We start from the raw sequence: 144,179 nt of genomic DNA on the forward strand, positions 1-144,179 counted from the left end.
AGTGCATGGCTATGCATAGGCATCCAAGTGCTGGTGACACAACACATAGTCCACCAGTGTGCTCAGAGGGAAATTTTTCATTGAAGAGGCCAACTTTTTTTTTTTTATTGATTCAGTTCAAAGCCACATAAAGCGAACACATTTATATAATAATTACACAGACATAATCAAATATATATTCCAAGCAGACCGCACGGCATTATATATAAACAACAATATTATCATAGTTTTCACATAATAAAAAAAAAAGAAATCGAAAAAAAAAGACAATCATTTTTATCATGGATCCAGATGATCAATCATTGACTGCCAAATTTTATACCCTTTTTGCATTTTGCCGACAGATTCAATCCGATAAAGGTTGTATTCTAAATAAAAGACATTATAGAACTTTGCGCGCCACATTTCATATATAGGAGCTTCTGGCTTCAACCACATTGACGATATACATAGGCGCGCAACCGCCATTGCCATAAATATCAGATATCTATTATTTTGATATCCTAAAAAATTAATTATTATCATTAGATAAACCAAAAATGATCATCTCTCTTGAAATTATAACATCACATTTTGTAATATGAGCTAGAAATTTTTCTATAGATATGAAAAAGGGTTTTAACACTGAACAGTCTGAAAATATATGTACAATATCTGCTTGATCAGATTGGCATCTATAGCATTTCCCGTTATTAGCGCTACCCCATTTCATCATTTTAAATGGCGTATGATAAAGATTAAATAAAGTTTTATAATGTTGTGAATATAAATTGGCAGACCGGATAATTTTATCCGCTGTAGAAATGGATTCTAGAAAGGGTACGACCAGTGTGCCCATTCTATTACACCATTTGGATTCCTGCGATCCCAAATCGTCCTGATATCGATTCACCAAATGATTATATATAATTCCAATACGAAAAGGTTTTTTGAGAATATCAATGAAATTATTGTGACAAAGCGGTAACACATTTGGGTGTTTGAAAATAAAATCGCGTATTTGTAGATACTTAAAGAAATCATGTTGAGAAAGATTATAGCTGTTTTTTAACTCCTGAAACGAGGCAATTGTACCATCCTTGACCATATTGCCTAAAGTTAATATACCCTTCTGCCCCCATATACCCATAGTGTGATCCCAGAATATTGAAGGAAGCAGTTCTATAGAGTTACATGGGGTATAAAAATTAATAGGTCCAAATGAGGTAAGCTTCCGAATGAACCGCCATACTTTAAATGCAGCCATCACCAGTTTGAATCTAGTTCTTTTATAGTAACTGGGTTCTAGAAAACGAAGTAGCATTTGATGAGATTGAGGGCCTAATAAAAGAGAAAAGATATCAGGGCACTCAAATATAGGTGGGGTTCCACGGATTGCAAAATGTTTGATATTCTGCATAAGGCACGCTATATAATATAATGCGAAGTTTGGAACTCCCCAACCCCCACGTAGTATTGGTAGTGTCATAAATTTAGATGCCCTCCGTGCCGATTTCCAGCCCCATACAAATCTATCAGTTACAGATTGTAATTTCTTCAATTGTATTAAAGGTATCTCCAATGGCACGGATCGAAAATAATATAAAACTTTAGGCAAAATGGTCATTTTTAAGACATTACGTCTCCCAACTAATGACAAATGTAAACACTCAATTATCTCAAGTTGGTTTCTTGTGGAATGTAGACTATCTGACCAATTTGCCATGACTAGCTCTTGAAGCGATAATCTAATTTTAATACCAAGATATTTAGCCTCAGTAGTGACCCTATTATCGTTAAGACAAAGTCCTGATGAACATATTACCTGGGTTTTTTGAATGTTAAGTTTATACCCCGATACTTTGCCAAATTCACTAGTCAGATTTTCAATCTCGTGTAATGCCCTTTCGGGATCAGACGTTATAATCGCTACATCATCAGCGTAAGCTAATACACGTATATTACCCCCAGGTAAAGCCATAGATTGTATATGTGGAGAGATCATCAGCATTCTTAAAAGTGGTTCTATATAAATAGCAAATAATAATGGTGAGCATGGACAGCCCTGGCGTGTACCCCGAGTAATGTTAACTACTATTGATTCTTGACCTGACAAACATATCCTAGCCTTAGGGTGTCTATACATTACTTGTAGAGCAAATATGAATCGAGGTCCAAACCCCATTTTCCCCAAAATCGCCCATAGAAATACCCACGCTACATGATCAAACGCTTTTTCGGCGTCTAAAAAGATCAAGCCAACGTTTGCGTGTTTTACAGTTGCATAATCTAAAGTTGCAATGACGCGGTGTATGTGATTAATCGTACCGCGCCCAGGAAGAAAGCCATGTTGTTGATTAGAAACAAGTGCAGGGACAACTTGTATCAACCTATTCGCAAGAATTTTAGAGTAGAGTTTGGAGGCAAGATGGCGCCTGCACGTCGGGCGTGTGTGTGAGGTGCTCCGCTTGGAGGTCCGCTAAAAGGCTATACTGGAGCCCTATCTGCTGTTTCTGGCCGTCCGCACACCACCTCACCGGACCTGCGCTGCCGATACTGGGAGCCGAGGCGAAAAACAACGTCCTTGAAAGCTCCACTGCCCACCATCATTGTAGAGGGACGGGGCACAGCTGAGACGCCGGTTGAGCCGAGCCACTGAGCCGCTGGGTGGGGAGCCTCGGGAGCGGAGGCGTGGACGACTGCTGCTTCTGCTTCGGCTTCGGCGGCGGCCACGACTGCGTTTGGAGGCTGCGTTTGGAGGCGGTTGTAGGGGGATATTCTGCCGGCTTGCTGTCTGGTTATCACGGCTGCAGGGCTTGAAGCCATTTGGAAGCTACGGCGCTACGGTAATTGACGGAGGTTAAGCTGAGGGCTAAGAAGACGCCTATGTAAAGGTACAAGTCGACAAATTTAAAAGGGGAAAAAAAAACCATAAAAGTGCTGAGAGGAAAACGCCGGGAGACGGGCTGTTACTGTGCTCTGTGCTCAGGTGAGGTGCGCTGAGAGTAGCCCTGGTGACCTTCCTAATCTCCCTGGGACGCTGTGACCCTGCGAGGACATTGTGGACGCCTCGTTCCCATCTGCACCTGTTGAGACGTCACCTCTTGCCGCTCCCGCTTCGCGGGAGCCGCTGCGTGTGAGGTCTGCCCAGCGACGCTGTTTTCCTGTGAGCCAGGTCCACCGAGGCGCTGAGAGGCTGCAGGGGAGTTGCGCGGCAGGGACTCACTTTCCCAGGAGTCCCTGCGTGACTAACCAACATCCGGTCAGCGCCCCCTGCGAGCCCCGCCCCAGCCGGCAAAACAGGTGAAAAGAGTCCCGGACAAGCCCATCTGCGTGACCTTCCTAATCTCCCTGGGACGCTGTGACCCTGCGAGGACATTGTGGACGCCTCGTTCCCATCTGCACCTGTTGAGACGTCACCTCTTGCCGCTCCCGCTTCGCGGGAGCCGCTGCGTGTGAGGTCTGCCCAGCGACGCTGTTTTCCTGTGAGCCAGGTCCACCGAGGCGCTGAGAGGCTGCAGGGGAGTTGCGCGGAAGAGACTCACTTTCCCAGGAGTCCCTGCGTGACCAACCAACATCCAGTCAGCGCCCCCTGCGAGCCCCGCCCCAGCCGGCAAAACAGGTGAAAAGAGTCCCGGACAAGCCCATCTGCGTGACCTTCTTAATCTCCCTGGGACGCTGTGACCCTGCGAGGACATTGTGGACGCCTCGTTCCCATCTGCACCTGTTGAGACGTCACCTCTTGCCGCTCCCGCTTCGCGGGAGCCGCTGCGTGTGAGGTCTGCCCAGCGACGCTGTTTTCCTGTGAGCCAGGTCCACCGAGGCGCTGAGAGGCTGCAGGGGAGTTGCGCGGCAGGGACTCACTTTCCCAGGAGTCCCTGCGTGACCAACCAACATCCGGTCAGCGCCCCCTGTGAGCCCCGCCCACAGCTGCCCTCCCACCTATAAAATCTGGTGAGGAGCCGCCTCGCGGGCCGCCGGGCGAAGCCCGGGCAAAGGGCGGGCCCTCTGTGGCCCCCAGGGGTCCAAAGAGGCCGGACGGACCACCCCCTCAACATCTGTTCATCGGACACCCTGACCACAAGAAAACCTGCGCCTCAGGTATACTAAATATAGTAACATATCCACATCACAAATATGAATAAAGTAAGGAAAGCCCCGGTGGTGACTAGATCTATAACTCGCTCAAAATCTGCCAGTACGCCACTACCCACTATAACTGCCATAGATCTCATGCTGCAAAAAACTATTGGTGTAGTGGCTAATGCCATACAGGTTACAGAGAGACGACTCTCACTGACCCCGGACATCTGCTTTCCAGACCTGACTCAGCATACCACCGACAACATACAAATTATGGATGTTACAATTAATTCTCAGGAATCTTTGTTAATGCAGTCATTTACAGATTTGCCAGGTTCACATATTAAAGACAATACACCGAGAGCCTTGTTTACATGCCACGTTGGGAACTCCACGGAGAGTAGCCCTCTGGCAACGACCAGTCACGGCAACAATACAAGTTGCCTGCACACATCGTCTTTACACCCAGTCGTTCAATTATTGGAGGATTGAATACCTACGACACAACCTACGCCTGGTATAACTATTGATCCATCAAGTAAAATACAGCATCATAGGAAAAAAAGAAAGACAAAACTCCAGTTGAGGAAAAACCATCGCCCAATAACCAAATCGAAATACTCAATCAAAGATATTTGGTCTAAACTCAGACAGGCTACGATTACTACAAACACTATGACCGGGACTCCCTTAACATCAAACCAGGTTCCAGATACATTCCAAAGCGAGATGAATAGTACTGAGAGTAACCCCGTTAGAGATGAGACAAAGCTAACAGATCAGCCATTTAGATCGAAAAAAACCCTCTTGAGCGAAATAGAATCCATGGTCAAATCCCTTTTACAACCCATCAGTAAACAAATTATTAACATAGAAAAGGCTTTGGGAAAATTCGAGAGAGCACAAAACGAAGTTTCCTCTAGCATGCTTGAAATACTTAAAACAACCAAAGCTACTTCCATTTTTGTCCCAGCAAGTAAAACCCTTAGCGCTAACAACACTAAAACTGTGAAAGCAACTAGAGATACAACAGATAGTGCCACCAAACAGCTCTCGCATCACCGACAGGGATCCCCAGCTACCCCAAACTCTGTAACTACTATACAAGCAACCCTTAATCTACCGCAGATAGTAGCCACGCCTACGAGTAACACACAAATTCTACAGGTAGACTATGAAATTGATGATAGTGAATGGGCTGCCGAGGGTTCCCCCCCAGAACTAGTTATAGCAAATAAAGAGTCATTGCGACATCCTGCATTATTAACATCGGATACTCCTAGTAAAACAGTAGGGGCAAATCAGTTCAAATCTGTGACAGTAAATAGTTCTATCCATATAAACCTCTCACCTGAATCTAATGCATAAACTATTGTCATGATTGGGGTTCCCAAGCTGGCCGACAATCGGGGTGAGACTTACACAGAACTAAAAAACAAGGTAATGCAATGGTTAACCACACACAGACCACTTCCCTCTCACATAAGCGGGCAGATCAGTTATGTGAAGAGAGTAGACTGGGTAGGTTCAAGATTTAAATCAACAGAGGGCGATTGCATCGTAGTTAATTTTAGAGACAGACGAGTGGCAAACTTCATCACCAGTTGGAGGAGCTCCTCGATAAATAGCCTAATTCGCACGATGGGTTTAAGCTACTTTTACCCCTCCAACATAAATGGGCAAAACAAAAATAAAAACTCTCAGATCTATCATGGCCAGGAGGGGTCGCTGGCCCCCCGAGTTCAGTATCAATCCTGGGCGCCCCCTCGTGCCCCCAGCCAGGCGACGCTTTTAGATTCTGAACAAAAAAGACATGTACAATTTTGGGAAGGCAGACCTTATAATCATCCCCCAACAATGTATGAGAAAAGGGAATCTGCACCATACATATACAATCAAGATCACACACATCCATATCTGTCCCATAACCAATTTGGGGTTCCGACCTCAAACAGATACGATGCTCTGTATGCCCATGATTATTTGGATGAGGTGGATTGACTGGCATGCACCTTGCCCCCTAGTACTCCATCTGGTCTTCTGAACCGGGTGGAACAATTTAACATAACATGTATTGATAATCCAGCAAGCACCTTAATCTCTCCAAGTGTGGTACCTGTTAATTGTACAATAGAGCTCTTAAAAATCTCTCCTGAGAATCGTTCCCTACAAGAGGCATCTACTCTTTCTACTTATGAATTATGCAGCCCCCTTCCTTTAATAGCTCCTACCTTGTCACTTAGCATTGGAAACCAATTAGCAGCTGTTACAAGTCGACCAAATCAAGACCTGCATCTGCCAATCACTATGACCCAAGAGTCATTGTCTGACCCTGACGTAGCTAACACCACAAAAATCCTGTCATGGAATATAGCAGGACTGGCTGCAAAAGTAAAGGATCACACATGGGTGGAATTCATAAAGAACTTTGCTATACTATGCTTTCAAGAAACATGGCATGTAGATAACAACGTCTTCATTGAGGGATTCCAGAGTTTCTTTGTGCCAGCAATTCCATCGCCCAGTGGCAGACCAAAGGGGGGCCTGGCAATATTCATCAGCCTCTCCCTTATCTGTCAGGCTAAAACCAAACAACTGGAAAACAGGAATATACAGGTTATGGAGCTTAGGAAGGGCAGAAAGGCACTAACCTTGGTCAATTTCTATAACTCAGTATCACCACCAGGAGAGTGTAACATCGTTAAACTCCACAACTATCTGCAAGGTGAAATGGTAAAATTACCACGGAACATAATAATCACTGGTGACTTTAATGCGCACATTTGTGGAAATCCTATCATGACAACTATGGGCTCCTTGGGGTGTGAAAACAGGGCAGGTCTTCATTTTGCTCACTGTCCACGAGGAACTCATGTAAATAATCTAATCGATGATCTGAATTTGAGTGTCGCCATGTCCCTGAAAGATGATTCCTTTATCTTCAAAGCACCAACTTTTAAAGGTTCCGAGCATGGCTCCTTCATTGATCATATACTCCTCTCAGTTGATTTGGCAAATTCAGCCCCAAACTTCAACATACATGAAAGCATCTTTAGTGACCATAATCCAATTTCGATTGAACTAGGAGTGGGACTCTTTGATTCACGGAAAAATCACGAAGATATGGGTGCTCTAAAGTTGATCAATGGAAATCGTCGCTTGAAATGGTCCATGATAAATAGCGACACACTGTACAAATCTGTTAATACGAGCTGCAACCAGGAACTCAATCTGTGTGTCTCTGAGTCCACTCCACCTGAAATCATCTTATCTGCTTTTGCTGATGTGGTGCAAAAAATCGGCCAATTGCTATCTGTACCAGTAAAGGGCCCAACAGCTTGCCAGCCAAGATGGTTTGACCACGCTTGTTCGGTAGCTAGCCGGAACTTGAAAATGGCCCTTAGGAAAAAACCAAGGGATTCCGCAAATATAAAAACGCTGCGATCTGTATATAAATCAACTATGGCTACTCGAAAAAAGGACATAAAAGAACAGGTCTGGGAGTCTTTGCTAGACCCATCAACCCTGGGCAACAGCTCTAAGTTTTGGAGCATAATAAATAAGCCTATGTTTGATGAACCAAATGCCTCCAGTCTTGGAACCACTATACCCGAGGACGAGTGGGTCTCCCACTTCAGTTAAATTTTTAAGAGCGATGAACCAGAGGTGTTAAATGAAATTAAAATCACAGAAAAAGCTCCTTTGCAGATCACAGTTGAAGAAGTTGAAAAGGGGATTCGTGGTTAAACCAGTAATAAGGCCCCGGGCCCAGACGGCCTTCCTCCAGACTTATATAAATCAAATATCCCATTATGGGGCCCAATCCTTACTGCGGTTGTAAACGCAGGAGTTGCAACTGGGAGCCCAAAGTCGTGGGGGGCCTCTACCATAGTTCCCGTCTATAAGAAGGGTGATAGAAACAATGCAGCTTGTTATAGACCCATATCCCTGATAAATTCAGTTGCAAAGGTAGTGGGAGGAATAATTTTAAACAGGCTGACCACGTGGGCTAAACTCAATAATGTAATGTCCCCTGTTCAATATCTCAATGCCTGAACTTATATTTAATTTGCGGTAAATATACAATGGCCAGAAAAGGAAATATGTATATGGCCTTTATGGACTTATCATCGGCCTTTGATTGTGTCGACAGAGGAATGCTTTGGGACGTTTTGCTTAAAATGGGAGTCGAGAAGAATTTGATCAACTTTTTGGCTGACCTCCATAGTGATACTCGAGCAAATGTCCGCTATACAAAAGACTTGAAAGTTACTAGAGATTTCAAGATAAATCGGGGCGTTAGGCAGGGCTGTATTTTAGCACCGTTTCTTTTTAACTTATACATTAACGGCCTTGAGGAGCATCTTTTAAACACAAAAACTGATTATCCATACATAGCGAGAAAGGGCGTGCCTGTCCTGCTTCATTCATACGACGCCGTCCCTGTCTCCAGAACCGCACTGGGCCTTCAAATATTACTTGATTCTTTTTTTTCTTTTATGAAATCACGGGGTCGAAGTATCAACAATACAAAATCATTTCCCATGAAGAATGGTTCCGGTACAAAAAAGTCTCATCCTTTTTTTGTTAATGGGGAAAAAATACCGATAACAAAGACCTTTTCTTATCTTGGCGTATTGTTTGACCATAAACTTACTTGGGGACCTGCGGTAAGGAAAAAAAAGGGAGAAACAGCAAGGACAAATGCTGCAATAATAGACTTTGGACGTAAAATGGGAAACACGCCAGTGGCTGCTCTGGTAAAATTATATCAAGCTAAAAGCACCGCTGTGGCCTGCTACGGAAGCGAACTTTGGGGATTTGTTCCTGCGAGTGAGCTCGTTACAACTGAAAACAATTTCCTAAAACAAGTACTAAGTCTACCCAAAGGTACAGCTAACTTCTCCACGCACAAAGAACTTGGTATGTCCTACCTAGGAGATAAATTAGCTGTTAACCCCCTGCTGTGTTGGTTAAATTGTTGGACAAATGATGCTATACCATTTACCCAAAATATCCTTCTTGAAGCACTTACTTGGGAAGGGAAATACAAGATACCCTGGTTAAAATACATCAGAAACAGTCTTCATGAACTGGGTTGGCTTGAACTCTTCCTAGCGCCTCAGCAAGTAACCAAACAAGAAGTTACTCATGTGAAAGACATTTTCATGTTGAAACGGCAGGTAGCTAGGGAAGAGTCCGAGCTTAAAAAATGCAGTGTGAGGAAAAATTTCTTAATAAAATCATGCGTGCAAATTGAATCCTACCTATCTTGGCCCATTTCTAGATATGATCGTTTTCTGATGTCCAGATTTCGTTTTGACCTGTACCATCTGTTGCTAGCCGTGCCTAGTGGGGCCCATAGAGGACAAGTGTTGCCAGCTTGCGGCTGCGACAGTAAGTCTCCGCAAGATCTGGCCCACTTTTTATTTATATGCTCCTACTACACTATACCAAGAAAACTGTTTTTAAAACCCCTTTTTAAACAACTGAATTTTGTACAAATAAGGCCTGCATTATTTTATCTTCAAATGCTACACTGTGAAAGTACCATGTTTTTATGTAATTTTTTAAAAACGGCCCTGAAATTTAGAAAAAGTATGGAAGGTTAATTTTAACTTTTTTTAACACTGTTCTGAATTCTTCTCTTAACAATGTTTTGATTGTAAATTTTTTTTATTTGCACTTTTATGACTGTATTACATACAGCCGAATAAAGGAATTTTGATTTGATTTGAGTAGCCCTGGCAGTCTGCTAGTCGGTGGACTCAACCTTAAAAATTTTGGAAGTACTTTTGACAATTGTTAACAAGGACTTTATCTATTAATGAAGAAAAATACTGCTGATATTGATAAAAACTCTCTAGGCTCTAATTGTTAGATTGAAAGCCCGTACCTTGCTGAGTGGTTAATAAGCTTTTATTATGGCCCCAAAAACCGCCCGTGGTGGGAAAACAAGACCCAGCGGTGAGAATCAGATTGGTACACGAGCTGCTTTAGCAGCGAAGACAAAACAAAATGGGAACAATGAAGCAGCAGAAGTAGATGCTAGCCAAACAGGTACTCCGAAATTACCTCAAATGTTTAACGCAAAAGGGAAAACCCCAATGGCAAATACGCTCCTAGCAGATGCTGGTGCTGGATATGGAGATGGAGGGGGGAGTAAGAAGGCTATTGAAGGTTTGGGGGCTGCAACTACTGAAAAGGAACAGGACAAGACTTTGGTTGAGGCACTTGAACAATTAATAGTCTCACCGATACCCTCGTCTGTTGCCCCACCTGTTATATTACAAAAGTCTATGCCGCCGCAGGAGCTTCGCATGGAAGCTGCTGCTAATATCGATATCGATGGTGATCTCGAACTGGACCCCCCCAGGGTTAAAGCGATAACGGGGCTGGAAGAAGGGATAGATGGAGGGGGAGGTGATCCAATTAGCAGCAAAGACAGTGAATTCTACTCGCTTTCTGAGCATTCTGAGGGCTCTGATTTGGAGGGCGCCTTAGAGGAGTTTTCCTCTTTGGAAAACACAGCTAATCCACAAATGGATAGTAATTGGAGCGAGGAAATTTCTAATGGAGACGTGACTACAATAGATTTGGATCAATCCCGTTCTGGAGACCAAGTAATTCCTACTGAGCAAAATGGCATTAATGGCATAAATTCTGGATCTCCCAGTCAAACTCCCGTAGACATTATTTTGAAAGCCATCACTGAGCAACATTTGGAGGCCAGAGCTGAACATTTGAAAACTCACAATGCCTGTAAAAAATTGCAAAATACTGTACGTCGGCTGGCAAAATGATGCAATGATTTTACCGATAGGATGACAGAAGCGGAAGGTCGTATATCTGCATTAGAATATCAGGCATCACTTAATAGAACTGATATTGATGGAATCAAAGCTCAGAAAGATGACGTGAATATCAAGCTGGTGGACTTGGAGAATCGGCTTCGCCGCAATAACTTACGAGTTTTGGGGGTGCCTGAAGGATGTGAGGGATCAGATATGAGACAGTTTAGAGTCGAACTTTTTGAAGAAGCTTTCCCAGAGGTTAAAGACTGGCAGTGGTCTCAAGAGATTCAAAGGGCTCATCGTTTTCCATTTCGTAAGCAAACTCCACGGGCCAATCGAAGCCAACAATACCCCCGTGCAATTTTGATATCCGTTAATAACTTTCTGGCGAGACAAAAAGTGTATGACCTTGCAAGACCAGATAGAAAGTGATCGGGAAATGGTATTGAATTTTTTGTTCGCCCTGACTATTGTCATGCCACCGTAGAAAACCGCTGGAGATTGCGTCAGCTGATTGAGCCATTTCAAAAGCAGGGTGCTCAAGCTTGTCTCATTCAACCATCTACCCTAAAAACGATATATAAAGGACAGAATCGGTTTTTTACAATGGAGGCTCCGGCGAAGGAATATCTAAACTCTTTAGCATGAGAAAATGTACTAATCTTAAATTCCTATTTGGGTATATTGTTTATCTCTCATGCTTGTTCTTTATTGGTTAACGGACTCTTCCAAGCTTGAGAGAGGATCTCACACGCATCAATGGGGCGATTGGCCCCTTTGCCTTAATGTTCGGGGAGGGTCACAAGGGGTGGAGGGGAGTTTGGTGGGGGGAGAGGGTTTGGGGGGGCACGGGGGGTGTGCTTGGGAGAAACAGGGGGAAAAACATTCAGTCAAAGTCACAAAATGTTTAGAATATACGTATTGTTCTGCTTTGGGTGTAAACATGCATGGTATGTATTTAATAGCCATGACTAGTAGTAGTCTTCGTATATGTTCGTTTAATGTATGTGGTCTCAATAATACCCAGAAGCGAAAATGAGTGATGCATGAAATTAATTTGATTCAACCAGATATAATATGTCTTCAAGAAACGCATATACCATGGACCAATAGAAAAGTTTTGAATGACCTTGGGCATTCGGTATTTGCGGCTTCTCAACAATCTACAATGAATCGCGGGGTGGCCATATTGGGGCGACAATCTATATCTACGAGAGGTAGAAGCAAAGTGGATAGCTTGGGGCGTTGGGCAATTACTGAATGTGTTATAGGTCATGCAGTGGTTACTATATGTACAGTATATGGATCCAACATGGACGACACTGCTGTGATAGAATTTTTTAATGTAGAGCTGGCTTTATGGGGGACCCCACTTTTCTTACTGGGGGATTTTAATATCCATGGGGAAATGAATACTTGGGACAGGGGGTTCAGCCGTTACGTAGGTAGGAAACCTAAAGTATTTAAAGAATTACGGCAACTGCTATTTCAACATGGCTTGATTGATGGATGGCCGTTGACTAACCCGAGTGATCCCGGATTTACTTTTTTTTCTTCACCTCATAAGAAATGTGTGCGTCTTGATTATATTTTTCTACCTCGGTCAATGGCAGAGGGATCTAGAATGTTTATAATGCCACGCATCACATCTGATCATGCCCCTATTGTTTTAGATGTGCCCCTGCTTAAAATTCAACGTATAATAAGGTCTTTTTCATTCAATAAGAAATTGCTTTTAGATGAAACATATATCCAACAAGTTGTAGCATGGGCCAAACAGTTTTTTGATCTTAATAGAGGCTCTACCTCTTATGCAATGGTTTGGGATTGCTTTAAGGCAGGCCTACGTGGGGAGACTTGTAGCTATGGTTGGAGTTTGCAACAGGAAGGGGAAAAAAAGGTGACACAACTTTTGCAGGATCTAGCAAATGCAGAGTTAGACCTTACACATGAAATAAGCCTACACCGAGATAGTAGTGCAGCACAAACCAGAGTTGCCAAAGGCAAAGCTAAAATAAATGGGATATGGAGTCAGGATATTGCACGCCAATATAAATGTTACCGTGCTGAGCGATACGAATATGGTGAAAATGTGGGAAGATGTTTGGCCCAAAGAATGCGGGGGCGCCAGACAGCACAACGGATAACTTCCTTAGAAGATAGACACGGTAATTTAATAGAGTCACCAGAAGGCATTCTACAGGTATTTCATGATTACTATACAGATTTATATACCCAAGATAAATCTTCTGGTGATTCAATTGACCAATACATTGATAGGTGTGACCTAACACAATTAGACCCTGCGAATAAAGAGGATTTAGACTTACCAATCACAATGCAAGAGCTTGAAAATGCTATTAATGAACTTGCGCTAGTGAAGGCCACTGGCCCAGACAAACTTCCATTAGAGATTTACGTATATTGTTTCCCATTATTAAAGACGACATGCTGGCAACGTTTTTAGATGCTCAAAATGGAAATCCCCCTCCATCATGGGATAATGCTAGCATAATTGTATTTAAAAAGAAAGATAAACCGCAGCATCTTCCTGGGTCATATCGACCTATTTCTCTTATAGGCGAAGAGGCCAACTTTTTAAGAGTTTGCAGAACCTAAGTTCATTGTCTGTGAGTCTCATTGTGAGGGGGTGGTGTTCCATATTTTAACCATATTGTAGCCAAAGGGCGGCCCTCTGCTTCTTGCTCTTGGAATGGAAGGAACGGTGGCCAAGCATGCAGCGGTGGATCAGAGGGATCTGTTTGATGTGTAGGGGTAGATCAGCGGTCTAAGCATTGAAGGGCCTTTTATTCAGAGTGCCCTCTGAGCAATCTATAGGTCTTTAAATTTGACCCTCTGTTCGACAGGTAGCCAGTGGAGGGTGGCGTGGGCCTGCTGGGCGGAGTTGCGTCTGGAGACATTAGGCAGAGCTCGGGCTGGTGTATTCTGCACCACTTGCAGTTATTTTCTCTCAGTTTTTACACGCCTAGGTATAGCCAATTTTCATAGTCCAAGCGGGAGAGAATTAATGCCTGGACCAAGAGTGGAAAAGAAGGGTAGCAGCTGCAATATTTTACAAACAATTCTGTCAATGACAAGATCCCTTTGTGCTCTTTTTTGAAGGCATACAAAAACTCCTTGCTACCATCCACTCAAGGCCCAATCACCGCATCCAATAGAAACCAAAAACGTAATATAAATTCTATTATATTCTTTTATTGTTAAAGGATCCTCATAAATTCAAAAATATACATACAATGGATTTCAAAAACAATTATATCATCAATACACAGTGTTAAAACAATTAGTACACAATCAAATGGGAGAATACATCCAATTACACAATCATCAAAGAACCTGATGAAACTAATGAATCTCCTAGCCACTCCAAATAAAATGTACAGGGATGTTAGTGCTCCTGGTTTGATGTTAAATTATGTTCTTTTTCTCTTGTTATAACCAGGTGTTATTTGGGTGCATTCTTAAAGCGACACTTTTCGGTGGTATGAATTGATTCACCACCTTCTTCAGGCTTAAAAACTACTGATCAATGTCTCCCACTACATTAATCTTAAAAACATTCAAATAAAATACAATTAAAACAATTATAAAACAGACTCAATGCAAAATATACAGTTCTGTTTCATATTAAGTTTCGATTTCACTTCGTAATTATGTAAGAAAACATTTCAACCAACTTTATTAAGCACATTGTACATCATGTATATTACACCCTTGGTTCCATTATTGGTGCCGTACACGGTGATTCACACAAACTTTCAAACAACTCTGTTCATACCACTTTGCTCTCCCGACACGTCATTCGTGTCAATAAAATTCAGGGTATTACCCACCAGATACTTGATATTCAAGGGAGGGTTTTTATCTCTTCCCCAATGGCAGCTTCCCACTCAGGTTAGCCACAATTTTAATTCCGAAGTAGGGGTGTAAACGTCCTCCCTAGACAGATAATATATCCTCTGAAGAGTAAGGACATATAAAAGGAATACATTAATGTCGAATGATAGCCTACACGGCAGAAACATCCCTTTAAAGTCCGAAAAACCCGCACTCTACCTTAATGGATTCTGTTAATGTTGTTTATTCAAACAGGCGAAACAATTCTAAAGACCCACTGACACAACCTCGTTTTATGCTGAAAATAAACAAGGAGGTAAGAAGAAACACAAAGCAGTATATACCTTGATGTACTCAAAAGCACAGACTACTATTAAGACATACATGGATGCAAAAGGAATCATACATGCAACATTGTACCTGATTGTAAAATCCGAGTCGTAATAGCCATGGGAGCTATGGCCCTCAACGCGAAAGAATCTGAATTCATAAAGGCTTTTTTAGGAACTGCACCTCGTCCAGTCATGCATTCAATATTCAAGTTAGGACTGCCTGACGAGTAAGAATACCAAATACGTCCTTATGCTCTCTTTTGCTTATTCTCATCACATGTAGTTACATCACATAGGTAACTTATAAATGCTGCCTCAAAATTCCATATTTAGTCCAAATTGCGAACCCTCCTTCTCCGACTTTGTATACATACTCCCTCGAGATTGTCCCCAAGTTTCTAATGCGGGATAAATTGAGCTCCCCCGGGCTCTCCCTTATTAGAGGTCCCATTCTAACTGCAAAACGGGGACATGCCTTATCAAATTATAATATTATCCGAAATCATCCCCGGGTTGCCAATGCGGGTCCTCACTTATATCCAAAAGTCACTTAAGTTTAAAGGGATCTCTACATCTCCTACAAACACACATGACCGGCCCCTCCATTGCGGGTTGCTTACCGGGACTAAGTGGTCTCATCGCATGCTCCCTTATCCTGTCGGTAATTCAATAAATGCCGATTGCAGCAAATTGCTGCTTTTAAATGCCTTCATCTTGTCCCTCCATTAGCGAACGATGGATCTAGAAAGCGGACTTGCACAAATATAGGCAGTGGCCATCCTAAAGTAGATACAATCAGGGTCACTTCGGGGTACCCAAAATAATAGACCGACTACGGGGGTTAAACGGTGACTCCATCTTAAAATGGTTGTCCACATAGAACGTACACATAATAAAAATATTATATCATTCGAAGTTGGAAATCACACACCTGTTTCATTCTGTGTGACTTCAATTATATTTTCCGTACCGTCCTTCATCCTGTTCTCGAACGAAATTCATCATATGTTCAAACCTTGGTAAAACAACTCAATTAAAATTAATTATAATCCCTACGTTCTGATATTTTAATGTCCTCCATTTGTCCCCTTATTGCTCTATTGATATTAGTGGGCACAATTGCATAGTGTGAGACCCGGGAGGCAGTACCGGGAGTGCACCCGAGTGAAGCTGCCCCAGGAGGTCCTCGTAGCGAGGTGAATCGGGAGAGTCCGCCGCCAAGGACAGGAGTAACGTGGTTGTCACGGAGGACAAGGAACACGGATGCACCATGACATTGGAGGAGCCCCGAGACACTCAGTGACAGCAGTGGAGCCCCGGGAAGCATTGAGGTAGGGGAACCAACTGCCTGTCCTTGCAATGGCCTCCAGAGCCAGTTCAGAAAACGGCAGAGGCACTTGCAATGGACCATAATTGGCCAATTTCGCCCAAATTTGCCAACTCCGCTAAGAAGCTCAAAGCACTCATTCCCCAAAAAAGCAGCAAGATCAATTGCTTGAGCCCCCATCGAGAATTGGGCATTAAGAACAGAGCACAAAAAGCCTGGTCCTCTAATGGCCGCAGAAGCGACACTGTAAGTCGCTAAACAAGGGCTCAGACATCCAATACTACAATCTCCTTAGCCCGCTAAGTCAGTTAAACAATGCAGAAACTATCCACAGCTAATAATCTACCAAGAGATTGAGATAAATTTATTCCATGAGTTTTCGCAGAAAATCGGGCACTTTGAGATTAGCTCCTGACACCTGATCCAATAATGGCCGCCAGAAGAAACATTGAAAGTGGCCGAAGCAACTACACAAATCACCTTTGCTACAATCTCTCAATCTGGCTCACATCTAATATTCTACAAAGAGATTGAGATTAATTCCGAGATCATTCTCAGATTAATTTCAAGACCATCTGCAGAAAAATGGGCACTCCCAGATGCCTTATACAGGAATGGCCACCAACACCAGATTCATTACAGATAGCGAACAAAATTAAGGCCACATTAAGACTTCCGTCAACCTCGATATCTCTGACAACGGCTATAAGGAACAAAAGGTAATGTAGTCAGTGGTCTTAATAGGCCGCCAGAGTCCAATATAAGACTGATCTCCTGAAAGGCATGATCCAACGCCCCTCCAACATGACCTAGGTCCCTTAGGACAATATACGCACCCTCATTACGCCTACCTGGGGCCTAAGTCTCTTATCCATTTCCCTAACTTGACAGTGGTACCCCAGCCATCTAGGGAGAATACACCCAACGACACAGGATACCTACCTAGAGACCCCTCCAACCCCCTCCTCACCCGCCTGACCAGACATCACTCTCTCCTCCGCACAACAATTTCATCCTATCATAAACTGAATTAAACCCGACTCCCTCACTACACAGAAAAATGCCTCCAAGCATGCAACCGGCTGCCGCCACTCACACACCTAACTTCCTGATTTCCCATGGCCCGAACTCCTTCGCAATCGCTTTTCCCCCAAAACTCTCTAGTAAAGGGAGGAAACTCTTCAAACATAGACTGCTCAGACAACAACCCGAGACATTTTTTGCAGACACTTATCGCTGCTTCTCCAGAGGGGAGATAAAATTGGACCTCATCTTCAACACTGATAGACCCGACTTTTTGCCCATCATTCTCAACATGTATCTCAGTATCTCCAAAACCACCACTACCCCCACTGACACAAACTGACGACCTCTCTCCCGAGTCACCAGTCGAAGAATGGCAAAATCTCCATAACCATCTTCTTGAACCGTACAGTTCTAATACAGGCTAAGAGTGCTCACCTTGAGGTCTTCGACTCCCTCTTCATCTCACCAAAAAAGGCCCCTTTGATCACATCCTAAAATGGATCAACTATATCCCTCCCCCAGAGAGCCATCCATGACAGGGGAGTCATCGGACCCCTCTCTCAGCTGCCTCGAGATCCCCCTCGCAGCCACCCGAGGTCCTCATCGTAACTCCATTCCTCCTAATACTGTCCACTCCCACTCAATCAGACAGCTCGTCCATCCTTGCCCCCTCCCTTCCCCCTAACATCCAGGATTGAGCATCACCCTCTAGCTCAGCACACTCAAAGCCCCACCCCGTCCCCTCGCTACACAAGATCTGTCACCCGCCATGAGGCATCACTCCCTATGCCCCTGAGGATTGAGCACCACCCTCGAGCTCAGCCCATTCACAGCCCCCCATCCCCTCACCACACGAGATCTGTTACTGGCCATGAGGCAGCAATCCACATGCCCGTGAGCCCCACTTAAAACTATCCAGGCAGCCCCCCTAATAATCATCAGGTCTGGGATTCACTTACCTCCTATATCCACCATCACGTCAGAGACCCATTCCCCTCCCCCAACGGCAATGCTGCCTCAGACACCCTCCCAAGCCCCTGATCCCTCCCCTCTCACCCAAGGGCAGTGTCGCCACAGACACCCTCCCTCCCCCCTTAGACAATACGACGTAATGCCTCACCCTCCTAGAATCTCAGCTGAAAATCCTGATTCAAGGCCTTACCGAAACTCTATCCATCCTATCCTTGACCCTAACGCCCACCAAGCCACCCAGAGAGCTATTGAGTCTCACCCATCCCAGGCTAGGCAAGATACCACCCTCCACAGAGCCTCACATCCCCCCCAGACCTCAACTCAGGTCCATCAGTAAGGGGAACAATAGCTGCTTTGAAAGACCTAGGAGAGCAACTACCTCACTTTTCCCTCAGTAAGTGACACACCGAGCCGCATCCTATGAACCCCCGACAAATTTCCGCCCTAAATCGGCGATCCAAGTAATTACGGGATTTAGAAGTGAACACCCTACTCTGAGAGACCCCAGGCCCCCTGCCCACCTAGCCTACATACCTTGTGTCCAATCCACTGAGAATAGGTGCAAAGAAGAAACCCCAATCAATTGCATGCTCCTAAACTGCAGATCAGCCTTCAAACATGCAACTGATCTAGCAGAAGCCATCCTCTCCCATGACATTGACATATCATTGATAAGAGAGACCTGGCTCAATAATCTCTCATACCCTAGCATGGACATGCTGATACCTCCTGGATTCACTATGATTAATAAAGACAGACAAGTGAAAAAAGGCGGGGCATAGCAATCATCCACAAGAACCACATCTCCAGCACAGAAACTGCCTCTTGTGTGTACAGCTCCTTTGAATGTCTCACATTTAACATCAAAACATAGAACACCAGGCCTACACTTTGCTATCTACTATACCACCCCCAGGCAACTCCTCAAAATTCGGGGTTCACCTTTCCGACCTGATTGCCCATTGCGCACTTGGCAACTCTAACAACATAATTCTGGGCGACTTCAATCTTAGATGGAATGAAACAAATAACCCTCTCATTCAAACCCTACACAACTTACTACTAGTTAACAATATGACCCAACACTGCTCAGAAGAAAGACATCAGAGAGGAGCAATCCTTGACGCTATTATAGCCAAAAGCTAGTCAATCTCCATTGACCACATCCTCCACGTTGACTGGTCCGATCATCACATTGTTCTCTTTCACATCAACCATGCGATCTTGACCAATCTAACTAACAAGCCAGACCCCCCCAAATGGGTCAGGAACACAGCCCAGATCCCCCGAGCTGACCTAGAAGAAAGAATAAGCTCACTGCTCCACCACTCCACTGACCACCACTCAACTACCAAACTCACCTCTCTCTACTACAATATGACGCTCACCTTGGATCAAATTGCCCCCCTGAAGCTAAAGAAATCCAGGAACATCCCCTCCAGATCTTGGTTCACCACTGACATCAATAAAGAAAGAAGACAGCTTAGAGCTGCAGAAAAATCTGGAGGAATAATCCCTCCACCCTCCACCGCAATCAACTCCAAGAAGCCCGCAGAATGTACAAAAATCACATTAAGAACAAAAAGTCAGCTTTCTTCTGTTCTGCGCTAGATAACGCAAAAAAAGACCCAAAGAGCTTTTCAATATCATAAGGAATCTAACCTCCAAACCCATACCTTCATCAACACAGGAATCCAAAGAAAGATGCGACAACTTCGCAATCTTTTTCAATGACAAAATCGCCAAGATTGACCTCTCACTTGGCTCAAATCCCCTCTCATCCAACAAGATCAAAGCATCCAATACTCTTGTTAGCGCCTCCTTGAACTCTTCAAAACAGTGGTCCTCCTTCATTCCCATCCAGGAAGCAGAGATAGTCAAACTAATCTCCAATGCTAAGCACTCATCTCACGCTCTGGATCAGCTACCCGCTCACATGGCCAAAGACCTGAAACTCGTCCTAGACCACTTTGGTGCAAGATCATCAACAGCTCACTGAGCTCCGGGATAGTACCTGACTGCCTCAAAGTAGGACAAGTCAGGCCACTGCTAAAAAATAGGTCTAGACACTGAGGATCTGAATAATTTCAAACCTGTATCAAACCTACCTTTGTTGTCCAAAATCATGGAAAGATGTGTTCTCCAACAGTTGACTCAACACCTGGATAACATCAATCTACTAGATCCCCATCAATCGGGCTTTAGAAAGGGATGCAGCACCGAATCAGCAATCCTTAATGTCATAGACGACCGACTTAAGTCACTCGACTCGGATCAATGCTGCCTTCTCATCCTCCTAGATCTATCGGCAGCATTCAATAAAGTTGACCACAAATTGCTCACTAAGGTTCTACATGAAAGGGCCGGTCTACAAAGGACGGTCCTCCAATGGTTCTCTTCCTTTCTCCACAACCGATCACAAAGAATAAAAATTAAAAACTTCGAGTCTCACCTCCACCCCGTGATCAGAGGCGTTCCACAAGGGTGAATACTTTCCCCTCAGGTCTTCAACATTTACATTGAACCCCTTACTTCTCTATACAGAAAATCCAACATCCCCTTTCATGTATATGCAGACGACACGCAGATTTATCAGGAAACCACCTCAATCGATGACATCCACAGACTTAACACCACGCTCTAGGAGGTTCAATACTGGCTCACAAGCAATCACTTGAAACTCAACCAAGAAAAAACTGAAATACTCCTAATTTCCAGCAAAGAGAAAAACACACAAGTCGAAGAATGGCTCAAAGCCATTGATGCCCTCAATTGTAACCTCACCTTGACGGATTCGGTAAAATCTCTAGGGATCACCCTTGACCCAAAACTGAACATGAAGAAGCACATCACAAGTTCCGCTAAAAGTGCCTTTCTCAACCTTACATTACTATACAAAACAAAACCCTTCCTCCCCCAAAAACATTCAACAAGCCACCCAAGCACTGGTCCTCTCCAGAATAGACTACAGGATCGCTACCTTGACGGGAACAGCAAAATCCCACCTCGCCCCCCCTGAAGCCAACCCTCAACACAGCAGCCAGAATGGTCACTGGAATTAGGAAATTCTACTATATCTCACCAGCTCTCAGAGAACTCGGATGGCTCCCAGTTGATTTGTGAGCCAGATTCAGAACAACCTGCCTCACACATAAAGCCCTGCACATGCACACAGGCAAACCGGAATACCTGGCCGCCAACTCAAAAGGGTGGCCAGTCCAGAAACCTCAGGAGCTCCAACTCTTTACTACTCATCCCGCCAAAAACTCGTAAGAACAAAACCACAACCAAAGTTTTTGTCGGAAATGCTAAAAAAATCTGGAACTCCATCCCCCCACATCAGAACAAAACCCTTGTTTCTTAAATTCAAGAGCCTACTCATAGCTCTCTTCCTCGACTGCTCTCGAACGAACTGACAGAGCCCAGGTAGCTTCCCAGCCGACACACCATCTTACCTAAATTTCCAGACTGACGTCAATGACTCTAATCAAGAAAACGTCTTTTTTGTGTATAAACTGTTTAAATGTCTAATGCGCTCGGATGATCATCAGACTTGGCTTGCACCCTCCTCTCCCATTTCGCCCATATTCTTGCTCCCTTCCCTCCCCTAACCCCCATGTTCCACCTTTCTCCTGTATCATCTGTTTGCACATTATTGTATACGCTGTGAAGTGCTCTGATACACTTGGGTCCATCTAGCGCTATACAAAACTCCTAAATAAAAAAATAAATATATATACAAATATATATGAAAGCCTTTACTCTAATGTTCTACATATGATCCCAAATAATCATTAATGGGAAAGCCCAAATTTACCACCCAAACATGTGGTCAAAAACAATCATTTTAAGGTTCCCTTGTCAAAATACCTAAAGCAACCTACTCACAAATGTAGAAGGTAAACTTAATACATCTTCTTACTGTTAGAAAACCCGGAGGTTACTCCTAATTGTATACCCACATCTGTAATCTATTCAGGGTTTTTTCATGATGCTAATCTATTCAAAGTTAATCTACTTTATTTTATTTTATTACCTTCTCCCATTCCTCTTGTGACTTGAGTCCCTGTCTAATGGTGTTCAGAATGGAGATATATGATTCCTCCCCCGCTTTCCTTTTGTCCTCCATGTTACCTCCTCTTTTGTTCATGGTTACTTTTTACAGGATGTACCATTCAAAATCAGTTTCTTTGTGTCCATATTCAAGGAAATGAGCCACCAATGGTGCATTTATTTTTTTAGTTTTAATAGCAGATCTATGCTCGAGGAGACGTATCCTAAATTTCCGGCCCAATTTATCCCGCATTAGGAACTTGAGGACAATCTCGAGGGAGTATGTATACAAAGTCGGAGAAGGAGGGTTTGCAATTTGGACTAAATATGGAACTTGGAGGCAGCATTTATAAGTTACCTATGTGGTATTACTACATGTGGTGAGAATGAGCAAATGAGAGCATAAGGACTTATTTGGTATTCTTACTCGTCAGGCAGTCCTAACTTGAATATTGAATGCACGACTGGACGGGGTGCAGTTCCTAAAAAAACCTTTACGATTCTTTCGCTTGAGTGCCATAGCTCCCATGGCTATTACGACTCGGATTTTACAGTCAGATACAATGTTGCATTTATTATTCATTTTGCATCCATGTATCTCCTAAGAGTAGTCTGAGCTTTCGAGTACATCAAGGTATATACTGCTTTGTGTTTCTTCTAACCCCCTTGTTTATTTTCAGCATAAAACGAGGTTGTGTCCGTGGGTTTTTAGAATTTTTTCACCTGTTTGAATAAACGAGGTTAACAGAATCCATGAAGGTAATGGATGGGTTTTTCGGACTTTAAAGGGATGTTTTTGCCATGTAGGCTATCATTGGACAATAATGTATTCCTTTTGTGTGTCCTTACTTTTCAGAGGATATATTATCTGTCTAGGGAGGACGTTTACACCCCCACTTCGGAATTTTTGTGGCTAACCTGAGAAGGAAGCTGCCATCGGGGAAGAGATAAAAACTCTCCCTTGAATATCAAGTCTCTTGTGGGTAATAACCTTAATGTTATTGACATAAATTACGTGTTGGTAAAGCGAAGTGGTATGAATTGAGTTGTTTGAAAGTTTGTGTGAATCACCGTGTATGGCACCCATAATTGAACCAAGGGTGTAATATACATATCAAGTACAATATGCTTAATAAAGTTGGTTGAAATGTTTTCTTACATTATTGCGAAGAGAAATCGAAACTTAATATGAACCAGAACTGTATATTTTGCATTGAGTCTTTTTTATAATTGTTTTAATTGTATTTTATATTAATATTTTTTAGATGAATGTATTGGGAGACATTGATCAGTAGTTTTTAAGCCTGAAGAAGGTGGTGAACCAAATCATACCACAGAAAAGCGTTGCTTTGGTTAAGAATGCACCCAAATAACACCTGGTTATAACAAGAGAAAAAGAACGTAATATAACATCAAAGCAGGAACACTAACATCACAGTACATTTTATTTGGAGTGGCTAGGAGATTCATTAGTTTGATCAGGTTTTTTGATGATCCTGTAATTGGATGTATTCTCCCATTTGATTGTGCACTAATTGTTTTTAACTCTGTGTCTTGATGATATAATTGTTTTTTAATCCTTTTCATATATACTTTTGAATTTATGAGGATCCTTTAACAATAAAAGTATATAATAGAATTGATATTATGTTTTTGGTTTCTCTTGGATGCGGTGATTGGGTCTTGCGTCGATGGTAGCAAGGAGTTTTTGTATGCTTTCAAAAAAGAGCCCAAAGGGATCTAGTCTTTGACAGAATTGTCTTTCATGGTGTCCTGTACCTTTGGCAAGTAGGACCATTCTCTTTTATTTGTTGGGTAATATTTTACAGAGCCTTCTAAGAATACCATAGCAGCATGCACATAGTTTTGTTGCCTGGGCTTCCATGCCTGATGATTTGTCCAACTATACTCTCAGGCTCCTAATAACTGATTGGGGGTGGGGGACATGCCTCAACAATCTGGCCAGCCTAAGTGCAACTGGCGACTTTTATTGTTGCCTTTTGCTCTGTTCTTGCCACATTTAGTTTGAGGCAGCATTCTGCCATCCAGCTTGGTACTCTCTCCAGATTAGGTCCCAAAGAGGGGGATTAAAGGTCCTATCATTGGATTACAGAGAACACCAATTGTGTGTCATCTGCATATAATACCATATGACAGTACAATATCTGCTAATGGGCGCATGTATATATTAAAGAGTGTCTGACTCAGGAACCAGCCTTACGGTGCTCCAAACTTAAATGCAAAGATGTCCGATGAGCAGGATCTATCAAAGACTTGAAAAGGCCTGTCCTTCAGGAAGAAGATGAGCCATGTTAATGCCAGTGCTATAACACTTGCCCTGTTGTTTCTTTTAATGAGGATGCCATGGTTCACCATGTCGAATGTTGCACTGACGTTGAGTAGTACGATGGATGCCATACATCCTCAAACAAGCAGCAATTTTGACTCATCTATTACAGGCAGGTTTGGGTGGTTTCTGTGCTGTGTTTAGGACAAAACCCCATGTGGGTGGAATGCAGGACATTGTTTGCTTTTAGGAAGTCTGAGAGATGCTGGTTAACAAGCTTCTCTAATACTTTGCTCAGACCAGTGAATAACGAGATTGGTCTGTAGTTTCCTGGGCATAGGGGGTACAGTTTGGGTTATTTTAAGGAGCTTTAACCATGGCATGTTTCCATGTAGGGTACATTATTCCTTTTGCAAGGGATAGGTAATTTCTAGTATAACCAGGAAAGTGAGTTCATCCCCTTTAGAAAAAATGTGTGATGATGCCAAATCGAACAAGGAACCTAGATTTGCTGAACAAAAGTGTAAAATTATGGATTGGATTTAGGCTTAAGTCCTTGTTAGATTTGTGGAATCGAAGATAAATATCTGTAATTCTATTAGGAAGTATTTTGCCAGGGAAGAGGTGGGGCGCAGTTGCCGGAGCAGCTGACTCTGGAGTGCAGGGATCATGGCTTGACCCCTGGCAGCAGCTCAGCTCAGCACCATGTAACTCTGGTCAATAGCTCACTTAATCTCCCCGACGGCCCCCAAGTGCCTTGAGATCCTTAGGGGTTGAGCAGTTTGTGCTTTACAAATACCGGATTTAGATTTGGATTTTTAGTTAATTACATTGTGTTGCTTTAGGCTTGGGAGTGCCGCTGTAAGATATGGGATCAATCACTATTTTCACAATCTCACACATTTCTCATGGGGCGTCGATATCATGATTAGTTCTTTTTTTAGTAGTAAGCTGCTCATGCTTTTTAATTTTGGAGTAGTACCTCATCATGCTTTAACTAATTCCCTTTAACTTACTTCTGTAACCCTCCCACCTACATCTGCTGCCAACCTAAAAAAAACTCTGAGACTCTTACGTTGGAGGCATCCATTCTCCGTTGTATCATCATAGCTATCAATGTCTAAGCTCGAGTTTTTTCACTAAAACTGTATTTTGGCCTAGCAAGACACTGATTTAGAGTAATACAACAGATGATGACATTGGTGACAGCACTGAAATGTATAGGTTTTTGTGTTAGTGATTTTTAATTATAAATCCCTAAGGGGAGAGAAAGGGAGGTGTCACCTCAAGTATATCCTCTCAAAACTATACAACACAAAAGAGAGACTTGAGGGTGTTTAGAGACAACTAGGTTGTATTAGTTGTTTTTTAATTCTCCTGAGTGTGGGTCATCAAAAGACTTTTAGGAGGCCATCTCACCCTCAACTTATTGAGGCATGCTTCATCATTTGATGACCTCTCACACCAGGGTAGGAGTAATGCCACTTGGTGGACTCAACTAAAGGGAGCTAACCTAACCCTGGAAGTTCTTTCAAATCTATGCTCAGGACAATACACTGGGACCTGAATTTGTTTATGGCAAGATCAAATATAAAATATACCTAGAGTTATACTCAAAATATTCTTTATTTGGCGAGTATCACTGGTATGATTAAAAACATTAAAAGCAAGGCGGTCATATGGTAAAGTACCATGAATCACCTGACCTAAGATCTATGTGTTATCAACATGCTTAAACCTCAATATGAGACAAAAAGGTCTGGGGTCTTTGTCAGGATAAACAACCATAAGGCAATGGTGACCAATCAAGTAGGTGATAACTGCAACTCTACTGGTCCCTCTGTTGATTCAGTAAACCCTCTGTTAATTCAGTGAATACCACAGTCATATTAAACTGTAGCCTCCATAGCCAAGTGTGTGGGGAACCTCCTCCGTAGTCATACAGAAGGTCAGCATGGCAGAATCACCTATCGGGTCCCCGTCCACTGCTGTAATGTGTGATTTAAAATTGCTATTCCTCAATTTTTTGTTAGATAACTTTTTAAACATTATTTCACCTTGAAATTGCTGAGGGCATGGAGGCGGATCTTTCTACCTTCTTAAACCTTATCATGCCTGGCAGTAAGGGAGATTAAAGGAATTTGGGAAAGGATGAGCAAAATTTCAGGCTTGGAGAAAGGCATCTAGGCCTGAGAAGGGCCTGAAAAACACAGACTATTTCAGAAGAAAGAGAAGAACAAGGCCAAAATGTGTAGGGGCAGAGGATGACACATTCAGGATCTTTCCCCTACAAATGATAAAGCTGGGATAGGCATGTCAGCTGACAGCTTGTTGCCATATGAGCTGGAAAGGGCCTCAGCCCGACCCTTTTTAATATTTATGTTTCCCCGCAGCCAGATTGATGAGAGAACTCTGTTTTACCCCGATCTCGTATGCAGATGATACTCAGCTCCTCCTGACCTTTGACAAAAACAATCCGCACATCCAACAGATATTCTCGGAAGGCATTTAAGCGATCGCCGCTTGGATGCAGTCCAACTTCCTGCAACTTAATGCAGATAAGTCAGAGATAATGTTGTTCAGAGGAGCTGACATCTGCTGGACTCCTTCTTGGTGGCCAGAGGAACTGGGCACTGCTCCCACTCCTAAGGAGGCGGTCAAAAATCTGGGAGTCAGAATAGATCGTAAACTGACTTTGGAGACACACGCCAACACCACGGCGGGGTCCTGCTATTACATTTTAGGCCTCCTGCGCAGGATTTTTCCTCTTTTGCCCATTTCCACTAAGAAAACACTTATGCAGGCCTTGGTACTTAGCAGAATCGACTATTGTAATGCCCTCTTGTTCTCAGCTAATACGGCAGCCATAAAGAAACTACAGGTTGTCCAGAATACCGCCGCCCGCCTCACGGTCGACGCTCCTGCTAGAACACCTTCTGCTCCTATCTTAAATCAACTACATTGGCTCCCTATTATCAAAAGAATTAAGTTTTAAATAGGGTGCATCATTCCCAAAGCTCTTAGAGGGCAAGGGCCTATGTACCTGACCCGCAAATGTACCCCCTATTGTCCCACGTGCTTACTTAGATCCAGTTCTGATCTGTTGATCACAACTCCCAGGATCAAAAAAGCGCGCAGTGGAGCTAAGGCCTTCTCTTTCCAGGCCCCGATATTTTGGAATAACCTGCCGATACATTTAAGAGCCTGCCCAAATCTGACCCATTTTAGAAACATTTTAAAAACGTATCTCTTTTAATCATAATCTGGTCCTGTTATAATGTTCAGTCCAAGCGCCGATAAACCCTCGGGTGATTCAGCGCTATATAAACCAATAAACATAAACATAAACATAAAAATAAATGTACACATTGTAGACTACAGTAGGTAGATGACGTTGATTCTGGCTGCCTTAGGCTTGAAGGAAAGGATATTGGTCCATGAGGAGAAAAAGGCTGCTGCAGTACTTGCCCTTAAAAAGAAAGAGCTTTCTTTTGAGGTGAAAAGGGACATAGAGAAGGAACACTGGGAAGGAAGCCTTTTAAGCTGTATAGACACATGAATTTCACATGATAGGAATTCTGCAGTGTATTAAATAATATATTTTTATCACTATAGTTTGGAAAAATTATGAGAAATGACAAGAACAGTGTTGAAAAGCGGGTTATTGGCATGGGTAAGTGTGCACCTACCACTAGTAATAAGGCCACCAACACAGTACAGGGTTCAGAAAAGGTCTCAGTAAATTAGCCCCTTTTTTAACTCTTGGTAGCTGACAAAGAGCAGTCAGGCCTAACTTAAGAGACAGGAGTGTAAAGCATACACTAAAACAACAACAATCCAATGTAGGGAACCTGAGGTGGGAATTTTTCCAAGGAAAACATATAGCACCACTCTGGGACATCTGGTCCCGCTTGACTGGGACAAAGTCAAAGTTTTAGGCCAACCACAATGGAGCCCTGGTGGGATACACTAAGCGAGAGGCTCCAGTCAAAATGTTTCCTTCACATTCAAAAACTTTTCTGGAGATTTTTCTTCCAAAATCGCCCGACCCTCCACTACAGACCATATTCAGTGAGGTTTCACAACCTTGACTTTCTTCAAATCCTGGAACTAAGAAGCTCCAGAGCTCTCAGCTGGACAAATCTGAAATCCTGGCTGGGAGGCGGCTGAAATTAGTCAGCTTAACTCTCGATGTCGGGTCGGCCACCTCATGAAGCTTTTCCACAAACGTTCTCAAAAAATTAGGAGCTGCTTCCTGAAAGTATCCTTGTAGGTTCCAAGTGTGCAAAACACTAATCCAAAGGTCTAAAATCTCCTAGATGGTCTGGGATATCTGGACTACAATCTCCACAATGCACCTGGCCAATTCCTCAAAAGTCCACAGGGTGCACTCCAGGATGGGGACTCTTTAATTCTTCATGAAGCAAGGTACAGTCCCCAGGGCTGTAGTATCAGATTGTGCAAAAGACACAGTCATTCAGAGTGCGGACCTTCGGGTGCAGCACGAGATTCCAGCATGGCAGACCTTCTTCTCCTTCTAGCTTCAGGCAGCATATCAGAGAGGCTAAGCTGCTCTAACATATTTATTCAGTGTCTTGGAGTGACAAGCAGGGGGTACCTCTGCCCAATGCAATGCTGAGTACCACCCAAAAGCATGACAGCGTCCTTTAAAGTGTAGCATCTTCCTGTCTCACAAGGCACTACACTGCCTAAATCCACCATGGATAATTTCTCTCCAGAGGAGGAAGAGCTGGCCAAACCAACCCATAATACGGATCAGTTCCATTACCTCTCCTCTCTCTGCAAATTCCTTTCCTAAGCCTGCAATCTGTCTGTGGCATAGCATGTGGTGTTAGGTATGTCTAGCATTCCTTACTGATCTGCTCTCTTTTCAAGCTCCTTATGACCTATTCTCTTCAGCTGCAGAGCTCTCCCCATCAGATAACCTCTGCTCTGGCCAGACCACTTATCAGCTAATCAAAGCAGCCAGGCTAAGCTTGTTAAGGCTAACCAATCAGCAGAGACCACTAGAAGGCTGGATTTTGGCTTACTGAAGAGAACGTTTTATAGCTTCTCTTCTTTATTAGTTAGGATAACTTCAACAGTGGCAAGTTGTTGACATTATCAATACCAATTTTGTAAGTCCTTGAATGACATGTTACTCCTTTCCTAGCAACAGTTCTACCTAAATAAAATATTGCAATGTTAGTCTGTGGAGCTGAGTTTCTTCAATGGAGAAAAATGACATGGGGAATGTTTCCCTTACCAGGGCTTATACAACATATTCTATAAGGTGCCTGTTTTTAGTTACATGCCCCAACCCCTAGGACAGTGAAAGAGGACCTTGGGGTGCCTAATATGTAAAAATAGGCTAGACTATTACTCTTAAAGTGCACATACCACCAAAGTTGAATTTACTTTTAAAGACAGTCTGCATAGCAGGGCTGCCTTTAACATAACAGCAGGCATCATTATGTACTAAGGACTTATAGGTAGATTTCACCCCTACTCCTATTATCTATTAGGGACTTTTAGGGTCTGGTATTACCACTTGTAGGTGTACCCTGTCACATGTACCTTTTTAATTATAGCACTTGCCCTGAGCCTGGTTAACAGAGCCCAGGGTACGGTCAGAGTCAGTTACCACCAGTATCATTAAGCAAACAAATGGGAATTAACAGGGCAAAATGATAGCTTTCTAACATGCACCCCCCCCCCCAAATGAAAGGCTATTGGTAACTAACCTGTACCCTGGAATTCCTTGCCAGCTAAGTGGAAAAACCATCCACATCTGTATTCCAGTATGAAGTCCATCCCCTATAGAGAAATGCATCACCTCAATAGCATGGTATTCTCCCCTCGCATCTGCAAGAGACAGCTGTGAGGTCTGTGGTCTTTTGGACATGAAAGTGAGTGCCAATCAAGTATGGTCTTAACTTTTTCAGGGACCAAACCACAACAAACACCTCCCTCTTATTGGCACTCCACCCTTGTTCACTGAGGAGAGGTCACCTGCTCATAAAGGCAACTAGCTGATCAAGGCCCTCCTCATTTACTTGTACCAACATTGCCCCAATCCCTTGTTTTGAAGCATCTGTTTTAACCACAAATGCATATGTGTAGTTAGGGGCCAGTAAAACTGGGCTCCTCGTCAATGTCTTTGTCCTCTTCTTAGAAGCATGCTCTGTTAGGGGAGCCACAATGGTCCCATAGTTCTGAACAAATCCACTATAATACCCAGTAAGTCCATGTAATGTCTTGACCTGTGTCTGGGTAGTAGGAGCTGTCCAAACCAAAATGGTTTGGATTTTGGCCTGGAGATGTTGTACCTACCAGGTGGCCCTAGTCAACCACAGAACTTTGCCCTATCTGGCCCATGCTGGCCTTAATAGTCAGGCCTGTCTATTGCTGGGCCTGAAGCACTTCTTTAAGGAGGCCTAAGGGCTTAACGGATCCTCCCAGGTGGCATTGTACATGGCTATATCATCAAGATAAGCTGCACTGAACCGCTTCAACCCAGACTAGACGCTGTTCACCAATCTTTGAAATGTGGCAGGGGCATTCATCAAGCCAAAGGTCATTACTTTGAACTGGGAATTTTCCTTTGCTGTGGAGAATGATGACCTCTCCTTTGTACTTTCAGTTAGGACAATCTGCCAGTAACCTGAAGTCAAAGCAAATGTACTCAGATACTTAGCAGCCCCTAACCTGTCAAAGTATGTATATATATATTTATATAGCGCACTAACTCCCGGAGGCGTCTAAGCACTGACATCCCATCTCCAGCCAGCCATAGGGAATCAAAAGGAAGAGAACTCCTGAATGCATAGCTTCAGGCCTGAAAAAGCCAGATCTTCAGGCTCTTCCTAAAGAATATCAGGTCTGATGAGTTTTTCAATGAGAGTAGCAATTGATTCCATAGTCTGGTGTTAATGTATAGAAAGCTTTTTCCACCCCAGTTGGAGAGACGTGCCTTGGGTACTTACACCAGCCAATGGGAAGCAGACCTGAGCATTCTGGGAGGAGTATATCAGTGAAAGAGGTCCATCAGTTAAGCAGGACCCTGATTGTGCAAGGCCCTAAAGGTAATGCAGAGGGCCTTAAACGTAATCCTCTTTTCCAACGGGAGCCATTGGAGAGAATTAAGGGCCAACTTTGCAGAGTCACATGTAGGCAGTTTAAATAGCAGGTTGGCAGCTGAATTCTGCAAAACGTGCATTTTAATGAGAAGGGTTTTATTAATACCAATCAAGAGACTGTCAGCTTTAGGTATAGGGTGAGTATCAGTCTTAATGACTGCATTCAGTGCTCTGTAGTGCATACAGAACATTAACTCTTTCTGTCCCCCATGGGGATTAGTCCTGGGCACCAGCAACATTGGGCTGGCCTATGGACTGTCAGAAGGCTCAATTACCCACAACTCCGGAAACCTAGCCACCTTATCCTTGATGTTGGCTCTGACCAGGTCAACCTGTTCAGTTAATGTTTGAACAGGTGAGCTGTCGCCAGTTTCAATGTAGTGCACACACCAATCAGTGATTCCTGGAGTTAAAGAGCATCTGCCTGCAGTCTCTGTGCTACCGGTCTATCAATTTTGGGGGAGAGTACAACTCCCTGCACTGACCCATCTTTGTTGCATCTTTGTTGGAGAGGAGATCAGGCACTGGTTAGTTTCTTCCTCTTCTCCCTCATCTGTGACCCGTAGCATGGTAATGTCTGCCCTGTCATGGTAGAGCTTCAATCTATTGACATGTAGGGCCCTATGAAGATTCCTGGGGGTGTTAAGGTTCACTTCTTGTATACCTGAAACTGGGAATGTTACAATTTTTGGTGTATATGCTATCAGATTTATTTTTACTATCTCTGTCTCTGGAATACAAGAAGTGATTTTTCCAACAGGACTAGGTTAGCGGTCTAGTTCTACAGGGAAATGAGTCCGGCCTTAGGTATACATCATACGAACACCACCTAAAAATTTGGAAAAAGACTATTGGCTCGGTTTCCATCAATCATATCATGAAGCCGTTTTCTTGTATTACTAAGCATATATTAGGATCTCACCCAATTGAGACCCGAACCTCAGCCTCGATAATACTGGAAGTGGGTCTCTTTTCAACTCGGGAATAGTGTTCTAGAGAGTTCAGCAGTCTAGTGCTGCTTACCTAATCAAATACCGCTTTGCAGCATTTTTGCCAATTAAGAACAGTACTTAAGGATGCTCCCCCAATGGACCCATCATTCCACGGAGGGAGGTAGTATCCAGGAGAGGCAGTGATCTTGACATAGTAAGTACGGCATAGCCGAGTTGTGACCAGTGGTGGCTGTGTGATGCTGTCACGACTGGCAAGACTCTTTTACCAACAAAATGTTCTTATTTTTCTCCATTGTATCCAGTGTTTGACTATAGACACTCCTTCCCACCCCGTTCAGAGACTCATGGGGTATTATGCCTTTATAAAAAAAGTACATGCTCCACCTCATTGTTTCTAAATGGCACCAACTTATTTATGGCTATACGGTATTATTCAAGGCTGCATTTATCGCAATCAACGGTCCTAAGGCATAGAGTGTCTGATTTATGTTAAGTGTGTATCTGTCCTTTGTATTGTCCCTTTTTTCCACTAGCGGTAGACAGCACCGGCTTATCATCACTGATAATGATAGTGGAAATATATCACATTATCTATCACACTTTTTTGCAAGTCACCACCAATTGTGTAGGCTGATGAATATGTTATGTATTTAATGTTATGTTTATTCTTCTAGATTGACATTAAGTAGCCTACCTATTGGGGTATTGTATGCAGTGCATGTTTTATTTTTACATATGCACCACGTAGTATCATCTACATGTATATACAATATTTGTACTTTTCTTTACATAAAATTTTGAGTGTAGAAGGGATCCTTTCGGTCCTGATGAAGAAGCCAGGGGAGGGCTTTGAACTTTTAACAGAGGAGACACGACTCAATTATAGCACTGTATCTCCAACTCATTCCCCAATTTTGACAATACCAGTTCAACGGAATATTAAAGGTTTTTTTCCAAAGAGCCAGGTATTTTTTAACTTATAGTCACTCCTTCACTCACTTCTGACCCTTCCACACACATTCCTACACTACACATAGTTTGGCTCCATAATTAGTGCTCCAGCGTAGTTGGTGGTTGTAGCACGCCCCCGTCCCGCAGCGGGGCAGGAAGACCCCTTTGATGAAGCATGACACCAAGGGCCCTGTTGGTGTATGAGGGGTATCTAAACAAAGCTGTGTGCCTTCCACCATTTAAGGAGACACACTTAGTGTGGGAGATCATGGTTACATATCGAATCTGAAGGTGGATCTCTATTGTTCATCATGTAGCACATAGTCAGGCTCATTGTCCTTCTCTTCCATGAGAGGTTTCTCCAAAAATTATTTCAACAGGCACAATAGCCCCCCTGAGAGGGTGCCCAAACAACAGCTCAAAGGGATTGAAAACAACACTTTTTGTGGGACCTCCTTGATGGCAAACATTAGGCCTGTGAGGAAAACATCCCATCTCATCCTGAGTTTGTCAGACAAAACATTGCTCATGCCCTTCAGCATCTTATTCATCCTTTCTGCCCAACTGTCGTGTTGGCCCTTTAATGTTTTGCTTAGAATTGTATTTCCTTAACATTCCTTGTTGTCACAGGGTTCTTGTCCAGCCTGACAGTTGCTGGGGAAGAAGTCCTGTGTAGGCTGTACCCTACCTTGCTCCTGTGTTTCCCTTACTAATAAACTAATTTAATATACTTTATTGAGTGGACTCTACACTACACCAACCATTGGTCAGGGGTGGTATGGAGTGCTGAACTTCTAGGTAACACCACATTCATCCCACTTCCCTTTCAGATAGCTGGACATGAAGTTTGTGTCCCTATATGAAACAAACTAATGAAATAACTACTCTGGGAAACCCACTCTGATGAACACACCAAGTAGGGCCCTGACTGTTCTGAGAGGTATTGCCTCTGGGCACTGCTATCAAGATATACTTATTCCCTGATGTAGTTAGTGCCTCTAGGGATCAACAATGCCCACCCCCTCTTAAAATGAGTCCCAATCACTGGCAGTCGTATCAAGGGAGCCTTTGACTTGGCCCTTGTCGTGCCACTGGCCTGGCAGGAGACACAGGAGCTACAGAACTCTTTTACCTTCTCAATCATATGGGACCAGTAGAAATGGTTCACTAACCGGTTCCAAGTTTTGTTCTTCCCCAAATAACCTATAAAGGAGATATCATGAGTCAAAGTCAGGATCAACTCTCTGTACTTCTGGGGCACCATCAAGTTCCTGGTGCCCCCTTACTTGAGGTTTCTGTCCTTGGTGTACAGAACTCCATCTTCCCAGTAGATTCTATGAAATCCACTGTCACCCTCCTCCTCTTGCTTGAAGATAATCCATCTCAAGCCCTCAAGGCTCTCTGCCCCTGACAAAACGTATCTCTCGAAGGTCCACTGCCTCATGTCGATTCTGCCAAGTCTGATATTTCTAGAAGGAATGGCGGCCCTTCCGTTTCGGCCAGATCCTCCCTCTAAGGGTAACATTCCTGTTTAATCTCTGGAATTCCCTGGGCTGCCTCACCAGAACCATTGCCCTTGTTCATGGATTCCTAGCTCATTGTTTAAGGGTCTAAGTGTCTTTCATTTTCCTTCCAGCTAGTCTGTAACCTGGTCACAGCACCTTTCCACTCAAGGAGCTCCAATATTCTCAGTTAGAGCTCTCTACTCACCTGACTATTCAAGTGCTTTGAGATAATTTCCCAGTAAACACTGTACTTGGAGTGCAGGAGACACAACTTAGGGCCTATCAAGCCTCCTCCTGTGGGTGTAGGATTTAGCCTCATCCCCCTCTAGGAGCAGCCATCAATCCCTCCCAGCTGTAAGGATTAGTTACCACAAGAGTGAACCACATTGCTGGGGGTGGACATCCTTCATCTCAAGGGCCCTCTCAAATGCTATCAACCATTTATCAATGTCACCCCCCTCTGTGTACCTGGGCACTATCCCTTTGGGGAGCTTGGTACAAACCCCCACGCAAGGAAACCTCATTTTCTTTTACTATTTTGCAGCTACCATTTCTTTGCTCCTCCTCTATTCCCCACTTGTTCTCAGCTAACGCTAGCTTACTTTCCCTTAGGATAGCTGCCCTTCCATTAGGTGCATCTCTGTATGGGACAACCTCCCCTCCTATCCCTCTGAAACGACAACCATAGTACTGGAAGCAATGGAGGAGGTATCATCATCACCCTCCTTCTGGCTGACAATGGAGGGGTCAGCCTCCCCTTCATTCTCTGGGGCTGACCGGGACCAGGCCTTCGGGGACCTAACCAACTCTGCCTTCCTAATCTTCTGATTAGCAGGTAGCCCCCTAGTCTTATACACAACACTAAGGCCATGTTGAGTTTAGTCAGTGTAGCCAGATCCTGCTCCATGGTATACCTAGTTTTGGGTCTCAACAACTATCAATCATACTTTGAACACATTTAAAAAAAATCAAAATAATGGATTGAAAATCAGTTCAGTTTTTGTTCTAAGACAATTTAGAAGATTTTTAAATATCTTACTTTATTACTGTAGTGGGAGAGGTGTGGCGCCGCGGCCTGGGCGACTGACGCTGGAATCTGGGGACCACGGTTCGATCCCTGGCTCCGGCGGCAGGTTAGCCCAGCACCATGTGACTCTGGGCAATAGCTCGCTTAATCTTCCCGACGGCCCCCTCGCGCCTAGAGACCCTTACGGGTGATTGTGCGCTTTACAAATGTGGACTTTACTTTACTTTACTGTATGGTGTACTTTAAACACAAGTCTGTGTCCACACCACTGAATGCCACATGGTGGAAGGTGGGTTACTGGTAGTGGTAACAAACATTTACAAAGTCTTGCATTAAATTTAAAGGCAAATCATGCCTCATACTGAAAAGTCAACAAGATTTAATCATGAGACTGGGTCAAGGAGAAAATATTCCCTACGACGATTTTTGGCTTAAATAGGAGAACAATTATTCAAAATTATGCACCTGAACATTCCTATGAAATGTTGTGACATTGACAAATATTTGCAAGATTTTACAGCCGTAAGTTTTTTTTTACCATGGTCTAAATGAGTTGGTTTAGTTTGATCCCTTAGAAGTATCTTGGGAAGTGTATGGACATGACCATAGTGTCTCTGAGAGGATTTTAGACCCCCTGAAGACAGTGTGAATACATATAATGCTAGTCATGGTTTGATGATGGATCACATCATGAGAAATTGTTTTGTGAAGCTGCACCAGCATCTAATGGATACCATCCCCATTGAGCTTCTGTGGGAAGCTGACATGGGGGTCAGAAGCAAGGTGCCTGGGAATATAGTAGGGAAGATCACAAGAAGAGGGAGTCAGACCAAAGAGAAAGTGTAAACAATTGTCTTATAGGGCACCAATCTTCAGATAAGAGCGGGACATTCCACACCACCTCAGATAGAAAAGAGATTAGGCATCATTGGGTAGAAGGCCCCATGAGAAGGGCCTGTGCTTTGACTATTTTCAGTTTGTTCCTAATACAGAAAATCTTAGGTTAACACACTACCCGTGTTATTTTAATTTATAACATGCACAAATCGATTTGGGAGGGGTATCTCCGTGCAACAACAGATCACAGGCAAGAGAAACAGCAAAGTTCAAACAATACTGTCTTGAATGATTTCCTGAATTGAAAGTGATGAGTTCAAGTTTGAATGTGAAGTGGCACGTCATTCCAGTAAAAGGGGTAAGGTAAGAAATTGAACACCCCAGATCAGAATTTACTGGCCTGTAGAACAGTGAACATGGCTTTGGAACTGGATCTTAGGAGTCTGGGAGGGCAATAATGAGTACATTTCAAATATAGGTAGCTGGGACCCCTCCCTTTACAGCATTGTATGTTACACAGCAGACTTAAAAAAGTCTTTTCCAGGCCAGTAGCCAATGTAATAAACGCAGCAGGGGAGAAGATGAAGCCACTGAAGCAAAATACTGCTAATATCTGCAGCTAGAAGCAAAATACACTGGGGCCAACACCATATCCTGCTTGTGCTGTCACAGTGGTTGGTTTAATAAGTTTAGCTACCCTCTGCTATCTCTAGTGATGACGATATGTGGTTGGATCTATCAATACTTGGCTTGGGAGATCCTCTCATGAAGGCCTTTCTATAAATCTGTATTTTTTTTAATTATTGGAATAAGTGAGTTATCCTCTGTCCTTATACTTGCACCTTCTTTTCTGTTATAAATGCTAGCACATTGTCAGTCTATATAATCTTTCATAAAGATCGCGTTTGCTTTGCTTTTCGGCTCGCCATCCGCCGTAAAAACATCTGGCTGCAGATATTAACATACTTCCAGAGCACGCCAAGAACATCACAAATAGACTATTCTTCCCCTCCTTCCACCCTTTTTAAAGTCATTATAAAAAACAGGTCCTGAAGAAGATGTTTAGAAAGCAACAGTACCATTGAAACGTGCGTCGGCCGAGAGCTAGAGTGTGGCACCCCAGCTTACAGCACAGCTACTCAGGGCTGATTGTATAACCCGGCTCTCATCTGTGGATGGAGTGTTGTTCTGGTGGGGCAGAGTATGAATGTAGTGAGTGTAAGAGATATGATTGGTAGGTGAAAGAGGTGTGATTGAGTGTAGGGGATTTGCTGAATGAATTTGTTATAATCTCATTATATGTGATTTCCAAACTGTAGATATCAATATGATTGTGTTTTAATTAAGAAGCCCTATATATTTTTGTATCTGAGAAGACTTCTTGATATGCACTAAATGTAAAGTATAACAAATACGAAGTATAACGAATATAAAAAATCACAAAATGAAAATAATGAAATAAAATATGTAATGAGAAACAAACTTTTTTCTGTATACCTCAATGTGCATGATGCCCTATTTCTGAGCTATTATTAGCCAACAAGTAATTTAGGTCTAGAGGGAATTCTACTGTTGTAGTTTATAGTATGTTGTTTTTCCCCCTGTTCCCAGACCTACAGAAATCATGTTTGAGGGGGGTGTCTAGATCATCCTACTTTAAGTGGTGTTTCCAGATCATCAGGCCAGGCGGTGAGTGGTCATAATTTTTCCAATAGCCACATGTGAGAATTTCTGTTTTTGAAGCATTCAAATTAAAATGGCTCCATGTTATCCACTGATTCACGGCTCTGCGGCAACTGAAAATGTGTGAGTTTCCAAACTCTTTGGAGCTTTCCAGTTTAAGGAGTATTTGTGTGTCATCTGCATCTCCCTCCTCCCTTTTTGTGGCCAAAGTCACTGAGATTCACGTTAACACCCAACTGACCATCAAAGAGAACTACATCCTAGACGCCTCCCAGTCGGGATTCTGCCGCAACCACAGCACAGAGACAGCCCTGCCCGCCGCCACCGATGCTATCCGCATGCTACTCGACCAGCGACACCCCGCGGCCCTCATCCTTCTAGACCTCTCTGCAGCCTTTGACACCATCTCTCACCGCAAGCTCGCAGCCAGGCTTCACGACGTGGGATACAGCGAACCGCCCTCGACTGGATCCAATCCTTTCCATACAGCAGAACCCAGAGCGTCAGGCTCCATCCCTTCCGCTCCAAAGGCACAGAGATCAACTGCAGCGTACCCCAAGGATCCTCGTTCAGCCCCACGCTCTTCAACATCAACATGGCCCCCCTCGCCGCCATCATCAGACAGCATGGGCTCAGCAATATATCCTACGCCAACGACACCCAGCTCATTCTCTCACTCATGAAAAAAAAAACGAAGACACCAGACTCTGCTTCCAGGAAGGAATGAAGAACTGCAGAAAGACTATCACCCATGCACTCATAACAAGCAGACTGGATTACGGCAAAGCCCTCTACACCAGAATCAACAGAGCTCTACTTCACAAACTCCAAATCATCCAGAACGCCGCAGCCAGATTCGTCCTAGGAACACCACGGCAGGAGCACATGACTCAACACCTACAAGACCTCCACTGGCTCCCTCCCCGTCAAAAACAGGGTCACCTTCAAACTCCTCACCCACGCCTAAAAATCCCTCAACAACATCGGACCCAAAAACCTCAATGAGAGAGTATCCTTCCATGTACCCAAAAGGAACCTCCGCTCTGCGACCTCACTCTGGCAGTGGTCCCCCGCATCCACAGAAACAGAGCAGGTGGGAGAGCCTTCTCCTATATCGCAGCCAAGACCTGTAATGAGCTCCCCGTGAACATCAGGCACGCCCGACCCTGTACACATTCAGGAAAGACCTCAAGACCTGGCTCTTTGACTGATCCGGAGCTGCCCACCCCTCCCATCCCTGAGCCCCTGGAGACCCTCATGGGTGAGTAGCGCGCTTCACCAACCCCTGATTGATTGATTGAATGATCTGCATAGTCATAGCATGTGAGATGAAACTGATTTATCAGTGCTGGTAAGGACTTCATTTGCATGTTGAAAAGCGTGGCTGAGATGATAGCGCCTTGAGGGACCCCTGCTTTTCTAAAGCATTGTATGGATGAGAAAGGGGGCATGCATGGCAATTGTTTTATTGGGAAGGTAGGAGTGATCCAGTTGGGAACAATCCTCTGTATGTCAGCTTTGCCGAGTCTTTGTGTAAGAGTGTCATGGTCAACCATGTCAAAGATGGCTGAGAGGTACAAGAGAAGTAGTGCTGCAGCCCCATTCCAGTAAACTGTGCTCTTAAGATCATCCTAAATGGCAATGAGAGCAGCTTCTGTGCCTCTTCCTGGACGAAATCATGTTTAGAATTTAGAAATAATGGAAGTATCTTCAAATAATTGTGAAATCCGGATGAATGCTGGTCTTTCTATCAGTTTGCCCAGGAAAGGTCTATGTGTAATCGGTCTGTAGTTGCCGGGGTTAAGCGGGTCCAGGTTTTTTTCTTTATTAGTGGGCGTATGTAAGACTTTTTCTGGTCATCTGGAAATATTCTTATAGTTAAGGAATTGTTGATGATTCTTTTTACTGGTAAGGTGGCAGATGAAGTAAGAAGAATTTTCTTGAAGGTTTGTGGTGAACATGGGTCAGAAGGGCTACAGGCAGGGCATGCTTGCTTTGACCATCTCCATAAATATATTGTTTAATATTGGTTGGAAGGTATGCAGAGGTTAGATTAGCCTACTCTTGGAGGTTTCCTTTAAAAAAGGGTCAGTGCTGATTGTTTTCCTTTGTTTCAAATAGAAGTCCAACGTGTCTGCTTTGGTTGTGTAATGATTTGCCAGTTTGTGGATTCTTGAGTAATGGGATTCCTACTAGGCAATTTGGTTTATGGAATTTGGTGAGAATTTTATAAAAAATTGTATTAGAACATTTAGCATTTTGAATTCTGTGTGAATAGTGTTGAACCTTTTTGATTGCTGACTTGCATGATCTGCTAAGTTTCTGTAGGTGAAGTTTGTCTTGATTGGTGGTTGTTTTGAGAAAGTCACGTTGTACCTGTCTGAGATGTGTTTAATCTTTTTTATCTCTATATTTCTCCAAGGTGCTTGTTTTCCTTTGTTCTTTTGTGTGTGCTATGAATGGCACTGGGATATCAAAAGCTTTCTGTAGCCACTCATAGTTCTTGAATGGAATTTATTGTGTCTAGATCTGTATTGGATGTTGGTTGTATAGTGTTCAAAATTTAGTTTGTTCCACGGTCGATAAGTGGATGTATGTACGGTTGTGTTAGGTGTGTTGTTTTATGTTGGGAAGCAAGGAAATGGTGGTCTGACCATGTGACTGGAGTAACTGTTTGAAAGGTAACTAATTTCGGATTTGCAGAAAGTACATCGAGGATGTATCCCACAGTGTGTGTGGGTTGTGGGCAATCTGATGTAGGTTCGGTGCATCTATGCAGATTGATGTTTTTTTTTTTAGATGGGGCTGCAAAAGCTTACAGCTGACACTGGGCTCGAACTTGTGTGTCATGCTTATTCCACCCTCAGATATAGCTGTCATTGGGTGTTACTGGCACTGGCCTCAAATGCCATGCTCATCCCACCGTCGGGTGTAGATGCCAATGGGGGCTACTTGCTCTGGCCTTAACCTCATGTGCCATGCTCATCCCACCCTCATATGTAGGATGTGGCTGCTAATGGGTCCTATTGGCACTGGTCTCAAGCGTGTATGCCATGCTAATGCAACCTTCGGATAAAGGATGGGGCTGCCAATGCATGTTATGGACACTGGCATCAGGCTGGCGTGCAATGCTCATCCAAACCTCAGCTGTGGGATGAGGCTACCCGGCCTCAAGCTCACATGCCATGCTCATCCCACCCTCAACTTTGGGTTGGGGATTGGTGTTACAGGCATTGGACTCAAGCTCACGTGCCATGCTTATCAGACCTTTGGATGTAGCATGGGGCTGCTGACACTGGCCTTAAGCTCACTTGCCATGCTTACCCAACCCTTGGATGCCGGACTGGGCTGCTGGCACTGGCCTCAGGCTCACGTGCAATGCTCATCCAACCCTTGGGTGTAGGATTGTGATGTTGCACTGGCTTCAAGCTTACATGTCATGCTCATTCCACCCTCAGCTGCAGGACTGGGTTGCTACCAGGGGGCCTTGGTAGAGGTGGTCATTAAGAGTGCAAGACTCAGAGCACTGTTAAAGACCATTGTCATTGCACTAGTTCTGTCTAGAGTAGACTACAGCATTGGCTTATACCAACATCTGCCAAACAATCTTTGAATAAATTGCAAATCTTTCAAACATCATCAGCCCATATACTGATGAAAGTTCTAAGATATGACTTGGCTTCATAAGTCATTAACAGACTAAACTCGTTGCCCTTATATTTTTTTACTCGTTTTTAAGGCCTAGGCATGACCTATAAAACACTCCATAGCCTTGGACCAATATATCCTAGAGATAGATTCAGATGGTATATGCCTGGCAAGACTCTGCCCTCCAGCTCTGCCAGAGTTTTGGTAGGTCCCACCTACATACTGGCTACCTGGGGAGGCAGAAGTCTTGTTGTATGTGCTGCCTGAAATTTGAATAGTTTATATCAGGAGCTAAAAAGTGCCACTTTTCTATTAGGGTTTAGAAAAGCATTGAAGATTTTAGCTTTTCAGTCATGACTCGTAGACGAAGAGCCTCTTTCACCCATTCACTCACTTTTATTGGCAGTGCCACGATGCCTCTGGGCATACAATGTTTTTATAAATTATCAAATCCGTGTATAATAATCCTTTCCTGATTGAAGCCTCTGTGACAATATAAGGAGATATCAACTTTATTTGTTACCATGATTCTACACTTGATCTTTTTATGATATTTGTAGTTTTTTACAAACCTTTGCTGCATTTCTCTCTTAAGACGTATTCTCTTTCCATTTATTTGCGATATGGCATAGATGCTCCAAAGGTTCCTCACTGCAATATTCATGATATTGTCTCATCGGTGGGTGCTCCTGGTGGCTTTCAATTTTGCACTTCACTGTTTTAACTATGCAACTGTAATTGTGCACTTTTAGTGCTTGCTTTTAGGTGTCTCCTTCTTTTATTTTATCGAATTCTTTCAATCTGCACTCCTAATATAAACTACTCATTTTGTGGGCAGAACATGACAAATTACTAACATTCCTCCCCATTATGCACATTACGCCAAGATGGCCGATGACCTTCTTGTATTTGCTAAAACCATCTCCTCTAGCATAAAACAAAGGAGGGTGAAAAAGTACCCTCCATCGACTATCATGTCTTCTCATAAGCCAAGTCTTAGACACCATTCTAGAATAAATAAGGGGTTGGAGAACTTTTATGTGCACTACCAATAAAAAACGCATAACAAATTGAGGACAGATGGATTGTTATGGAAAATAGAATGATTGAGATGGAGCAACGTGTTAGCTCTCTCTAGGATGCCACCAATAAAATCCTTTTATTGAGCAGTAAATCTTAAAGCTCAAATTACACACAGAAGATCTTGAAAACAGTAATCAATGAAATAACCTTCACCAATATGTCCTGCCGGAATCACTGTAAGGATCTAATTTGCTTGACGTTCTGAAGCAGTTTCTGGCTGATCTTCTTTGTCTGTCTACATCTCCTCCTGTCAAAATCCAGCATGCATAGCTCCTAAGATGTCATCATCCTCATGTCTCCAAACCTAACTATTATGCTGCTCCTTGAATTTACAGACCTTCTTCTGGCCTTGAAAGCTGCAAAAGAAAAATGTTGTCTCATTTTGTCCCACCACAATATCTTGATTTTGCTGGACGTTTCCAATGTAACTAAGTGAAAAGAATCCTTATGTTTTTACCACAGATGAAACGGCTGAACATACAAAACAACATTCTCCATCCTTACACATGCAAAATAACCCACAATGCCTCCACAAGATCTTTTTATGATTCTACTAATATGAAACTTTTTCTTCAAGCTATTTCTTCTCATGCTATGGATATTAATGCTTAGAAGTCTTAAAATTTGCTGGATTGCACTTCCTTTCTTTCTCTTTTCTAAACCTTTTTAAATACATCCTCAGATCTACATTGATCTTCTCTCAGCTGCTGTTCTTGATATGGTGTATACATGCCCCATTCTCTGTTCTTCTTCAGGTCTGGAAAACTTTCTTGATCTGTCTTTTCTTGTTTTTCTTTACATTCTTTTCCTTCCCACTGTTTTCTTCCCCTCGCACATTTTCACTGTTGAGTGCTTATATGTTATTTAGTATGGCTTTGTCTTTTATCGTATATTTTGTTTGTATTATTGTATGCTGTCATTTTGTCTCCTTTTTCTTTTTTGTTGTTTGTCACTCACATTCCTGTGCCCTTATCCCTATGTTTTAGATATATTTTTTGTTGTTTCATGGAATGCCTGTGGACCTGAAAATCTCGTTAAACGACTTAAGGTGGCCCACGAAAATTAAATCTCTTGGTGAATGGTTCTCCTCCAAAATATCTGACAACCTTAGACACAATTTTACAACATTACCGTCCAAATTACAAAAATACATTTTCACATTGGTCTCCTTACACTTGTCATGGTGGGGCAGACTTAACACAATTACAATGATTACTGTGCCACATGCTCTATACACAATCTATATGCTACTTGTTAAAGTCCCTAAATATTACTTTGCACAAATTGACTCTATCTGTACTAAATTCTAATGGAATAAACATTCCTGTACTGCCCATTTAAAACTCAAGCATATAACAAAGGAGGGTGGGGTAGTTTTCTTGAATTTAAACTTTATCATTCTACCTTTTTATTTCAGCAGTTTTATGCCCACGACTTGCCAGCCCCATGATGGATTACATTTGAACAATTCCAAATGAATAGTTTCTCATTCAAATATATCATTCATATGTCCAACTTTATGGTTATCTCTAAGAAACCTATTTTGAAGTATTTTCATAATTTATTACATACATTATCTTAATTTACTCCTAATGTTTACCAATGTTTTTTATCCTTATCAATTTGGTATAATAAATTTCTTAAATTTCAACATAAATATTTTTACTAAAAGCATTGGAAAGAAAAGAGCACTATGGTGGTTCACCAATTTATAAATGATACTTCTGTTGTACCCTTCCTACCCTCTTCTACATATATTTATCCATTCAGCTCTGGGATCAAATCTGGCTCCAAATATTTAATAACTTCAAAACTGCTCACATTACTCAATCCCTCTTTTTCATTTATAACAGAGCTGTTATCACCCCAGAATGTATTTTAATATTCGATCCTCCTGCTTCTCCTTTGGGTTGGTTGTGTTCCATATGCAGTGGTTCTTTGACACTATTTTTACCGTGTTTATACATTTTGGAACTCTATAAACAAAGGTGATTTGCATCTGGGTTGGGTCACTTTTGGGGTGCAACCCCAAATAAAATCATTCATGCCATTTACCAAGCCATGCTAAGCCACTTTGCGTTGACATGGATGGAACATGGGCATTCCCATGCAATCCCCCAAGTATTTTCATGCAAACCCCGATTTACACGCCTGGGTTTGTGCCAATATGGTATACCCACCATGCAGAAGCGCACTGAGGAGAAATATATTTGTTTCTCCATGTCCTGCAAAGAATGTCGAGTGCTGAGGGCTCGCTGTCCAGTGGGAGCACCAACAAGCCCTGGCAGTGGCAATCCACAAAGATGGTCAAGAATGATTATGGTGTTCCCCAGCAAGGACCAGGAGACTCACCACAGCAAGGGGAGTCAGGGCAGGTCTGTAACAACCAGAAGAACCCACGAAAAGCAGTTTTGACCCTCAAGAGGACCCACAGGCTGGAGGCACAAGAGTTGTGAGGGGACCTCAGGCAGTTTCACCAAACCTCAGCTTACAGGGCACAGAGTGTGAGGAGGCCAAAGTGCTTAGTAGGAAATGTGTGCAGAGGTTTGGGTCATCAACAGCCTAATGCACACTGTTATAGATCGCCAACAAGCATATGCACTTGCAAATGGACGGGGTGCACAGAGGTATGGGTTATGTGGTCCCCACGAGGGATACTGGCCTCAACCTTGGAGAGAGGGCAGCTCAGCCTCACAGACCTTCCGAACTTATGTCCTATGTTGGTATAGCCTTCAGAGTGCACAGGAGCTGAGGATCAGCAAACCGGTCAGTTGTGTTAAGTATCTGCAAATGCAGGGGAGTGATTCCTTCACCCCAAGGGAGATGCTTCAGTTGTCCTTGATGTCCACAGGGTCCTGCACGGAGCCTTTATGAAGCACGGACACAGACAAGGCTGTGGACAGAGAGGGAATCAAAGTCGGGCCCAGTCGAAGTCCAGAAAAGTCCAGCGTGTCCAGATGGTTGAAGGTCAGTGGTTTCTTGTTCAGAATCTTGTCCACGTAATATCTAAGGTCCTGGTGAGCCCTTTTGTACCCATGGGAGAGGGATGGACAGATTCAGGGGACCCTCCCAGCTGAGAGTCTGGACAATGGGGAGGATACTCCCCTGTCCTTTGTCCAGATTTGTGCCAGAGCAGGAGCCAACTGGTCCCAGAACTGGTTTAAGCTGGACTATAAACAGGGACACCAAATGTGCCCCTCGTGCAGACTTATGGGCACTGAGACCGTGCACCCACCTATCCCCAATACACTAAATCATGTCTGGGAGTTGGTCCTACCTCCCTGTGACAGGATGCCTATTGTGCTTCTTTCCCTTGCTCAAGCTTGGCTCAGCAGCAGGAGGGTAGAACTGAGTCTCTGGCTGGCCGTATCCATTTTGTGCTGTTTAGTTCTAGAAGACTGTTACCAGGAGCACTGAGGGCCTAAAGGAGGGCCTTTATAGTGCTTGGAATCATACCTCTCACACCGTTTATGGTAACAAAAAAGATGTATGGTAAGGGAGGATGCAGACATTGTTTTAGAAAGCTGTAGCACATGACAAGGAAAAACAAGAGAAGGGAAGCAAATATGAGGATAGGTGATCGCGATTGCATATTGATAAATCGTATTTGGCTAAGGAGGAAAATTACACTTTTGTGGAGAAATTGCTAGATACCTGACACCCACCCTCATATGCCCCGCAAAGGACATATCCCACTGTCCCTGTGCCATTGCAGCCGCCTGTTACGGCCGTTTACACTGTCTCTGTCTCTATTGTTGTTTCCACAGCTCTGACTTCAGCTCCTTCTCCTTCTCTGCCGTTGCCGTCTGTGGCAACTGTGACTGTTAGTACTCCTGCCACACCTATTGTTTCAGCATCTTTGTCTCCAGCTCTTTCTCCTGGGGGCACCAGCCTGCAACAATCCTACCTGTTACATCTGCTGCTACTCCTTTTATGGTTTTCCATCCTCCAATTTCGCTGAGTACTGACACGCAATACGCGGAATCAAGTATAAAGATTGGATAAAATGTAAAAAGCACATGGGTCCATTCATTTGATCTGGGTTGGGGGATGAGCAGAAGAAGGTGGTAGCTAATCAGGCTATGCAGTGGGGCCATAATCTCATTTACAGTTTGGAGGATGTTTGGAGTGTGATGAAAGATTATGAGCCCTTTGTACAGCAGTATGCTCTTAAACGTATGTCTGTTACGCTGATTGGACTTTGGCAGCAACATTTTGGGGATGATGTACCACAGATACTATTTGATATTAAAGATCGTGTATATGCTAGTGATATGAAGCCTGACCAATTTTTGGGGAACATTACCACGTTGGTTGCTTATAGAGGTAGGTTACATGACAAAAGTCCTACTACGGTTTCTTAGTTTCCGAATGGGGAGGTTCATTCCATATATCAACCAGAGATACCTGAGTTAACGGATCAGTGAGGGAATGTTACTCAAGCTGCAGTGGCAGCCCAGTTCCAAAAACAGTGGGTTTACACTCCATGGAAAAGGAGTGAGGTATTGTCCCTTAAAACTCAGTTGCCTGATCCTAGGAAAAATCCCATGACTTATTATAAAGAACTGACTGAGGCTGCCTCTTCGACGGTGATGAGTCTTGCTGATATTGAAATATTTTTTGGTCTTCTTATTGTGGTTGATATTTAGAGGCAGTTTATAGTCAGGACATGTTGCAGAGTTGGGTGGTACATGGGATCAAATAAAGTCATGGGATCAGGAAAGAAAGCCAGGTGATAAGCCCTGAGCAGTGATACTTGCTTTGGCAGGCCGCATTATTACACATATGCAATCTCTTATTCCGCTGAGGAAAGTAGACTGGGATATGTTGACCGCTTGTTGACAAAAGAAAGATGAGAGTGTGTCTGATTTCTTTACCCAGTTCGAGGATACATTCTTAGATTATAGTGGGTATGATCTGTCTATTGAAGTGGGTGTTCGGTTGTTTGTTAATAGGTGTGTTTTGAATCTTCTTCCTAAAATTGCAGCTCGTTTCAGGCCTCTGACAGTACATGGCCCACCTCTTCCCCTTCTGGTATTTTGAATATGGCTCAATATTATGAACATTGGGACAATGAGGAAAAAGAGAGGGCAGAAAAAAAGCATAAAGATTTAAAGACTAAGGTATTGTTGCAACAAGCATTAATAGGGAATGGTAGAGGACGTGGTAGTCCCGCTCGACAGTTTCTGCTCAGTGGTAGGCAGCCAAATATAACACCTTTGGGGTCGAATCATTGTGCATATTGTAAGGAGGCGTAGCAAGTGTCCTGTGCTTTTGAGGAAGGTGGCGGTCTTTAGAGAATGATGTTCTAGGGGACAAGGTCGAGATACAGATATCGCTCAGGCTGCTGCTGCTGCTGCCACACAGGGTCATCCTGATACTAATTATTTTGATGACCCTCATGATGGGCAGTATTACCATGATCATTATGATATGGATAAGGTGACAGGATTGTCTTACAGTTAGTACAGCCAGGGACAGAGTGAGGGACCAGTTCTGCTACATGTAGATCATTGTGGTCCTTATGTCACTGCACATTTGCATGGTTCGACTAAGGAATTCTTGGTGGACACAGGTGCGACAAAAAGTTAATTTCCCCAAGCAGGGTCCCTGGGGCTGCTCTGTCTGGACATAATAATGTTTTGGTAGGGTTGTCAGGAGTACCAGTTGTAAGCCCCATTTTGCGACCTCTTGCATTGACAATTGGTCCTTTTACTGTAGAATCTCCATTTTTGTTGACCTCGAATTGTGGCGAACATTTGATAGGTTTGGATTTGTTAAAGAAATTGCTGCTACTATTTATTGCTCTGCAGAAGGTGTTTATATGACGATGGGCCTCGATGTGAGTACTTGACAGTGTCTGTCGCTCTATTTGCCTGTTGAATTTTCTGACATCTCATCCACTTTTTTCGGTGACCATTGATACAGACTTGGGGCTGTTGCACATACCACCAGTTTCCATACAGGTCAAAGATCATGCCATTCTGCCTCGTATTCCTCAGTATAGGATACTACAGGCAGGAGAGCAAGCTTTACTTCAAATTATTCAGGATTTGATTAGGAAAGGAGTGGTTGAGGAGATGTCTGCCAATATTTTTTATAGTCCCATTCTCCCGATTCTCAAACCAACACCCTCGGGATCCCCTGCTGATCATGAAGATGTCTATCGTTTTGCGACTGATTTGCGCAAAGTTAATAAAATAGTGGTTTCCAGTAGTTCTGGATATTACTATACTTTTAATGATGATTCCTTCCACTACCAAAATCTTTTCTGTTATTGATTTAAAAAATGCCTTCTTCAGTATCCCTATTCATTCAGATAGTAGATATCTGTTCGGTTTTATCCTAGCTGGCAGAAGCATAGATTATGTCGAGCTCCCCAGGGCTATACAGAGAGTTTGCGTATTTCTAGTCAGGAATTGAAAAGTCAGTTGGATTCCTTGTCACTTCCTGCAGGTTTTATTTGTGCCGTATTTTGACAACATCCTTATTGCTTCTGATACTGAACAAGGTTGTAAAAATAGTACTGTTCAGTTGTTGTTTCATTTGGCTGAAAAATGACATAAAGTTTCCCTTTCTAAATTTCAGTACTGTCGACAGGAGGACACCTATTTAGGTCACCTTCTGTCGAAGGAGGGTAGGCGGTTGACCCCTGAACTTGTCAGTACCATTGTGAAAATGCCCCTTTCACAGACTCAAAAAGATGTGCGTCCTTCTACAGGTATTACTTCCTACTGTCGTCATTGGATCCCTAACTACTCCCTACTACTCAAACCTTTGCTTACACTAACAACTAAAGAAGTGCATGATTCTTGCCTTGGACTACTGAATGTCAGCAGTCTTTTGAGCAATCGAAAACTGCACTTTGTTTGGCTCCAGTACTCGCCACCCCCAATAATAATAAACAGTTTGTGTTGTACGTCCATGAGAGGGCTGATTGTGCGCTTTCTGTCCTAACACAAACATTTAGAGATAAGCAATGGCCATAGGCTTATTTTTCTGCTGTCCTTGATCCTGTCGTGAGAGCCCTCCCGAGTTGTCTAAGAGCGGTCCCGGCTGTGCCACTTTAATTAGACAATCGGCTGGTCTTGTGCCGATACTGACCTCTCCGTCATAGTACCTCATGCTGTGGGCACACTTTTGAATAAGACAAAGACACAGCACCTCACCATTGCACATCTTACCGGCTATGAATTGACTCTCTTTGCCAAGCATGTTACGATTAAAAGATGGGCCACTCTGAATCAAGCCATGTTACTACCCCTCCCTTTTGAGAGTGATGAAATTGGTAAACATGATTGTATTTTCTGAACATACGGGAGAGACAAAAGGATGGGTAGACTTGACTGATGTTCACTTATCTGGCCCACAAGGGGAACTATATGTTGATGGCTCATGTTTTGTATTATCAAATGGCACTACTAAAGCGGCTTATGCTATCACCACACTGCGTACAGTGGTAGTGATATCACAAGTCCCTTATCAGTCAGACCAAGCTGCTGAGTTAGCTGCCCTTATTTAAGCTTGTGAATTAAGTAAGGGACTGGTTTTCAATATTTATATTGACAGCCAGTATGGCTTCCGGGTTGCCCATAATTTTGGGGAATTCTGGGCAGAGACGGTATTCCTTACTTCACATGGGACTAGAACTCAACATGAGCACTTTATATTGAGGTTTTTGTCTGCTTTGACACTCCCCGAGAAATTGGCAATAGTTAAGTGTAGCGCCCGTAAGAAGTTTCCTGATGACGTAGGTAGGGGAAATGCTTTTGCTGATCAGACAGCTAAGGAAATGGCACGGAGAAAAAAAATTGTAGCAGGCCCTGCTATATGGGTCCCTGAAGTTGCTATGTTTGAAGACACTCTTGATAATGTGAAATAGATACAAAGTGAGGCCACGATTGAAGAATTAGTATGTGTGGCAGGTAAGGACAGCACAATTGAATGATGAAGGGTGTTGGATTGGTAAGTCGGGGAAGCAGAGATGGATGTTGCCTGATGCATATGTTCTCCCTCTGGTTATGATGGCCCATGGTCCAGCCCTTATTAGTGCTAAGGGTATTTGCAAGTTGTTGGACCCTGTATGGCAGAATGACAATATCCCTACGACAGCTGCACAGTTAGTAAAGTACTGTATAGTGTGCATGATGCCCAATCCTGGAAAGGGTACCCCTACACCGTCTGGACATTTTGCACCGCCCACTTTTCCTTTTGAGGTCCTTCAAAAGGATAATATATAGAACTGTAAATGTGTGACAATTTGAAGTATGTTTTGGTAGTTGTATGTCATTTAGTAAATGGGTTGAGGCTTAACCCACTAAGGACAATACAGCCATTACGACTGCAAAGGTACTCGTGAAGGATTTCTTTCCCCGTTTCGGCTTTCCCCGTTTGATCTGGGGTGATAACGGAAGTCATTTTTAATGTGAAAGTGATCCAATTGATCTGTGATGGTTTGCACATAAAGCAGAAGTTTCATGGTGCCAATCATCCACAGTCAGCGGGTCTGGTTGAGAAGTACAATGGTAGTCTCCAACTCAAATTGGCAAAAATACAGAAGAAAACAGGATTAAAATGGCCAGATGCTTTACCTTTAGCCCTTTTGTTAACAAGAACAACAGCACAATCTAAACAGGATTGTTACCGTAGGAGATCGTGTTAGGATGCCCGGCAAATTTCTGGGGTGTCCTGCACCCTCAGCCATTTTCTGATATTGAGTATCCATTATTGTCTGATTATCTTGACCAGTTAAACAAAAGTTTGCGTTCTATTCCAGAGGAAGAAAAGTTTGGAGCCTCAGTGGAGGGGGCTAGAGCAGGTCCTGCTCACAACACCCACAGCAGTGATGGTCACTGGCTGCAAGAACTGGATTTACACAACTCTTTGTCACAGAGTCCCTCTACCTCTGCCCTATGATCAGTGGGTGAAGGAAGACATTGGGGACTCCGAGACTGAACAGGTGCCTCGGTTTGTCCCATTTAGTGATGCCCAGCTGATTTGGACTTTAACAGGTCAGGACAATGAAAATGTGCTGAATTCTGCTGTTCCTCCTGAAATATGAGCATTTAAAGAGCCGTTGTTTGTTGATCCAACAGTTCCTGGGGCTGCCAAGTACAATCTGCGCATTCAGCTGAGGAAAGAAGCATCCAAGGAGAAAAAAGGTTAGGGATAGACTGCATAAGATAGGTTGTACTGCAGCTGTAGTACCAACAAGATTCATTGAGCTTGATGAAAAAGTTAGATTGTTTTAGTTTAATTACTTGAACATTAGATAGGAAAGGACCCTGAAGGTATAGGTATACCAGCCTGACCGACGTGGAATATGAGCTTAGGACAAAGCAAGCTCCACCGCCGTTGCTCAAGAGCGCCAACGTATTGATGGACAATAGGTGCATGTACCAGTGAGGGTCTGATGGACACTGGGAACTTACATATTCTCTTTTTACATGTTGTCCCCATTTTATCACTCGTTATGCATCCATCTGGTAGATTGGTTACTGAGAGAGAGCAGCCAATGGTCCTTGTTGCTCAACGTATTATGGTGTAGACCCATAAAAGACAATTGATTTATGTAATTTCTGCAGATCTGTTGATGGCAATTTTCTGTGGAATGTTGTGGGCCTTGGAAAATGCTTATAGTGTACCTTCACGCAGTGGAGGTAAAAGTCTGTCTCCAAAAAGAAATTAGAGAATAGCTTTGAGTAATACATTTTTTTAGACACATAAGAGGTTTTTTGGTAATGGTACAGCATGCTACCCCACTGACTCTATTACTAGCTTATGGACTGCATATCCTTTGCCTTGAGTGAATTATACATATACTGAACCCCCTGATTTTGTAGAGATAAAAGGAGTGTTTGAATCTTGTTATTCAGGACCATGCTGTACCATCGGAAATCATTGCAGTAGGGTTGTGATAACAACACCTATTAGGATAATTTCTATATGAAAAAACTGAATATAACATTAGTGGGTTGGCATTATAAACAGTTGACGGTTCCCCAACATGAAGGATATATTCCTACTTGCTGGCCTATTATCAATAGTACTGCCACCTCATTGTACCTCAATTGTTCAGGATTAGTGATGAGTAGAGAGACCATCTATTAGTAAAAGCAGATAATCCAAGTACAATTGGAATGACTACTTGGTATTCCGCAGTGGATTATGATGGGCCAATTTATGCACACCCAGGGGCTTATTTACAAGGCCCTTGCGCCACTTTTGCATCGCTTTTCCCATGTTAGAAATGATGCAAAAGTGGCGCAAGGGCCTTGTAAATAAGCCTCCCAGGATTTTTCTTTTTGTCTAACAGGACTTACTCCAAGGTTCATAACGGAACATATGATGTGGCTCTTGGGATGGTGTTGCCCTTGGGAGTACCTTGTAAATGTGCAAGACTTAAGGTGAAATGGGTGAAAAGAACGTTAACAAAGGAGTTTTGAAATGGGGTAACGGATATTGAAATTAACAATTATAGTAATGGTATTACTTTTGGATATATTATGCCCTCAATTTTCACCGTAGGTGGAACTGCCATGGCAAGAGGTGAAAAGACCCAAGAGTATTTTGTGGGTAAGTTGCAAATATTGTCCAATACAACTGTGGCAGCTATGCGTGACATCACCACTCATTTAGAAAAATGCAGATTTATTCCAAGCAGACTAGATATGCTGTGGATTTTATTTTGGCTAAGAATGGTGGTGTGTGCGCAATAGTTGCCAACCAGTGCCTCATCGGGATAACAAAGATGGAAAGAATATTACTAACCATATATTAGATATACTAGGAAATGACAAGGGTATGGAAAGAGGAAATTGGAGGTTGGGTTTGGATTCTTGAGAAAGTGATTTACCTTATTGCTATATTGGTGTTTTGTTGTGTTCTTTTTAATGCCTGCCTGTGTGTTGGCCCTTTTGTACCAGCCTTCTTACACCCAAAAGACAAATATTGATTCATGACACCAATGCTGCAATTATGGGCCAAAAGGAAGTAGCTGACCTCATGCAGATAGATGAGGGCATTTTCGAGACTTCTTCCATTCTTACAGTTTGCCTTCCAGATACTGAGCGTATGGAATGTTCATAAACAGTTCTCCTCATGACTGTATTTTTCTTATTGATTGACATAAAATGTGTTACCTCATGCTGAAAGGAGGGTCTATTGAAATGTAATTGCTTCTGCTTGCACTGTATCCTATGTATAGTTAGCATTCGCTGCTCCATTTTAGGTTGAGACGCCATTTTGAATCATAATTGAAACTGATCTGTAGCTATTTCTGAGAAATGTGCAAAGTTGCATTTCTCCCAGGCCGAGTTTTTGCTTCAGTAATGAACACACTGTTCTTATTAGCGCATAACTTTCCCACTAGATACAGGCCTCCTCCCACTAGTCTGGAGACGGGTCTATTTGCAGCAGCCTTGGACCTCGTAACTTTGTAAGATAGGAATGCAGAGATTGTTAGAACTCAAGTTTCTATTGCTTTACAGCACCTGCTTGGAAAATTCCACTATGGGCGTTATCTAGCCCAGTTTTGAAAAGTACTAAATATATCTCTAAGCTTGTGGACTTTAGTCCCTCTGCAGCACTCCTTGAGACTGGGTAGACCGGGCTCTGCTCTGAGTGTACTCTGAATACACAGATATTGGTTTGTATTCTCTACTGTCTAACCAACTCTTTATTTGGTGTTGTAGGCTGAGAAGTGGCCCTGAGTGACCCGGGTGACCCTAATCAGGCAACATCCTTCAGGGAGGGATACCTGAATCATCCCAACTCTTTCCTTAGGATATTTAAGGGCTTACCTGAGGGTGGGTCTGTTGATTCATCATGGGACACGATTTAATTCAGACACCATTTCAACTTTGATGGTCTGGGCACTCTGGACTTCGCTGGACTTCGCGCTGGGCATCAGGACTGCAACCGGGAGGACACCTGCTGCCCTTGATCTCTTTGCCCTGCTTGTCTGCTGCAACATCCATGTCTGTGCACTACACATGAACCTTCCAAGGTCTGTGGGCATCAAAGACACATGAAGGAATCTCCATTGAAGTGAAGGAGACCCTTCCCTCCATCTGCACGCGCCACATCTAAGCTGACCGGTCTGCTGATCATGAGTTCCTCTGGACTCTGAATGGCTCTGCAGCACAGGCTGTGGTTCTCCACATCCCTTGAGGCCTGCCCTCTCCTCTCACCAAGTTTGAGGCCAGTATCCCTTGTCAGACCCGAAGGAACCGTACCCCTGTACACTGCATCGACTTGTTGTTGCAAAGGCTTGTTGGCTTTCTTCCAACAATGTCTTGGCATTCCAGTAGCCCCAACCTCAAGCATCTCCAGTGACCAAGATCTTTGTCCTCACCACATCCCTTGCATTATAGGCCTGCATCATTGGTGAGCTGCTTGAGGTCCTCTGAAACTCCAGTGCCTCCTGCCTGTGGGTCCTCTTGAGGAGCACTTTTGAATTCTTTTGAGCTTCCCTGATTGCTTGGGGCCTGCCCTGACTACCCTGCTTGGGGTGAGTCACCTGGACCTTGTTTGTCCTAATATTGCAACTTCTTCAACTTCCTTGTTGGTGGCAGTTGCCAAGGTTTGTTGGTACTCCTGCCTGACACCGCCCCCTCAACTCTCTATATCCGACGTAGGACAGCTTGTATACAGCTCCTGATCTTCCACAGCATTGCCTGGTCCACACAGCTGTAGTTCCAAGGTCATCATCAGTTCTCCTTCAACACCTGGCATCGGTGGGCATTCTTCTTCTGTGCCTCCTGGTCACTTCTGAGTGGCATAGACACTGTCCTCACTGCTTGCACGTTCTTCGCATCTTGAATCCACCTTTGGATTCCATCGGAGACTTTTACCTTCCAAAGCAGTGGCAGCTTCCTGAAGTCCTCCATTGGATTCGATGGCAGTTTCCGATACCACTTCACACCTATGCACCTGGCTCCCCTGGTGCAGGTAACCTGGTTCCTATGGTATCCACAGGTGTGGTGTCTCTTCAACCTTCTGTTTTCCAAGGGGTTTCTTCAGGGTCCACTGGGAAGGGACCTTCTTCTTTAAAATTGCAACCCCGGCATACCTATTGACTTGCATTGATCCCCCGGGCGTGTTCTCACTCTGCACATGTCCTCTGTGGGGCTTCTGGTTACTTACCTTGGATGGTTCCCTGGGTCTCCGGCACTTCTATGTCATTTGTGTATAGTCTTGACTCGAGTTGTGGTTTGCATTACACTATTTTAGCCTATAGTTTGCAGGGTTGCCCACTTACATAAGTGTGCATCATGTACCAGGCCAGCCTCTCACAATTATATACATCGGAAATAGCATTTACCATAGAAAGTTCAAACAAGACAATTAAAGCTAAAACTAAACCAACTAGTGAAATAAAACCCTGCTAGAGTTTCTCACTAAAGCATTACAGAAAAGATATATGCATTTCAGCAACTACTGAACCACATAGTTAAACTTATATGTACACCAATGTCATTATTATTAAATAACAAACAATTAAGAAAATACTATCCAGATTCTAGTTTTTTACATAGACTTCCTAAGAGAAAAACACAAGCCTGGAAACAGCACAAAATTGCCTGAAAATAACAACTATGAAAATCTATCAAACAGATATAAAAATGAAGTATACATAAATTAATACAAATGTATAAACTCACCCACAATACCGAGCAAAAATGCCCCTAATAACCTTAGATTCTACAAATTAACAACAAATGAACATACAATTATTTTCTAGCCAACAGAAAAAAGCACCTGCTCCACATAAGAACACGCCAACGAAAATAAACATATATGCACAAAATATATGTAAATATACAGAATAGAAATGATTGCATAATTTTAAATGTAAATAATAAATGTACTCATGTTAAAATATTCTATTTATTTATACTATTACACTATTTTCAGATACAATGGTAGAAGCTGCTAAGAATATCACTTTGCAGAAAGGAGAGCTGCAGTTACTAAATCACATGGGCTACAGGTACGAAATGTACAAAAATTATTCTATTTCATCCTATGGGAGGTCAACTGCACAAGATGATGTAATTCATTTGTACAACCATGCCTCAAATGTAACAGAAATAGAAGTAAGAGAGATATTGCAAGATATAAGTGAGGCAAACGCTAGCTCCCAAGAATCCACAAGCAAAATCTTTAAAGATATTCTACATAAAGCACCTGAACACATACCAGGCAAACTACTGCCTATTCCTAATTTAAAACATTTAATTTCACAAACTAAAAGATACCAGTGACACCCCACCTGCCCCTAGGAGATACCAAGACATACATATACTTGGAGACTTAACAATGACACATAATGAAGAACGTTTCCTTTTACATGACAATGAAAATAACAAAAAAATGAAACCTAATGTTCTCTACAGCAAATAACTTACCAAAAATAAGACAATGTGACAAATGGATGATGGATGGGACCATTGAAATGTGCCCCAGATCATTCACTCAGAAAGTCACCATACACAGTGATCCTTTTATATATACTCTACTACCAAATAAAGAAAACAGACCTTACTACGAGCTCCTAAACAATATCAAACAAAAAAGAAAACCACCCCTAAAAAATAATCATACACTTTGTTGAAGCTATGATTCAAACCATTCTAAAAACACACCCCTGCACAGCCATACTAGGCTGTTAATATCATTAATCATTGTAAATTAAGACAACTCCAAACATCTGCACTAAGTGTACAAGATTTTACAACAGCCGTTATTCCTTTAAAATTTAAAATTCACTACAGTATGTCCCCTTCACAAAGGTAGCCAACCACTATTAACTACTAACAGAAAGCCCTTTCAACCCCAAAAATGAAGCCACACTTAACCACCTCATGGACTATTTCAAAGGCACTTGGGTTGGAAGACTGCATCACTCAGGACAAAGGCGCAAAACCAAATTCCAAATGACATTTTGAAATGCGTATGACAGCACCTTGGCACAGGAAGCCAAAACAAACAAGGCAGTGGAACATGGCACAATGCCTTCCAGTCTACACTAGACAGAACCCAATCTACACTACAAATTTACTGAAGCACTACAAAAAGAACAAAGCTACCAACAAGTAAGAATGGAATGATCTGTTACCCAAAGTGCCCCCTAATCAAGTAAACAAAACAAAAGAATTTACGATATACAACAACAATGTTAAGTTAAATTCTCCATAAATAACAGATAATTAGATTACTTAGAAAAGATTACTGTAAAGAAATATCTTTTGCCCATCCACTCTGTCTGAATTTTTTGCTTTTTGACTACCTGGTATGTGACGTTTTTTTGTTTGAGTGAGCTTCACAACCTGTGACTCACCCACAGTAACTCATGGTGCATGCACTGAATGTGTGTACCATCTGTGTCCTCCTTTTAAGATAAGACTGCTGTGATGCAGCAAGGGAAAGGGCCCTTTTGATCGTTACACCTTAACATGTGTGCACACATGAGGAATGTGCATGGGAGACTCCTGCTGTGTACAGCATAGTAACTGCGCACAGGTAGCCCGGCACATAGGAGACTCTGCAGGATTGGATATTGACCTGAGGTAGACTTCATGATCTTAGCATACACTCATAGGGAAAGTCAGTTTGATACACTGTCTTGTTTGCAGTGACACTCCATTTTACACCTATGGGAGAGCTGCCTCTTTTGCAGCTTCGCTTTTGTTTGGCCTACAAATCCATTGACATATTGAATTGGGGCATAACCTCTACAGGAAAATCAATTCTGAAAGTTCCAAAACGATGCCTATACAGTTTATGGGTCATCTAGAAATATCATATTTTCTGACTCAGGTCAGTTCAGAGCTTAGGTATTTTGTCACCATGCAGTCATCCTGATGTGCGAAGTAAATTACATTTCCCTCCAAAGGCAGGAACAAAGTCCTCCCCACAAAAGGGAGAAATGAACAGCATTTGACTCAGATCCGGACAAGCAGAAGGGTGGAGATGAAGGATCTGAATCAATCAATCAGTTGTCAAACTGTGCCAGCCAAAGCCCACTAAAGAAAGGAGGAAACCCAGTCCGCTGGAGCCCAAATAGGAAGGGGCTACCTTTGAAGAGTTGCTGGGAAAGTTCCTGGCAGTGATGTCCGAGAGGGGAGGAGCTGAGGACCCCAGAGCGGAGGTAACAAGTGATTGCTTGGTGCTGGCATTTTGAAATGTTCCAGAAGGCTGTGCTGGAAGGTTGGGACAGGGGCAGAGAGGTGATGTGGCACCCCAGGTTAGGGAGCAAATGAAACAGGATTTTATAGTCTATGACTTTCTGTGGGACACTATGAACAGAGTCCACAGACATGGACAGTTGGAAGCAAGAACCCCCTGATAGTCATCTTTACTAAGGACTCTGACTTCAGTTGAACCCAGGACCAGTGGGGCTCTCCCCAGGACTAGGGAAGATGGTCCCATTTCACCAACTAAGGACTAGTTGTGGGAAAGATTTGCCACCAGGAACTAAATGAGCCTAAAGCATGCACATCAGCCCAACGGGCATGAGATATAAGAAGGATCTTGACTTTTGACCCCCCCCAGCAAGGCCCAGAGAACATGGAGCTCTGCTGTTAACTACATATATTATCACAGGAACATTTCCCTGGGAGTAGGCTTGCATGGAACCTTCTCCTCAGAGCTAAGAGGGCCGGGCAGGATTTTAATCACAGGTGCCTTGGACCCCACCTCCATCCCCATGGCACCCTGGGAAGGTAGTGAGCACTGTTGATCCTCACGCAAAGAAGACCAGTGGCCCAGGATCTCCAACTCAAGGCCCCCAATGGCTGTCAGAGTGCGGGAGTGCTGTTACGCTCCCCCAAAGGAAAGAGAATAAGAGATGTGCCAGGGATCCCAGCTCCTGGCCCCTGACAGCTACCAAAAGGATGGGAGATTGCCGGGGCATGGCTTAGCTGGCTGCAAGATGGCCGCACTCCAAGTGGGCCTGGGTGGTGCTGTTCGACCACCCTCGACGATCCTGCCTCCCTGCATCGTGAGGATCAGCTTGCCTCTTTTGCGGACGTCTGAGCCCGCTGGATAAGGGAGAAGGCATCTACGGCCTTGAGCGCTGTCCACAGGCCTCCCGGACTGTGTGCGGTTTGAGGCCGCACCGAGCTGCTGCTGGGCTGAGGGATGGCCCACAAGAGGCTGCTGAGGCCGGCGTGCCTCGTTGCTGCTCCCCGTTGGCCTACTGACCTTGTAAGATGGTGCTGCATGTGTGGTGAATTGCAGTGGGGTTGGGGGCGTGTGTGCTGCCCCGCAGGGCCTGGGGTCATGCTCCCCACCGGTGAGCACCTACATACGCTGCAACTACCTCACTGCTCCTACTCACGTGGACCCGCGACGAGGGCAGCATGCCCCCACATTTCCCCACTGCTAACTATGCCCTCTAGCTGTGAGTCCTCCCTGCAGCAACATCGTCTCGCCCACCGTACTTAAGACACACCCCGGCCTCCCTGCTATCTGCATCGGCCCAAACTGGGCTGGCGACTTCTCCTCACCGGTAGACTGCGGCTGCCTACCTCAATAGCCGGGCTGTTTCCTGCTGCCCCTGCGGCCCAGTGGCTTGGACCCTCGCTGTTTTGCCTTACACAGGGTGAGCGATTCTGTCTGTTCTCATCTCCTGCTGACTGCTCTGCCTTGCAGACGCCTGCCTGCAGCGATGCATTGCCCTACTTCTCCGGGGGTGCCGGTGGACCTGGAGCCCGACTGCGCAGGTCCTCCTTTGAGGCCTTGCTCCCGCTGCCTTACGAATCAAGCTGTCCCAGCATATTCTGCTGCTCCCTGGCTGTGGCCAACTCCGGCCTTGCCAGCCCACTGCTCCACCTGCACTGAGCTGCTGTTGGCTTTACTTCCCCATAAGTGCCTCTTTACACCCAACTCCCAGCAGATCCTGTGACAGGCTTGGCTGGTTGCGACGGCCCGAACATGGGGAAGACGGACCCCACACCGCCTAAACTGGCCTTTGACCAGCGTAGGCAGACTCGACAAGAAGGGTCTGTTCTGGATGCTAATGAACCGGCCATCCAGTCTGAAGTCAGTCAGACACGAGAGGATGATCTCAAGGCCATCATGTTAGATGTAAAGGCTGGACACTGTTAGGGCCAGGGTGGACTCACAAGACTCATGGCTTGCTCATGTGGAGGCGGGGGTGTCAGATGTGGAGGACTCCTTGACTGGAAATCACCAGAGGTTCCTGCAGATGTACAAGGTCTTGAAACTCATCAAGAATAAAAATGATAATTTGGAGGCGCGCTCTCATAGGAGCAACCTCCGCATCAAGGGTGTACCCAAATCCTCCAACCTCACCAAAATGGAGGACTTTGTAGAGTAGCTTCATGATCTTTTTGGTGATATCCTGTCCCCAGTCTTCATTGTGGAGCGGGCCCACCGCTCACTTGGTCTGCGACCGGCTCCTGGTCTACCAGCTCGTCCTATCATCGCCAAATTGTTGAACTTTCAGGATCGCAATGCTGTCCTTCGAGCTGCCAGAGATAAGGGTGAAATTCGCCATCAGGGGAACTCCCTCGTCTTCTATCCCGACAATAAGTTGGCGGTACAGGCTGCCTGACGTGAGTTCCTCCCGGCCAAGCGGCTTCTCCTTAAACATAAAGCCTCATACTCCCTGGCCTATCCAGCCAAACTGCATGTCAAGGATGGCTCTCACCTGCACGTTTTCACCGAGCCTAAGGCTGCCCTGGCCTATGCGAAGAAACTGGACAAGCAGCAGCTATCTTCCCCCTTCAGCTCCCAGCCAGTTGATGGCGGTGGTACAAGCAATAATGACTGAATATGGTCTTCAATGTCGATAATATTATTCTGTACTTTTCTTGATCTGTTGTTCTTCTTTAAAGCAACCTGATTGTTATGTACCAATAGGACCGCTCCAGTAATTCATTGTCTCTATTATCTGAATGCCCACGAGCCTGTGGCCCAAGCTATGATTGTGGGGCGCTTTTGTCCTCCTTTGTCATTGGACCACCTTGATCCAGCTACCTAGGACCTCGGTTATTTGACATTCAATTAATGATTTGCTCTGTTGCACTATACCCCTGGTGCAGGGGCGTTTCACTGTTTGTTCTTGTTACAACGATTGATGTCTGCCCTTATCTGTGGCTAGGCCACCCTGTCCTAGTGGCAGGGATGTACGCTTGGTAGAGTCATGCCTCCTTGGGATGACTCCCTGTTGTGCTTGTGATTCTTCCCTTCCCCGTTGGTTTTCCCTGGGAGGATGGGATTGGGTACTCAACCTGATTGGGGGGTTGAAGTGAGTGGTGGGTTGGGGAGGATGTTGTGTTCTCTGATGTTACCTCTTCTTAGAGGTGGATTACTTTTGCCTTTCTGTTTTGATTCTTGTTGTTTAATATTTAATGCAGCATACAAAACTCTGCAGAACCTGGCACTTCTTGTATCGCTTATTTCACACTCCCATTTCTTCTTTAATGTCTGACACTACATTCTGAACCTGGAACATCAGGGGTCTCAATGATTTTTGCAAGGCATGCCTTATGTACGCTCACCTCACATGCCACCACGTGGACATTTGATTCCTCCAGGAAACCCACCTTCTTTTGGCCACCTTCTCCAGACTGCAAGTGCGACACTGGGGTGAGATCCACACTTCTATTCTAACTACTCTCACTGTGCTTCTATCCTCTTTCGCAGGGGGCTCCCCTGGCACACTACCCAATCCTTCATTGACCCCGAGGGTAGATATGTTATTTTGCAGGGAACCCTCCACTCTCGACCTTTATTACTAGCTGCGATTTTTGGCCCCAACATCAAGAACCCTGAATTTTTTATTAACGTCTGGCAACTCATATCCTCCTTAGGACCTTGCCCTCTCCTCTGGGGGTGCGAATTTAACATTGCACCCTCCCCTACATTAGACTGCTCCGGATTGCGCACACAACATCCGCTGGCTACTGCTCTCCTTCACTCTAACATCTCTGACTATTCATTGCTAGGCATGTGGAGACCTGCCAATCTGGATCTGCATGAGGGCACTTGCATATCCGGCTCACGGGGTGTTGGTCCCGATTTGACCTTTTGTTTGGCACTCGTGACGTCTCCTCATGGGTCACCTCCATCGATCATATGGCCCTCACCCTTTCGGATCACGCTCCTGTGCAATTGCGCTTGCAGCGCCCATCATCCATATGCCATATGTTCGCTTGTAGACTACCACCGTACGAGCTCCGTGATGCAGTCTTCCATCAAGATATCCGTACCACCATAGTTAATTATTTTGAGCTCAATGTTGGCTCGGTGGAGTCCCCCTCTACCCTCCGGGAGGGTTTCATGGTTGTTATTTAGGGTGAGTGCATCTCTAAACTGTCCGGTGTGCTGCGCTCGTTCATGGTACACTTGAGCGCCTTGAAACTGAAATTAAAGCTCTTGACCTTCAAAAATCCCTCGATCCCCAACCTCAAACCCTGGCACAGATCCGAGGGAAAATCTCCGAATTCCACGAGGAGCCGGACAGAGAACTCGTGATTTTAGGTAAGATGGCAAAGGCTCGGCAATATGGGGAGGCCTTTCATACCCAACTATCCTCTGCTGACGTGGCGCCATCTCATGAGACTCTTGATCAATATTTAATTTCCATTGAGCTCCTATGGCTGGGTAATGAGCACCAGGACTACCTGGACGAGCCGTTCACCCAAGAGGAGATTGCTGCAGTTATCTCCAGGCTCCCGAGGGACAAGGTCCCCAGTTCTGATGGCCTCACCCGGCCTTTTATAAACAGTATGCCCCTCTCCTGGTTCCACATCTTGCCGCCATGTATAATGATTCCCTTGTGCTTCCCTTCTTCTCTTCATGAAACTCATGCTCACTCTACTAATTAAGCCTGACAGATCCCCTGAGCGGTGCGATTCGTATCGCCCGCTGTCCCTCATTAATATTGATAATAAAATCTATGCCAAACTACTTGCCACTCACCCCCTTCCTTTAAAGCCGCTGATAGCACGTCCAGACCAATCCGGCTTTAGTACTAGACGTACCACGTCCCTTAATTTCTGCACCATCTTTGCCGTTCTTCATCAGATCAACCCCTCTTTTCCTGCAGTTGCGGCACTTCTTAATGCCACCAAGGCCTGTGACAACATAGAATGGCCTTTTCTCTTCTATCTTCTGCCCCGGGTGGGCTTCCCTTCAGATTTTGTGCATAAAGTTCAGCTTTTATACACCCTCCCTGAAGCCCGCATCAGGATCAATGGGCAAGTGACGGAGCCATTGTTCATTTCGAGAGGGACCAGGCAGGGGTGTCCCCTTTCCCCCTTGCTTTTTGCCATTGCTATGGAACCCCTCACCGCCTGACTTCAACAAGATCACACTCAACGTTGCATTGGCTTCGCGGCCCGCACCCTAGTTGTATTCATGTACGTGGACGATGTCACCCTCTATATTCGCAATAGACAGGACAATATTTGCCTTATGACGAGGGAGGTCATGCGGTTCAATGGCCTTTTCGGCGTCCAAGTTAACTGGAATAAGTCAGTTCTTTTTCCCCTCACTGATGCTACTAAGCCTTTTACTCCTGACTTCCCATTCATCTGGGTGTCTGCCCCATCAGGTACCTCGGTATCTGGCTAAGTCAAGATGTGGACTAACTCTGGCGATCGAATTTCAGCTGTGCTGTCGACTGGCTGGAGTTCAAACTACCTGTGCGGCAAAAACTTCCCTAGTCGCTCGCAGGACGAATTTCTATTGTAAAAATGGTAGTTCGTCTGAAATTTTTAATATCTCTTTTTAAATGTCCCTCTCCCACTTACCTCGCTTTTTTTTCTCGCAAATTACAGTCACACATCATTGCTTTGGTCTGATTTGGCTGTCAACCCAGAATTGCTTATAATGTTCTTACGCTTCCCCTGTCCATCTGTGGCATCGGCGCTCCTGACTTTAGACTGTATGCGCTCTGCGCCCAAGCCAGTTTCCTCCACTTCTGGCTGCACCCCAACCCCATGTTGCTATTGAGGCTGACCTTGCCTCTACTTGGCCTCTCCAGACTGCACTTTTCATAGCACCTAAGCCCCCACGCAGCGAGGTTGATACGGTGGAGTGCCTGCTTGGGACGGACTCCGGAAGCGTGCGGGCAGTTCCATACTTTACGCTCCATCCATGCACCTGGCCTGAAATCTGGTCCCCCCCCCCTACAGGCATCTGGCATGGCTAAGCATGCTGCACTCATAGGCCTTACCACATTCGCTGATATCTACCCTAGCGACTCCTTCTTTCCCCTTCTCGGGGATGCAGGCCTCTGGATCGGCTTCTTTACTATCAGATTCGTGCTACATGTAAGGCTATCCACCCCACATTCCCTCGGCCCCCCCGTGCTGACAGCCCTTGAGGAAGTCCATACCTCTAGCTCATTTTACAAAATGGTTACCCGCCTCTATGCTTTATCGCTTGCTACCGCCCCTGCCAGCATTGATAGGGCTCGCACCACTTGGAGCATGGACCTTGGCCGTGACGGACCCCAGGATGTCTGGTTGAATTGCAGTAATCAAATCAAGCGCTTGTATCCTAACTATCGCCTGTGGCTCATACATTTTAAACATATGCTTAGGTTATACCGCACTCCTGTTTCACTCCATAGAATCGGGCTCCTCAACACTGATAGATGCATACGTTGCTCTGCCACCGCTGCTGATTTCACACATTTGGCCTGACTGTGTCCCAGTGTCTCTGCCTACTGGCTGGTTGTGTGTGAGACCATAGGCGATATTACGCTAGAGCGCCTTGCTCCGGATCTGTTGGTGTGTCTCCTTGGTTATGTCAAGCATGTGTCCAATGGCAATCGTAAACTCACTGCCATGCTTCTGGTCCTTGCCAGGCATAGAGTGTCCCTTCACTGGGGACGTAAACCGGTGCCCACAATCACTGGTTGGCTGGATGATGCTGCCCACTGTCAAACACTACTGGGCAAATTCTGGGACTTAATGCCTGATGCTAGTGGACCTCCTGACATTTGGGCCTCCCTTGTCTCTTATTTGCATTGTATGGGGGCCACTGACAACTCCACACCCGGCTCTCCCACGGGAGATGTTTCACTCACTAAAGTTTATCCATCTGAGGGAGGGCTTGTAACAACTCTGTACAAAAAACTTACTGATAGAAATAAGGCACTCCTTTTCACGAGTAATCATCCGAGAGGTCTATAAGAGAATCTACCATACGGCCAATTTTTGAGCATTCGCCGCAAATGCACATTTCAGGATGAATACGATGCACATGCCAGAAATTTGAGTGAGAAATTGATTGAACGAGGTTACCCCAAAAGATTGCTAAAGTCCACAATGAAGAGAGCTAGGTGGACACCAAGGGAGACATTATTACAGAAAACTGAAAAAAGGCCAATAGAACGTCAACTCTTTGTGACAACTTTCTGTCCTAACTCGGATCTCCTCAAAAAAACGGTCAACCAAAACTGGCATTTGATCCAAAAGCTTTCTGTAATGTTCCACTTTTCACTTTAAGAAAGAAAAAAGTGTATCCAACCATATTGTGAGAGCAGCTCTCAAAACTCCGCAACTGCCATCATTGAGACAAATGGTAGGTCTAGCCCCAGTCACAGGGCACCACAAATGTGGCACTTGTGCATGCTGTGATCAGACAGTAGAAGGCTCATTATTCAGTCACAACGGTACCCACTGGAAACATGATTCTTTTACGAATTGTAAAACAAAAAATGTAGTCTACAGCGTCCTGTGTCCTTGTTGCATGCTGTACATAGGAAAAACCAATCAGAAGGTGCGACAACGCATCACTCAACATAAGTCACGAATCAGGAAAAAGGTGGCCACTGCTCCACTGGTTAACCATTGGATTAAGAAAGCCCATTCGGAACAAGTCGTCCGTTGGACAGTCATTTCTAAAATCGAGAGGGACCAATAAGAGGTAAACCCCGAGCTAAGATTATCTCAACGTGAGGCTATGCTAATCATCAAGTTTAATACAGCATGTGTAGGATTAAATGAACTCTTGGAAATCTTTAATTTGTAACTATTGGAGTATATCAGTAATACTGTGACACTGCTAGGCTTCACTGGCATTGACAATACATAACAACGTAGCACTACACTCCGGATACCAGAATGCATTGCGATGCTTGTTTGCCCCCCACAATCCTTTGCATAGACCTCTTCCTTTATTACTTCTGTTTGTGGCTGAGCATTATGCGAGCCATCTTGGAGGGAACTGCAGTAGATGTTTCTCCTTTTCCGAGGAGCTGAAAATCAGGAAAACCATGGAGGTAGGCTTTTTAACCACCGTAAAAAGCGGCAGTCTCGCACTCATCTTAGCAGGACATAATTGTACTGTTTGTTTTTTGTAGAATTAAAACGCACAAAGGAAATGCTGCGTTGATGTATTATCGGCGTCCGCACTCCGAGAAGGAGGCGCCGGCTACTCGTCCCCGTTGTTGTTTCTAAATAGTGAGGTACGTGTGAGCCACCATTTTTTCAGCAAAACTCTCTTGTGCTTGCAGCTATGTTTAACTAGAACTCTGTCGTTCACAGAAATTAAAGCGCAACCACATTGAACAAAGATACCGATTGGATCGTATGACATTTTAAGGAACCCAGTGCTGTTTTTAAAGGTACATTGTGATATGAGTTCGAGTCACCATTAAAGCTAAAAGTTAAGCATTGTAGGCTGTCGGAACTCGGAATAGACTTTTGATACACACTTGTGTCCATTTCAGAATTGACCTAAATCATCGGCATGGTTCCCTCCAGGTTTCAGTTGGCCTTATTGGATTGGTATCCACTCTAGGAAGTCAGGTATGCTGCACCATTATCCTGTGTTCAGTGAATCCCGGATCCAGTAAGAACTAGTTACAATTTGTATTTTATACGTCTTTTTCCGCAGACATTTCAAGTCCGTGACAGTCAAAAACATCGCCCGTGTTCTCTCACGTTACCGTGCTTCTACCGGTAAGAGCTTGTTTCCTCTTGCTGAAGCAGTTAAAGTTTCCAAAATTATGACAACGGGTTTCATTTATGTTTTTTGTTTCCTTTTTGATTTTTAGACCTGATTGAAACTTTATTGATCACTTATGAATCTACAAAATAGGTAAGGTTTGAATTGGTCTGTTGCATTGAGGTGTAATGCTTATGAGTATGGAAGCCAGAAGGTGTAAACACAGTTCTGTTTTTCTTTTCGTTTCTTTCTAGTTTGTGGTGGTCCTGAGGAGAACCCCATGAATGAGAGGGTTCAAAACGCATAGACCTCTTCTCTCTTTTGTTGTTATCAAACAAATGCATTATTAGGATAATTAGGGCTGGTTGTGCAGTATAAAATAAGTGGTTTATGAACATGGTCAGTGATTGGCTGCCGCCCCCTCCCGATGACCACACCAACCCCCGGAAACAAGGACATTTAGACATGTTATCTTTGGAAGGCGGGGGGGGTCGCGAGACCCCCCTCGCCCCGGCCGTATTTATTAAGATATAAAACAACAACATTTTTAATTGTACCATAAGCAGTTTATACAAAAAATTCAGTAGGACATTAGATACATGATTGTCAACAGGTGTGATAGACTATCCTTAATAAAAACTCTAATACAGATTGTTTCCTAGCCGAATCTAACATCCTCATCTGAAATTTATTATACTAACATTTCTGGCCATATGGCAAGGTCGCTAACCGGTGTCAGGTCCAACTAGCTGCGCCTCACCACCAGATGTGCACATGCGCAGGTGGGCCCGGTAATTACCCGGTCCACGCCGTGAACTCCATTTACCCACTTAAGGAGGGCCCTTACTCAGCGCCATCTGTTGACGTCATAAGTATGCGCGCGCGGGGTGGCTACCAGCCTAAGGAAAGCGTGACTCCTCCAACCCGCGCCCTTTGAAGCACCAGTTACCTTGCCCCTGAAGTTCTAGGAAGGGCCAATGGCCCCTCCCCCTGGGCGGTAACCTCCATAGGATGATGCCCGCCCCCTCAGACCTTAAAATAGCTGCTCACCGGTCATGACCTTACCGCATGCCCCACACCTAATAAATACGACGACCTAAGGGAAAAAATTCTAATGTACAGCTACCCTGACTAAATAAACATCACGCATAACACCGTAAAACTAAAACGGGGGAAAAGGCCTAAAATAACAATGCAACCAATAACATATACAGTACTATTAGCTAAACAGGGAAAAAATTGCATAAACAACAGCATAATGAGCAAAATACCAAAGAACTTCTAAGCATAGTAGAAATGGGCTAACACACATACACAAATTGTCGACAGAATTAGACTAAACAATTAAACAAAACAGCCCGAGCGCGGGGCACCACCAGTACGGGGGGGGGGGAGCGTCCAGGCAACAAGGAGTCCCCTGGGCGCTCCCCGCCTCTTTATTAACCCCAGAGCCCGCCCCCCCCCCGACCCGGATGTCGTTCAATGGCATCCGGGTCAGGGAGGGCGCCCGCCAATCTGTGGCAGGGCGCGCCCCTGAGGGCACGCCCCACCACCGAGAGGCCTTGGTGGAGAGGGCGGTCGCCGCACCGCCATGCGTGTGGGGAGGCCAAGCGCCCCCCCCTTTTCATTCAGTGTTGTTTATCATTGAGTTTTGCATAACCAAGCCTGTTTTGATTTTGTTGCATTGTTTGTGGTGCTAGGTCCTTTGGTCCGTTCTATTCATAAGAATAAATCTTTATATTTTGGACTTCAAGGGATTTTTTGAGTATGTGTGTGAATGTTGAGTTTGAGTGAAGAATTGTGGTTTGATTGAGAAAAAGTGCTTGGATGGATGTAGTAGTGTGTGTTATTCTGGTGTATATAGATCAATTTCTGAATATTTGATTTCTTTGATTTTTCATATCAACTATGCTCTTGAAAAAAAGCGTGTTAAAAAGAAAAAAAGAAGGACATTTTGAGATTAATAAAGTTTATTGATTAAACACGGCACATTTCGACTAGTAGCTTTTGTGCCTGATAGTCATTTTAATGGTCATCAGTACTGGAATTGTTGGTTGTTTTGTTGTTCACTCACTAACGTTGGCATTGCTACTGAGCCTCCCCCGCATTCCTCGCTTTCCAGCCCTCTGAGCGTCACACTTTAATTTCCATACAGAATTTTGAATTATGAAATATGAAGGTGACTTGCTTTTATCCGTGTTTTTTTCTCCTAGGTTATGTTGTGAAGGAATGATGTAACCCCAGTGACATGCGTCATTACGTTATAATCTAATTTGACATGCTATCATTTATTTTTATGTAGTGCCCTTTTCTTTGGAAAATCAATAAACAACATTTTTTTAGAAAAAGAATGGGAGATTGCCACTGTGCTCTCTCTAGCTGATGGACCTGCCCTAACCTCCGTATCTGTGTCTGGGAAAGCGGGCAGACATCACCAGTACTCCAACCGCAGTGAGGGTGGTCTTCCTGGACTGCTCCGATGGATGACAGAATATGGGGTGCCTGAGTGGAACCAGCCAAACCCATGGAAAGAAATCACCCCGAAACAAAAAGGAACACTGCACAGCATGAGGCTGCATGGCAAAAACCACAAAGAAAAAGAAAGGCTGTAGTTATCCCCGAAGCAGTGGAAGAGGTGTTCATCCAATTTTCACCGCTCTGGAGGAGCGACCCATAATTCCTTGCGGGGCTTGAAGTTGACAAAGCATTTCTGCCACTTGTAAGAGCCCACGGATAGTTAGGCCACCATTACCGGGGGAACAACTGTACAGGGGAGCTTCGGAAGTGCCACAGCTCCCTCCTAAAGAGGCCCAAAGGTTATTAAAAAGTACTGACCCTAAGTCTACAGGGTCCAAAAAGGAAGAACCAACGCAGGATTTTGCTTTTTCAAACACTTTCCAGGCTGGAGGATTTGCTCTACAGATGGGAGTGCTGCGCTCCACATGAGCCACGTCTATGGCTGTAGTTACTGTGGGCTGAAGGTGTTCAAACAGAATGTACATGTTGTGCAATGCCCTCTAGGAGCGAGGTTTCTGATTACATGTTCTGTGAACCAAATGTGAACATGTTTCGAGAAATCTACTTGCCCTTTCACTATGGCAAGCTATTTTTAGGTCTTACTGGTCTGTTCTGGCGAACTGACAAAGAACAGTTGTTGTCAGGATTCCCCGGCCGCTGGTAGATCACTGCCTGCGGGAGTTTAGGACTTGCAAGGCAAGAAACTACAATTCCCATGATGCCTGAGGAGGCGCGGCAGTATGACGCCAGGCGACAGGTAAACAGTCATATACGGCGTCATTTGTGGACGCGGCGCCGATTATTCAGAGTACTTGGCTTGCCAGAGTTGTTTTCACGTTCCTGTGTGCTATCCCTTGGATTTTCTTGGCGGGGCTTTGAAGCGCCTGAAGCGGCGTGACGTGTGCCTGCCTCTCGTTCTGTCGTTCGGGTGCGAGCTGAAACACCCGAGGCTCATCAGTTCCCGCTGCCTGTGATCCTCTTCGGATTCCTCGGTGGGGCTTAGGAAGCGCCCGCATCTGTTCTCCACATCCCCTGGTTCAGGTCTCGTTGTGGGGGTTGTGACTTTCTTTGGTTTCCAGACATTTGGGTTTTTGACAATTCCTAGAACTGACAGCGTTTTCTTTGTGTTGCCTTTGCAGAGAAGGATCTGCAACGGCCAGTGTTTTCTTTTGTACGGTTCTGGGCTGCATTTGTGCTCGGACATTGGAGCATAACATTGTACTGTTCTGGGCTGCATTTGTGCTCGGACATTTGAGCATAACATTGTACTGTTCTGGGCTGTAATTGTGCTCGGACATTTGAGCATAACATTGTTTTCTCTAGGTATGGTGTGCATGAGCCATAAGGGTGTGTGAGAATTATCGTATGCCATTCGCTGGACTCCTGATTCTAACCATAGATACACACCTCGGAGGGAGTACCAAGACTATCATTGGGAAACAAACCTGTGGGTTCCTCTTTTTACTTTCTTCTGTTTATTTTGAAGTGGAGTGAAGTAGAAGGTTATGCTGTTTCTTTGGGCGTCAAAGTCATCCTCAATCCTGTTTTAGGGTAGGTTCATCCAGCTCACCTTCATTAACGGTTCTGGGGAAAGAAGAGAAGCCGGTAATTCCAATGTCTTCTTTTCTTTATGTATATAGGCATCCCTAGGGAATGAGAAGAAGCCCGCTCTACTTCACTCTTGTTGCGGTCTTTCCTGTTAGTATTACAGGTGAGGTGTTGTTCTTAAGCATTCCTAATATAGGGAGTCTGTATCACCAGGGATATACCATTTATTTCGTGCTTTGTGTGTCTTGCAGGTCTCCACTTCTGCCAGCCCAGCTGTTCCCCTCCGGACATCCCATTTTCCCCCGCTTGATCTCCTTTAGAGTCTGTGACCATAGCCAGACTAGGGATGATCTAGAGGTGGGCCCTTTTGAGCATCAATACCATCCTGGGGACAGAACGGCGAAACCTGACAGTTGTTCTGTTCACTCACAAAATGAATAAGTAGTAAAGATGCTTCAAATCTTGTTTTTATCTTGTCACATTTACTCTGAGTCAAAGAACGAAAAATAGAGGATTTTGTACAGTGAACTGTCCAAAAAACGTGATGTACAAAGTGGAAATGAAAGGCCGTTGGATGTCTGGTTTCTTTTCTAACACACAAAATTTACATTTGTAAATATCTAAGAAGTGGGTTGTACAGAAATTTCAGAAAGGAGATTTTAGTAGAATGAAAACAAATCATAACACTTTTTAGTTGCTAATATGCAAATGATGATCATTTTTGCTGAAACCCAGTTTCCAAAGATTAATGTTTATATGCTGTATATTTGTATCTGTAAAACTACTTGTTTGTTTGAAGGTTTGTGGCCATTTCAATGGCAATGTACTGTATGTAAATGACAGTGTGGTACCACATCATGCTTTACTATGATATCTATCAAAAGTGAATTTTTGCGAATGAAATGGGCCACTGAACAAGCCACAGTAGAAAAAGGAACTTTGTGCACATCCATGCACTTTGTGCTAGGCACCATGCGGTGCCCGGCACTTGGTGCATGTATGTGACTAATATGCCTCATCTCTACTGATGACGGATAATAATCCAGAAACACGTGTCTAGAGATGGCCAGCATTGATCTGCACCAACCTGGTGAAACACTCGAAAGAGCTTTTGTGCAAGTACACACCCTTGATGAACTGCATCCACCATATTGCTTAGGGGCGAACCCGCTGGGAGGTGAAGCAGTGTGATCCCACATTTGATTCCTGTTTGAAAGGCTCCCTCGAGCCGCTTTGAGCTGACGAGCACGTGGAGTGGCACCTGCGCGCCTGGAGAGGTACTGTGACCTGAGAAGACTTTGGCAGCCTGCTCAGAAACCCCAAATAATGTTATGCCTAATCTCTACTGATGACGGATAATAATCCAGAAACACGTGTCTAGAGATGGCCAGCATTGATCTGCACCAACCTGGTGAAACACTCGAAAGAACTTTTGTGCAAGTACACACGCTTGATGAACTGCATCCACCATAATGCTTAGGGGCGAACCCGCTGGGAGGAGAAGCAGTGTGATCCCACATTTGATTCCTGTTTAAAAGGCTCCCTCGAGCCGCTTTGAGCTGATGAGCTCGTGGAGAGGCACCCGCGCGCCTGGAGATGTACTGTGACCTGAGAAGACTTTTGGCAGCCTGATCAGCAACCCCAAATAATGTTATGCCTAATCTTTACTGATGACGGATAATAATCCACAAACACATGTCTAGAGATGGCCAGCATTGATCTGCACCAACCTGGTGAAACACTCGAAAGAACTTTTGTTCAAGTGCACACGCTTGATGAACTGCATCCACCATAATGCTCAGGGGCGAACCCGCTGGGAGGTGAAACAGTGTGATCCCACATTTTATTCCTATGTGCATGTATGTGTAGGGGGGCACTACATGAGCCCCCAGGACCATTTAGCAGTGACCCACAGGGGACAAGTCCCTGCCTGAGGGCCCCAAAGTCTGTTTCTGTCTGCCTTTTCATAGCGGGGGGAGTGCCATAAATAGGTAGTTGGAAAAGGACATCCGCTATGTCAGTGCCTGTGCAGGCGCCATCCTATTTGTAGGGATAGGATTCTGACTGCAACCCTGATGATATCTTGTCGGAGGCTGCAGTTTCTTCCCCTGACCTCTGTGGTCTGGCCGCTTGCATCAAAGTACGACAGTCGGACCAATGGCTTGAATGTTGGGTGGATCCCCACCGAAGGCCTGTTGGTGGCGGTCTGCCCGACATTGTAATGAGGCCCATAGTTTAACAAAACATTACCAATATAGTATATAAAAATGCAACCCTACAAACTACTGAAAAACATTAACAGTAAGACATCTAAATACACAACAAACCAACAAACAACACTACACCTACCTTTTGGACCTCCAACCTAGATCAGCTATCCTCAAAATCTTTAAAAAAAAACTCCCTGAAAAAAGACTTCCCTCTTCCGATGAACAGCAGTAACTTACCATGACATGGTTCTGAGAAAATAGACTAAAAATAACATAACCATATTACAAAATAGAAGGCAGAGGTAAAATAAAATGCTAAAATTAAATTGAAAAAAAACATTTTATAAACTACTAAAAATATAAGATAGGTCAGAATATGGTATAAAAGTTTAAAAAACAGAAAGTATAAATTAAGTAATAGTATGAAATGCATATAATTCTTTACTTGTACTTAAAAACGTTAAAAAAATTATATTGAAAATATGTATATTAAAAAAGATAAGAAATGTTAAACTGTTAAACAATGTAAAATACAATGTGCAATCAAATACTACGTATATTCAGGCTTTTTTTTAAAATGAATATAAAAAAGTAAGATTTATTTCACTTGATAGAAATGTTTGTTTTTGAAAAATAAGTAAATATGTCAAAATGTACAATAAATATAATTTGAAATAAATGTGTGACGTCTTTATGACATAAAACAATGCAGATATTAATATTATTACATGCAAATATATAATAACTGTTCTTAGTTATATTTCTGTCAACCAACAATAGTGATAAAATAAGGCAAACTGTTTCTACAATGTACAAATACAAGTAAAATATTTTGACCTTAAAGTGGTGACATTTACCATTCCCACACCAATCCAATCATACTGACAGAAGGTGCTGGACACTAAAGGTTACATTTACTATTCCCACTTCAATGTAAACCAAACTGGGGAAAGTGGTGGACACTAAAGAGGTTTAATTTACTATTTCCACTCCAATCCAAATGAATTTGGGGAGTGAGTTGGACACTAAAGGGATGTCATTTACTATCCCCACCCCAAACTAAATCAATTTGGGTAAGCATTGGACACTAAATTTGTGACATTTCATATTACCACCCCCAATCTAAACCAATGGGGAAGGTAATGGACACTAAAATGGCTACTTTACTATTCCCACTCCAATCTAAACCAATTTGTAAAAGGCATTGGAAATTAAAGGGGTGACATTTACTATCCCCACTGCAATATAAATTAATTTGTAGAAAGCGTTGAACACTAAAGGAGTGACATTTACTGTTCCCACACACGTCTAATTAAATGTAGGGAATACATTTGGCACTACAGACGTGACATTTTCTATTCCCATTGCAATCTAAACGAAGTTAAGTAAGGTGTTGGACACTAAATGGGTGACATTTACTATTCCCAGTCCTATCTAAACAAATTTGGCGAAGGTGTTGGAAACTAACAGAGTGACATTTACTATTTCCAATCAAATCTAAATGAATTTGAGGAAGGCATTGGACAATTAATTGGAAACATTTATAATCTATAATTTAAATTTTTTTTTGCAACATTTAAAAAAATTAAGATTTTACAAAAAAAACTCAAAATATTTAAAATCAATAAAAATGTCAGTAGATATTGACAAAATCAAGACTATTAAACTGAGCATCCCCACTAGGTCCCTCTCAAACAGGAACAACCCAGATGGCATGAACCCTGTCACCTTATCTTCAGTCCTGGAAATCAATAAGGATTGCCTTATGGACCTACTGATGAAAGTAAAATCGGATTCTCCACATTACCCTTGCCCCCCAAAATCTTAAAAACAGTTCTCTCCATTATCCCGGAGCCAGTCTCGTCCTTCTTCAATAAGTCCCTCACTTCTGGAAATGTACCCAACGCATTCAAGGTAACATTAGCGATACACCTCCAGAAACAACAAGGTAAAGATCCTCTCTCCTTGAAAAATTACAGCTCAATATCCCTCATACCTTATCTAGCAAAAAGTACTAGAAGCACATGTGTCACATAACCTCTGCACCTTCATAGAGAACTTCAAAATTCTGGACCCATGTCAGGCCAGCTTCCACCCAGCTCATGCCACGGAAGCATTCATCCTCTTGTTAATGGACAGCATGTGAGCGGAAAGTGCCAACTGATCTCCCCAGGTACTTGGGCTTCTCAATCTGTCTGCTGCTTTCGACATGGCAAAGCATGCCAATACTGCTGTGATGAGGGGCCTGGCACTCAATTGTATCATCTCCTTCTTAAGAGACCACTGCCAGCTCATTCGCCTGACTCTTGTTTACCTCATCTGAAGTCAATTTAGATTCTGGAGAACCCCAGGGATGTTCGCTATCCCCATTTATCTCTTTAGCAAATGCATTCGGTTCCCTAGTCCACATGCTCAAAAAAATGAACTGTACAATTTACAACAATGCAGATGACATACAATGGCTCTTCAAATTAGATAATTCCTCCGAATCTGTAGACCATTTCAAGCCACAATGCTATTCATCCAAGACTAGATGAACAGCAACCACTTGAAATTAAACACCGAAAAAACAGAAGTTATTATTACCAAAAATAAGCTGAAATACTGGACCAAATTACCATGGCCACTCAATTTGAGAGCTCCCTCCAACCCTAAAATATCAGAAAAAGTCTTATGGTGACCATTGATGCTGAACTATACATGAAGCCACAAATCTGCTCAGTAATCTCTTCATTTTTTCTAATGCTCCTCAGAAACAAGAAAATTGCTAAATTTCTCAGCGCTGATTCCCTTGTCCAAGCTGTCATTGCCCTCGTCCTTACAAGGATATATTAATCCAACTTCCTATATGTTGGCTTGACCAAATGCCTCGTCAAAAGCCTCTGAATTGTACAGAACTAGGCAGCCCATCTATTTTAGAAATAGCTTAAATGATGCCACATCACCCCTTTGAAGAAAGAACTCCACTGACTGCCTGTAAAACAAAGACAAACCTTCAAAGTGGGCTGCATCATTTTCAAATCACTCCACAACAAAAGGCCCACCTTCATTATATTTGGAATCCAGAAATCCATTTATATATTCACTATGCTCTGCTCACAATAACAAATCAGTTCCAAATTTCAAGCAGAAAAGGCTGGGTGGTGCCAAACTTTCGGTCATCATCCCCAAACTATGGAACTCGCTCCCCCTTGAGATAAAATCAGCATCTCGCTACTCGGACTTCAAGAAATCGTTAAAAATTGGCTATTTAGAAAAGCATACAAATAGCACTCTGTCTATCAATATCTCTCCTCCTACTCCCCTTCTAGTGCCATGAAACCGATAGGTGTACACATTTTTTATAAACTTCATTAGCATAACATAACTAAAAACAATACTTTTACCTCCCATATCCTACGACAATATTTTTGATTTCTCTATATTCTTGACATGATATTTTTGTATCACGATATTTTTTTCACATTGTTCTGTCCAAACACTGTTAAATACATATCTTGAATCTACCATCAACAATATCGTATGAACTTGCAAAACATGCAGATGCAAAAGAAAATCCATTGTGTTTTTGCTCACCATGCCATTCCAGTTTGAAGCCAGCCATATGCAAATCAGTCTTGACCCTGTGCCCAATGGGAACAGTCCAGCCCGAACTGCCAGGCCAGGTCCTCCCTTGACTGGAAACAAGCATCCTAGGACCTGTTTTAGGGTTTCACCCCTCTTCATCCAGGATAGCTTGACTCCAGCGGCATGGAGCACGGGACCAACATCTGGGCATACCCGTCCCACTCGGGGTGACAAATGCAAAAAAAACAATTGATGGACAGATTGTAGAACAATGTCATACATTTACCCCAGTACAGAGATATGGGCCTAAATCCATAATTCTTTTGCTTACCATGACATTCCAGTTTGGACCCAGCCTTTTGCAAATCAGTCTTGACCCTGTGCCCAATGGGAACAGTCCAGCCCGAACTCCCAGGCCAGGTCCCCCCAGGAATGGAAGCCAGCAGCCTAGGACCAGTTTCGGGGTTTCACCCCTCTTCAGCCAGGATAGTTTGACTCCAGTCGCATGGAGAGCATGGGACCCACTTCTGGGCATACCCGTCCCACTCGACAGTTTGAGCTGGACTGTTTCCACAAGGAACAGGGTGAAGACGAATTTGCATATTGTTGAATTACTTTATTCGATATATTACATATCATAAAAGTACATACAATCTAAACATAAAAACACGCATAAAATACTATGTCCAATTTACAGATTTGCATATGGTTGGTTCCAAACTGGGGTCGTGTGGTGAGGAAAAGAATGATGGATGTAACCAAGATCCTTGTGACTGGGGTGAATGTTTGCATTGTCCAGCGCTCCGTCCACGAATTGCTTCTTTTGCATATGTCGCCCTAAGTGAGAAGCGTATGCCCAGTCGTGGGACAAGTGCTCAGTACACCACTGGATTCAAGCTAGCCAAGCTGATGAAGGGTGATGTCCTGAAACCGGCCCCTGGATGCTTGTTTCCGGTCCAAGGAGGCTCTGGCTTGGCGGTTCGGGCTGGACTGTTCCCACAAGGAACAGGGTCAAGACTGATTTGGATATGGATGGGTACAAACTGGGGTGGTGTGGTGAGATAAAGAATGATGGATTAAACCCAGATCCTTGTGACTGGGGGTGAATGTTTGCATTGTCTAGCATTCCGTCCATCAATTGTGTATTTTGCATATGCAAAACATGGAGAAGAATTGTTAAATTCTAAACAGTAGGGCAAAGTCTTTAGTCCATTCAGTGAGCTAGCACCGTTTGTTTATCTTTTTTAGGTAAATTTCTGCCGCAAATATGCTGCGTTATTCCAACCATCCTATTTACAGGCGTATTAATTTTGGGGAATGATGCAAACTCACACTTCGAATCCTACAGAATTATATACATCCCTGGCTTCGTTGTAATCCCAAGCTAGCAAGGAACTGCACTTAGCCACGCCCAGTGAGACATAAAGAGCCTAATTTAAGAGGCCCTATCGGCACTTTTGCGCCAACAGAACGTCACTTTTTTGAAGTTCCAGTGGTGCAATTTGCCACTGCATACTTTTTAGACCACGTAAAGCAACTTTAAGTGGCTTTTCATGGCCTTTTAAATATGTGCCCCTTTTACACAGAAAACTGAGTGAAAGGGGCATTCCATGGGTGTTGCTGTAGGTGATCCCACGCAACACCCAGGGAACCTAACACATTCCCAGATTTACGAGGAATCGTAAACCTGGTAATGCATCAGAACCTAACGCCACCCCTGGGGTGATGTTAAGGAGGCGCAACGAAGAGAAATGAAAACATTTCTCCTTGTGCTTAAAATTTTCTATGTGTCTACATTCTGTAGCAAACATAGAAAAAGAAAAGCTCCTAAATGGATTGATTTTGTACAGGAAGTGTCCCTTCCTGCACAAAATCGATCATCCCTGCAACGCAAGCACCCTTGCACCATTTTGCAAAGGTGCCTGCGTTAGAGTACAGCAGCCCCTTGTGTGCTGGCGCAGGGAAAAAAGACAGGAATGTGCCATATCTGATAGATACAGCACATTCTTACCCTTTTTTTTTACATAGGGCAGCGCCGAAGGGAGGCCTGCGGTGCTGCCCTACAGCAAAAGCCCATAGATTAGGCCCATTGTGCAAAGGAGGCAAAATACATGCCAGGTAATGTCAACTTTAATGCAGAAAACACATTTTTAGATGGTGAGCTGTTGATTCACCAAAGTGACAGGGGTAGCAAAGTGACAGAGTAACCTTTCACCCCGTGCTGTGACAGTGGTGTACACTTGTCCAGTCCCTTAGTAAAAAATGGCCCCTTAGCTGATGACTAGTGCCAACAGACCCTGGTGAGTGGTGGCTGCTTTATGAATGATGCTAGTCAGTCAGTCAGGGGCCAGGAGCATGGCAATGAGTGAAAATGACAGAAAATAAACCGTGCTCTTGGGCCCTTGTTACTTCCTTTTTCTGTGGCCACCTTTGTGAGGTTTGAGGCCTGGGACAGTGACAAGGTTGCCTATGTGTAAGCCACTGATATCAACTGTAACCCATGGCTACCTCTCCTTAATGCAAATGGTGGGTTGATGATAAGTGATCAATCTCTGTGTTTGCAAAAGCAAAATATGTCACTTCAACTCGTTTGGTACCTTCTGGGATTGACTGATTGTCAAGTTTTCAGTCCTTGTCATGCTCAGAATCAGAAAAGATATAGATGTGCTATATTTGGTTACAGTCCAGGCTTCATATTCCCTTTCCCAGGGAAGGGTGATTCAAACAGGTTGGCCTGCCGAAATATTCTGACATGCATTGTTTTAATTTAACGGCCAAAGATGTTTAAAGTGCCCATTTTCCTGTAAAATGTCATACACCAGGTTGCTGTGACATCCCTCCAAGGATTTAAACCATTTCTTTGAACTACATCATTGAAAATAAGGAATGATCTTGACTTGGAGTGGTAGGGAACCTTTGAAAGCTCCAAGTGCACAGTAAATAAAAAATGTTTTGTGTGCTGTTGTGAGAAAGTTTTTGGACACCGGAAAAGTCTTGGAAAAGGAGGGAGAACATTTCTTCAAGTTCAAAAGTACCAAGTGAATTCAATGGACCCCAATGGTTCCTATTGGCCAGCGACAACCAGTTTCAATGTGAAACTGGAACCTGCTTGAATGTTTTCATTGAAGTTTAAGCTATGTCCAAAAAATCCCATAAACCACCGCATTGGATGTGGTGAAATCCATTTATAAATGGTCTGTTGGAAGTTCCATCAACTATGACCCATGGTGAGAGAAATCACTCAATTGCTTTCGACACTTATATTGATATTCACCCACAATATCGCCCAACACTGTACCGCCGGGTTATGTCGATGTGAAGTTAAAAATAGTATGACTAAACTCATCTATAATCCATACACTTATCTTCATGACATGGTGTTAGTCAATATTGTTTATGTGATATTTATTAGGACGAGTGGCCATATTATCAAGAACGACGATAAAATTATCGCCGCTTTAGCTGCAGGAAACTGCCGCTAAAGCGGCGATAAGGGGCTTGATAATATACCCTATAGAATTCCAATAGAAGCCCAGGTTCTGGTGTGAAGGACATCAAACCTGGACTTCTATTGGAATTCACAAGGGCATATTATCAAGCCCCTTTTCGCCGCTCTAGCAGCAAGAGGCGATAATGTTATTGCCGTTCTTGATAATATGGCCCGATATCTCGACATTCAACTGACAGAAGAGAGTTTAAAACTTTGTAGCACAATAAAATAACAAAAAAATACCACATGACTTACCACTGGCAGGGGACTTTGGAAGGTGCTGCAGTAAAGGGAAGTACGGGGAATATCCGCTGAGTGAGGACTGGAATGACTGCTCCGATGATGACATCTCCAGGAAGGACAATCCCACTGGCATCTGGCCGGTTAATCCGACAAGCCGTCTCTGCCCTCTGATTGGCCGAAAAAAGGATCTGACATGTCAGCAGAATGCACTGAATTTGCATCTGGGCTGAGAGCATAGCTTGCATACCACTTCACAAGGATGGCTCAGCAATCAAAAAGAATGTTGTGTGCAGCAAGACACTTCACTAGAAGAAGGACAATGCTTTGTGCAGCTCTTGGGTAAATATTGTTGGGAGTGTAAAACCGGTATCTAGTACTGACTACTGCCAGAAATCAAGATTATATCATTTGTAATGTTCAGTGCCTAGAATATACTTTTTATACACCTAGCTTTATTTCCTGGGATTCCCCTCACTATTGCTGACTATGTGTTGTCCTCCAACAATGCCTTCCTTAAAGAGCAGCCCTCATATGACTAAGACTCTCAGTCTTGGCTTCTTTCCTCCAGCTGTGCAGCGAAGGCTCCTCTGCTTTTATGGACATCTGTCCCTGTCAAACACGTTCACTTTTCCCTCGGTGAGATTAATTACCAAGCCATTACTGCTTCAGAGTGACTGACTCCCAATGCTACAAGGGAAGGAAACAATTAACTGCTGCCGGTTATGCAGGGAGAACCCAGGCCTGGCTCACATGTTGACACGGTTCTGTTGCCTTTCAACCTCTTTCACCTTTGTAAGGTACTTTTCCATTTCATGTAAATAACAATCAGGTGTGTCCAACCAAGGGGTTTTCATCCTAGCATGTACAACAATGGTTCCAATAAACTATCTATTTAACTGGGAGGCTAATAATAAAGTCCTCATACTGTGGTATATCACTCAGTACGCTTTTGCTCCCACGGGTCATGGTAACTCTCCGGCCGGGTGAATCCTATATTATACATAGAATACATATAAAACCAGCTGGCTACAACTAAACACCAACAAGACAGAAGTACTCATCAAGGGCCCAAACCCCGATGCTTGGAACAACACCTGTTGGCCCCCTGTCCTCAGAAACCCGCTCACCCCCCCGGACCACACACGCAACCTAGGAATCATCCTGGACTCAAGCTCAAAATGGCCCACCAGATCAACTCCGTCTTGTCCTCCTGCTTCCAAACCCTCCTCCTCCTATGCAAGACCTTCAAATGGATCCCCTTGAACACAGGAAGAATGTCACTCATGCCCTGGTCCCTGGCTGACTCGACTTCAGAAACCCACTCTATGTCGGAATAAACACAAACCTCACCTGCAAGCTACAGAACATCCAGAACACCAACGCAAGACTGGTCCTCAACCTGCCAAGACACTGCCACATCTCCCAGCACATGTGCATACTCCACAGGCTCCCTATCGAGGCTAGAGTCACCTTCAAGATACTCACCCATGCACAAAAGGCCCTCCACGACACCGGACGAGCATACCTGAACAACAGACTCAAATTCCAAGCACCCCAAAGGACCCTATGATCAGCCCAGCTCTCCTACGCCATGGTCCCCCGCACCAGAAATTCCAAATCGGGAGGCTGCTCCTTCCCCTTTCTCATGGCCAAGGCCTGGAACGACCTTCCGCTCCACCTCAGGCAGACAATATTGCTTCTCATCTTCACAAGAAACCTCAAAACCTGGCTCTTCAACAGGCCCCCTCCTTGATTGCCTGGAATCTGCATCCCCCTCCCCTAGTGCCTTGAGACCCTCACCGGTGAGTAGTAGCGCTTTACAAACGCCTGATTGATTGATTACATAACTTATGGTGCTCCATAAGTGGTGAAACAGAAGCAGTGTTCCTGCAGTGTGAAATCAATGCAAAAAGGCATATAGTAGATTACAAGAACATTCTATGAAATAAATAAAATCGGAGTCTATCTTCATTACCGGGAAATTATAAATGTGGGAAAAGCAATTCTGCCTTTGTATTAAAAGCAAAGATTTAGAACATGAAAACAAAAAATAGATGCTCAAGGAATTGATTACCTGTAATAGTACTGATGTAGTTTATGTCAAAAACTGTCCTTGTAATCTTTCATATGTTTGTCAGACGAATCAAGAGTTCTAACATTGCAGCCATTCCAGAGGCTTGATAAAATTGTAGGAGTGCCCCGGGGGCACTTTGGCATTACAGAAGGTGCCGCAGATGCTTGTGCGTCCTTTAGTGTGATACTGAAAGCAATGGCACACATAGAGCACCAGCGCTCCCGCAAGAGGGCATCCACTCATTTAAATTTGGATGTAGCCCCATGCAAATGAGGGAATCCCTTTGCCTCTGTGCCCAGACCGTATTACAGAAGCAGGTGCAGAGGCTGTGTGCACCTTGATTGCAGCCCTCTGGAGGGGGGAAAGAGGGTCCCATAGATCCCCCAGACATCCCCCTGCAGGCGGGTGCAGTCAAACACTGCACCCGCCTGCAAGGGGGTCTCTAATCCTCTTTAAAAGTGCAGGCGGGTGCTGCCTGCACTGTGAAAATACTGAGTGGCTTCAACGCAGCTGCTCTGTTTTTCACATAAATGCGCTGCCCCCCTGGCAGGTTGAGTTCCTGGCTACCCGGAGGGCAGTGCATTCAACCTAATATGGCGCATTTACCTTGATTGTGCCAGGCGCACATTTTAAAAGATGCACCTGGCGCAATCAAAGAAAATGTGCCATATGTGTCATATTGGCCCTCGGTGCTTTTCACTATGTGCTCCGGTGCTGGAACACTTCAGAACATCAAACTACACTGCAGAGGATGTGAGATAGAAGGTTCTGGAAGAAGTCAAGCAAAACCCATGAGGAGAGGAATTCGCATACATCTTCCATCTGAGAGAATGTAAATGGGTACATCTATTGATGTCTATTAATAAAGGACTTAATGATTATGAATAACTGGACAAACAGATGGCACATTTTACCAGTGGTTAATGTGGTTTTACTGTATTTGAAGACACTGCTTCTACATATACCATCAGGTTGTCCCATCTCTGCATCGCTATAAGTTGTTTATTTCAACGGCACACAATTTCCTTTATGTAGATCATACCACATATTAATAATTCTTTTTGCTGAAGGTTATTTTATTTTACAATTTTTCCACATATCACAGGGCCTGCCGGGAAAATGAGTTTTATTGATGTTTTGGTGATAACCCTTGGAGAATCCTAAGATGCTACTTTGTATCTCCCCAGATTGTGCTAGTGTTCACCCTGGAGTGTAGTATAACTTCCTACTTTTAATCATTTCTGACACTTGCATGCTTTATGTAGCCTGGAATGCGCAAGTGCAGGGCAAGCCTGACTGCTCACTTTGGCCCTCATTTACTGTGATTTAGACTAGGGCCGCGCAGCAAGTCGCTAGAGTGAAAAGGCAGGAATGCAAAATAGTTATGCCATACGGTGCATTACTGTCCTTTCTCCCTGTGATGCTGCCGTTTTGGATGCCTAGGACCAATGTAGAAACCTTGCAACATATTGCAAGAGTGTCTCTGTTGCATGCAGGATGTTTTTTGTGCAGAAAGGGGCACCTTCTTGCTCTAAAACAATGCTCAGAGGTGTTTTCCTCTTTCTAGGTGTGTTGCAGAATGTCTTACTCATGATTTATGAGGCCACTCAAAGCCATGCAGGGTGGTTTTGGTTGGCCTCATCAATCAGATTAAGAGCCCTGGTCAGGCATGTACATCTTTATCTGGTGCAAAAGGGACATAGTGTTCTCATAAATAAGCATACATTACAGGGTAACTTTCCTAATGCCCTTGTAAATTAGTTTGACTTAACCTTAGCAATGAATAAGTTGCCCCTTGAGATCATGGACATAAACCTTACTTTCACTGGTCGAGGGTGTGAGTAATTCATCAATTTGTTTTTGTCTCTACTCCCTTTTTTCCACATATTTTAGACTTCTCCATCCAGGAGAGTGTGCGTAGTGATCACAACCCAGTGAACATGTCTATTTGTTGGCCTTGGAGAACCCAAAGCAACAGGGTGGACCCCAAGGGGGTGCTGAAAACGACGGATGGTTGGAGGAGATTGAAGTGGGCCCAGATTTCCCTAGATCTGTTTCACAAGTCTTTGCTCTCTCAGTGTCATAAAGAGTTTGTAACCTGCACAGATAGGCTAGCTAAGCCATTGTATATCTTAGAGGCTTTTAACACCATTTCAGGCGTAAATGCTAGTTTACTAAAGGCCCCAGTGGCACAGCGACCCTTTGCGGTCCAAAGATGGTTTGACTCTGAATGTTCACGAGCCTCCAGTAACTTGAGGGTATCCCTCTGCACCAACCCAAGAGATCCCTCCACCATTAAGGTTTGTTGCAGACTTTACAAAGCTTCCCTGGCTAGTTTTAAGTCTGCCTTGAAGGTCAAGACTTTGTCAAATCTTATAAAAGCCAGCAATTTGTTGAATAGTTCAAAGTAATGGAGCATATTTAACAATCCTTTACTGGCAGGTGATAGCACCAATCAACTGGACGGGCATATAACTGAAAACAAATGGGTAAGGCATGTTGAGGACCTGTTTCTGTTATTTTCTGCCGCAAAAGTAGACCTGTGCCTAGGAGAGGGCACACCCCATGTGGTTTTCTCTTTGGAGGAAGTAAGAGAGGATATATCAGGGCTGACAAAAAGGAAGGCTCCAGGCCCCGACAGGATTCAACCAGACCTTTACATCTCAAATATGGAAACCTGGGTACCAGCCTTACTGCAGTAATAAACACTGCAGCCATGTCCAGATGGCGACCTCTTTGGCACTATCCACAATCGTACCGGGCTTCAAAAAGGAAGAAACAGATATCACCTTTTACTATAGGCCAATTTATTTACTTGATTCAGTTGTATAGGTGGTAGGCCGCATTGTTCTCAACAGACTCTCTAGCTGGGCAGATGCCAACAATATTTTGTCTGATGCACAATAAAAGTTCCTCCTGGGTCGATCTACAGTGGACCACAGTTTAAACCTCTACATGATACTTGATAAGCACTGTCTATTTAGCCTTCATGGATCTGTCATCAACATTCAATATTGTTAATAGATTGAATCTTCTGCAGATCATTTTGTCTCTAGGAGTTAGCCCGGATCATGTATGTTTTCTGAGGGACCTACACAGAGACACCGAGGTAGTGGTACGATGTTCTAAAGAACTGAGAGTTACCTGCCAGTTCTCAATCGAGAGAAGGGTATGACAGGGGTGCATCCTGGCCCCCTTCCTTTTCAATCTGTACTTCAACAACTTGGAGAAGACCCTTTTGAAGATAAAAACTGTCCACAGGTGGGCTGGTGGACCCTGCCAGTACTATTGTATGCAGAAGATGCCATCATCATGGCTAGGACAGCCAGGGGTCTGCAAATCTTACAGAATTAATGTGTTTATTTTATAGGGGACCTGGATTTGCTGGTGAATAATAAAAAATCCTTTGTAATGAAAGTAGGTTCCCGCCCTAGTAAATCTTACATATTTGCGATGGGATTGACCCTGGTTCCTAAGACTGATGTCTTCTCATATTTGGGAGTAGTGTTTGATGCCGCCATGAACTGGCGTTCCCTTATCAGCAGGAAAAAAGGGGATTTTGTTAAGACCAACACCTCCATCTTTAACTTTGCATCCAGGTTGGACAATAGCCCCATTGGGGCACTTTTGCAGATCTACAAGGCCACGTGTATCACTAAGGTGGCCTATTGTAGTGAGATCTGGTGTTATATGGATCACGATTAACTCCAAATTGTTGAACATACGTTTTAAAAACTTATTTACACTGTGCCGTATTTATTATTATCTTTCTTTGCAGTTTTCACTGACACGTAATTCATCTATTTTCGTGCCCTCTCTGTCCGTTTCAGACAATACGTGAGGGCACCTTTGCCCTGGATATTGGGTAGTGAACGGCCGGATATAATATGGGCGTGGCCTACTTGGATTCCGCTCTGGACCTCGTGAGATATCATATATTCGCATTTACCAGTTTCAAGAGATAGCCCCGGTTATTTTGGTATCTGCAACTTGAATTGATTATTTGAAAGGTGAAGAACCCTACGCCTCTGAAGAAATTGTGTATATAATATGTTTTTGTTTGCGCCCTGACGAAGGAGCTGTGGATACTTGTCCTTTGCGAAACGCGCGTCGGCGCTTTTTTGCTTGTATTATTTTGTATTTTTCCTTGTACTTCTGTATTGTAATTTGTTATATTTGTGAATTTTTTGTGTTATTGTTTATGGTGTTGTGGTTAGTTGTGAGGATGCCTGGCTGTGTGAGATTGGTCGGGGCTACATGATATGTTTATTTTACTGAATTGCATTGTATATATTTTTATGAAAAAGCTATCATTGATGGATTACTAATAATAAATTGACATGACATTCAAATAATTCTGCTTGTGTGGGATAATGATGATATATAGAAATTAATGGATATATTACCTACAGACTAATAGTTTTCTAGGAGAGGTTTTCCTCTTTTTGTTGTTAGGGGCCATGGATTCTCCACATGTCTATATATACAACTGGAGATTTCTTTAAATTACTCCACAACTACTGAGCAGATGTACCCAATTAACAAAAACGTTCCCTTTCTGGACTAAGTGCTGCCTTTCTGCCAAATTTGGCGTAATTCTGTTCAGTTTTTTGGGCTGTAGCTGCATCTAAAGTTCCTATTGAAATTAACATGGGGATATGTGTTTTGGGACCCCCCGTTTCTCATCCCCCGCTTGATGGCTCACTCTGAAATGTTCACACCAGCATCTGAAGTAGGCGCCAAACTAGTTTTAAAAATGTTACGAGGATTCATCTAACAACACTAAAGTTATTGCCAAATGAAACAACGTTCTTCCTATGGAAACTACATCATAACTAAATATTGATTATTAAATATGACAGCATAGTAGGCAATTATTTTTGTGATGTTGTACCCCTCATCGTCATGGAAGCAAAGCACAGCTGCGCCATGAAGTGATTTGCAAGAGGTTGCAGACTACAGGTAGAGAGTAGATTTGATAAGAATTTCAATACAAACTTGACCATCCATCAAAGGTATGTTCCCTCAGTAGAAGAACTTGAATGAGAAAGGGACCTGAGGAGTAGCCAAAACAAGAAAAGTGTTACTGAAGGGAAATTCAGGTCCGAACTAGGAGTGACAGTGAAAACCTACCCTCACGCTCAGTTACCTGCAAAGAATTGAAGCATTGACTGCCTTTGAAATTTCAGTGCCATTCTAAACCCCCAGAAGAGGAAGTAAATACTTGGAGAGGGTCATAATCTAATCGTTTGACTTGGTAGTGCTTGCCAGTTTGTTTTTGGAAACATGTTGCTTTCTCCACCAATCAAGTTGCCCCTAGTGTCTCATCTGCTGTGAATCCCATGGAAATTAATGCCTCCATCTCTCACACTATCCCCCATATCACTGCCATTCTCCTCCACCAGCCTACATCTTCACATACCTTGGTATTTCCCCTATGAATGCAGTTTCTGTTCTGAATAATATTTCATTAAGTCCTGACACAAGGGTGGACGAGAACTCTGCTTTGTAGCCGGTTGTGGATTGTGGCCACATTTTAAAGTTGACATTTGTATTCCATTGATGTCTCACATCCTGTCAGAACACCTCAAGCTATATCACCAGGCATTTCTGTGGTGAAAATTATGCATTACTCAAGATTAGAACATTATGTAAATGATCTCTTCATGATCTATGAATAACGGGGATACTGGCTGGTCTCCGCGAGAAATAAGGGCATGTGCGGGTGTTCTACAGCATCCCTTCCATACTTATAGAGGCTGCAATATTTTTTAAGCCCTTTTTGTGACCATTGCTTGTAAAAGGATCGGCAGGTTGGAAATTGTCCATCCCGCCATTTTATCTGCCTTCCACTGGAGAGATGACCTTTTCAATCACATTGGGGTATAACAGGACAAAAATAGAGTACCGTGTTTTTACTTTTTCATTTGTATTTTGTATTGATTCATGAGATGAGGTAATAAAAATAAATGGTCTATTCAATTTAATCAATTCAAATAAGATCAATTTCACATTTTTACACAGAGAAGAAAAAACAAACTGAAGTAAATTAAAGAAGCGCCAGGATACCCGTAGGGTGGCAGTAGCGCTATACAAGCACAGATACAATACAATACAAAGACAAGGGTTATGCTATTTTAAACAAGTGAAACATAGGGGGTTATTTACAAGCCCCTTACACCACCGGTGCATCACTTTTAATATGGGAAAAGGTGACACACCAGCGGCTCAAGGTAGCCCTGCCAAGTACCACGCATCAGGCATTAGACTGATGCTCACCCCTCACACAGCCAATGCCACCTGCCAACCAGAAAGTGGCAGTGGGACGATAGGGATTTATCGGACTGAAACAGAGGAGCTGAGGGTGAGGCCTGATAAGTCTCATTGCTCCCATGGCTTCCAATCAATCAATCAATCGATCAATCAAGGGATTGTAAGCCCACTACTCACCCATGAGGGTCTCAAGGTGCTGGGGGGGAGGGTCTGCTTAGCCAAAGAGCCAGGTCTTGAGGGTCTTCCTGAAGGTGCTCAGGGAGGGGGCGCATCTGATGTCCGCCATGAGCTTGTTCCAGGTCTTGGCCGCAATGTGAGAGAAGGAACTTCCGCCTGCCCTGGCTAAGGGAAGGCACTTACAGCCTGCCACTCCACTGCACTTCTGTGATGCGTGTGTCTGTCAGTCTCAGTGCTGTGCGGCCCCCATCCCCTTTTGGCTGGGCATTCTTCAGTGCCTTGCCCTTAGTGCCTAGACAAAAGACTCTGAGAAACAAGTGATGCCAATATCAGGAACAAGAACGGGCACCGGGGCCCCAATGTAAATAGTAAAACAACACCCACACCTGGAGTGCCGTGAGCTTTCACAGCCCTGTGTGCTTTTGCCACTGCACCTGCTGAAACTCTAGTAGAACCAGCCCTGATATAAGTATGGTAAATGTTCCTATTTATGGGACAACTGTGCGCTCCTGCACTTCGAAGAGCTGTCCTTCTTGAGCAGATAACACAGACCTTTCTCTGATACCTGTCTGTCCAGAGCCCGGCCAACAGTAGAGCTGACAGGGACTCTGAACTATCACAGACTTGTTCTCTGGTGAAGTAGGGGGGGACACAGGACAAGCAGGGCGCACACTGCACAGAAATTCTCAATTAGGGCAGTATCTGTGTGAATCGCTCACCCCCCCCTCCTGCAGCAAATATTATCCCCTTTATCATAGCAACTCATCTGTAGTTGTCAGGCAGGCTCCCTTTGGCTAACATTTGAAATAACTTTTAAAGACTAAAACAGCAAAATGGTTTTGCGGTTTTCGATGTGAGAAAGATTTATTGTATTGCATTGTAATTGCATTTATATAGCGCTTACTATCCCTGATGAGACGTTGTAACGCTTTTTTTGACAAGTAGCACGCTACTTCGGAACCCATAAAGGATTAGTGTTGAATTAGTGTTGTGAAATATGAAAGTAATTTGAGTGGTGAATAGGTTAGTCAGTTATTTGCATTCAGAAGGATAGCGGAGGGATAGAAGAGGGAAAAAGGTTTGCAATTTGTATAGCTCTTGTTATCCCTGATGGGGTGTTGAAGCGAATTTTTGGGCGAGTAGCACGCTACTCCGGAACCCATAAAGGATTAGTGGTGAATTAATATAGTGAAATATGAAAGTAATTCGAGTGATGGATATTAGTCAGTTATTTGGATTGAGAAGGATAGCTGAGGGATCGAAGAGGTGAAAATGGTTTGCATTTACATAGCGCTTGTTACCACTGATGGGGTGTTGAAGCACTTTTGGGCGAGTAGCACGCTACTCCGGAATCCATAGATGATGGTAAATATCTGTCTTTGACAAGTGCTACGTTCAACAGTGTTTTTGCCAGTGGCTGGTCCGGCTGATGTTTTCATCCTATATGTGCCCTGGAGGAGGGCGTTTCAGATTTGGGTGAACTCTGCAGCTGGCCTTCAGGGGGCACTCACAGCACTTCTGAACCTTTCTACTAGAGGCAGGAATGCAAATCAATTGTTTAATAAATTAGAATAGAATGCTTGCGTAAACCTGATGTCTTATGTACTATCGGTATGACTTCTGTATTAAAGTATAACTAAACAATGTACGCACCTCTTCTGCTTCCTAGTTCCATCCCTGACTAGCTCATACACTTGAGGGTTTTCTTTTCATCCTGGAACTTGTAATCCTAACATTATATAAATATAGCCAAGACTAAAAGCCTCAAAGGACATAGAATAATGTGTTCAGGATTAGCTACTCAGGCATAAAACAGCTCCAAATAGACAATAAATTAACCCCTTTACCGCGGTGAAAATTCTGCTGCGGTGCTGGGGTGTTAATGAGTGGGCGGGGTCCAGACAGCCGGGGGACGTCCTCTGCACACGCCCACCTTGACGCGTGACGGCTCCCGGCTGTCACGTGCACGCAAGGGGTCAAAGTGGATGAATAAAAAAGGACTGGGCTGAATTTAAACAAATGCATCTGTGATTTATTACAGTGGGAATGGATCAGTAAAAAAGTGCTCAGTTGGTGGAACACAGGTCAGTAACATCCATTATATAAAGAGTGTATGAATCCCAAGAGCAATAGCAACTCTCAGAAATGTCAAAAGTGTGCTATGTGAAGAGGTAAGTAAACACACTGAACTGTTTAAAACAACATAAATTGGGCGGTTAGCTATTTGTGCTGTATACATTTTCTTTTATAATCACGCTCAATAGAGTGGCACTCAAAGTGTCACACATGAGGATTCAGATGTCACTCGTAGGCACGCCCGAAAATAGAAATGTCACACATATACATACTGAAAAGCTGGCAGCTATGACAAGGGGCTTGTAAATAAGCCCCGTAGATTGTTAATAAAGTCTGTATTATCAAACGGAAGAGATCACTTTTCCATTTAAGCATTAACCAGTTTGAATAAACAATCTGGTATAAGGACTTTCCATATTTTAGGTATTTCCACAAGTTACCTCTAGCCCAGGAACCAAGACAAACTATAATACATCTGCTATTCGCAAAGTAATGGAGTTCTCTTTTTGCTTCCTTTTCCTTGCATCATTAGGCTCCAGATCATGGTAAATACATAGACATAGAGAACATCGTAACCAGATTTAAATGACAGCTTCTTAGCTTCTTTCAGTCATCAAATTCAAAACCTTAAGAAATCTTTTGCCAGTAAGGCTTCACCATCGAACAAATCACAAACACCTTGGATAACCAGCCGGGCAGATTATTTCTATTTTGCCATCATGGAGTTATAAAAAATTAAAGATGGCACAGTATTAGAAAGCCATTAAGAGAACTGATGACAAGCCTTAGTGTAAATTTTGAAGGGCTTATTATATATACAGTGGGTCGTTGGGTGTTCCCAGACAGTTTTCCCGCCTATCTCCACTTGAGCAGGTCATCAGATGTGCCTTCTATAAATGCAGTGTACACATTAGAGATAGGTGGAAATTCAATTTAAAAACATGTAGTCATAAAATGAGACTCCCACATTTACTACAATGTGAATTGCTGTAGTATGATCTGGTGGTGGGTGTGCTGTTCTGTTGTCTTCTAGTGGTTGTTGATAAGTATTGAAAAGTATTGTTAATTGAAGTTGCACATGAAAGATGCTGTGTAAAATGTGGAAGGTGTTCACATACAGTGTTATGGTGCTTTAATTTGTGATGGAATGCAGCAGGCTGCCGATTTCTACTGTGCATTTTTGAAGTGTGGTACAGTATGTTGCTGGTTTATGTGCAGGGGTGAACTGTGGTTTTGTATGGCATGGAGAGTAAGTTCATTGTGCTGTGTGGTGTGATGAGGTATGGTAAAATGGTGTATTGTGTTATGAGGTGTGGTGTGATCAGATTAATTGTAATGTGGTCAACCAGTGGGGGGCGTGCCAAACCGCCAAACATGGCAAACGTGTTTTAGCTGAGCTCCGGGCCGGGCCTTACATCCTGAAAAAAACATGACATTGCGAGGCCATCCCAAGCCACCATCTGACAGTCGGAGAAGAAAGAACTTTGATTCCTGTGTGTGGAACCGCCCTTTCCAAACCAACATTATCGGCTCAGCACATGCCACGGACTTAGAGGCTGCCATGATCTGAAAGCGGGCACCGCAATCACACTGAGCGAGGGATCCGTCGCGGTGTACAATACGCCGTCCTGATGCCAAGATTTCCACAGGGCTCCTGCTACTGCCGGAGCGGATCAGCTGTTGAGGGAGAAGAGATGACCGGCGTGAATCAGGTGTCCTCGAGACTGGTCCACAAGTGTAGTTAGAAGCTAAACAAGCATTGACATAGCCAATAGGTCTCGCCTTTGGGACCTTATAAGTGCTTAGCCATGCAACAGTTAATGTTGTTGCACCAAGGATATTCTGCTGGATAACTAAACATGGTCCCAAAGGCGACACCTATTGGCTATGCCAATGCTTGTTAGCTTAGTGAATGGCACACCATGTATGCAGCCCACAGATAACATTCAAATTCCCCATGCCCTTAGTGTGCTTCCTGTGCCAAGCATTCCATCCAATTGTTAGAAGCTATCTGCCTTATACGTGAGAAGAGATCTTACCTTGACAGTGAAAGGGGCTTAAACAGTGTGAACAGCTTTATTAGAAGCATCATAAATGTGTGCAGCTAGGTGAAGTTAACCCAAAAAAATGTTCCACACAAAAGCGAATGAACACATAAATTTGGCAACTGAGAGTAGCCCCCTTTTAAGATATATTAAATATAAGAGATTTAGGTGAAACCTAAACAGCACTCAAGAGAACTCACAAACACATACACAAGAGCATGGAAAAGTAGGGATAGGAATGACCACCACAAAGGGGATGTACGTCGTTACACAGCGATGTTTTACATCGCAGTACTTTACGACGCATGTTTTACAACGCAAGTCGTTACCACAACTTGCGTTGTTGGGGGCTGGATAGTGAATAGTTTAATTTACTATTCCAACTCCAGTCCCCATGGATAGTAGGGAAGGAGTTGTATAGTAAATTAAACTATTTACTATCCTGGAGTGCCCCCCAGCGCAATTCGTTGTTACAACTTGCGTTGTAAAAGTTGCATCGTAAGGGAACTGTGGTGTAACATCCGCGTTGTAAAGGATGTTCCCCCCACAAAGGTATCAACACAGCAATTGTTATCATCAATAATGTAAACATCATGCCAACACTACATTTAACATATAGGGCTACTACATATGCCACAGTCTACTTGATGCTTGTTTAGTACAACTCACACGTCATCCATCACTAGTGAATATTAAAGAACAAAGACAATTTTTTTCAATGGTCAAAACATATTTTTAAAGACAACATCAAAGCCTCTCTGGGGTGTGGGTGCCATGCAGAAAGCAATCAGTATACCTGTGCCAAGAAGAATATATGACCCGTGTACGAGTACCATGCAGATTATCACATGGCTGGGTATCATGACAAATAGTAGGGATGACACAAAACATTTGATGTGCTGTCTAAAACCATAAAGCAGTCAATGTAGCATCAAGGTACGCATCAAGGTACGCATCAAATAAAAAACACAAAGCAAACGTAATAAGCAGTATCAGTAAATACAACATTCGCCTCAGAGAACTGTCACTCCATCTTCTGCCGGACATGGCTGCACCCCTTTAGGTGCCAAATTCAGAAACGATTACAAAGGCAAAGGGGGATGCCCGGCTGTCAATCATGAACACACTAGGACAGGGTCCAACCATTGTTCACTGTAACAAAATGGTGCCCTACTACAAAATGCGCCACCCATCTTCCAACTGGCCCAAAAACACACAACAATGCCCAGTCAGTGAATAATCTTCCTCTCTGAACTAGGCAGGCGGTATCCGACAGCTTAAGAGGAAGGAGGGCTTTGACGAAGGCATGTACAGACCCCTCAGCCAATCAGCTTTGGAATAGTGTGCTGCGCTACAATTGGCTGAGATGCTCGCTATGACCCAATCCAAAACCATCTTACAAATTACCAGTACTTCTGTATCTCAGACTGCTTATGAATATGTTCAGCAGATGAATTGTTATGCAACCCAGACGTGCTAAAATTACGGATGAATAACATCTACTAAAATATCAGCAATGGAAGACCGACATTAAGCTGAATTCAGGCAACTCGGACAAGGGTGGTCATCTTTACGACAGTAGGGTTATCCTTCAGTTTCCTGATCTGTAACTGCATAAAATAACAAACCCTTGCTGACTTCAATGTGTTTCATATATGTACATATTGTTTATTTTGACGCTCACTGCATGTATGCTGCATTGGATGAATACGCTAAAGGAGAGTGTAGTGTTTAACTGTGTTGCCCATGATCTTTAACATGAAAGGTACTCTGGTTATCTCAAATAAGGCATAAGTGAGAGTTACACTGGAGCCTTTCAAAATATTTGCTTCTTAATGCTTGTAGCATGTTGGGTGCCGGAGTCAAGAGTGATCTAGGAATGACTGACAGCAAATGTCAGCATTGCGGTGGGAACATAAAGCATGTTTGCTGCATGTTTGCTTACTGGAACTATGAAGTCTGGAGAGGACAGAATTATTATAATCCTGATCTTAAAAATAAGTGTCAGCAAAAGTGAAAGCATTTCCCTTGTGGGAGCACATGGCGCCAAAGCTCTCTCCCGCAACGGAATCGCCAAACATGCATCCATTGCCATTGAAAGCAATGCAACGCGTGCACGTTTTTAGGGCAAAAAGTGAAGCGATTCCAAAAGGTATTTTTCCTATGCAGTACATGGGCGCCGCGAAAGTGAGACCTAAAAATCCCACTGTGCAGGCCTCTGTTGAAATGTGTACATGTAATTTCGTTGAGCCATATCTAATCTGGGTCACAATACCTCATCCTAGATTTCCATTGATGAGACTTAGATTAAACACTGTACATTATTTAGTAGCCTATCCTACTCAGAGCTCATAAAACCCAAAGTAACCTCACTGCCCGTGCAATAGTTGTTCTATACAATTCACAATACACTTTAAGCTTTTTTGCAAATAATATTTGTCACTGAGAAAATTGTAGATTTTGCTTATTATAAAGCAAGCTAATATTAGATATTGTAGGCCCACTTTAGATTTCTTACAGACCTTACCATGACCAAGAAATGGTCTCTCAATTGCTACATCATTCAAAGGGTTATGCAGCAGAGGGTGACTGTGTCATAGGAATTGTGTCTGTTTAATAGTTTTTAAATTCCTTGAGTGCATTTTCTATTTATTTCCTCAAACACTGTAATGATATAGATAGTGTGCTGAAAAGAGAGCAATTAAGAAATTCACATGTTATTGAATTATATGATGTTTGCTATTCATGGCTCATACCATCTCTGTTATCATACCTACAGTCATTCTTAGGTGTTTGTTGATAGCTCTAAATATCGTATGAGTACGTTATGAGTGCTGTTAGTTTGTTCCCGTTGCTTGATCTCTGTAGTAATTACTATTTTTGACATCCTTTTATATTGTGTGCTTTATATTTATACTTGATGAACTTGATCATTGTGCTTTTTGATATTGATGATTTATATTCATGTTTCTTTTATGTACTTTTATGGTTCATTTGAGCTGAATAGTTATCCATGGTATGAACTCTTAAAAATTGACCATTGATTGCAAAGGCAGGGACCCTGATTTTCCTCTGTAATTTATTTGCAAAGGACGTTTTTGGCATAATTGTGCAACCTTCCTAAACTTAAGTTCCAGCCTGGCTACATATGGTGATTGGATTTTGCAGAAAGTTTGTCTTTATTTCTAGGCCGTTATTTTGGCACATGGCACACTTGGGACTGAGTAATTTTCAGTACTGGCAGTCAGTGCTGTGGTTGGTTTCATATATCGGAGATGTTAACTCAACTTGGCAACCTGATTCTATAATTTTTGCAATTTTGGATTGCTGATTTAGGTAAGTAAGTGTTGATGATGTTGCACTAATCCAACCTTGGTAGTACCAGTGGTCTTGTTAACTTGTTTGGCTAGCTAATGTTAAGCAGCATGCAATTATAGATATCCATACACTAAAATGCTAAGGGTAGCTGAAGTGACATCACATGCCTTTTGACTTTTACTTTGACTCACACACGCATGCTTACACATAATAACATACTCACACACTCTTTTTTAAGTTTAAAGTTTATTGAAGACAAGATTATAACATACAGAGAAAAAACATTATAAAGGCAAAAGTCAGTGAAAAACTGCTATAGCTATTAAAAAGGGGGGAGGGGAGGGGAAAGAAAAAGAGGGGGGGGGGGAAACAAGAAGGGTAAACATTACCTGAATTATAACCTAATACATCAGTAGTAATGATGGATGTATGATGTTACAACGCGATCAAAATGATCGCGGTACATCACAACGCATCTTTTACAACGCAAGTGTTTACCACACTGTAGGGTGCTGGACTTAGGAATAGTAAGATTTACTATTCCAACTCCAGCCTACGTACAGTAGGGAAGGTATTGGAATAGTAAATCTACTATTCCTTAGTCTAGAGCGCCCTCCAGCGCAAGTCGTGGTAACGACTTGCGTTGTAAAAGACGCGCCGTAATAGCACTGCGGTGTTTTGACCGCGTTGTAAAGGATCTTTACAATAATGATATAATACATTATGAAATATCTACAAAAGAAGCTATGCGAAGAAAAGAGGAACAATATCAGAGAACATTCATCAAGAGTATAAAAAATAAAAGACACAAAAGATTACGGAGGTTTCCCAACTTCATCCGGAGTGTTAACTATAGTGGAAGAAACTGAGGTTAAATTCGTTAGATACGAGGATAGGGGAAGCCATAAAATGTCCCTTTTAACCCCTTTAGAGCTTGTAAATAAACCTCCCCAGTGCTGCGCTGTCCATTGGAACTAGTGCTGAATGGACGTCCAACGGTCGTGCGCAGCACTGGGGAGGTAGTGGCCGTGACGACCGTTGGCCGACGGCAGCAATTAAGGGGTTAATACATAAAGAGATGGGGGAGACACTGCCTGTATCTAATCTATGATGAAAACAAACAGCATTCCACCAGGCCCTAAAAGTGATTTTCTCAGCATGTTTCCAGTTAGAGGTGATTAGATGAAGGGCTATCGCTAATAGCAGATCAATGAGTGAGGGAATGGGGGTTGAATGTGGCCAGGAGGGTGATAGTGAGCCTAAAAAGATGTTGGAGATGGAGAACGGGACTTGGGTATTGAACATTTTATTAATTTGAGACCAGACTAACAGCCAAAAACGGGAAAGAGAGGGACAATCAAAAAGCATATGTTTTAAATCAGCTGAGGAGCCTTTACATGAACAGCAATCTGAGGAATAATCTGTGGAAAATGAGGCGGGTTTCGCTGGAGTGAAGAGAAGACGCTTCTAGGTAAAAAACAGGGTCTGGGAGGTATTAGCTGCTCTAGACGTTTTATGAATTTTTAACCATAATTTGTCCCAAAATGCAGTAGACCAACATTCTACAAGATCTTTTTCCCAGATCAACTCACATTTCCCCTTAGGCCTATCAGAAGAGAAAAATACATTTCTATAAAGAGAAGAGGCCGAAGTAGTAATAGATAATAAAGGAAAGAGAGTAGAGCATTTGACAGGGAAAGCAGGAGTAGGTGGCAAGGAAAGAAGATATTGCAAAAGAAGAGGAAGAAGTGATTCGTATTGAGACTTGCAGGAAGAGGGTAAAGAACATTTTAATTGAAGGTCTGAAAAAGAGAGAGGAGAATTATTAGATATCAGTTGAGAAATCCACAGTAAACCGTTGGAGCTCCAAGTTTTCCAATAAATGGTACAGCCCTTATTACGTAATAAATGATTATACCAAATGGGTTGGTGATGTAATGAGGAAAGAGCCGGATAGGAGGATGGAATAGGAGGTATTAATATTTTACGTGTGTGAGAAATTACTTGAGAACGAAAAGAATATATAGTGTTAGTAAAAGTAAGAGATGCATTAAAATTAAAAGGGGCTATAAAGTGCTTCTCAATATTTAACCAGATAGGAGGATGAATATCATGATCTGGTTCAAAAGAGAGCCACCGAGAGGATTGTTTCAAGGAGAATGCATAATGGTAAGATTTAAAATAAGGAAATTTGAGGCCGCCAGAAAGTTTATCAGCTTTAAGAGCATTGAGAGCTATTCGAGGAGATTTATTCTTCCAAAGGAATTTATTTAATATAGAATCAATTTAATTAAAATAAAAAGCAGGTATATGGACCAGAATCATAGATATAAGATAAATAATTAATGGAGAAAGCATCATCTTAATAGAATCTAGACGCCCCCACCAGGATAGAAAAAGTGGGTGCCAACGATCAATAGATATAGGCAAAGTTTTGATCAGATTAACAAAGTTCTCTTTCAAAGTTTCTGGAATGGTGGGGGAGAACCATAAGCCTAAATATTTAATTCTAGTAGTTTTCCAAGAAAAACCAGCCGAGATAAAATCTTGCTTTAAGCAAAGAACATTCAAAGGAAGAACTTCACATTTGTCAGAGTTAAGACGGAAACCAGAAAGTTGAGAGAAAGTATTAACTTGAGATAGGAAAGCTGGGAGGGAAGTAGAGGGATTGGCGTAAACAGACATTTTAACATGAGAATTACCTAGTTTACAGGCAGGAATACTATTATCTAACTTAATTTTCATTAAAAAAGGCTCTAAAGCAAATATAAATAAAAGGGGAGATAATTAGGCAGCCTTGTCGAACACCTCTAAAATGAAAGAAGTATTCAGAAGATTTCCCATTAACAAAGAATTTTCGGTCCTGAATATAATAATGAAATGAAAGAAATTAATTTAGCAGGGAACCCGATCCATTTAAGTGCCCGGAACATAAAATCCCATCCAATTCTATCAAATGTTTTTTCAGCATCCAGTGCTATAGCAGCAATGGGTTACGTAAGAGAGGAGGCCTTACTAAGAATATTAAAGAAAACCCGGGAATTATCTGAAGATAAACGGCCTTAGGCAAAGCCAGATTGCTCCGGTCCAATAAGATTAGGTAAGACAGGATCAATGCGGAGGGTGAGAAGCTTTTAAAAAATCTTGTAGTCTAAATTAACCAACGGGGTCAGACAATAATTTTTAGAGGAAGTGGGATCTTTATTATCTGTGGGTATTAAGCAGATCACAGCCTCTTGAAAAGAACCTGAAGGGCACCATCCTTTGTAAAAAATTGAAAAAGCAAAAACCGATGGGGGAGTAATAAGGAGGAGAAGTGGACATAAAATTCAATCGTAAAACCATCCGGACCAGGTGCTTTCCCCCTTTTTAATTTTGAAATAGCATTTTTAACTTCACATAATGTGATGTCCGAATTTAATAAGGTAAAGTCCACGTCATGAGCGAGAGGGGGGAATCGAATGAAAATAAGAAGAGAGTGCATCAAAGGAAGGTTGTTGCTCTGGTGTATATAAGGTTTTGTAAAAAGAAACAAATTCACGAAGAATATCATCATCCTTGAATAGTGAATCACCAGCATTATTACGGATGGATTCAATTTTAGTTTGTTCCCTACGAATCTTCAAATAATTTGCAAGTAATTTACCCATTTTGTTCTGACCTCCATAATATCGGGCACTGCTTCTTAAAAAATAAGAGGAAGCAGCTTTTGTAGAGGATTTATTGAAGTATATCTTTGCCTCCATTCTTTAAGGAAACCTCAGAGTTGGAACGGTAATAAGAGTATTCAAGATGTTTAATTTTAGCTAATAGCTGGGTGTTTTTCTTTTCAAAGAATTTCTTCTTCCGAGAAACAAAGTTCATAATAAAACCTCTAGCCACTGTTTAAATGAGTTCCAAATCATAACCGGAGAAGAATCAGGAGTAGAGTTAATAGAGAAAAATTCGGAAGCAAAGGATGTGAATTGGCCTGTGAAGTTAGGATCTGATAGTAATGAATTATTGAAACTCCATCTGCCAGCATGAGGTGAGAAAGGAAGTAAATCAAAATCTACAAAAACAAGGGCATGGTCAGAAATTAAGATGGAGCCAATCTCGGAATGCGAGACAAGTTGGTACAAAGATTTGCTAAAGAATAAATAATCTATTCTGGATTGGGAGTTATGACAGGGGGAATAAAAAGTATATTCCTGTAAGTCTGGATTACAAAGCTGCCAAAGGTCAGTTAAAGCTTTGCGACGTATTGTAGAGGTGAATTGTGAGTGCATCTTGGTATTGGAGAATTTAACAGAGGAATGTCTGTCTACAATAGGGTCTAGGACTTGATTACAATCACCTCCAAAGAAAATATAGTCATCATCAAACATGACAAGCTTGTCAGAAATTAGCTTCCAAAACACATTATCAACAGTAACAGGGGCATAAACATTGAATAGTACTAAGGGTATTTGATTAATAAGTAACTTAACAATTACCCAACGACCCTCAAGATCATTTTCCTGATGTAATATTGAAAAGTGGTGATTTTTATGACATAATATAGACAAGCCATTCTTTTTCCCGAAGGCAGGGGAGGAAAAAACATGACCCACCCAACCTCTTTTCAACTTGGCAGCTTCAGTATTTGATAAGTGGGTTTCCTGAATAAAAGCAAAATCTGTATTTAATTTAGCTAGATGAGTTAACACATGTTGTCTTTTTATAGGATTATTAACTCCTTTAACGTTCCAAGTTAAAACTCTAAATGAGAATAATTAAAGTGAAAACATGCACAATGGTTATAAAAAGCACTAAAATGATGCTATGAAAAAGAACATAAACATGAATGCTTAGAAAATAGGTTTCAAAATAGGTCAGGATGCTACTATTAACAAAAGCATGCACAATTCCTGGAAAAACAATTAAGAATGCCAATGAACTGTAATATTAACAATAAAAGAGTAAATGCTATAATATGGTAAAACATTCTTACTGAGAGGAAAGAAAAGAAAAAAGATAAGAAGGAAAAGTGAATACAGGGATAAATATGAAGGTATAATGGTAAACAGAGATGTAGGTAATGAAGAAACAAGAAAAAGGCAAAAGAAAAAGGAAAGAAAGAAGGAGAAGAGATACGAAAAGAGAAGGGGATATAAGCCGAAAATGTGATTCAAAATTAACACAGAAGAATGGAGAAAGACAAAAATGAGACATACCACATGAAAACATTAAGAATAGGGATGGTGGAGCTACATGAGGAAGTGAACACACCGGACCGAAGAGACCACAGAAACGAGCGCGGGGAGAACAACTTCCAAGTGAAACATGAAGAAGGGAACATGTCAGATCAAGGGGACAAACAGCCGCATCTAGAAAAAAATCAAAAAAGAGAATATTACCAGAATAGGATCACAACCAGACCAAAAAAACAATTCAAGAATACAAAATACAGAGCACATAATAACAAAATACAAAAAACAAAAGGAGAGGAGGTGCAGAGAGGACACCGGGACAGGACATCATCGCAATACATAAGGAAACTCCGCAGGTAATTATAAATGAAGAATTTCCATTGAGTCAAAAAAATGCTGAAGTAGAGCCGGACCTTCATAGTTCGTTGTCTTGTTATTATAAGTCACTTTAAATAGGCAAGGATGGAATAAGCCATATCGGGCATTCAGAGAACGAAGAGCAGGTCTCATGTCTAAAAACGTCTTGCGACGGTCAGCGGTACTCTTAGCATAATCCTGTGCGAAGAAGAGATTGGAGCCATTCCAAGTAATTTTCCCTTTCTGCTTGTCAGTTTGAAGAACCTTGAGTAGATCTGTATACTTCAAAAAGTATAGAATAACACCTCTGGGTTTTACTGTAGAAGACGAAGAGGTAGAACTATGCAAAGGTGGACCAAGATGGTGAGCTCGCTGAATGTTGAGAGCTGGAGAGCCTGATAAACCAAGAAGCTGAGGTAGAAATGTTTGAAAAAAGGATGTAGGGTTCGACCCTTCAAGACCTTCTGCAAGTCCGTAAATGCGAAGATTGTTGCGCCTATTGCGATTTTCCAAATTTTCCACTTGGGTCTTGAGACTTTGAATTTCTCTGTGCATATTCGGAACTTGATCAGTGAGGACTTGGACTGAAGAGATAGTTTTCTCGAGGAGATCTACCTTTTGCTCCGTATGAGCCCAGTTGTCTTCAAGACTTTGAAGGTGAGCGTTAGTGTCCGCCATGTAAGGTTTGAGCGAACGGATTCCCTCCATATATGGTTAGAGTGAACTAATTTCTTCTAGTAGAAGCTCCAAAGAGATAGAGGATGTCGTGTTAGGAGGTGAGGGAGGATTTGTTTTAACGGATTTCCCTGTAGAGGCAGATGACGAAAGTACTTTGGAAGTGCTTTTGTTATTTGAGCGAGAAGGAAGTGGAGAGGAGCATTTAGTGAAAGAAGAGTCATTGGCTGCATCCTCTATATTCTCTTGTAAAACACTGAAGGGATTGGCATCTTCCCGAGAAGATGTAGAAGAATTAACTTGCTGCACAGAATTACGACTGTGGCGTGACATTGCCATTGCTATTGAGAAAGCAAAAAGTTGAGACAGGATGCAACAAGTTCCAGAAAGTGAAACACTAAAGCATGTAGTGAATAGAAAAATTAATCTTCAAAAAGAGAACCAAACATATTCAATATAAAAGAAAGGATGGTTCAGAGCCGCCAAAATGGTAAGAAGGATTCACAAGGCACAAGCAGAAAATTTTATAAATATGCGGAAAATGCCGATGAAATATCTTGTAATACAAAGTTCTTGAAAGTATATGCAGAGACTCACATACTAGATCTTCATGTCAATAATGTCCCAGTGGAAGCATAGTAGAAAAGACTAACTGCCAGCATGAGAGAAAAGGGTCATTCCAAAATGGCGGTGATATAACATTGATGAGGTAATTATATGAAGAAAAGCATTCTAACATCAAAAATCTCTTCCCAGGGTCAAAGACTTCACCAAATGCAGACAAAAATGTAAATTAAGGGCATAGAATATTGTATCCAGCATCACGTGAGTTGGTTTGTGAGGGAAAAGCCTGCAACGCGCGTCAGGGTTAAAAGCACATCAAAATGGCGGTCGCATCAAACGCGAACAGTCAGCGCTGAAGAAATATGGCAAAACACAGCAAAGTGCTCATCCCAAATAGCGGCAGAGGCATCAAAAAGAGGCAGACAGCATTCCGAAAGAAGAAATCGTGGCAGATAGGTCCCACAGAGCTACAAAAGCACTCGGTGTGCTCCCGTTCCGCTCACGTTGCTGCGGAGCTCCTCGGCAAGGTGGCCAATCCCTACGGCGCCAAAACCACGCCCCACATATTCACACACTCTAACACACATGAACACACACTCACCTGCATGCATGCATACAACGTACCTTTAACAGCATTTTTTGCTTACCTCTTCTAGATAGGGTCATATTCCAGCTAATGTACTCTATTTTTACTACAATAATAGTGAATAATATTATTTACTATTTGTATAATAAAAACATTGACAGTAACCAGAGAAGTGGAGCTCCAACCAGCATTCTGTAGGAAGAGCAGCTCTTGTGTTCCAGGCACTGATTTTGCCACCTCTTAGGCTAGGGGCCGCAGAAGCAGTGACAGGGGGCAAGCCAACCCCTAAATGATGTCCATGCAGATAGTTGCTGCTATTTAGTGTTGAAAATGCTATGTGGTTAGTTTTCAGTTGTGTTGTGTATTGAGGATATAACGTGTTAACTATCTGAAAGAGGATAGAGTGATGAGGTATTGTCTGGTGAGAGCTAGTGAGTTTTGAGTTTGCATAGTGTGGTATGCTGTGGTGATGATGCTGTGATGTATTTCATTTGTTGTGAATAGCAAGGTGAAGTGTTGATCGATTTCAGTGTTTCATGTGATGTAGAATGCTGCAGGTGGCATCACCTGCTGAAGATAAGAGATGCAGAAGTTCAATCTATAGGGGTAATGTTGGTGCAATGTTGCCAAAAACCGTTGGACTGATATAGTTTTAAGTCATGAAAATATGTGTTACATTGAGAGGTTCTGTTAGTTTTGTATGGCATGGAGTGAATGTTTTTTATGTCCTGTGGTGGTTGAGGCATTTGCCGGCTGCAATACCTGCTGGTAAGAGGGGGCGGAGGGGTTATGCAACGGTCCCTGCCTTTGCCAGCCTGCAACGGCCGCAGGTAAGAGCAGGGGGCTACTGCCGCCAAAACTCGTTCCACCCGGGGCAAACCATCCCGCCCGTCCCTTGCTACGCCACAGGGTGCAAACTGCTGTAGTAAGAATTTCCCTGAGGTGTCATATATGAATTTTTGACGTTACAATGCAAACAATTACAATGCACGCTTTTACAACACAGTTTTTACATTGCAACTACCATAGCATCGTATGATTTTACATTTTACATTACAATGCATTTTTAAAAATTACCATTACAACGCATTCCATTACAACGCATACCTTTACAACGCATTCCATTTCAACACATAATACTTTTAGGGCAACAGTAGGGTAAGTGTTGGATAGTGTAGGGGTTAAATTACTGGTCCAACTCTAGTCAGTGCAACAGTAGGGCAAGTGTTGGATAGTATAGGGTTAAAAATTACTATTCCCACTTCAGTGTGTGCAACAGTAGGGAAAATGTTGGATAGTGTAGGGGTACAAATTACTATACACATCTACCCCAAAACCCATACCCACCCTAAAGCTAAAAGATCTCCATTACTTACCTTATAATGCGTTGTAATGGCATGTGTTGTAATGGTGTGCACTGTAGTGACATGCCTTGTAATGGCATGCATTGTAATGACATGCGATGTAAAGGCAGTTGCATTGAAACAGTTGTGTAAAAGCAGTGCGATGTAATGACTACATTGTATTGGATGTTTCCAGTGATATATTGACATGTAGAGCTACATAGAGAAGTCTAAAAGGATGTTGTGTAGTATGAAGTGAATGGGCATGGAGAGGTGTAAGTCTTGTGTGGTGTTGGATGATCTGACTTCATTTAAGGCAGGCGTTTGAAAGGGGGTCATGAGAAATGGTGTGGGAATGACATTGCTTTGCATGGATTATATTGCAATGTAAATGTGATACGGAATGCTGTTGTACAGTGGAGTGTATTGTCTTCTAATGTTTGGTGTCATGAGAAGAGTTGTGTCTTTTTGGTGCATTTTATTGATGTCTTTGGAAAATTGTGTTCCAATATAGTCTGTTGTACTGAAGAGCTGGATTGTGCAATTGCCTGAGATGCTGCAACAGTGACGTGAGTGTGAAAGTGAGAGGGTTTGTATGGAGCTTGATGACCTGGAGCTGCAGGTCCTAGGAACGATACCATGTTTGGCCTTCCGATGCCTGTGATAGGCAAGTTTGTGCACACTGAGAGGGTGAATACAAATATGCATTGCCAAAGGTTAACATTGAGAAGTGTCTTTGTGAATAGAGTTGAACAGGGGCAGAAAAAGGCTGTTTCACATTTCCTTGTGATTATCATGGAAATTAATCAATGGTTTATTAATGCTCTGAACTTTCCAAAGCAATGAAAGGTTAGAGATTGCGGGGCATATTATCAAGAGGGGCGGTAGGCAATTTTGGCTGCTTTATAGGCAGTTTTCAGCCGCTAAGCGGCGAAAATTCTATCGCCCTATTAGCAAGCTGTGGCTAACAGCAGTTAGCGACAGCTTCTAGGCGATAGCGAGCGGTTTGGGGCCCGCTTTGCATGTCAGCGATATTTATCGCTAATGACATGCAAAGTGGGCATTCCCAACCTGATAGCGACTGAAAGCAGTCTCTAACCTCGCTATCGCCTATTACCAACACAGGCGTACCGTTGGAAATATTTGCGCTAAGCGCGAATATCTCCAAAAACTAAAATCCTGCTCAGACCCTGTTAGCGATAATACGTGAATATCGCTGTATTCTCAGCGATATTCACGGACTTCGCCGCAATCGGCAGGTTTTTTATCACTTTTGAGATAAACGTTGCTAATAGCACGTTATCTCAGCGATAAAATCCGGCGATGCTTGGCGATAGAACAATTGTCACCAAGCCTTTTTAGCGATAATTTTCGCTAGTTGTTGGTAATATGCCCCTGCTTTGGAAAGTCAATATCGATTCAGAAATTGGAAGCTGTCCATAATGGTTAGAAACAAAGATGGGCGCGACTCTGCTGGCCTCTTCACCGGATAGCCCCTCTGCATCTTGGTATTTGTAGTGTGAGTAGCACAAAGAACTGAGAAAAAGTTCAAAGTATATCACCATGGTTGGTGCAAGTATGTTCTTGGAAATTCCATAATGTCTAGACCCGAGACATGGCCCGGGTTTCGGGTTTTATATCCCTCATCAGTAGAGAAAGTTCAGGGGTGGTAGAGAAAGCCGCCGTAGAACCGTCAAGGGCTTCGTTGCCTGCTAGGCGCGCAGGTGCGTCTCCAAAAAGCTCGTCAGCTTTGGGGGCTCGCAGGAGCCCTTAAATTAGAAACAAAGATGGGCGCGACTCTGCTGGCCTCTTCACCGGATAGCCCCTCTGCATCTTGGTATTTGTAGTGTGAGTAGCACAAAGAACTGAGAAAAAGTTCAAAGTATATCACCATGGTTGGTGCAAGTATGTTCTTGGAAACTCCATAATCTCTAGACCCGAGGCATGGCCCGGGTTTCGGGATTTATATCCCTCATCAGTAGAGAAAGTTCAGGGGTGGTAGAGAAAGCCGCCGTAGAACCGTCAAGGGCTTCGTTGCCTGCTAGGCGCGCAGGTGCGTCTCCAAAAAGAAATTAGAAACAAAGATGGGCGCGACTCTGCCATGGTGATATACTTTGAACTTTTTGCTACTCACACTACAAATACCAAGATGCAGAGGGGCTATCCGGTGAAGAGGCCAGCAGAGTCGCACCCATCTTTGTTTCTAATTTAAGGGCTCCTGCGAGCCCCCAAAGCTGACGAGCTTTTTGGAGACGCACCTGCGCGCCTAGCAGGCAACGAAGCCCTTGACGGTTCTACGGCGGCTTTCTCTACCACCCCTGAACTTTCTCTACTGATGAGGGATATAAATCCCGAAACCCGGGCCATGTCTCGGGTCTAGAGATTATGGAATTTCCAAGAACATACTTGCACCAACCATGGTGATATACTTTGAACTTTTTCTCAGTTCTTTGTGCTACTCACACTACAAATACCAAGATGCAGAGGGGCTATCCGGTGAAGAGGCCAGCAGAGTCGCGCCCATCTTTGTTTCTAATTTAAGGGCTTCTGCGAGCCCCCAAAGCTGACGAGCTTTTTGGAGACGCACCTGCGCGCCTAGCAGGCAACGAAGCTCTTGACGGTTCTACGGCGGCTTTCTCTACCACCCCTGAACTTTCTCTACTGATGAGGGATATAAATCCCGAAACCCGGGCCATGTCTCGGGTCTAGAGATTATGGAGTTTTCAAGAACATACTTGCATCAACCATGGTGATATACTTTGAACTTTTTCTCAGTTCTTTGTGCTACTCACACTACAAATACCAAGATGCAGAGGAGCTATCCGGTGAAGAGGCCAGCAGAGTGGCGCCCATCTTTGTTTCTAATTTAAGGGCTCCTGCGAGCCCCCAAAGCTGCCGAGCTTTTTGGAGACGCACCTACGCGCCTAGCAGGCAACGAAGCCCTTGACGGTTCTACGGCGGCTTTCTCTACCACCCCTGAACTTTCTCTACTGATTAGGGATATAAATCCCGAAACCCGGGCCATGTCTCGGGTCTAGAGATTATGGAATTTCCAAGAACATACTTGCACCAACCATGGTGATATACTTTGAACTTTTTTTCAGTTCTTTGTGCTGCTCACACTACAAATACCAAGATGCAGAGGGGCTATCCGGTGAAGAGGCCAGCAGAGTCGCGCCCATCTTTGTTTCTAATTTAAGGGCTCCTGCGAGCCCCCAAAGCTGACGAGCTTTTTGGAGACGCACCTGCGCGCCTAGCAGGCAACGAAGCCCTTGGCGGTTCTACGGCGGCTTTCTCTACCACCCCTGAACTTTCTCTACTGATGAGGGATATAAATCCCGAAACCCGGGCCATGTCTAGGGTCTAGAGATTATGGAATTTCCAAGAACATACTTGCACCAACCATGGTGATATACTTTGAACTTTTTCTCAGTTCTTTGTGCTACTCACACTACAAATACCAAGATGCAGAGGGGCTATCCGGTGAAGAGGCCAGCAGAGTCGCGCCCATCTTTGTTTCTAATTTAAGGGCTCCTGCGAGCCCCCAAAGCTGACGAGCTTTTTGGAGACGCACCTGCGCACCTAGCAGGCAACGAAGCCCTTGACGGTTCTACGGCGGCTTTCTCTACCACCCCTGAACTTTCTCTACTGATGAGGGATATCAATCCCGAAACCCGGGCCATGTCTCGGGTCTAGAGATTATGGAATTTCCAAGAACATACTTGCACCAACCATGGTGATATACTTTGAACTTTTTCTCAGTTCTTTGTGCTACTCACACTCAGCCGCGGGCCGTGGAGGGAATTACGGTGGAGTAGGGAGGCGGGGAGGGGAAGGGGCAAGGTGGAGAGAGCTAAAAACCGGCACCTGGATAATTACAGGTAAGTAAACAATTTAATTAATAAAACGAATTTTATAGCGCGCACTGCATCGCATTTTGCAATGCAGGGCGCGCTACGAAATTCGTTTTATTATTGAAATTGTTTACTTACCTGTAATTATCCATATGCCGGTTTTTAGCCCTCTCCACCCTGCCCCTCCCCCTCCCCGCCTCCCTGCCCCACCGTAACTCCCTCCACGGCCCGCGGCTGCTCACACTACAAATACCAAGATGCAGAGGGGCTATCCGGTGAAGAGGCCAGCAGAGTCGCGCTCATCTTTGTTTCTGATTTAAGGGCTCCTGCGAGCCCCCAAAGCTGACAAGCTTTTTGGAGACGGACCTGCGCGCCTAGCAGGCAACGAAGCCCTTGACGGTTCTACGGCGGCTTTCTCTACCACCCCTGAACTTTCTCTACTGATGAGGGATATAAATCCCGAAACCCGGGCCATGTCTCGGGTCTAGAGATTATGGAATTTCCAAGAACAAACTTGCACCAACCATGGTGATATACTTTGAACTTTTTCTCAGTTCTTTGTGCTACTCACACTACAAATACCAAGATGCAGAGGGGCTATCGGGTGAAGAGGCCAGCAGAGTCGCGCCCATCTTTGTTTCTAATTTAAGGGCTCATGCGAGCCCCCAAAGCTGACGAGCTTTTTGGAGACGCACCTGCGCGCCTAGCAGGCAACAAAGCCCTTGACGGTTCTACGGCGGCTTTCTCTACCACCCCTGAACTTTCTCTACTGATGAGGGATATAAATCCCGAAACCCAGGCCATGTCTCGGGTCTAGAGATTATGGAATTTCCAAGAACATACTTGCACCAACCATGGTGATATACTTTGAACTTTTTCTCAGTTCTTTGTGCTTCTCACACTACAAATACCAAGATGCAGAGGGGCTATCCGGTGAAGAGGCCAGCAGAGTCGCGCCCATCTTTGTTTCTAATTTAAGGGCTCCTGCGAGCCCCCAAAGCTGACGAGCTTTTTGGAGACGCACCTGCGCGCCTAGCAGGCAACGAAGCCCTTGGCGGTTCTACGGCGGCTTTCTCTACCACCCCTGAACTTTCTCTACTGATGAGGGATATAAATCCCGAAACCCGGGCCATGTCTCGGGTCTAGAGATTATGGAATTTCCAAGAACATACTTGCACCAACCATGGTGATATACTTTGAACTTTTTCTCAGTTCTTTGTGCTACTCACACTACAAATACCAAGATGCAGAGGGGCAATCCGGTGAAGAGGCCAGCAGAGTCGCGCCCATCTTTGTTTCTAATTTAAGGGCTCCTGCGAGCCCCCAAAGCTGACGAGCTTTTTGGAGACGCACCTGCGCGCCTAGCAGGCAACGAAGCCCTTGACGGTTCTACGGCGGCTTTCTCTACCACCCCTGAACTTTCTCTACTGATGAGGGATATCAATCCCGAAACCCGGGCCATGTCTCGGGTCTAGAGATTATGGAATTTCCAAGAACATACTTGCACCAACCATGGTGATATACTTTGAACTTTTTCTCAGTTCTTTGTGCTACTCACACTACAAATACCAAGATGCAGAGGGGCTATCCGGTGAAGAGGCCAGCAGAGTCGTGCTCATCTTTGTTTCTAATTTAAGGGCTCCTGCGAGCCCCCAAAGCTGACAAGCTTTTTGGAGACGCACCTGCGCGCCTAGCAGGCAACGAAGCCCTTGACGGTTCTCCGGCGGCTTTCTCTACCACCCCTGAACTTTCTCTACTGATGAGGGATATAAATCCCGAAACCCGGGCCATGTCTCGGGTCTAGAGATTATGGAATTTCCAAGAACATACTTGCACCAACCATGGTGATATACTTTGAACTTTTTCTCAGTTCTTTGTGCTACTCACACTACAAATACCAAGATGCAGAGGGGCTATCGGGTGAAGAGGCCAGCAGAGTTGCGCCCATCTTTGTTTCTAATTTAAGGGCTCCTGCGAGCCCCCAAAGCTGACGAGCTTTTTGGAGACGCACCTGCGCACCTAGCAGGCAACGAAGCCCTTGACGGTTCTACGGCGGCTTTCTCTACCACCCCTGAACTTTCTCTACTGATGAGGGATATAAATCCCGAAACCCGGGCCATGTCTCGGGTCTAGAGATTATGGAATTTCCAAGAACATACTTGCACCAACCATGGTGATATACTTTGAACTTTTTCTCAGTTCTTTGTGCTACTCACACTACAAATACCAAGATGCAGAGGGGCTATCCGGTGAAGAGGCCAGCAGAGTCGCGCCCATCTTTGTTTCTAATTTAAGGGCTCCTGCGAGCCCCCAAAGCTGACGAGCTTTTTGGAGACGCACCTGCGCACCTAGCAGGCAACGAAGCCCTTGACGGTTCTACGGCGGCTTTCTCTACCACCCCTGAACTTTCTCTACTGATGAGGGATATCAATCCCGAAACCCGGGCCATGTCTCGGGTCTAGAGATTATGGAATTTCCAAGAACATACTTGCACCAACCATGGTGATATACTTTGAACTTTTTCTCAGTTCTTTGTGCTACTCACACTCAGCCGCGGGCCGTGGAGGGAGTTACGGTGGAGCAGGGAGGCGGGGAGGGGAAGGGGCAGGGTGGAGAGAGCTAAAAACCGGCACCTGGATAATTACAGGTAAGTAAACAATTTAATTATTAAAACGAATTTTATAGCGCGCACTGCATCGCATTTTGCAATGCAGGGCGCGCTACGAAATTCGTTTTATTATTGAAATTGTTTACTTACCTGTAATTATCCATATGCCGGTTTTTAGCCCTCTCCACCCTGCCCCTCCCCCTCCCCGCCTCCCTGCCCCACCGTAACTCCCTCCACGGCCCGCGGCTGCTCACACTACAAATACCAAGATGCAGAGTGGCTATCCGGTGAAGAGGCCAGCAGAGTCGCGCTCATCTTTGTTTCTGATTTAAGGGCTCCTGCGAGCCCCCAAAGCTGACAAGCTTTTTGGAGACGCACCTGCGCGCCTAGCAGGCAACGAAGCCCTTGACGGTTCTACGGCGGCTTTCTCTACCCCCCTGAACTTTCTCTACTGATGAGGGATATAAATCCCGAAACCCGGGCCATGTCTCGGGTCTAGAGATTATGGAATTTCCAAGAACAAACTTGCACCAACCATGGTGATATACTTTGAACTTTTTCTCAGTTCTTTGTGCTACTCACACTACAAATACCAAGATGCAGAGGGGCTATCGGGTGAAGAGGCCAGCAGAGTCGCGCCCATCTTTGTTTCTAATTTAAGGGCTCATGCGAGCCCCCAAAGCTGACGAGCTTTTTGGAGACGCACCTGCGCGGCTAGCAGGCAACGAAGCCCTTGACGGTTCTACGGCGGCTTTCTCTACCACCCCTGAACTTTCTCTACTGATGAGGGATATAAATCCCGAAACCCGGGCCATGTCTCGGGTCTAGAGATTATGGAATTTCCAAGAACATACTTGCACCAACCATGGTGATATACTTTGAACTTTTTCTCAGTTCTTTGTGCTACTCACACTACAAATACCAAGATGCAGAGGGGCTATCGGGTGAAGAGGCCAGCAGAGTCGCGCCCATCTTTGTTTCTAATTTAAGGGCTCATGCGAGCCCCCAAAGCTGACGAGCTTTTTGGAGACGCACCTGCGCGGCTAGCAGGCAACGAAGCCCTTGACGGTTCTACGGCGGCTTTCTCTACCACCCCTGAACTTTCTCTACTGATGAGGGATATAAATCCCGAAACCCGGGCCATGTCTCGGGTCTAGAGATTATGGAATTTCCAAGAACATACTTGCACCAACCATGGTGATATACTTTGAACTTTTTCTCAGTTCTTTGTGCTACTCACACTACAAATACCAAGATGCAGAGGGGCTATCCGGTGAAGAGGCCAGCAGAGTCGCGCCCATCTTTGTTTCTAATTTAAGGGCTCCTGCGAGCCCCCAAAGCTGACGAGCTTTTTGGAGACGCACCTGCGCGCCTAGAAGGCAACGAAGCCCTTGACGGTTCTACGGCGGCTTTCTCTACCACCCCTGAACTTTCTCTACTGATGAGGGATATAAATCCCGAAACCCAGGCCATGTCTCGGGTCTAGAGATTATGGAATTTCCAAGAACATACTTGCACCAACCATGGTGATATACGTTGAACTTTTTCTCAGTTCTTTGTGCTTCTCACACTACAAATACCAAGATGCAGAGGGGCTATCCGGTGAAGAGGCCAGCAGAGTCGCGCCCATCTTTGTTTCTAATTTAAGGGCTCCTGCGAGCCCCCAAAGCTGACGAGCTTTTTGGAGACGCACCTGCGCGCCTAGCAGGCAACGAAGCCCTTGGCGGTTCTACGGCGGCTTTCTCTACCACCCCTGAACTTTCTCTACTGATGAGGGATATAAATCCCGAAACCCGGGCCATGTCTCGGGTCTAGAGATTATGGAATTTCCAAGAACATACTTGCACCAACCATGGTGATATACTTTGAACTTTTTCTCAGTTCTTTGTGCTACTCACACTACAAATACCAAGATGCAGAGGGGCTATCCGGTGAAGAGGCCAGCAGAGTCGCGCCCATCTTTGTTTCTAATTTAAGGGCTCCTGCGAGCCCCCAAAGCTGACGAGCTTTTTGGAGACGCACCTGCGCACCTTGCAGGCAACGAAGCCCTTGACGGTTCTACGGCGGCTTTCTCTACCACCCCTGAACTTTCTCTACTGATGAGGGATATCAATCCCGAAACCCGGGCCATGTCTCGGGTCTAGAGATTATGGAATTTCCAAGAACATACTTGCACCAACCATGGTGATATACTTTGAACTTTTTCTCAGTTCTTTGTGCTACTCACACTCAGCCGCGGGCCGTGGAGGGAGTTACGGTGGAGCAGGGAGGCGGGGAGGGGAAGGGGCAGGGTGGAGAGAGCTAAAAACCGGCACCTGGATAATTACAGGTAAGTAACAATTTAATTAATAAAACGAATTTTATAGCGCGCACTGCATCGCATTTTGCAATGCAGGGCGCGCTACGAAATTCGTTTTATTATTGAAATTGTTTACTTACCTGTAATTATCCATATGCCGGTTTTTAGCCCTCTCCACCCTGCCCCTCCCCCTCCCCGCCTCCCTGCCCCACCGTAACTCCCTCCACGGCCCGCGGCTGCTCACACTACAAATACCAAGATGCAGAGGGGCTATCCGGTGAAGAGGCCAGCAGAGTCGCGCTCATCTTTGTTTCTGATTTAAGGGCTCCTGCGAGCCCCCAAAGCTGACAAGCTTTTTGGAGACGCACCTGCGCGCCTAGCAGGCAACGAAGCCCTTGACGGTTCTACGGCGGCTTTCTCTACCACCCCTGAACTTTCTCTACTGATGAGGGATATAAATCCCGAAACCCGGGCCATGTCTCGGGTCTAGAGATTATGGAATTTCCAAGAACAAACTTGCACCAACCATGGTGATATACTTTGAACTTTTTCTCAGTTCTTTGTGCTACTCACACTACAAATACCAAGATGCAGAGGGGCTATCGGGTGAAGAGGCCAGCAGAGTCGCGCCCATCTTTGTTTCTAATTTAAGGGCTCATGCGAGCCCCCAAAGCTGACGAGCTTTTTGGAGACGCACCTGCGCGCCTAGCAGGCAACGAAGCCCTTGACGGTTCTACGGCGGCTTTCTCTACCACCCCTGAACTTTCTCTACTGATGAGGGATATAAATCCCGAAACCCGGGCCATGTCTCGGGTCTAGAGATTATGGAATTTCCAAGAACATACTTGCACCAACCATGGTGATATACTTTGAACTTTTTCTCAGTTCTTTGTGCTACTCACACTACAAATACCAAGATGCAGAGGGGCTATCCGGTGAAGAGGCCAGCAGAGTCGCGCCCATCTTTGTTTCTAATTTAAGGGCTCCTGCGAGCCCCCAAAGCTGACGAGCTTTTTGGAGACGCACCTGCGCGCCTAGAAGGCAACGAAGCCCTTGACGGTTCTACGGCGGCTTTCTCTACCACCCCTGAACTTTCTCTACTGATGAGGGATATAAATCCCGAAACCCAGGCCATGTCTCGGGTCTAGAGATTATGGAATTTCCAAGAACATACTTGCACCAACCATGGTGATATACTTTGAACTTTTTCTCAGTTCTTTGTGCTTCTCACACTACAAATACCAAGATGCAGAGGGGCTATCCGGTGAAGAGGCCAGCAGAGTCGCGCCCATCTTTGTTTCTAATTTAAGGGCTCCTGCGAGCCCCCAAAGCTGACGAGCTTTTTGGAGACGCACCTGCGTGCCTAGCAGGCAACGAAGCCCTTGGCGGTTCTACGGCGGCTTTCTCTACCACCCCTGAACTTTCTCTACTGATGAGGGATATAAATCCCGAAACCCGGGCCATGTCTCGGGTCTAGAGATTATGGAATTTCCAAGAACATACTTGCACCAACCATGGTGATATACTTTGAACTTTTTCTCAGTTCTTTGTGCTACTCACACTACAAATACCAAGATGCAGAGGGGCTATCCAGTGAAGAGGCCAGCAGAGTCGCGCCCATCTTTGTTTCTAAGTTAAGGGCTCCTGCGAGCCCCAAAAGCTGACGAGCTTTTTGGAGACGCACCTGCGCGCCTAGCAGGCAACGAAGCCCTTGACGGTTCTACGGCGGCTTTCTCTACCACCCCTGAACTTTCTCTACTGATGAGGGATATCAATCCCGAAACCCGGGCCATGTCTCGGGTCTAGAGATTATGGAATTTCCAAGAACATACTTGCACCAACCATGGTGATATACTTTGAACTTTTTCTCAGTTCTTTGTGCTACTCACACTACAAATACCAAGATGCAGAGGGGCTATCCGGTGAAGAGGCCAGCAGAGTCGCGCTCATCTTTGTTTCTAATTTAAGGGCTCCTGCGAGCCCCCAAAGCTGACAAGCTTTTTGGAGACGCACCTGCGCGCCTAGCAGGCAACGAAGCCCTTGACGGTTCTACGGCGGCTTTCTCTACCACCCCTGAACTTTCTCTACTGATGAGGGATATAAATCCCGAAACCCGGGCCATGTCTCGGGTCTAGAGATTATGGAATTTCCAAGAACATATTTGCACCAACCATGGTGATATACTTTGAACTTTTTCTCAGTTCTTTGTGCTACTCACACTACAAATACCAAGATGCAGAGGGGCTATCGGGTGAAGAGGCCAGCAGAGTTGCGCCCATCTTTGTTTCTAATTTAAGGGCTCCTGCGAGCCCCCAAAGCTGACGAGCTTTTTGGAGACGCACCTGCGCACCTAGCAGGCAACGAAGCCCTTGACGGTTCTACGGCGGCTTTCTCTACCACCCCTGAACTTTCTCTACTGATGAGGGATATAAATCCCGAAACCCGGGCCATGTCTCGGGTCTAGAGATTATGGAATTTCCAAGAACATACTTGCACCAACCATGGTGATATACTTTGAACTTTTTCTCAGTTCTTTGTGCTTCTCACACTACAAATACCAAGATGCAGAGGGGCCATCCGGTGAAGAGGCCAGCAGAGTCGCGCCCATCTTTGTTTCTAATTTAAGGGCTCCTGCGAGCCCCCAAAGCTGACGAGCTTTTTGGAGACGCACCTGCGCGCCTAGCAGGCAACGAAGCCCTTGGCGGTTCTACGGCGGCTTTCTCTACCACCCCTGAACTTTCTCTACTGATGAGGGATATAAATCCCGAAACCCGGGCCATGTCTCGGGTCTAGAGATTATGGAATTTCCAAGAACATACTTGCACCAACCATGGTGATATACTTTGAACTTTTTCTCAGTTCTTTGTGCTACTCACACTACAAATACCAAGATGCAGAGGGGCTATCCGGTGAAGAGGCCAGCAGAGTCGCGCCCATCTTTGTTTCTAATTTAAGGGCTCCTGCGAGCCCCCAAAGCTGACGAGCTTTTTGGAGACGCACCTGCGCGCCTAGCAGGCAACGAAGCCCTTGACGGTTCTACGGCGGCTTTCTCTACCACCCCTGAACTTTCTCTACTGATGAGGGATATCAATCCCGAAACCCGGGCCATGTCTCGGGTCTAGAGATTATGGAATTTCCAAGAACATACTTGCACCAACCATGGTGATATACTTTGAACTTTTTCTCAGTTCTTTGTGCTACTCACACTACAAATACCAAGATGCAGAGGGGCTATCCGGTGAAGAGGCCCGCAGAGTCGCGCTCATCTTTGTTTCTAATTTAAGGGCTCCTGCGAGCCCCCAAAGCTGACAAGCTTTTTGAAGACGCACCTGCGCGCCTAGCAGGCAACGAAGCCCTTGACGGTTCTACGGCGGCTTTCTCTACCACCCCTGAACTTTCTCTACTGATGAGGGATATAAATCCCGAAACCCGGGCCATGTCTCGGGTCTAGAGATTATGGAATTTCCAAGAAAATACTTGCACCAACCATGGTGATATACTTTGAACTTTTTCTCAGTTCTTTGTGCTACTCACACTACAAATACCAAGATGCAGAGGGGCTATCGGGTGAAGAGGCCAGCAGAGTCGCGCCCATCTTTGTTTCTAATTTAAGGGCTCCTGCGAGCCCCCAAAGCTGACGAGCTTTTTGGAGACGCACCAACGCGCCTAGCAGGCAACGAAGCCCTTGACGGTTCTACGGCGGCTTTCTCTACCACCCCTGAATTTTCTCTACTGATGAGGGATATAAATCCCGAAACCCGGGCCATGTCTCGGGTCTAGAGATTATGGAATTTCCAAGAACATACTTGCACCAACCATGGTGATATACTTTGAACTTTTTCTCAGTTCTTTGTGCTACTCACACTACAAATACCAAGATGCAGAGGGGCTATCCGGTGAAGAGGCCAACAGAGTCACGCCCACCTTTGTTTCTGTCCATAATGGTTGCCATGAACTATTTTTCAGCTGATAATATGTGCAGTAGGGGGATTTGTAGTGGTTCAGCGAGATTGAAAAAAAGATTTCATTAAGTAGTGGGGCTAGCATTAATTGTACTTTGTGAATATAGATGGGATTCTGCTCTCTAGTGCAGGCCTCAATCTCTACATGTGCAGCACAATATACCTAGTACCGCAGTCGTGGTCCTTGTCATTTCAACCTTACCATTTTACATCTTTAGATAGGGTGTGCCATGGTGCTTTGGGTCAGTGAGTGAGTAGGTGTTAGAAGGGCAAGGACCAGAGAGAAACAGGACTTGTTGAAGGTTGTCATCTTTAGCTTGTTTTGTTTTTTACTTTGGCACTTATACGTTGACCCATTGAGAAGGGGGGCAAAAAATGAAAAAGCCTTGCAGGGACAGGTAACCTTCTGCCAATAAATCCCTGCCAGGCATCAACCCTGAAGGCTTCAGGGTGATGAACAGGGAGTAATCAGAATGAGACTGATGAGCGCATATTTAGTTCAAAGCAGTTATCTAAAAGATTTATTTCTTTTATTCTGGAGCGGCATCATTTAGTCACCACCCCTTTTATATGTGCCGTATACACTCAACATGTGTTTAATTGTATTAGTCTGTGTGCTTTTTATGAGAAACAGTAGTAAATGGCTATATACTCACTTTAATGCGTGTCACTCTTACGTATGGCTGAGCTAGTATAACCTATTCACCATGAAAGAAAAGATATGCTCTTTTTAAACCTGATTTGATATAATCATTTATGTTAACTGTATTCATTTAAACCTGTTGTGCACATAATGTTGGCCTAACACATAACCAGGCCTTAGATGGCATGTTATGCTTTATAAAATGTTCGGCCAGTCTCATGTTTTTCTCTTTTCTACAGGTACCTCACCAATATACGCCTTACATTAGAATAGGCGTATTGATCCGTTTGCTAGACGAGGGAGACCTGGTTCTCTTAATTAGCAATCAGGATATGGAGACTTAGACTATGGGAGAAGCCATGATGTATCCGGCAGATCGGATTGATGTTGCATTCAAGGCCTTCCAGATGATTGCTCCTTTATTAAAACCTGGCAAAGTTACAGAGCCTACCTGCTTCTTGAGAAAACTGTCAGATTATTTGTTATTTGGGCCGAAAGAGATAAAGAGAATCCTTTTGGAATCTTCGTTTATGCTTTTGTTGATGCCAGTTTCCAAGTTCTAGACTTACTCTGGAACCCCTGGCTGATTGCTCTTTTGTTACCTGCTTGTAAGTGTAGAGGGGAGAACAATTCCAATTAACAACTATACATTCCCAACATCCATGACGCTGAAAGAACACGGACTCCTAATTCATTTTAGTATATTTCTTACAGTGCTAAGAAATGTTGTATATACAAACACCTCATAACAAGTGTATATATATATATATGTTGGACTAATTTGATGAGTGAATAAACTTCCATCGTTATTCACTCCAGCTTACGGAGTCTGTGCCCTTGTGTTGCGCCAGAATTACCTGTCATGGCATTGGGATTATTTCGGCATATATCTATATTCACGGAAAAAAACATAGGTTTCAGACATGTTATAGTTAGGAATTAGCATTTAATAAACCTTAGAAATTCACTGAAAAAATCAGGTTTTAGGGGTGTTATAGTTAGCTTGACATTTCACTCATACAAAAACATTGAAATTCCTCTGTTATAGTTTTTATTTTCTTTTGTATTTTAAAGGTTTTATATAGCGCTGGCTAGACCCGGGGGTATCGGAGCGCTTTACAATAGCATCAGATCATAGTTACAGGTTACATCATTACAAAGGTTACACAGTTATTAGAGCATGGCAACATAGTTACTTGTAAGCTAATAAACCATAAGCACAAATACGAAAGGGGAAAGCAAGCAAGGGCAATGATTCAGGGGAGGGGGAAGGAGCTGGGGAAGTAGACAGGTAATGAAGGCGGGAAAGAGGAGGGCAGGGTGAAGGACATCGCATGGAAAGAGGAGGGGAAGGGCGATGGGGACACAAACCGGTAGACGAGTCAAAGCAACGTCTAAAGTCCAGTAAGCTGTGATCCCAGGGGAAGTGGTATCACTTCCCTATCACTGTTGCAGGAGGCTCCCTTTACACAGTGGACTCTCTCGGAGGGGTCTCTGAGACTCTAAGGCCTACATACTGGATCCTTCCCCAAAAAGGGGAGAGGGAGTGCTTTGGCAAGGGGTGCCATACCATACCTCAGCTGTGAGTGGCTCCCTTGGTGCAGTGGACTCTCTCAGCGGGTACGCTGAGACTCCATAGTATAAATATTGTCTCTTTCCCCAACAAGGGAAGAAGGAGTGCTTATTCAAAGGGCACAATGGACAGGGTCTAGGCAGACTAGCAGGCAAGGTGACAGATTCAGGGGAGAGTGGATAGGAGCTAGACAAAGGAGATAGACAGGAGGTAGACAAAAGGAGAAAGAGTATTAAATGGGAACAACTTTAATTAATGAGTTATTATAGCGCTGGCTTGACCCGATGGAATCAGAGCACTTTACATTGGGACAATAATGTTGCAAATTACATCAGTTAAAAGTTACAAAAGTATCAAGAAAAGCATTTAAAGAACATAGGGGACAATGTGAATGGAGCAGGAAGGGTAAGGTGATAGGGTAAAGGGATAGGAGGAAGACAGGACTTAGAGACGAGGGGAAAATAGTTACAAAAGATACCAGAAAAGACTTTTTAGGAGCATAGAAGAAAAGGAAAATGGGGTGAGGAATGGAAACGGGGTGAGGGCAAGAGGGGTAGTGTATAGATACAGCGGAGATATGAAGGGAAATTTTGTCCAAGGTCCGGCTGGGTAGGTTACGGCCGAGGGGGAATCCGCGGCCCATCTCCTCTTCAGCTATCAGGTAGCTCCACCGGGTATCGGTCAAATGACTAGGACTCAACAGAAAAACATTAAAGGGGAATAGGGCGAGAAGAAGGGAGCGTAGAGGGGGAAGGGGTGGGGTGCAAGTGTAGGATGGGGAAACGACAGAGAGACAAAGGAAAGTCTGCCCAAAATCCAGCTTGGTAGGTGACGGCCGAGGGGAAATCCACAACCTGTCTCCTCTTCAGCTAAGAGGTAGCTCTTCCGGACATCGGTCAAATAGCAGAGTCTCTACAATCGAGGGAAGGTTCAGAGTACATGTCCAGGAGAGAGAGCAGGATCAAGGTCAGGTGAGGGATGTGGTTAAGCTCAGGACGCTGACCAGTTCTATTGTCTGGGAGCGTTAGAGCATCGTGGAGAGACCAACTGAGGCTGCCAACTTGAGATCAGGCAGGGGGGTTGAGACCTTGGTGTTAAGTTCAGTCGATCCCCAAAATTCACAATGTATTGGGGGTGTAATCTATGCCGTGAAGTGGCAGGAGGATAGGGCCAGTGTCCGCATGTCTTCAGAGGGGGTGGCAGGTCCGGCGTGGCACCTCCAGAGTCATTCTGCAATAATCAGGGAGCCTTCCCGTTCTGCAGCTTCATCGAGCATACCAGCTCCTTGCGTACATAATTACATCAAAGAAGCCGGTAAGACGGACACCGCAATACACACGTAGCCGCCATTTTAGGGTTAGGTCAAGGAAATAGAAGTTAGCTGCAATGTCTATTTTTTGGTTATAACAAATTAGGTGACCTCTCAACAATGTGAGAATACAAATGTTTACATTCCAGAGCTGCATCGCACGTTACCACCGTGTACAACAAAGCTCCCTCGTCTTCATGGAACCGCCATCTTAGGGTCAGGCATCATTCTGTAATAATTTCGCCAAGTAGGTAATGTCAGTCTCACTGAGGAGCGCTTCACTTATGCCCCTCGCGCTGCGATAACAGCGGAAACACACACACCCGGTCTCCATTACATATCCCCACTATAAACAGATCGCCGATCTCAACTTTGAATTCACGGCTGACATTTTAAGGTCAGGCCTCGTCATGAAGGGAGCACAGCAAAGTCTAAGAATATTGGCATAATTATCTTACCGGAAGGTGTATCCGGGCAAATGCTTGCGAATCAGGTGCTTGAGTAAACCTACATGGGCATAGATGTTGTTCAAATGAGGCTTGAAGTCGCTACTCGTGATTCGCCATTCATGTCGTCAGAGCACCTCCACTACTTCAGTCCGTGAAGCGGGGGGTGCGCTCCCGCAGCCAGCCGTAGAGGACGGGAGTTAGCCACAACTCTTGCGGTGTCCCGAGAAAGCACTCCTCCCGCGAAGATCAATAGGAGCGCCGCACAGCTGATTTGGGGCTCCCAGGGTCATAAACGAGCGTATGCCAGGCTCCGGCGCCGTGCGACTTGCACTACCACGTTTAGCTCCTCACCTCATATTCCTCTGCAGCAACAGCTTGTGCTCAGAGTCCAGCCTGGGCCAGGCCACCGTTCCGCACTGGTGTGTTGCGCACGCTCTCAGCCTGCGAGCACACGCAACTCAGCTCCTTAATTCTCCAGCACTCCTTTATCTGTCTGAGAGGGCTGCCATTTCAGTGGAGTGGCTGCGCGGCCAACGTTCTCCGATCAGGGCAAGACTGCCACGCCATCCCTGTTGGTGTCTCCAGCTCGACAGGGCAGATTGCGTGCCACACCCTCACACTGTACCTGTTGAAGGCTCTTTGATGTTTGGCCTCAGTTTGGGGAGTGGACACAACCAGCGGTAGGCCAGTGACCCCCTGCACCAGGGGGTCACTCTGTCCTCTTCCCCCCCACACCCTCCCCTCAGCTCTTCTTCACACTGATATTATGACCTTCCCAGTTTGGTGTAAACAGAAAGGTAAACCTAGAAAGATGGATGCGCCTGCAATCCACTTCTGATGATGTCACGTATTACATTATTCATGACATGGTCAGTGACATCACTGATGACATCACTGATGACATCTCAAATGACATCATCCAGTGAATGTGGTTTGGTTCGATATTTAAATAAGTATAAACTGACGAAGGCAAGAGCCGATACACGTTTTTTCTGTTGTGTGCAATAAACCGAAGTGGTTTAACTTACTGCGAGTGCTGGTTTTCTGACTCTGGTCAGGGGAGCTACTATGTATAGCAATCTGCATTAAAGACTGAGTGTATGTATAAGTGTCTGGATGGAGGATTTAGTAGCTCTGTGATTGACTGTCTAGGTGACTAATTTAAAGTGTCTCACTAAATATATGAGATAGTGATTAAACTGTGTGAATATCTGTATCACTTTATCTCTTGTTGTGTAAACTACTAAATAAGTTGGTTACTAGCTATGTGAAAGTCTATATTAGTTATTAATTAGTTAAGTGAGTATTTGTATAAGATAGTGAAAGTGTGTGTGGTTGGGTGGGAGGTGTGTGACTGTCCAATGATGTGTAAGTACTTGATTTATTAGGTATATGAGGTTAAGAATGTATGTGGAAACAGTTGTTTGAGGGAGTGAATATCTTTATGGGTGTGGTGATGAGTAAATATATTTCTCAATGATACATGTCCAACAAAGTAGAAATAGAAAAGGCAGTGTATGTGACAGTTGTTGTATGTAAATAAGTATACATAAAACTCAGTGATTGTATGAGTGTATCGAAAACAGTATACTTGTAATAGTCATTGTATAACACACTAAGTATGAGTTACCATCTATAAGAATACATACATTGGTGTTTGTGTAAGTATGTAGCTTAGTAAATGTAGGTATGATTAATTGTTTGCATAAGTGAGTAGGATGACTGCATACATTAATAGAATGTATGCTGGTGTGTAATGTTGATGTAGGTGTATAAGTATATTTAATAGTATTCTATTGATCTTTGTTAGCATGTATGAGTGAATCTATAGGTAAGTGTTTAGATGTGTGTGTAGATGTAGGAACAACTGAGTGGGTTTTAGAAACTTGTATTGGTGTGTCAATGGTTTCAAACATGTTAATCCATATTTTATAATGAGTGTTGAAAGGTTATGCCACTGTATGATGAGTTGTATCAGATTGTCACATGGATGATGTAATCAGTGTTGTCATTTGAGATGTCATCTGTGATGTCACTGATCATGTCATGAATGATGTAATATGTGACATCATCAGCTGTGGATTGCGGGCGTGCGAGTTATAGTTAGTACAACTAACTATAATGGAGGAATTTCAATGTTTTTATATGAGCGAAATGTCCAGCTAACTAAAACACACCTAAAACCTATGGTTTTTTCAGTGAATTTCTAAGGTTTGTAAATGATAATTCCTAACTATAACGGGTCTGAAACCTATTTTTCAGTGAATTTCAAAGGTTTTTTAAATGCTAATTCCTAACTATAACATATCTGAAACCTATGGTTTTTTCAGTGAATTTCAAAGGTTTTGTAAATGACAATTTCTAAATGTAATAATTGTTACATTTATTTTCTTGCTACTGATATACTAAATTTTTTGAAACTATTTATTTTGAGATATTTTATTTTAAATTTACATTATAATTACATTATACATTACATTACAAAATATACTTTCTCAGAATGAATTACTTTAGTTGTAATACTTTGCAAATAGGCAATAGATTTTAAGTACAGTAGTTACAGTTGTTGCAATGGGCAACTCAATTTAAATACAATGCAACTTTGAGCTCAATGGGAATTTCTAGTTAAATGCAATTAGTTACTTTATAGATTACTTTTATACCCACAGGACTGGATCGTAGATTCAGTCCCTGGCCGTCTCCTGTAAACAGTTGAGTAAAAGCTTTTTGGTTACAGTAGTGATTTTTAAGGAATATTATTGTATTTTAAAAGTTGACACATTTTTTGACATAGAATCACCAATGGTATCCTATAGGAGGAAATTCACTTAGCAGGTAAGTAGTGTTATCGTTACTTTTTCTTACTCAGTGGTGGATCCTGGATCCAGCACTGGTGCATCTCCTGTAAACAGTTGAAAGAATGCATTTAAGTCAGACAGGCGATTTTTAAGGAATATTTTTAATTTGTGAAAATAGACACTTAGAAACTTTTCTGGTGAAAAACAGACAATGGGTTCCTATGGAAGGAAATACAAGTTACTGTTAAGTACAGTTAGAATTACTTTTTAGGGTCAGTGCTGGGCTGAAAGATCCAACACTGGGTTCTCTCCTGATAACAGGTGAGTATATTGGAATTTGTTGTTCAGATGATTTTAGGGGAATATTTTAAAGTTCCAAAACTCCACAGTTAGAAGAATGTTCAAGTGAAACCAGTCAATCTTAGGCTATAGAAGGAAATTCAAGTTACTGGTAAGTATGGTTAGAATTACTTTTCAGGATCAGTACTGGGCTCAAAGGTGCAGCACTGAGGTCTCTCCTGATAACAGGTGAGTAAATCGGAATTTGTAGTTCTGCTGATTTTATAGGAATATTATAAAGTTCCAAAACTCCACATTTAGAAGTGAAACCAGTCAATGTTACCCTATAGAAGGAAATTCACTTACCAGGTAAGTAGTGTTATCATTACTTTTTCTTACTCAGTGGTGGATCCTGGATCCAGCACTGGTGCATCTCCTGTAAACAGTTGAAAGAATGTGTTTAAGTCATACAGGCGTTTTTTAGGAATATTTTTAGTTTGTGAAAATAGACACTAAGACACTTTTCAGGTGAAAACCAGTCAATGGATTCCCATGGAAGGAAATACAAGTTACTGGTAAGTACGGTTAGACTTACTTTTCAGGGTCAGTGCTGGGCTAAAAGATGCAGCACTGGGTCCTCGCCTGATAACAGGTGAGTAAATCGGAATTTGTAGTACATCCAGTAAGCGGCACAGAGCTGCGTAGCAGAGAGATGTAAAAATGGGGCACGGCCTGCACCACCTCTCTGCAATGAAGCGCAGTCGCGCTTCCTCAAAGCACCTGGTGGGCTACTTGGCCCCCATGGTCCCTCAGGTTTGAAGTGGAATGTCTTACCCAACTTAAAACGCGGCACAGGGCGTGTTTGCACACATCACATCAGGCCCCGTCCCCTCCCTTCACCACTGTGTAAACGCGCCATATCACCGTTATAAGTTGAGAGATTAGGTCCCCTTCAATCCTGAGGGTTCCTAGGGTCAAACTAGCCCACTAGGTACCTTCAGTAAGCGCCACAGAGTTGCGTTGCAGAGAGGTGTACAAAGTGGCGTGGCCTCTGAATATCTGTCTGCAACGCAGCTCCCTGGCGCATACTGGAGATACCTGTTGGGCATTTTGGCCCTCAGGGACCCTCAGCATTGACAGAGAATTAATTCCCCAACTTAAAACGCGCCACGGGGAGCCTTTGCATACCCTACTAAGGATAATACGGCTCTCACCACAGCAAAGGTGCTTTTAAAGGAATTCTTCCCTAGATTTGTTGTTTGTAAACTTTTGTGGGGTGACAATGGACCTCATTTTATTGGGCAAGTTGTTGAGTATGTCCTGAAAGGAATAGGGATCAAACAGAAGTTCCATGCAGTCTTCCACCCACAATCAGCAGGATTAGTGGAGAGGTATAACGCTACGTTGAAATTGAAATTAGCGAAAATACTGGCTTCCACGTCTTTGAAATAGCCTTATTCATTACCCTTGGCATTGTTGTCCATTAGATCGGTGCCACATTCGCGATCTGGGCTTACACCATATGAGGTGGTATTTGGGAGACCGATATCCATTTGGGGAGTTCCTAAACCACGCCCCATACATGATCTACGTTGTGTTCTGATGAATGACTATTTAGCACAGTTGACTGACAGTTTGATCTCTATTCATCAACAGGTTCGAGAAGCTGTTCCTGACAGGTCTACAGGTGAGGCCTATGAACTCCGGCCTTGTAACTACATGATGGTCAAAAGTTTAGATAGCTTGAACAGCTTGGAGCCGAGGTGGCGAGGACCGGAGCAAGTGCTCGCAGCTACGAGGACAGCAGTTCGAGTGACAAACAGAAAGAACTGGATCCATAGTACCCACTGCAAGCAAGTGTCGCCTACCTTGGTGGAACCTGCTGTGCTGACTGACCATCAAGAGATTCTGGAAATGGAGAAAGGCCACGCTATCTCACCTGACAAATCTGAGGAAGTCTTCCCGGGCCACACGATCCCTGGAGTATCCCGGTACCAACCGAGACCAAAGAAAGAATCTGCATTATTGGAAAAGACTGGTTGAGCTACCGTCCTGGGTTTGTGAAATGGTGCTGATGTGGCAAGGGGGGGAGATCAGTCCTACATAGTGACACCCATCTTGACCCTTGGTGAAGAAACCAACGGCTGCCCAGGACATTAGAGCTCCAACAATTGATTCAAAGAGGAAGTGATCATGTCTGCAAGGAGATCAACTCTTGATAAGATCTGTAATAAAAAGACCATTTGTGCTGTAGGATTTGTTGCTGCTATGGTGGCTGTAGCAGTGATAACCTGGTTTGTTGAGAAAGTGGCTCCTGCTCAACAACTTCTGATCGCCACTACTCCAGTACCAGTTGAGCATCATTTCTTTACGCTTCCATATCATGAGCAAAAGCATCGACAATCCTACCTGAACAATACGTTTATTCAAATGTTACAACACACTCACAAAGCCTCAAATACTACCAACTGTTGGGTGTGTGGGATGATACCTGCTCACCATAAGAAGAGAGTAACACCTTTTATTCCTCTTCCTTTCTCGCATAATGGTTCTTGCCAAGCTTGGTTTGTGCTTTTGTTTGCCTCTAAAAGGGCTAACATCTCAAGGGCGGCTGTAGGACGGATTAACTATCATCTCAATAAAGTGTGTTATCCAGATGAAGATGGTTATCCGCGAGCTGAAGGGACTAAATGGGAATGGGAGGAGTATCGACCTGAGAAGATTTCTATACCATATGTTTCCCAAATATGAGAACTATTAGGAACAATGGACCATTTGTAAATTCTGTTACCAGAGCTAAAACAGACTTGTGTATAGGTAAGTTTGGGAGAATTCCAGTGGGGAGAAGTGAGTGTACTGAGGTTTTGACTATTGAAGGTGTCAATAAGAGCATTTTCGTATCCTCACATAATACCTACTTTGTCTGTGGGAACAAGGGATATTACCAACTACCAGTTGGGAAGTCAGAAGTATGCTATGTATCCTTTCTGTTGCCCCCTGTGTTTCTGGCACCCGCATCGTATCATAGAGACTTTAAATTGTACTCTGATATCTTTAAGAATAGATATAAGAGGACAACAAGCACTGATGAGGTGGACCAGACTGATACCACCTTACAACAACACGTTGATTTCAATTTGGGCTTGTTTTTCTTTGTGGGTGCTCCTCATCAAATTACATAATGACAACTATGCACAAGTGCGATGGGGCCAAAATGGGGAAAAGACAGATAGGATCCCGGTCAATAGGGGCGTCCGACAGGGATGTGTATTAGCTCCCACACTATTTTCCCTGTATGTGAATGGTGTGGTAGAGCACCTGCTTGACGAACCAGCAGATGCACCCTCCCTGGGGGGCGTGCGGATTCCAACCCTGTTGTTTGCCGACGACACCCTCCTCATTTTCAAGACTCCCCAGGGCCTACAGAAGCTTCTGAACCGTTTTCAGGATTTTTGCTCAAAGAGAGGGCTGGTCATCAACGTGGATAAAACGAAATACTTGATCATGCACCCTCCACGTAAACTTGGTCGTCCACCAGTCTTGAACTCTGTTCCTCTTGAGAGAGTCGCCGAATTCGATTATTTGGGGATTCGCATGAGCGACGCTATGAGCTGGTTACCCCATATTAACAAAATGACCCTTAGCCACAAAAGGGTGGGGGGAACATTGCTAAGGGAGTATCGCAACTCATCTAGGCAATGTGTAGCTCCAGTAATTGACATTTACAAAGCCAAAGCTGTGACTGCATCACTCTACGGGGCTGAGTTATGGGGCCTTGGTAACTCGGAGGCTCTATCCAAGGCAGAGAATACATTTTTGAAGGACCTCCTGGCTATCCCTCTGAGCACCCCAACAGTTCCGGTGCTTTTGGATGTGGGATGTAAACCAATTAAGGATCAGGCTCGCCTCCGGCCCCTCCTTTTATGGGCTCGTCTTTGGAGGGTCCCCAAACTGAAAACGTATGCGGACGGGCTGTCAGAGGTGATGGGAACGAGCGGCTGGCATAAGATCAAATGGCTATGGGACATCAAAAACCTTTTGGGGGACATGGGTTTGGGGTCTTGTTGGACTACAAAATCTGCCCCGCCAAAGGCAACCCTAAAAAAACTATATTGGGAGTGGGTCTCTGCCCAGCTCATTAGTAATCCGCGTCACTGCAACTCTACCGCAGCCTATTTGAAAATCAAGGACGTTGTTGCCTTCGAGCCCTATCTGGACTTGATTACAATACCTGTTGATCGGGCACTTTACATCAAATTTAGAGTGGGTACCTTACCCTTAGGAGACCTGCTCTCAAGATGGAATAAGCCTGCGCAGGTATCGCCACATTGTGCTCTCTGTCCATCTAGGTCCGAAACTGTAGCACATTTTTTCTTTGAGTGCCCTGATTACTCCCGTCCAAGAAGACGCTGGCTCAAACCACTTTGTAGACAATTGGGAACTCGCCAGCATATGGTGGCTTTACGGATTTTATTAACTGACACTTCTTCCCCCATAGTCTGTGGCGTCTCCAAATTTTTAAAATGGGCATGGTTGATCCGCTTAAAAAGACTGTCTATTTCAATTTAATTCACTTTTTAATTAATTTATTTGATGTATTAATCGAACTCTTTTATTTCATCTGTTTTTTAACTTATAACAGGTTTTTTTCACGATGTGCTGTTTTATATATTCTTATAATGCTTTTATGATATCTGCATATCGAAATAAAGCTATCAACCAACCAACCTTTGTGGGTGCTGCATTAAACAGTAGAAAGATAAGACGATTGACTCGTGTTGTAGAAGCTGTTACCAAACAAACAGCTATGGCACTTGGGAACATTACAGAAGAGCTGCAAGTTGCGAGGATTGTAACACAAGCGCCTCTGCTGAGAAAGGTTATTTTCAAACAAGGATGAGTCTAGCTGGTGTTCAGAATAAAGCATAAACAACCTGCAAAATCATTTAGCAACTAAGGATTTATTTTTCTTTTCAAAAATTATTTTTGTTTATAAGTAACACAATATTTTTAGTGCATGGAAAGAACGGCAAATTTTTCTTATATATATATATGTACAGTGGACAACAAATACATGTGAAAAAGTTATTTACACACTCTCAACACTCGTGGCCTTCCAATCATACAAAACACTTGCATACACAAAAATCAATAAAACAATGCAAACAACAACTAAATACAACAATACAAAAGTACATGAAACCACGTATCGGTCATGAATCAGTCGGGTGAATCCCTTGGTATTTTTTGAGAAATATTCCTAAAGTCTTTTCAACTGAATTTCTGTAAAGGATTATTCTTCTTAGAGAGATTGATACATGAGTTGCTTTATAACGCAAGAGATGTGGACCAGATACGTGGAAAAGGTGGTCGACGCGTTTCGAACCCGTACGAATAGTGGGGTTCTCCTCAGGACCTGTACTGGTTCTGTGGAAATAATCAGAAATGGGGTGCTTAGTCTAGCGAACTAATTGAAAGCGAGAGACACTCACCCAGAGTCAAACCAAAGCCTACCTTTAGCAATTGAACCAGAGTCATATAATTCAAGACTAGAGAAGTCAAGGTTTCAAAGGTTTCACCGTGGTGTGCATACAGGGGCTGTGAATAAAAATAAATAAAACGAAATGAAACAAGCGCGCTTAGTTTCAACCCTTCAGCGTCTATTCTAACTGTGTGGCGCGGAGGTAGGTGTTTACCTGCACTGGCGTCAGCGGTTGTTTAGACGTTTAGTCCATGCTTCTGTTTTCCGCGGAGCGGGCTTGATTTGCGCTTCTGCTTCACTAAAAGGGGGGGGAGGCCTGTGGTTAGTTTTATGATGAAACTTGCGTGACCAGAAACTAACGGTCATCGTGAAAGCTACGTACCGGGTTAGACAACGGGTCCTTCGTCCTCGGAGTCGGGCTGCAGAGTGAATCAGAGCTGCAGAGTTGTTTGGACTGGTACTTCCTGGTTGAAAAGGCTCAGGGAGACTTCTGGGACTTGTAGTTAACTTCAGAGCCAGTGGTTCAAGTGTTGGTTTTATATATCTCTGACATCTCGTTCAGTCCTCGCAGAGCAGTATTGTACTTCATTATTAGTAATGCCTCACGTTGGGCTAATTTGGCATCCAAATCTCCGCCCCTGGGATCTTTTTCAATTTTCGACAAAACTGTCCATCTTAGGTCCGATTGTTTATGTTTCATATTTGTCCAATGGTTAACTAATGGGGCGTTTTCTACGCCTCTCCTTATCCGGGATTTATGCTGAGTGATCCTGCTCCTTATTTCTTGTGTGGTCTTCCCTATGTAAACCAAAGGACACGGGCAGATGATAGCGTATACAACATTTTTAGTTTTACAATTTGTAAATGTTTCATGCTTCCAGTGAATGTTTTCAAATGTGAAGACAGAGTCCTCAATGGTTTCATCGCAGCATGTACACGTGCCGCATTTGTGGTGGCCTTTGGGGGGAGGTAGTCCAAATATACTTTGTAGGGTAGGTGATTTCACCGGCGGGAGGGCAGCTCTTATGATGTGATTCGCTATGTTTTTTTCTTTTTTGAAAGCAAACAATGGTGGGGCTGACAGATCTTCATGCAGATTTTTAAGTAGATGCCAATTGGACAAAATCAGTTTTTTATATTGATTTGCTGCTGGGCAAAAGGTGGTGACGCATACCATTCTCCTGAGATCTTGTTTCACTTTCTTTTCAAGTAAGGTCTCTCTGGGAGTCCACCATGCTCTTTTGAGGGAATTTTTTAAGAGTTTTTTGGGGTATCCTCTGAGTGTCAGGCGTTCTTTTAAATGGCTTGCATGTTTGAAATATTCCTCTTTGGTGGAACAATTCCGTCGGATTCTCAGGAATTGCCCATAGGGCAAGTTCTCTTTTAGATTTCGCGGGTGGTTGCTGGTGAAATGAAGCGCTTTATTTCTATCGGATGGCTTGCGAAATAAAGTTGTACTGAGTCCCTGTGCTTGTGGTTGGATTTCCACGTCTAGAAATGTGATAGATTCCTTTGATGATGTTGCTGAAAATTGGATATCGGCTGTTCTTGGATTGAGCCATTCAACAAACTTGTTCAGATCTTCTTGGTTCCCTGTCCAGATTAGAAACAGATCATCTATATAGCGCATATAGTTGGAAATATGATGGCCATATGGATTGTTGTTATAAATACATTTTTCTTCGAATAGCCCCATAAACATAATCGCCAGCTCAGGGGCATAGGGGCAACCCATCGCTACCCCTTTTATTTGGAAAAAGAACTCTGAATCAAAGGTAAAAAAGTTCTTTTGAAGTGTCAAACGAGCTAGGTCGAGAATGAAGTTAGTTGGGACTCTCATCGGTCGTTCACGATTCTCCAGAAAAAAGGTTAAGGTTTCAAGTGCCTGTTCCTGCGGAATCTGTGTGTATAAGGACACTACATCTAGTGTCACTAGCAGTTGATTTTCACTATTAAAGTTGATCGACGCTATTCGATTGAGGAACGCCGTGGTGTCTTTCAGGTGGGCTGGGATTGTCTCAATAAAGGGTTTAAGGAAGAAGTCGATGTACTTCGCCACCGGTTCGAAAAGTGAGTCGCAGCCAGATATAATCGGCCGACCAGGAGGGTTGGCCTCATCTTTGTGCATTTTGGGGAGAACGTAGAACACTGGGGTTCTGGGGCTTTTATTTTGTAAAAATGTGAGTTCCTTGGGCCCGACAAATCCTTGATCGAATCCTTTCTGGATTATGTCAAACATTAGATTTTTTATATCTAGAGTGGGATCTTTGCCGATACGCCTGTAACAGTTTTGGTCATTGAGTTGACGGAGAACTTCATTCTTATATTTGTTGACATCCCATACCACAATTGCTCCGCCTTTATCGGCCTGTTTAACCACAATGTTGTTATCATTCTTGATGGTTGATATGGCATCCTTCTCTGCTTTTGTGAGGTTGTATTTCACGAAGGTTTTCTTTTTTTCTAAGGCAGAAATCCCTGAAAGCATGGTTCGTTCAAATGTGATGACTTCCTTAGGGATATTTGGTCCTTTTGGGCAGAATGATGATTTCTTTCTTAGACCTGTCACCTCTTCTGTTTGAACTTCTTCAGATCCCTGAAAGAAGGTTTTCAGGCGAATTTTTCGACAAAATTCTAATGTCTCCAATTTCATTTTAACATAGTCCGTAGGGCGTGATGGGACAAAATTAAGGCCTTTTGTTAAAATAGATATTTCGGCTGGAGTAAGAGTTCTGTTGGACAAATTGAAGATGGGGGATTTGGTTAGTTCTTGTAAAACTTCTGGCGTGTTCTCATCTCCCATGGTTGGGTGAACCGGGCTCTGCCGCGGGGTTTCGGTTGGCCGCGTCCTAAAAAAGGCTGTTGATTCTGCTGTTGATATTGGCCTGGTCGGTCGTCCGTTCTGTTTTGGTATTGGCGACTCGTATTATCAGGCTCGCTCCCGGGTGATGAAGTTGTGTCAGAAAAAGTGATGAATTTTTGGCGAGATCTTCCTTGATTGCCCTGTAAATATCGACGTGAGTCGGCCCGTGTGTAAAAATCCTTATTTAAGTAAGGGTAAGCGGACTCCAACGAAAAGCTCTTCTTGTCAATTTCGAATTTGTTGCTCTTCTGAGCTACTGTAACGTCTTTAAATTCTAAAATCTCTTTATCTATTTTGTCCAAAAGTGTTTTTGAATCTGAGATTAATTGGTTGTTTTCAAACTCTCTCTGGAGGATAGATATTTCTTCCAGTTCTTTAACTGAAATCCTATGTGCCGTTTCGATGGTCAGGACCATAAGGTCCCGGCTACACTTGGTTTCAATTCCGCTAAAGTCCTTTTTGTAATCTGGGTCTTCTGTGAAGATCACAGGAATGTTGCGGACAATTAGTCCTGCTGGAATAGTTCCAGCCCGAAGGTGTTGAAGCAAAAAATGGCCGTGTAGGTCCGTGCGGATCTGTTTTTTGCGTAAACGAGTTAGTTTGTCTGACTCGTTTTGTGTATTGGCTGTAACGCTAAGGGTTGCTGAGGCAAACACTGGGGGGTCTCTCATTAATTTCTGTATATGTTCCTCGCTAAAGGAAACTGTGTCTTTCTCGGCCATAACAAAAATTAAAAATAAAATAAAATAAAACGTGTGTGAAGGAGTAAAAGTTTAGAAAGTGAAAAAGTGAAAATGAAGTGACCAAGCACACTAGCCCGACAGCTGGGCACAACACAAGTTCAACAACAAACAATTACCCTGAGACAGGCTTTTTCTGTCTGTCAGGACCTCGCGAGCGTCCGCCCGCTACGAGAACCGCAAAACACCCAAGGGTCTTGACTCGTTACTCAGCACGGCTGAGCCAAACTGAACTAGATAGCAACACAAGCGCCTCTGCTGAGAAAGGTTATTTTCAAACAAGGATGAGTCTAGCTGGTGTTCAGAATAAAGCATAAACAACCTGCAAAATCATTTAGCAACTAAGGATTTATTTTTCTTTTCAAAAATTATTTTTGTTTATAAGTAACACAATATTTTTAGTGCATGGAAAGAACGGCAAATTTTTCTTATATATATATATGTACAGTGGACAACAAATACATGTGAAAAAGTTATTTACACACTCTCAACACTCGTGGCCTTCCAATCATACAAAACACTTGCATACACAAAAATCAATAAAACAATGCAAACAACAACTAAATACAACAATACAAAAGTACATGAAACCACGTATCGGTCATGAATCAGTCGGGTGAATCCCTTGGTATTTTTTGAGAAATATTCCTAAAGTCTTTTCAACTGAATTTCTGTAAAGGATTATTCTTCTTAGAGAGATTGATACATGAGTTGCTTTATAACGCAAGAGATGTGGACCAGATACGTGGGAAAGGTGGTCGACGCATTTCGAACCCGTACGAATAGTGGGGTTCTCCTCAGGACCTGTACTGGTTCTGTGGAAATAATCAGAAATGGGGTGCTTAGTCTAGCGAACTAATTGAAAGCGAGAGACACTCACCCAGAGTCAAACCAAAGCCTACCTTTAGCAATTGAACCAGAGTCATATAATTCAAGACTAGAGAAGTCAAGGTTTCAAAGGTTTCACCGTGGTGTGCATACAGGGGCTGTGAATAAAAAGAAATAAAACGAAATGAAACAAGCGCGCTTAGTTTCAACCCTTCAGCGTCTATTCTAACTGTGTGGCGCGGAGGTAGGTGTTTACCTGCACTGGCGTCAGCGGTTGTTTAGACGTTTAGTCCATGCTTCTGTTTTCCGCGGAGCGGGCTTGATTTGCGCTTCTGCTTCACTAAAAGGGGGGGGAGGCCTGTGGTTAGTTTTATGATGAAACTTGCGTGACCAGAAACTAACGGTCATCGTGAAAGCTACGTACCGGGTTAGACAACGGGTCCTTCGTCCTCGGAGTCGGGCTGCAGAGTGAATCAGAGCTGCAGAGTTGTTTGGACTGGTACTTCCTGGTTGAAAAGGCTCAGGGAGACTTCTGGGACTTGTAGTTAACTTCAGAGCCAGTGGTTCAAGTGTTTGTTTGTTGTCCACTGTACATATATATATATAAGAAAAATTTGCCGTTCTTTCCATGCACTAAAAATATTGTGTTACTTATAAACAAAAATAATTTTTGAAAAGAAAAATAAATCCTTAGTTGCTAAATGATTTTGCAGGTTGTTTATGCTTTATTCTGAACACCAGCTAGACTCATCCTTGTTTGAAAATAACCTTTCTCAGCAGAGGCGCTTGTGTTGCTATCTAGTTCAGTTTGGCTCAGCCGTGCTGAGTAACGAGTCAAGACCCTTGGGTGTTTTGCGGTTCTCGTAGCGGGCGGACGCTTGCGAGGTCCTGACAGACAGAAAAAGCCTGTCTCAGGGTAATTGTTTGTTGTTGAACTTGTGTTGTGCCCAGCTGTCGGGCTAGTGTGCTTGGTCACTTCATTTTCACTTTTTCACTTTCTAAACTTTTACTCCTTCACACACGTTTTATTTTATTTTATTTTTAATTTTTGTTATGGCCGAGAAAGACACAGTTTCCTTTAGCGAGGAACATATACAGAAATTAATGAGAGACCCCCCAGTGTTTGCCTCAGCAACCCTTAGCGTTACAGCCAATACACAAAACGAGTCAGACAAACTAACTCGTTTACGCAAAAAACAGATCCGCACGGACCTACACGGCCATTTTTTGCTTCAACACCTTCGGGCTGGAACTATTCCAGCAGGACTAATTGTCCGCAACATTCCTGTGATCTTCACAGAAGACCCAGATTACAAAAAGGACTTTAGCGGAATTGAAACCAAGTGTAGCCGGGACCTTATGGTCCTGACCATCGAAACGGCACATAGGATTTCAGTTAAAGAACTGGAAGAAATATCTATCCTCCAGAGAGAGATTGAAAACAACCAATTAATCTCAGATTCAAAAACACTTTTGGACAAAATAGATAAAGAGATTTTAGAATTTAAAGACGTTACAGTAGCTCAGAAGAGCAACAAATTCGAAATTGACAAGAAGAGCTTTTCGTTGGAGTCCGCTTACCCTTACTTAAATAAGGATTTTTACACACGGGCCGACTCACGTCGATATTTACAGGGCAATCAAGGAAGATCTCGCCAAAAATTCATCACTTTTTCTGACACAACTTCATCATCCGGGAGCGAGCCTGATAATACGAGTCGCCAATACCAAAACAGAACGGACGACCGACCAGGCCAATATCAACAGCAGAATCAACAGCCTTTTTTAGGACGCGGCCAACCGAAACCCCGCGGCAGAGCCCGGTTCACCCAACCATGGGAGATGAGAACACGCCAGAAGTTTTACAAGAACTAACCAAATCTCCCATCTTCAATTTGTCCAACAGAACTCTTACTCCAGCCGAAATATCTATTTTAACAAAAGGCCTTAATTTTGTCCCATCACGCCCTACGGACTATGTTAAAATGAAATTGGAGACATTAGAATTTTGTCGAAAAATTCGCCTGAAAACCTTCTTTCAGGGATCTGAAGAAGTTCAAACAGAAGAGGTGACAGGTCTAAGAAAGAAATCATCGTTCTGCCCAAAAGGACCAAATATCCCTAAGGAAGTCATCACATTTGAACGAACCATGCTTTCAGGGATTTCTGCCTTAGAAAAAAAGAAAACCTTCGTGAAATACAACCTCACAAAAGCAGAGAAGGATGCCATATCAACCATCAAGAATGATAACAACATTGTGGTTAAACAGGCTGATAAAGGCGGAGCAATTGTGGTATGGGATGTCAACAAATATAAGAATGAAGTTCTCCGTCAACTCAATGACCAAAACTGTTACAGGCGTATCGGCAAAGATCCCACTCTAGATATAAAAAATCAAATGTTTGACATAATCCAGAAAGGATTCGATCAAGGATTTGTCGGGCCCAAGGAACTCACATTTTTACAAAATAAAAGCCCCAGAACCCCAGTGTTCTACGTTCTCCCCAAAATGCACAAAGATGAGGCCAACCCTCCTGGTCGGCCGATTATATCTGGCTGCGACTCACTTTTCGAACCGGTGGCGAAGTACATCGACTTCTTCCTTAAACCCTTTATTGAGACAATCCCAGCCCACCTGAAAGACACCACGGCGTTCCTCAATCGAATAGCGTCGATCAACTTTAATAGTGAAAATCAACTGCTAGTGACACTAGATGTAGTGTCCTTATACACACAGATTCCGCAGGAACAGGCACTTGAAACCTTAACCTTTTTTCTGGAGAATCGTGAACGACCGATGAGAGTCCCAACTAACTTCATTCTCGACCTAGCTCGTTTGACACTTCAAAAGAACTTTTTTACCTTTGATTCAGAGTTCTTTTTCCAAAAAAAAGGGGTAGCGATGGGTTGCCCCTATGCCCCTGAGCTGGCGATTATGTTTATGGGGCTATTCGAAGAAAAATTTATTTATAACAACAATCCATATGGCCATCATATTTCCAACTATATGCGCTATATAGATGATCTGTTTCTAATCTGGACAGGGAACCAAGAAGATCTGAACAAGTTTGTTGAATGGCTCAATTCAAGAACAGCCGATATCCAATTTTCAGCAACATCATCAAAGGAATCTATCACATTTCTAGACGTGGAAATCCAACCACAAGCACAGGGACTCAGTACAACTTTATTTCGCAAGCCATCCGATAGAAATAAAGCGCTTCATTTCACCAGCAACCACCCGCGAAATCTAAAAGAGAACTTGCCCTATGGGCAATTCCTGAGAATCCGACGGAATTGTTCCACCAAAGAGGAATATTTCAAACATGCAAGCCATTTAAAAGAACGCCTGACACTCAGAGGATACCCCAAAAAACTCTTAAAAAATTCCCTCAAAAGAGCATGGTGGACTCCCAGAGAGACCTTACTTGAAAAGAAAGTTGAACAAGATCTCAGGAGAATGGTATGCGTCACCACCTTTTGCCCAGCAGCAAATCAATATAAAAAACTGATTTTGTCCAATTGGCATCTACTTTAAAAATCTGCATGAAGATCTGTCAGCCCCACCATTGTTTGCTTTCAAAAAAGAAAAAAACATAGCGAATCACATCATAAGAGCTGCCCTCCCGCCGGTGAAATCACCTACCCTACAAAGTATATTTGGACTACCTCCCCCCAAAGGCCACCACAAATGCGGCACGTGTACATGCTGCGATGAAACCATTGAGGACTCTGTCTTCACATTTGAAAACATTCACTGGAAGCATGAAACATTTACAAATTGTAAAACTAAAAATGTTGTATACGCTATCATCTGCCCGTGTCCTTTGGTTTACATAGGGAAGACCACACAAGAAATAAGGAGCAGGATCACTCAGCATAAATCCCGGATAAGGAGAGGCGTAGAAAACGCCCCATTAGTTAACCATTGGACAAATATGAAACATAAACAATCGGACCTAAGATGGACAGTTTTGACGAAAATTGAAAAAGATCCCAGGGGCGGAGATTTGGATGCCAAATTAGCCCAACGTGAGGCATTACTAATAATGAAGTACAATACTGCTCTGCGAGGACTGAACGAGATGTCAGAGATATATAAAACCAACACTTGAACCACTGGCTCTGAAGTTAACTACAAGTCCCAGAAGTCTCCCTGAGCCTTTTCAACCAGGAAGTACCAGTCCAAACAACTCTGCAGCTCTGATTCACTCTGCAGCCCGACTCCGAGGACGAAGGACCCGTTGTCTAACCCGGTACGTAGCTTTCACGATGACCGTTAGTTTCTGGTCACGCAAGTTTCATCATAAAACTAACCACAGGCCTCCCCCCCCTTTTAGTGAAGCAGAAGCGCAAATCAAGCCCGCTCCGCGGAAAACAGAAGCATGGACTAAACGTCTAAACAACCGCTGACGCCAGTGCAGGTAAACACCTACCTCCGCGCCACACAGTTAGAATAGACGCTGAAGGGTTGAAACTAAGCGCGCTTGTTTCATTTCGTTTTATTTCTTTTTATTCACAGCCCCTGTATGCACACCACGGTGAAACCTTTGAAACCTTGATTTCTCTAGTCTTGAATTATATGACTCTGGTTCAATTGCTAAAGGTAGGCTTTGGTTTGACTCTGGGTGAGTGTCTCTCGCTTTCAATTAGTTCGCTAGACTAAGCACCCCATTTCTGATTATTTCCACAGAACCAGTACAGGTCCTGAGGAGAACCCCACTATTCGTACGGGTTCGAAACGCGTCGACCACCTTTCCCACGTATCTGGTCCACATCTCTTGCGTTATAAAGCAACTCATGTATCAATCTCTCTAAGAAGAATAATCCTTTACAGAAATTCAGTTGAAAAGACTTTAGGAATATTTCTCAAAAAAAACCAAGGGATTCACCCGACTGATTCATGACCGATACGTGGTTTCATGTACTTTTGTATTGTTGTATTTAGTTGTTGTTTGCATTGTTTTATTGATTTTTGTGTATGCAAGTGTTTTGTATGATTGGAAGGCCACGAGTGTTGAGAGTGTGTAAATAACTTTTTCACATGTATTTGTTGTCCACTGTACATATATATATATAAGAAAAATTTGCCGTTCTTTCCATGCACTAAAAATATTGTGTTACTTATAAACAAAAATAATTTTTGAAAAGAAAAATAAATCCTTAGTTGCTAAATGATTTTGCAGGTTGTTTATGCTTTATTCTGAACACCAGCTAGACTCATCCTTGTTTGAAAATAACCTTTCTCAGCAGAGGCGCTTGTGTTGCTATCTAGTTCAGTTTGGCTCAGCCGTGCTGAGTAACGAGTCAAGACCCTTGGGTGTTTTGCAGTTGCGAGGATTGTAGCACTCCAAAATTGTATGGTTTTAGATGTGGTTCTGGCTGATCGAGGTGGTGCATGTCGCATCATCTGTAGTAGTTGCTGCATCTACATTCCTGACCACTCAACTTCAGTGTTTGATGCAATTTCTAAACTGCATAAGATAACTGCTGAAATTCACCTAGAGACTGGCACCTGGACTTTTGCCAGCTGGTTTTCTACACTCTTTGTCACTTGGGGCTGGAAGCTGCTGACCAACCAATGTATAATACTAGTAATACTATTTACATGCTGTGTATGTATACAATGTGGTCCAATGCTTTGCTCCGTCTGCATTTCTGCCTGTACACCTGGCAAGCGAAATGTTGCAGAAATAAAAGCCCAACGTTTGTTGAATAAAGAGGTCCCTGAAATGATGAATATAGATGTACAAAATGTGAATCTAGATTACCCCAAATGAACGAACGTCAACAGCTGATGCTAAAAGGGTCATCTGTTGTAATTTGACAGCGATTGGCGTTAGCATTTAGCTGAATCCATCTTGTATTCGGCAGCCATCTTGTCTGCCATGTGCTCACCATGTGCTCTGTCCTACCTTGCTGTCGTTTACTCTTGTACTCTGCTAATGGACACACTATATTTAGGCTCTGCTACTCTGTACATGCGCAGAGGAGACTGTGACTGTTCATACACCTGTTCTAGTTTGTATATGCAGGTTATTCTTACCGGAGTCAGCAAACTGCTAGCTCCTCCCTACTGTTGACTGTGCATTTCTCTATGAACTTTTATGTATGTAACCCTTCTCTTCTGTACTTGTACCACCTTCTTTTGAGCCCCTGTGTGGGTATAAAAGGACCATGTCCTTCTCTTCAGTGTGCTACTTCATACACTACCGAAGGGTGTTGTGTGAATGTAGTTCCACCTCATGAGGTTAATAAAAACTTTGTTTTATATTCTAGTTTCTGTGCCAACTTCTATCCTATTGGTCTGAGGACTTGTGCCTAGAAGGGCAAACCCCTAGCACTGGTAGGCCTAGCTGAGGCCAACCCCGACATGACTGACAAAGATAATGTGAATTTACAGAAAATATGCTTTTTTTTTTAGCTTCTGGAGCACCTTCCAAACCTCTATGGGACAAGCATGAGAAAATAGTTTTCTCTCAAACTTGATTCATGATATCCCTGCAGAAGGCTTTTTCACATGGTAAAATCACCTTAGAACCCACCACATTTCCTAAACTGAGTATGGTACCATCAACAAATGATTTATAATGTAGCTAAAGTCTTAAAACATTCTATTAACTGCAATGCTTTTTAATGAGGTACTATCATGTATATTGGTCCCCAAGATGTATGCCAACACTTCTTGGATGAAGTGCTGACAGTCAATCAGATCTCACAAGAGATGTGTTGCTAGGCTCCACCCAGATATATATGTACTTTTTTCCATTAATATCTAAAAAACTACTCAACAGATTTACAGCATTTAAGCAAAAGGCGCAAGCCTAACCTAAGGACTACCTCTTTGCCAAATTTGGTGTAATTCCGTTCAGCAGTTCGGGCTGTAGCCGCGATGAACGGTTCCTACGGAAAATTGCATGGGAAAAACACCTTTTGGCATCCCATCCTTTTTTCTCTGCCCCCGCTTCACGAATCACCCCAAGACTTTCACGATAGGAGCGGAGCGGACCTGGCCATTAGTTTTGAAAATTGCGTGAAGATTCGTCAACCAGCGCCAAAGTTCCAAATAGAAAGTTAAGGATTTCCTATGGAAAATAGGTCCTAACTATATCTCCACACTCCGGTTCGGCGTTTCCCGGCCATTAAGCGCTCATTGTGGGTGCGTATCCTTAAGGCAGAACCAAGCCGTTTTCTATTCCACACTCCTTCACCTCACAGCAAAGAAAATAGGCGCAGACCTTCTGAAATCCACGATTAAAGTTGTTTTAATTAATTTAGCACGAAAGCAGGTGATCTACGCATTTCGATGCTACAAGCATCTTGCTCACGATCAACTTCCCAGTTGGAAAACTAGTTGGAAAACACCCGACGGTAACCTACCGAAGAGCACCAAACCTTAAAGACCAATTGATTCACAGTAATTTTAAAACGAAAAAGGATAAAGGAAATGACTGGCTCAAAACGACAGGGTTTGTAAAATGTTATGGATGCAAAATGTGTCAAATTGCGAAACCAATCAAGGAAATAAAAATGCCAAACAACAAAAAATGGGAAATACGTCAGCTAATCAACTGTAAAACAGACTTTACAATCTATGGAATAGAATGTCCCTGCCCACTAATGTATGTGGGCAGTACAAAAGGTGAACTAAAGAAACGCACCATGGAACATGCTAGAGCAACCACACACAAGGATAGAGCAAATGCTGTTGCCAAGCACATGGAGCAATTACACAACGCAGACTGGCTAAACTTAAAATTCTTCGGAATAGAAACGATACCGAA

The sequence above is a fragment of the Lissotriton helveticus genome, chromosome 12, assembly GCF_964261635.1.
Source record: "Lissotriton helveticus chromosome 12, aLisHel1.1, whole genome shotgun sequence".
NCBI classification, from domain to species: Eukaryota; Metazoa; Chordata; class Amphibia; order Caudata; family Salamandridae; genus Lissotriton; species Lissotriton helveticus.